The sequence below is a fragment of the Ranitomeya imitator genome, chromosome 1 (genome assembly GCF_032444005.1).
Source record: "Ranitomeya imitator isolate aRanImi1 chromosome 1, aRanImi1.pri, whole genome shotgun sequence".
NCBI lineage: Eukaryota > Metazoa > Chordata > Amphibia > Anura > Dendrobatidae > Ranitomeya > Ranitomeya imitator.
Genome location: NC_091282.1, coordinates 761,664,031 through 761,769,064, shown reverse-complemented (window position 1 = coordinate 761,769,064; position 105,034 = coordinate 761,664,031). Strand labels below are relative to the sequence as shown.

Below are 105,034 nucleotides of genomic sequence, written 5' to 3'. Positions count from 1 at the left end.
TACAAGACACAAATACCGCCACACCATAACCAGATGACATATTACCACCACAGTGATCGAATAATATCAAATACAAGGAACAAATACCACAACACCATGTCCAGACCACATATTACCACCACATAGTGACTGAATACTACAATACTGATCAATAATAAAAAAAAAAACAATACTATCACCATCAGTGCCATTATACACAGGAGATCTGTACTTAGTATGCAGTGTCTGTGTACAAGTAATACAGTGATCACCAGTGACATTATACACAGGAGCTCTGTATATAGTGTATAGGTAATCCAGTGATCACTGGTGACATTATACACAGGACCTCTGTATATAGTATACAGTGTATAGTATCAGTGTATAGGTAACACACTGACTCACCAGTGACGTCTCTAGGTGAAGTCCTTCATCTTTCATCCAGCACAGACCGCCATCACTTCAGCGAGCCAGGACTCGTCTCTGCAGGAAATAACACCGTTATGTTATGATGCGGTGGTTTAGGAGCAACATGGAACGAGCTCTGAAGGAAGTGGTAACTGTACTGACCGCAGTCCCTAAGCTCAACACCACACTAGAAGTAGCAGTGGGATGCTCCTAACTCTCCCTAGGCACCTCGTCACCGCCTAAGAGCTAACTACCCCTAAAGATAGAAGCAGGAAAACTATCTTGCCTCAGAGAAAATCCCCAAAGGATAGATTAGCCCCCCACAAATAATGACTGTGAGTGGAGAGGGAAAAGACATACACAGAATGAAACCAGGATGAGCACAGGAGGCCAGTCTAACTTGATAGATAGGACAGGATGGAATACTGTGCGGTCAGTATAAAACACTACAAAAATCCACGCAGAGTTTACTAAAAATCTCCACACCTGACTAAAGGTGTGGAGGGTAAATCTGCTTCTCAGAGCTTCCAGCAAGACAGAATCAATTCATACTGATAACGCTGGACAAACATAGAAGCACAGAACGGATAAGTCCACAATCTGTGAACAGAAAAGAGCAAGCAAAAACTTAGCTTTGCTGAACTGGTCAGGATAACAGGGAACTCCAAAGAGATGTGAATCCAACCAGGAACCATTTACAAGTGGCACTGGCAGAAGGACAGAGCAGGCATAAATAGCCGAGCAGAAAAGACGATCAGTGGAAGCAGCTGAAGACAGCTAACTCCAAGGAGCAGCCATACCACTTGAAACCACAAGAGGGAGCCCAAGAGCAGAACTCACAAAAGTGCCACTTACAACCACCGGAGGGAGCCCAAGAGCGGAATTCACAACACGTTATCTCGAGTTCCACTTGCAGAACACATTACTCAATTTTCCCAAATTCTACATTACACCACATGAAGAAGGCGACATAGTATCACTCTACACAGTAATAGGACCGCCCCTGTTGTGAGTTCTGTTGTCGGGCTCCCTCCTGTGGTCATGAATGGTACTTCGGCTGGTTCTGTCCATGGACTTTCTCTGGTGGCTGTGGGTGTTTCTGAGTTTCCTTCCTCAGGTGACGAGGTTAATTCGTTAGCTGGCTGCTCTATTTAACTCCACTTAGATCTTTGCTCCAGGCCACCTGTCAATGTTCCAGTATTGGTCTAGTTCACTCCTGGATCGTTCTTGTGACCTGTCTTCCCAGTAGAAGCTAAGTGACTGCTTGTTTTTCTCTGGTTTGCTATTTTTCTGTCCAGCTTGCTGTTTCTATTGTTCTTGCTTGCTGGAAGCTCTGGGACGCAGAGGGAGCGCCTCCGCACCGTGAGTCGGTGCGGAGGGTCTTTTTGCGCCCTCTGCGTGGTCTTTTTGTAGCTTTTTGTGCTGACCGCAACGTAACCTTTCCTATCCTCGGTCTGTTCAGTAAGTCGGGCCTCACTTTGCTAAATCTATTTCATCTCTGTGTTTGTATTTTCATCTTTACTCACAGTCATTATATGTGGGGGGCTGCCTTTTCCTTTGGGGAATTTCTCTGAGGCAAGGAAGGCTTTATTTTTCTATCTTCAGGGCTAGCTAGTTTCTTAGGCTGTGCCGAGTTGCATAGGGAGCGTTAGGCGCAATCCACGGCTATTTCTAGTGTGGTTGATAGGATTAGGGATTGCGGTCAGCAGAGTTCCCACGTCCCAGAGCTCGTCCTATATTATCAGTAACTATCAGGTCATTCCGTGTGCTCTTATCCACCAGGTCCATTATTGTCCTGACCACCAGGTTATAACAGTACAGGTGGCCCAAAGTACTAATGCATCTCAATAGAGGGATAAGAGAAGTTCTGAGACCATTTTTTTTCTTTGTAGTGTGTTTTGTCTCTCTTTTCCCCTTTACATCTGGGTGGTTCAGAACACAGGTGTAAACATGGACAGTCAAGGTCTGTCCTCTTTGATGGATAATCTCACTATAAGTGTACAAAACAGTCAAGATTTTGTGGTTCAGAATCCGATGTCAGAGCCTAGGATTCCAATTCCTGATTTGTTTTTTGGTGATAGATCTAAGTTCTTGAATTTCAAAAATAATTGTAAATTGTTTCTTGCCTTGAAACCTCGCTCCTCAGGTGACCCTGTTCAACAAGTAAAGATCATTATTTCTTTGTTACGCGGTGACCCTCAAGACTGGGCATTTTCCCTTGCGCCAGGAGATCCGGCATTGCGTGATGTTGATGCGTTTTTCCCGGCGCTTGGATTGCTTTATGACGAACCTAATTCAGTGGATCAGGCAGAGAAAATCTTGCTGGCTCTGTGTCAGGGTCAGGATGAAGCGGAGATATATTGTCAGAAGTTTAGAAAGTGGTCTGTGCTCACTCAGTGGAATGAATGTGCCCTGGCAGCAATCTTCAGAAAGGGTCTCTCTGAAGCCCTTAAGGATGTCATGGTGGGATTTCCCATGCCTGCTGGTCTGAATGAGTCTATGTCTTTGGCCATTCAGATCGATCGACGCTTGCGTGAGCGTAAAGCTGTGCACCATTTGGCGGTACTATAGAGCTGAACGGCAAGAACACAGACATCGGAATGGGCTATGTTTTTACTGTGGTGATGCCACTCATGCTATCTCCAATTGTCCTAAGCGCACTAAGCGGTTCGCTAGGTGTGACACCATTGGTACTGTACAGTCTAAATTTCTATTGTCCGTTACTCTGATTTGTTCTTTGTCATCCTATTCTGTTATGGCATTTGTGGATTCAGGCGCTGCCCTGAATTTGATGGACTTGGAGTATGCTAGGCGCTGTGGTTTTTTCTTGGAGCCCTTGCAGTATCCTATTCCATTGAGAGGAATTGATGCTACGCCTTTGGCCAAGAATAAGCCTCAGTACTGGACCCAATTGACCATGTGCATGGCTCCTGCACATCAGGAGGATATCCGCTTTCTGGTATTGCATAATCTGCATGATGTGGTCGTTTTGGGGTTGCCATGGCTACAGGTTCATAATCCAGTATTGGACTGGAAATCTATGTCTGTGTCCAGCTGGGGTTGCCAGGGGGTACATGGTGATGTTCCATTTTTGTCTATTTCGTCTTCCATTCCTTCTGAAGTTCCAGAGTTTTTGTCGGATTATCGGGATGTATTTGATTTGCCCAAAGCCAGTGCCCTACCTCCTCATAGGGATTGCGATTGTGCAATTAATTTGATTCCTGGTAGTAAGTTTCCTAAGGGCCGATTGTTCAATTTATCTGTGCCAGAACACGCCGCTATGCGGAGTTATATAAAGGAATCCTTGGAGAAGGGTCATATTCGCCCGTTGTCGTCACCATTGGGAGCAGGGTTCTTTTTTGTGGCCAAGAAGGATGGTTCTTTGAGACCTTGTATTGATTACCGCCTTCTCAATAAAATTACAGTCAAATTTCAGTATCCTTTGCCGTTGTTGTCTGATTTGTTTGCTCGTATTAAAGGGGCTAGTTGGTTCACCAAGATAGATCTTCGAGGGGCGTATAATCTTGTGCGTATTAAACAAGGCGATGAATGGAAAACAGCATTTAATACGCCCGAGGGCCATTTTGAGTACCTGGTTATGCCATTCGGGCTTTCCAATGCTCCATCAGTATTTCAGTCCTTTATGCATGACATCTTCCGAGAGTACCTGGATAAATTCCTGATTGTATATTTGGATGACATTTTGGTCTTTTTGGATGATTGGGAGTCTCATGTGAAGCAGGTCAGAATGGTGTTCCAGGTCCTTCGTGCGAATTCCTTGTTTGTGAAGGGGTCAAAGTGTCTCTTTGGAGTTCAGAAGGTTTCATTTTTGGGGTTCATTTTTTTCCCCTTCTACTATCGAGATGGACCCTGTTAAAGTCCAAGCCATTTACGATTGGACTCAGCCGACATCTGTGAAGAGCCTGCAAAAGTTCCTGGGCTTTGCTAATTTTTATCGGCGCTTCATTGCTAATTTTTCTAGTGTTGCTAAACCGTTGACTGATTTGACCAAGAAGGGCGCTGATGTGGTCAATTGGTCTTCTGCAGCTATGGAGGCTTTTCAGGAGTTGAAGCGTCGTTTTTCTTCTGCCCCTGTGCTGTGCCAGCCAGATGTTTTGCTCCCGTTTCAGGTTGAGGTTGATGCTTCTGAGATTGGAGCTGGGGCTGTTTTGTCGCAAAGAAGTTCTGATGGCTCGGTGATGAAGCCATGTGCTTTCTTTTCTAGAAAGTTTTTGCCTGCTGAGCGCAATTATGATGTTAGTAATCGAGAGTTGTTGGCCATGAAGTGGGCATTCGAAGAGTGGCGTCATTGGCTTGAAGGAGCCAAACATCACGTGGTGGTCTTGACAGATCACAAGAATTTGACTTATCTTGAGTCTGCCAAACGGTTGAATCCGAGACAGGCTCGATGGTCGTTATTTTTCTCCCGTTTTGATTTTGTGGTTTCGTACCTTCCGGGCTCTAAGAATGTGAAGGCTGATGCCCTGTCAAGGAGTTTTGTGCCTGACTCTCCGGGTGTTCCTGAGCCGGCGGGTATTCTCAAAGAGGGGGTAATTTTGTCTGCCATCTCCCCTGATTTGCGGCGGGTGCTGCAAAAATTTCAGGCTGATAGACCTGACCGTTGCCCAGCAGAGAAACTGTTTGTCCCTGATAGATGGACTAGTAGAGTTATCTCTGAGATTCATTGTTCAGTGTTGGCTGGGCATCCTGGAATCTTTGGTACCAGAGATTTGGTGGCTAGATCCTTTTTGGTGGCCGTCTTTGTCACGGGATGTGCGTTCTTTTGTGCAGTCCTGTGGGACTTGTGCTCGGGCTAAGCCCTGCTGTTCTCGTGCCAGTGGGTTGCTTTTGCCCTTGCCGGTCCCGAAGAGGCCCTGGACGCATATTTCTATGGATTTTATTTTGGATCTCCCCGTCTCTCAAAAGATGTCGGTCATTTGGGTGGTTTGTGATCGCTTTTCTAAGATGGTCCATTTGGTACCCTTGTCTAAATTGCCTTCCTCCTCTGATTTGGTGCTACTATTTTTCCAGCATGTTGTTCTTTTACATGGTATCCCGGAGAACATCGTTTCTGACAGAGGTTCCCAGTTTGTTTCGAGGTTTTGGCGATCTTTTTGTGCTAGGATGGGCATTGATTTTTCTTTTTCCTCGGCTTTCCATCCTCAGACAAATGGCCAAACCGAACGAACTAATCAGACTTTGGAAACATATCTGAGATGCTTTGTTTCTGCTGATCAGGATGATTGGGTGTCCTTTTTGCCGTTGGCTGAGTTCGCCCTTAATAATCGGGCCAGCTCGGCTACTTTGGTTTCGCCGTTTTTCTGCAATTCTGGTTTCCATCCTCATTTCTCTTCAGGGCAGGTTGAGTCTTCGGACTGTACTGGTGTAGATACTGTGGTGGATAGGTTGCAGCAGATTTGGACTCATGTGGTGGACAATTTGACATTGTCCCAGGAGAAGGCTCAACGTTTCGCTAACCGCCGGCGTTGTGTGGGTCCCCGACTTCGTGTTGGGGATTTGGTTTGGTTGTTATCTCGTTATGTTCCTATGAAGGTTTCCTCTCCGACGTTTAAGCCTCGTTTCATTGGTCCGTATAAGATTTCTGAGGTTATCAATCCTGTGTCATTTCGTTTGGCCCTTCCTGCTTCTTTTGCCATCCATAATGTGTTCCATAGGTCATTGTTGCGGAGATACGTGGCGCCTGTGGTTCCATCCGTTGATCCTCCTGCCCCGGTGTTGGTTGAGGGGGAGTTGGAGTATGTGGTGGAGAAGATTTTGGATTCTCGTATTTCGAGACGGAAACTCCAGTACCTGGTCAAGTGGATAATTCCTGGGTTTTTGCCTCTGATGTTCATGCTGCCGATCTGGTTTGTGCCTTTCATTTGGCTCGTCCTGGTCGGCCTGGGGGCTCTGGTGAGGGTTCGGTGACCCCTCCTCAAGGGGGGGTACTGTTGTGAGTTCTGTTGTCGGGCTCCCTCCTGTGGTCATGAATGGTACTTCGGCTGGTTCATAGTAACATAGTAACATAGTTAGTAAGGCCGAAAAAAGACATTTGTCCATCCAGTTCAGCCTATATTCCATCATAATAAATCCCCAGATCTACGTCCTTCTACAGAACCTAATTGTATGATACAATATTATTCTGCTCCAGGAAGACATCCAGGCCTCTCTTGAACCCCTCGACTGAGTTCGCCATCACCACCTCCTCAGGCAAGCAATTCCAGATTCTCACTGCCCTAACAGTAAAGAATCCTCTTCTATGTTGGTGGAAAAACCTTCTCTCCTCCAGACGCAAAGAATGCCCCCTTGTGCCCGTCACCTTCCTTGGTATAAACAGATCCTCAGCGAGATATTTGTATTGTCCCCTTATATACTTATACATGGTTATTAGATCGCCCCTCAGTCGTCTTTTTTCTAGACTAAATAATCCTAATTTCGCTAATCTATCTGGGTATTGTAGTTCTCCCATCCCCTTTATTAATTTTGTTGCCCTCCTTTGTACTCTCTCTAGTTCCATTATATCCTTCCTGAGCACCGGTGCCCAAAACTGGACACAGTACTCCATGTGCGGTCTAACTAGGGATTTGTACAGAGGCAGTATAATGCTCTCATCATGTGTATCCAGACCTCTTTTAATGCACCCCATGATCCTGTTTGCCTTGGCAGCTGCTGCCTGGCACTGGCTGCTCCAGGTAAGTTTATCATTAACTAGGATCCCCAAGTTCTGTCCATGGACTTTCTCTGGTGGCTGTGGGTGTTTCTGAGTTTCCTTCCTCAGGTGACGAGGTTAATTCGTTAGCTGGCTGCTCTATTTAACTCCACTTAGATCTTTGCTCCAGGCCACCTGTCAATGTTCCAGTATTGGTCTAGTTCACTCCTGGATCGTTCTTGTGACCTGTCTTCCCAGTAGAAGCTAAGTGACTGCTTGTTTTTCTCTGGTTTGCTATTTTTCTGTCCAGCTTGCTATTTCTATTGTTCTTGCTTGCTGGAAGCTCTGGGACGCAGAGGGAGCGCCTCCGCACCGTGAGTCGGTGCGGAGGGTCTTTTTGCGCCCTCTGCGTGGTCTTTTTGTAGCTTTTTGTGCTGACCGCAAAGTAACCTTTCCTATCCTCGGTCTGTTCAGTAAGTCGGGCCTCACTTTGCTAAATCTATTTCATCTTTGTGTTTGTATTTTCATCTTTACTCACAGTCATTATATGGGGGGGGGCTGCCTTTTCCTTTGGGGAATTTCTCTGAGGCAAGGTAGGCTTTATTTTTCTATCTTCAGGGCTAGCTAGTTTCTTAGGCTGTGCCGAGTTGCATAGGGAGCGTTAGGCGCAATCCACGGCTATTTCTAGTGTGGTTGATAGGATTAGGGATTGCGGTCAGCAGAGTTCCCACGTCCCAGAGCTCGTCCTATATTATCAGTAACTATCAGGTCATTCCGTGTGCTCTTATCCACCAGGTCCATTATTGTCCTGACCACCAGGTCATAACACGCCCCCCCATTTAGAACAGTATACTCAAAATATAAAATAAATACATCACTGCAGTAATAATATCCCTTAATTAGCCCCTATGGTAATAATATTCGCCATCCTAGCCCCCGTGTGTCTCATTCCTGGCGTCAGCCATATGTTCTCCCATCCTGCCCTAATGAGTATCCATCCTGCCCCATATGATCTCCCCATCCTGCCCCATCTGCCTCCATCGTATCCATCCTGCCCCATAATCCTGCCCCATCTGTCTCCAATCCTGCCTCCAGTGTCTCCAATCATGCCCGTATCACCATTCTGCCCCGTCTCCAATCATGCCCCCTGTGTCTCAATTCTGCCCCATCTGTCTCCAGTCATGCCCCAGTGTTTCCAGTCATGCCGACATGTCTGTCATCCTGCCCCCTGTGTCTCCAATCATGCCCCGTTTCTCCATTCTGCCCGTGTCCAGCAATCTGCCCCTGTGTTCAGCAATCTGCCCCTGTGTCCAGCAATCTGCCCGTGTCCAGCTTTCTGCCCCTGTGTGCAGCTTTCTGCCCCTGTGTGCAGCTTTCTGCCCGTGTCCAGCGTTCTGCCCGTGTGCAGCTTTCTGCCCCTGTGTGCAGCTTTCTGCCCGTGTCCAGCTTTCTGCCCCTGTGTCCAGCTTTCTGCCCCTGTGTCCAGCTTTCTGCCCGTGTCCAGCTTTCTGCCCCTGTGTCCAGCTTTCTGCCCCTGTGTCCAGCTTTCTGCCCCTGTGTCCAGCTTTCTGCCCGTGTCCAGCTTTCTGCCCCTGTGTCCAGCTTTCTGCCCCCCGTGTCCAGCTTTCTGCCCCCCCGTGTCCAGCTTTCTGCCCCCTCCGTGTCCAGCTTTCTGCCCCCCCGTGTCCAGCTTTCTGCCCCCCCGTGTCCAGCTTTCTGCCCCCCCGTGTCCAGCTTTCTGCCCCCCCCGTGTCCAGCTTTCTGCCCCCCACCTTGTCCAGCTTTCTACCCCCCCAGTGTCCAGCTTTCTGCCCCCCCGTGTCCAGCTTTCTGCCCCCCGTGTCCAGCTTTCTGCCCCCCTGTGTCCAGCTTTCTGCCCCCCGTGTCCAGCTTTCTGCCCCCCCTGTGTCCAGCTTTCTGCCCCCCCTGTGTCCAGCTTTCTGCCCCCCGTGTCCAGCTTTCTGCCCCCCGTGTCCAGCTTTCTGCCCCCCCTGTGTCCAGTTTTCTGCCCCCCGTGTCCAGCTTCCTGCCCCCTGCGTCCAGCTTTCTGCCCCCCCCGTGTCCAGCTTCCTGCCCCCCCGTGTCCAGCTTTCTGCCCCCCCCGTGTCCAGCTTTCTGCCCCCCCCGTGTCCAGCTTTCTGCCCCCCCCCCGTGTCCAGCTTTCTGCCCCCCTGTGTCCAGTTTTGTGCCCCCCGTGTCCAGCTTTCTGCCCCCCCGTGTCCAGTTTTCTGCCCCCCCCTGTGTCCAGTTTTCTGCCCCCCCTGTGTCCAGCTTTCTGCCCCCCCTGTGTCCAGCTTCCTGCCCTCCCTGTGTCCAGCCTTACTGTCCTCCCTGTGTCCATCTTTCTGCCCCCTCCCTGTGTCCAGCTTTACTGCCCTGGGCCCCCCCGGATCGCCGCTCTCAATAAAAAAAAAAAAAGTAAAAAAAAAAAGTTCTGCTTACCTGCCGCGCTCCTGCTCTCTCCACGCAGCTGAAGCGTGCACTCGCCGGCGACTGACAATGACGTCAGACGCCAGCGACCTGCACGCTGCAGCTGGCGGCTGTTAACTATTGACGTGCGGGCGCAGGCCCGCACGTCAATAGCGTTAAACAGCTGCAGCGCCGGCCGCCGCTAAGGGCCCGGTTCAGCCTGCGGCTGCCGGTAGGGGCCTGGTGAGCAGGTAAGAGGGGGCCCGATGCGGGCCCCCTCTGCTCACCGGGCCCCATACGCCAGTCACGGCTGTAATGCCCTGATGGCGGCCCTGTCAGTCACCTTCGGTTCAATGAGTTCTGACCTATGCTTGGAATGATCTTTTCGCCCACAAATTCTTATTTTCACAAGGGTAACAGGAGAAATTAGACCACAAAAGTTTTTGTGCGATTTCTACTGAATACGTTGATACCCCATATGTGAGGGTAAACCACTGTTTGGGCGCACCGCAGAGCTTGGAAGAGAAGGAGTGTCGTTTTACTTTTTCAATGTAGAATTGGCTGGAATTGAGATTGGACGCCATGTCGCGTTTGGAGAGCCCCTGATGTGCCTAAACTGTGGAAACCCCCCACAAGTGACACCATTTTGGAAACTAGACCCCTTAAGGAACTTATTTAGATGTGTGGTGAGCACTTTACACCCCCAGGTGCTTCACAGAAGTTTATAACGTAGAGCCGTGAAAATAAAAAAATCACATTTTTTCTACAAAAATGATTTTTTTGCCCCCAAATTTTTATTTTCACAAGGGTAACAGGAGAAACTAGACCACAAAAGTTGTTGTGCAATTTCTCCTGAGTACATCAATACCCCATATGTGGGGGTAAACCACTGTTTGGGCGCACCGCAGAGCTTCGAAGAGAAGGAGTACCGTTTTACTTTTTCAATGTAGAATTGGCTGGAATTGAGATCGGACGCCATGTCGTGTTTGGAGAGCCCCTGATGTGCCTAAACAGTAGAAACCCACCACAAGTGACCCCATTTTGGAAACTAGACCCCCCATGGAACTTATCTAGATGTGTGGTGAGAACTTTGAATGCCCAAGTGCTTCACATAAGTTTAGAATGCAGAGTTGTGAAAATAAAAAATATTTTTTTTTCCACAAAAAAGATTTTTTAGCCCCCAAGTTTTTTAATTTCACAAGGGTAACAAGAGAAATTGGACCCCAAAAGTTGTTGTCCAATTTGTCCTGAGTATGCTGGTACCCCATATGTGGGGGTAAACCACTGTTTGGGCACACGGCAGAGCTCAGAAGTAAGGAGCGCCGTTTTGGAATGCAAACTTTGATAGAATGGTCTGCGGGCGTTATGTTGCGTTTGCAGAGCCCCTGATGTACCTAAACAGTAGAAACCCTCCACAAGTGACCCCATTTTGGAAACTAGACCCCCCAAGGAACTTATCTAGATATGTGGTGAGAACTTTGAATGCCCAAGTGCTTCACAGAAGTTTAGAATGCAGAGTCGTGAAAATAAAAAATATTTTTTTCCCATCAAAAAGATATTGTAACCCCCAAGTTTTTATTTTCACAAGGGTAACAGGAGAAATTGGACTGCAATAGTTGTTGTCCAATTTATCCCGAGTACGCTGATGTGCCATATGTGGGGGTAAACCACTGTTTGGACGCACAGTAGAGCTCGGAAGGGAAGGAGCGCCGTTTTGGAATGCAGACTTTGATAGAATGGTCTGTGGGCGTTATGTTGTGATTGGAGAGCCCCTGATGTACCTAAACAGTAGTAACCCCCCACAAGTGACCCCATTTTGGAAACTAGACCCCCCAAGGAACTTATCTAGATGTGTGGTGAGAACTTTTAATGCCCAAGTGCTTCACAGAAGTTTATAATGCAGAGTCATGAAAATAAAAAATGTTTTTTTTCTCCACAAAAAGATTTTGTAGCCCCCAAGTTTTTATTTTCACAAGGGTAACAGGAGAAATTGGACCCCAAAAGTTGTTGTCAAATTTATCCCGAGTACGCTGATGCCCTATATGTGGGGGTAACCCACTGTTTGGGCGCACGGCAGAGCTCAGAAGGGAGGGAGCACCATTTGACTTTTTGAGCGCAAAATTGGCTGTCGTTTTTTGGAGACCCCCTGATGTACCTAAACAGTGGAAACCCCCCAATTCTAGCTCCAACCCTAAACCCAACACACCCCTAACCCTAATCCCAACCCGATCCATAATCCTAATCACTAACCCTAACGATAATCACAACCCTTACCCCAAAACAACGCTAATGTCAACCCTAACCATAACCCTAATCAAAACCCTAAATCCAACACACCCCTAATCCTAATCTCAACCCTAACCTCAAACCTAACCCTAATCCCAATACACCCCTAATCACAACCCTAACCTTAACCCTAATCCCAAACCTAACCCTAATCCCAAGCGTAACCCTAATGCCAACTCTAACCCTAATACCAACCCTAATCCAAACCCTAACCCTAATCCCAACTCTAACCCTAACTTTAGCCCCAACCCTAGCCCTAACTTTAGCCCCAACCCTAACCCTAGCCCTAAGGCTACTTTCACACTTGCGTCGTTTGGCATCCGTCGCAATCCGTCGTTTTGGACAAAAAACGGATCCTGCAAATGTGCCCGCAGGATGCCTTTTTTGCTCATAGACTTGTATTGCCGACGGGTCGTGACGGATGGCCACACGTCGCGTCCGTCGTGCACTGGATCAGTTGTGTTTTGGCGGACCATCGGCACAAAAAAACGCTCAATGTAACGTTTTTTTGTACGTCGCGTCCGCCATTTCTGACCACGCATGCGTGGCCGTAACGCCGCCTGTTGTGAATTCTGTTGTCGGGCTCCCTCCTGTGGTCATGAATGGTACTTCGGCTGGTTCTGTCCATGGACTTCCTCTGGTGGGTGTTTCTGAGTTTCCTTCCACAGGTGACGAGGTTAATTCGTTAGCTGGCTGCTCTATTTAACTCCGCTTAGATCTTTGCTCCATGCCACCTGTCAATGTTCCAGTATTGGTCTAGTTCACTCCTGGATCGTTCTTGTGACCTGTCTTCCCAGCAGAAGCTAAGTTCCAGCTTGTATTTCTTTGGTTTGCTATTTTTCTGTCCAGCTTGCTATTTTTATTGTTGTCTTGCTTGCTGGAAGCTCTGGGACGCAGAGGGAGCGCCTCCGCACCGTGAGTCGGTGCGGAGGGTCTTTTTTGCGCCCTCTGCGTGGTCTTTTTGTAGGTTTTTGTGCTGACCGCAAAGTAACCTTTCCTATCCTCGGTCTGTTCAGTAAGTCGGGCCTCACTTTGCTAAATCTATTTCATCTCTGTGTTTGTATTTTCATCTTTACTCACAGTCATTATATGTGGGGGGCTGCCTTTTCCTTTGGGGAATTTCTCTGAGGCAAGGTAGGCTTTATTTTTCTGTCTTCAGGGCTAGCTAGTTCCTTAGGCTGTGCCGAGTTGCATAGGGAGCGTTAGGCGCAATCCACGGCTATTTCTAGTGTGTTTGATTGGATTAGGGATTGCGGTCAGCAGAGTTCCCACATCCCAGAGCTCGTCCTTTATTATCAGTAACTATCAGGTCATTCCGTGTGCTCTTAACCACCAGGTCCATTATTGTCCTGACCACCAGGTCATAACAGCCGCCCCCTCCTCCCCAGGACATAGATTGGGCAGCGGATGCATTGAAAAACTACATCCGCTGCCCACGTTGTGCACAATTTTCACAACGTGCATCGGTTTGTCGGGCCGACGCATTGCGACGGCCCCGTACCGACGTAAGTGTGAAAGAAGCCTAACCCTAAATTTAGCCCCAACCCTAACCCTAAATTTAGCCCCAACCCTAACCCTAAATTTAGCCCCAGCCGTAACCCTAAATTTAGCCCCAACCCTAACCCTAGCCCTAACCCTAGCCCTAACCCTAGCCCTAACCCTAACCCTAGCCCTAGCCCTAACCCTAATTTTAGCCCCAACTGCTCTTCTCCTGCCAGCCAGCAGATGGCGACAGATGGCAGGCGCACTGCGCATGCGCCCGCCATTTTCTTTCCCCATGAAGACGTCGGTGGGCAGGAGAAGGACGCAGGAGGACCCAGGGACAGCGGTAAGTATAATAGGGTCCCTGAATCCCCCTATTTCTCTGTCCTCTGATGTGCGATCACATCAGAGGACAGAGAATTACACATTACTTTTTTTTTTGCGGTAAACAGTTAATTACCGGTGATCGCAAAACAGGGGTCGGTAAAACCGACCCCGATCATGTTCTTTGGGGTCTCGGCTACCCCCGGCAGCCGAGACCCCAAAGATTCTCCCGGTGCTAGCTGGCGGGCGCACTGCGCATGCGCCCGCCATTTTTTTGCCAGAAAAAGATGGTGGCGCCCATCGGGAGCAACGAGGAGCACCGGAGGAGACAGGTGAGTATCGGGGGGCTATCTGGGACCCCTTTTCTCTGTCCTCTGATGTGCGATCACATCGGAAGACATAGAAATTAAAAAGAAATCGCGTTTTGGTTTTTTTTGCGATCGCTGGTAAACGGTTAATTACCGGCGATCGCAAAAGCGGGGTCGGTAAAAAAAAACCCGAATCATGTTCTCTGGGGTCTCGGCTACCCCCGGCAGCCGAGACCCCAGAGAAAATCGGACTCTCGGGGGCGCTATTTACTTTTTCCACAGCGCCGTTAATTAACGACGCTGTGGTTTAAGTACCCTTAGCGGCCGCCGTTAAAAGGCATATCGGCGGTCATTAAGGGGTTAAATAACCAGGGACACGTTGTGCCAATGGTTGTAAAATGGTATCCAACCATTCACCAAGGTGTTCACTATATGAGCCTATGCCCAAAATGATGGGTCGCATGGGAGGAGGGAAAACTCATTTGCGGTTTTTCGGTAACGCATGTAAAATAGGAATTTTAGGATTGTCTATATGAAGATATTCTACTTTTTGTTTGGTGAAAAAACCCGAATCAAAGCCATTATCAATAAGCTGCTTCATGAGTGACATATATTCTGAAGTAGGGTCTGATTTCAATACACTATAAATGTCACTATCCGCAAGCATATCATGAATGGCTTTGAAGTAGTCCACTTTATCCAGGATGACTACTGAGCCTCCTTTGTCAGACATTTTAATCACTATGTCTGAATTGTTCTTAATTTTAACAAGGGAATCCCGATCACTTCTAGACAAATTCCATTTGTCTAAGAGAGACACTGTTTGATTAACAAGATGACGAATTCCTCTTTCAACTGATTCTTGAAAACGATCCATGGTTTCGGTTCTGGACTGAATTGGGTAGAAAGTAGGATTTTTAATACCGAAAAATGAAGTAGAGTTTACATCTTTCACTGATGAATTTTCAGAGTCCATATCCAAGAGCATGGTAAGTGTAGTTTGTTCCAAGAAATTTTTTTGGGAACCCCCCCCCTCGCCCGGGTGTTAGTTACTCTCCTCCGCCGACCATGCCGGTCATGTTTCAGCAGCATTTTAATACTTACCAATAAAGTCTCTACATTTTATTCCTGGAGCTGGAGCCATTTCTTCTTTTTCAATACGTTGTTCAGCATTGTGGCAGCAACACTTCGTCTCCGTGCTCGGACCAACACTTACCACCTCGGATGGAATGGCAAGGGTGAGCTGAAATATATATTTTTTTCTTTTGTGTACTGTTTCCTCATACATGCCCCCATTCCCCCGTACTGTTTCCTCATACATGCCCCCCATTGCCTAGTACTGTTTCCTCATACATGCCCCCCATTCTCCCACACTGTTTCCTCATACATGCCCCCCATTCCCCAGTACTGTTTCCCCATCTCCCCCTCTGCTCTTCATTTTGTGTACTCAAATATCCCCCCCACACATTAAATCCCCCATCCCCACTCCAATTCTCTCCACACATAATAAATCCCCCTATCCTCACTCAAATTGTCCCCACACACAATAAATCCCTCCATCCCCACTCCAATTGTCCCCACACATAATAAATCCCCTCATCCCCACTCAAACTCACCACACACATAATAAATCTCACATCCCCACTCAAATTGTTCCCCCCTCCCATCTTGTATGAATGACTCAGCTTCCCCCCTCCCATCTTGTATGAATGGCTCAGCTTCCCCCCTTGTATGAATGGCTCAGCTTTCCTCCCCCTTGTATGAATGGCTCAGCTTCCCCCCTTGTATGAATGGCTCAGCTTTCCTCCCCCTTGTATGAATGGCTCAGCTTCCCCCCTTGTATGAATGGCTCAGCTTTCCTCCCCCTTGTATGAATGGCTCAGCTTCCCCCCCTTGTATGAATGGCCCAGCTTTCCCCCCTTGTATGAATGGCTCAGCTTTCTTCCCCCTTGTATGAATGGCTCAGCTTTCCCCCCTTGTATGAATGGATCAGCTTTCCTCCCCCTTGTATGAATGGCTCAGCTTTCCTCCCCCTTGTATGAATGGTTCAGCTTCCCCGCTTGTATGAATGGCCCAGCTTCCCCCCTTGTATGAATAGCTCAGTTCCCCCCCTTGTATGAATGGCTCAGTTTCCTCCCCTTGTATGAATGGCTCAGTTTCCTCCCCCTTGTATGAATGGCTCAGCTCTCCCCCCCTTGTATGAATGGCTCAGTTTCCTCTCCCTTGTATGACTGGCTCAGTTTCCTCCCCCTTGTATGAATGTCCCAGCTTTCCCCCCTTGTATGAATGGCTCAGTTTCCCCCCTTGTATGAATGGCTCAGTTTCCTACCCCTTGTATGAATGGCCCAGCTTTTGTCCCCCCCCCCTTGTATGAATGGCCCAGCTTTCCCCCCTTGCATGAATGGCTCAGTCCCCCCCCTTGTATGAATTGCTCAGTTTCTTCCCCCTTGTATGAATGGCTCAGTTTCCTCCCCCTTGTATGAATGGCTCAGTTTCCCCCCTTTGTATGAATGGCTCAGCTTCCCCGCCTTGTATGAATGGCTCAGCTTTCCCCCCTTGTATGAATGGTTCAGTTTCCTCCCCCTTGTATGAATGGCCCAGCTTTCCCCCCTTGAATGAATGGCTCAGTTCCCCCCCTTGTATGAATGGCTCAGTTTCCTCCCCCTTGTATGAATGGCCCAGCTTTTCCCCCCTTGTATGAATGGCTCAGTTTCCTCCCCCTTGTATGGATGGCCCAGCTTTCGTCCCTCCTTGTATGAATGTCCCAGCATCCCTCTTGTATGAATGGCTCAGATTTTCCCCCCTTCCTTGTATGAATGGCTCAGTTTCTTCCCCCTTGTATGAATGGCTGTTTCCTCCCCCTTGTATGAATGCTCAGTTTCCCCCCCTTGTATGAATGGCTCAGTTTCCTCCTCCTTGTATGATTGGCTCAGTTTCCCCCCCTTGTATGAATGGCTCAGTTTCCTCCCCTTGTATGAATGGCTCAGTTTCCTCACCCTCGTATGAATGGCTCAGTTTCCTCCCCCTTGAATGAATGGCTCAGCTTTCCCCCCCTTGTATGAATGGCTCAGTTTCCTCCCCCTTGAATGAATGGCTCAGTTTCCTCCCCCTTGTATGAATGGCTCAGTTTCCTCCCCCTTGTCTGAGTGGCCCAGCTTTCGCTCCCCCCCCCCCCCGCTTGTATGACTGGCTGTCTCCTCCCCCTTGTATGAATGGCCCAGCTTTCGTCCCCCCCTTGTATGAATGGCTCAGTTTCCTCCCCCTTGTATGAATGGCTCAGCTCTCCCCACCCTTGTATGAATGTCTCAGCTTTCCCCGACTCCTGCTCCTATCTTGCACGCATGGCTCGCTCCCCCATCCTCCCTCCGCCCTCCTTCATCCTCCTCCCGTCCTCCCTGGCTGTCATACTCACCTTTCCACAACGTGCTGAACCCAGCTCTGTCCTGGCGTGGCAGCTTCCTCCTGCGTGAGTGGTCACGTGGTACCGCTCATTAAGGTGATGAATATGCATCCATATTCATCACCTTAATGAGCGGTACCACGTGACCGCTTACACAGGACGAGCAGCAGGCGCTGAGACAGAGCTTGGCTCGGCGCGTTGTGGAAAGGTGAGTATGACGTCCTCAAGCGAGGGGGGTTGTGAGGTTGGAGGCGGGCGGGCGCAAGCGAAGAGGAGACCCCGGACTTAAATAAAAAAAAAAACAGAACAGAACAAAAAACTTGCTCAGATGACGCCACCTCCCCCCCCCCCCCCCCGCGCATCGTCCCGCCCTAGGCACGTGCCCTCAAGTGCCTAGTGGCAAATACGGCCCTGCAAGGGGTTGACCCACTTAGCTGCTTTCTCAGGTAGACACAAGAACGTTTCTGGTAGAGAATCACCTGCTGGTTTATTGTGGATGACATAAACCTTGGCAGGGTTCAGCAAAATAAGCAGAGCCTTGCTGGCATAATGATAAAACAAACAAAACACAGTCCTTATGAGTCCATTCCCTGCGGGGTTCACCTGCAGTAATCCTGCACAGTCCTTTAGCTCCTACCGGAGCTATGTGGGAGTTCCTGCTCTCCCAATACATAAAGGCCCCTTCACATTTAGCGACGCTGCAGCGATACCGACAACGATCCGGATCGCTGCAGCGTCGCTGTTTGGTCGCTGGAGAGCTGTCACACAGACAGCTCTCCAGCGAGCAACGATCCCGAAGTCCCCGGGTAACCAGGGTAAACATCGGGTAACTAAGCGCAGGGCCGCGCTTAGTAACCCGATGTTTACCCTGGTTACCAGCGTAAAAGTAAAAAAAAACAAACACTACATACTTACCTACCGCTGTCTGTCCCCGGCGCTCTGCTTCTCTGCACTCCTCCTGTACTGGCTGTGAGCACAGAGGCCGGAAAGCAGAGCGGTGACGTCACCGCTCTGCTTTCCGGCTGACCGACGCTCACAGCCAGTACAGGAGGAGTGCAGAGCACAGCGCCGGGGACAGACAGCGGTAGGTAAGTATGTAGTGTTTTTTTTTTTTACTTTTACGCTGGTAACCAGGGTAAACATCGGGTTACTAAGCGCGGCCCTGCGCTTAGTTACCCGATGTTTACCCTGGTTACCAGTGAAGACATCGCTGGATCGGTGTCACACACGCCGATCCAGCGATGTCCACGGGAGATCCAGCGACAAAATAAAGTTCTGGACTTTGTTCAGCGACCAACGATCTCCCAGCAGGGGCCTGATCGTTGGTCGCTGACACACATAACGATTTCCTTAACGATATCGTTGCTATGTCACAAAAAGCAACGATATCGTTAACGATATCGTTATGTGTGAAGGTACCTTAACACACACTGAGACCCCTTTCACACATCAGTCTTTTGCCGTCAGTCTCAATCTGGCGAATTTTGAAAAGAAAAACCGGATTCTGCGAATGTTGCGACGGATGGCTTCACGTTTCATCCTTCGCTGGATCCGTCGAAAATTGTTGATCTGGCGGCCGGAGAAAACGGACATAGTAAAGTTTTTTGTGTCCATCGAAAAAACGGACAGATCCGTCGCCGACCGTCGTTTGCTGGAATGGAAGCCTATGGCGCTGGATCCGTCAAATGACGGAATCCGGTGACGGATTCTGTTTTTTTTTTTAACTCAGCATGCTCCAATTGTTTTAGGATTAAATTAGCTGGATAAGCTAAAAGGCGAAAAACGGATCCGTCGCATCAGTTTTTCACAATCTGCGATGGATCCGTTTTTTTCAACATTCGACTGATTGTGACTGATGGCAAAAAACTGATGTATGAAAGCAGCCTGACTCTTATGGCTAGGTATTTAACACCCATGTGATGGTCACATGACCTTGACCTCACACAGGTCCTGTCAGGAGATATGGTGGACCTCCTCCCACCCGCTCTATGAAGGTCCACTAAAACCAGCCCATAACATAGGTTACTATTAATCCTCTCAGCACTTAGCGTGCTGAAGGCAAAAACACTCTGGTTTTACATCACTGATCACAGTATGGGCAGTGACACATATCTCCCTTCACATACTATGCCAGCGACTGTCAGATATTCCCCCCCTCTGCCCAAAGCCGGGGTTTTGGCAACTTCAGATACTAAACTGGGAATTCGGGGGAGAGCAACCACATTGCCGTGTAACTTCCCTGGCCTATGCTCTACATGGAACGTGAAGTCTTGAAGGGCTAAGAACCACCTAGTCACCCTGGCGTTCTTACCGTTCTTCTCTCTCAACCATCTTAGAGGGGCATGGTCTGACACTAACTTAAACCTACGGCCTGGCAGGCAGTACTTCAGTGTGTCTACGGCCCACTGTATGGCTAAGAATTCTTTCTCCACTATTGCATAGTTCTTTTCGCAAGATGAGAGTTTACGGCTCAATATAGGATGGGATGCTCTTCTCCATTGATTTCCTGTGACAGCACAGCTCCCAACCCAACCTCTGAAGCATTGGTCTGGTCCACAAATTCCTTGCTAAAGTCTGGTGCGACCAGAACCAGATGCTTGCACAGAGCCCGCTTCAGCTCTTGAAACGCCATTTCAGTGTCAGGAGTCATTTCACCATCATTGACTTGGTGCCCACAGGAGATCTGTTAACGGTGCGGCAACTATGGAAAAGTTCAGGACAAAAGACCGGTAATAACCCACAATCCCAAGAAACGCCCTCACTTGCTTCTTGGAGAGAGGTTGCGGCCACTCCTGAATTGCCTCTATTTTATTAAACTGGGGCTTGATTTGGCCCCTCCCGACGATGTAGCCTAAGCACCTGGCCTCTTCCTTTCCTATGGCACACTTCTTGGGATTTATGGAGAATCCCGCTTTCCTCAATGCATTGAGGATCGCCTGTACCTTGGGCAGGTGCGAGCTCCAGTCAGGGCTAAAAATGACAATGTCATCCAAGTAAGCTGCAGCCTATTTCTTATGTGGAGCCAAGATTTGATCCATCGCCCTCTGGAAAGTAGCTGGGGCCCCTGCAGTCCAAAGGGCATCCTGGTGTACTGAAAACACCCATCCGGAGTCGAGGAGTACCACTTCGTCAGGTTGAGAGTTGTGATGTACCTTGCGGGTCCCAGTCGTTCAATGAGTTCATCCATGCGGGGCATCGGGTATGCGTCACAATCGGACACCTCATTGACCTTGCGGTAGTCATTACAAAATTGTCATTTGCCATTGGGCTTCGGTACGAGGACGATGGGACTTGACCAGCCACTTCTTGATTTCTCTATCACCCTGAGGTTCAGCATTCTTTTCACCTCCTTGGAGATTATCTTACGTCATGCTTCCAGGATTCTATAGGGTTTGAGGTTTACCCTTACATGCGGTTGCGTTAACAAATCATGTTCCATGACCTGTGTGAACCCTGGCAACTACGAGATTAGGTCACGGTTCCGCTGCAGCAGTTCTCGACATTGTTGCTTCTGGGCTGGCTTAGCGTCTCAATGATCATAACCTCTTCGATCTTGGCTTCGGGACGGGCCTCCAGCCAAGGAGCTCCTAGTGGTTCACAGTCCCACCAAGATTTGAGTAGGTTCACATGGTATACCTGGTGCGGCTTGTTGCGACCGGGCTGGTGTACCTTGTAATTCACATCCCCGAGTTTTTCCATTATCTCATACAGGCCTTGCCACTTGCCAAGAATTTGCTCTCCACCGTAGGGATAAGTACTACCACTCGGTCCTCCGGCTGGAATTGCCTTGGTCTTGCTGATCTATTGTACAGTATATGTGGCACCCTAGGAGTTCGGGTACCATAGTAGTGCTGCCTTCCTCTCAGGGAGGGTAGTGCTATGCCTGGAAACAAGAGGGATCTCTTTGGCAGGTAATTCACCCACACAATACCTTCTGAATCCAGGCCAGGAGAGGGAGCTCAAAACCAATTTTTAGAGCAGCTTTTCTGAATAAAGATCCTGGTCTGGAGGAGGAGCAGTTCACTTTAGTTTGGAGAGCAGAGAGGAAAAGGAGAGATTTGAGGGCTCAAGGAGGCTGTGAGTGGGCCTCCGAGGAGCCAGAGCGCAGAGACTGGGTATCTGGAGCCCGAGGCTGTGGGGAGCTGCAAGCCCCATAGCAGAACCGGAGGGCACAGAACTACACGTATTTTGCCCAAATTAAGCCTGTGGTACAGCAGCATTCTGGAGCCTGGAGTCACCGTGCAGAGACCCCAGAAGAAACAGCTAAAGCTGCCTACCATACAGGTACCTGTCCCAGGACAAGGGAAAGAACCAGGACCTTGTTAGGACATTTTAGGCAGCATGGGGCTTATAGTGAGCACAAAGTGGAAGGCTCCCAACCTGACATGCCAAGAGGATTTCACTTGTTTCCGGGCTGCCTGGACTCCTTATGTACCTGTTGCCGGTACCCTGGACTGAGACCTGTGACAACTTCAGTAAACCAGGTAAAGACTGCAACGCTGTGTCCTTTACTCATTGACTGGCAAACACCATCATCGCCATACACCTTGGGAGCCATGTGGACCCTGCTTTACCTGTGGGAAGCGTCACCATCATTGCTGCAACAACATCCCCCAGATGACGCCTTTAAAGCAGCATCGGTCCCCCTATTGACCAAACACCACAGGTGGCGTCATGACAGACTTTATCACAATTCCCTTTAAAGACCGTTCCCCTTTTACAGTGATTCCCAGGGCCACGGACCGGGTCACATCCGCTGTGACATCCCCTTTAACAGCGACTGGACCCGGTGCTGAGTACCCCGCTGCCCTGGTGGGCGACTCATATACCCTCGCTTGGGCCTCCTGTGCCTGAAGAAGATGTTCCCTTTTGATAGGCATTACATGTGGTATCCTTTCTTGCAGCCGGGCTGTAAGGAAAACACACCACATGAGAGAGGAGTCAGGGGGATACCGATATCACACCACCATCACCAATCTGTGACGGTGCTTACACAGTCTCAGCCCTTACCCTCAGGTCAGTCAGGGAACTGCACCTAGGATAAGTAGTCGCCGGAGAGGCTGCCCTGCCGCATACTGGCATTCTGCAGTGAGGTCGGTGTATACATTTCCAGTCCCAGGCCGGGAATATATATATATATAAACCTCCGGTCCATCACTGCCAGGATTCCCCAAGAACACCAGAACGGTATGCTGCCACCAGTTCCTCATTAGATATAAATTCGGGCCGTTAACAAGCTTATATTGGGTCAGAAACCAACCCAAGGTAGCATATAAGTACTAGCCGGACTCACAGACTTAGGACATCAGGTTTCGAGATAAAAGGGCAGCCCAAAATAATTGATATTTTAATTGCTAAAATGCGCACTAGAAACTACAAATATATACAGATATTACAGATATTACAATCAGAAGTACAGATAAAAAGTTAGCTGTAGGTGTCAAGTTACCATTTCTTATAGCATGTGGGCCCCAGGGAAGCGCTCGAGTCCACAGGTACTTTCTTAGCTCCTGGTCTGTCTCCACACATAGCGTGACACAGCTTACATAGCAGAACAAAGACAATAGCTAAAAGTGTAGAGCTAGCTTTTAACCCTTAGCGCAGTCCCTCCCATATTTGCCACCGCCACGCTGGGTTGGACTGAATGCTCCCCCCTTTACCTCCTCGCTGAAATCATTCCCAATATTTAGTATGGGTCATAACTTCCTAGCAGGAGGTCCAAACGAGATGACTGACATCTCAATGGGTTCGTTGGGGCTGGACCGAAACAGAGAGTCCAAACTTGGGTCGGCCAATCTCGATAGCTTGGTATCCGGGACTGCTAGAGCAATATGAGACGCAGTGGTGCGTGCAGGGGGCTCCCAAGATTCTGGTGATACATTGGACTTAACCCTGAGATTCACGGTACTTTCATAATCCATCTCTAGATGTCAGTGCCAAAGTGTCTAGAGTTTTCCCTTGAAGTAGGCAGACTTGCACAAAAGGCGGCAGGGGGTCTCAGCTCTGCTTCTCCTTGATTTCATTAACAAGTGGCCTCTAATTTACTGGCCATTTGGCAAAGGTTCCATTTTTTGAGGATTGTGTACTTCTTCCAAGGGTGGGGGCAACATTTCCTGTGTGGAGGGAGATCTTCAGATGATCTATGGGGCCTGAATTCATAAATCCAAAATGGAGTCTCCCTCGTCCCTCACACCTCCCTGCTTTAGAGGGCGCCAGGGGGTATCACATTCCTGTGTTCCACCGCGCACCCTTCCGCAACCTCCCCTTGCCGGAATAACCCATTATTATTATTATTATTATTATTATTATTTATTGTTATAGCGCCATTTATTCCATGGCGCTTTACATGTGAGGAGGGGTATACATAATAAAAACAAGTACAATAATCTTAAACAATACAAGTCATAACTGGTACAGGAGGAATGAGGACCCTGCCCGCGAAGGCTCACAATCTACAAGGGATGGGTGAGAATACAGTAGGTGAGGGTAGAGCTGGTCATGCAGCGGTTTGGTCGATCGGTGGTTACTGCAGGTTGTAGGCTTGTCTGAAGAGGTGGGTCTCAGCATTCCCGAGGTCCCGGGGTAGAAGAGAGGGCTGGGCTGCAAGGGCTGCTGAAGCGCCCGGTCCGGTACTGTTGAGATCGCACCTCCTGTTTCTCGGGGGAACCAGATTGCAGACGGATCGAGCCAGTAACCAGGGTGAAGGGGGCGTAGCTAGGGAAGTGAGGTAAAAGGGGTTGCGCGGGAACTGAGCAGGGCTTCCTGCCAGAGCGCTGAACGAGTGAAGACCGCAGCTTCAGTGAGGAGAGCGATAGGCCGTGGCGCACATAGACAGGGCGGCTGCATGAGAGACTCACCCTTACTGTTGGGTGCGCAGGGAGACTTGTACCAAGCAGAGCATCACAGCACAGATGTTCAGGCATCGGCTGGTACACAGAGGAGCGCACACAAGGCAGAGCATTGCAGAGCAGCCATTGAATTGATTGCGGCTGCTCAGAGAGACATGTGCCGAGTGGATACTTGGGAGAGCTCTACTCTTCTGCTCGCAGTTAAATGGACTAGGGGCTCAGCAGGCAAAACCAGTGACCGCCCACTACAGCCAGAATCAGGACTGTGTGTTGGGCGGGAATGTCTGAAGACCCTTCATCAACCTCCACTGGCATCCCATTACCCACCGGACCTCCAGAGAGTGACTTACAGTGGAGCCACGATAAGTGAATCTGATAACAAAAGACTGTATAGTGAAACAACCGTTATATTGTTTTATTTTACACCCCTTTCTCCCTGTTATCCCCTGCGAGGAGTGCATCCCTGTTGTGCAATTAAACAATAGTTAACCCCTGCTCTGCACGTCTGTGTCACTCACTGCTTTCCAGCAGTTACAGCAACACCGGAGTCCCCGCCTAGCAGCAAGAAAAAGGGTCGAAGAATCGCAGATGCGGGCAGAATTGTTGGGATTATCATCTCAACAAGTGCAGCAAGTGGAGCATGTGCTGGAACGCTATCAGGAGGTTTTTGCCCACCATAAAGATGAATTCGGTTGCACTCAGACCATCGCTAATGAAATTCCTACCGGGAGTGCCACGCCAATCCGCAGATGTAATAAGAGGTAAAGGAGATGCTGGCTCATATGCTGCAAAGTGGAGTATTACGAGAGAGTCAGAGTCCATGGGCGGCCCCATTGTGCTAGTCCCAAAGAAGGATGGGACCCTATGGTTCTGCACAGTGTGGGACTCTTATCCGTTGCCCCGAATTGAGGAATCCCTCTCTGCTTTGGGATGGGCTAAGTATTTTTCCACCCTTGATCTGGCCAGCGGGTACTGGGAGGTGAAAATGGCTGAACATGACCGGCCGAAAACAGCATTCATATTACCCATGTGACTGTTTGGCCTGACTAACACCCCAGGGACGTTCCAGCGCTTGATGGATAGATGTCTGGGAGACTTTTTTTGCGTTTTGAGGCTACCTTAATCAACCTGGATGACATTATCGTATACGTGCCCACCTTTGAGGAGCACCTTCAGCGACTCGAGCAAGTGTTGAACCAGCTACAGAGTTATGGCCTAAAGGTGATGCTACAAATGCCATCTCTTCCATAAGCAGATCGAATATTTGGGGCATATTGTGTCCAGTGAGAAGTAGTAAGACCTGCACGAAAGAAAGTGGCGGCGGTGCAAGAATGGCCCACTCCTACGACGGTGAAAGATGTACGGGCTTTCCTGGGGCTTACCGGCTACTACCGAAGATTTGTGAAAAACTTCATCCATATAGCGAACCCCTTGCTAGAACTGCTAACGGAAATGCCGGCTGGTTTGAAGAACCAAACTATCCAGTGGTGAAACTGTCAAGAGGAAGCCTTTCGAACCTTAAAAATGGCCCTGACCAAGGCCCCCATATTTGCCTGTGCCGATTTCTCACATCCATTCATCCTTCACACCGATGGAAGTCTACATGGCCTGGGAGCAGTCCTGTCACAGGTACAAGGAGAATAAGAACGGGTGATAGCCTACGTGAGCCAGTCTCTGCATGACTCAGAGTGAAACTAGACAACTATAGCTCTTTTAAGTTGGAGCTGCTGGCCCTGGTATGGGCCATGACTGAGAAGTTCGCAGAGTACTTATCCGGATCGTAGGTTCTGGTGAGGATGGATAATAACTCCTTAGCCCACCTCGATAATGCAAAACTAGGGGCCCCGGAGCAACGATGGGTGGCATACATGGCGAAGTATCAATACAAGATTGTGTATCCGGCCAAGATCGATAATACTCATGCCAATGCCCTCTCCAGAGTGACCCACAAACGTCCTGGCCGTGACCGAGGTGAAGATCTTGAAGCACAGAAGGTCCCTGGATTTCAAAACCTGTTCACCTCGTTGGAGGCGACTCAAGGACAGATTGAAGGAGTCCGAAGATCAGGCACTGGGGCTGTCCCGAGACGACTATATCCAACTCCAACAGATGGACAAGGAGACTGCTCAGCTGCGACAGTGGGTGGCATTGAAGCAACTTCCTAGTCGGAGGGAGAGGAATGCGCTGTCCTCAGGAGCCTTGCGGATTCTAGGACAATGGGAACGACTCTGCTTGAAAGATGAATTGTTATATCGGAAGGTGCAGCTGTTGCAAGAAGAGGGAGTCACTTGGCAAGTGGTGCTCCCGGAAAAGTCGATCAAGATGGTAGCCACCGAGGCCCATGAGTGACGGGCTCACGTCGGTGCAGAGAAAACACTCTGGTGGCTACAGAACTTGGTGTATCACCCACGGAGGTCTCAACAGTGAAGTGGCACCCGTATAAGTAGGGCTGCAGATGCTGCAGGGCCCATACAGTTGCCAGGCATTCCTTTTCCATCGTGGAGTAGGCCACCTTCCTCGGCAATAGCTTCCTGCTCAGGTACAAGATGGGATGTTCCTGGCCTTTCGCGTTAACCTGACTGAGCACAGCACCAAGGCCAAAGTCTCTGGCATCGGTCTGTACTATAAACGGCCGTTCAAAGTCAGCAGCTTGTAGCACTGGTGAGCTAGAGAGTGTGGTTTTGAGCGCCCGGAAAGCTGTCTTGCAGGGGACTGTCCAGTCAACTGCTACAGACAGCTTCTTCTTGGTGAGGTCCGTCAGGGGCTTCGTCAGGGTATTATAGTGTGGGACGAACCTCCTCTAGTACCTGGCGATCCCCAAGAAGGAATCACCTGCCTCTTGGTCCTGGGGGTGGGCCAGGATGCGATAGCATCCACTATCCCAAGATTTGGCTTCAGACCACCCCCCCCCCCCCCCCCCCGCCTACCCTGTGACCCAGGTAGAGGACCTCGCTTAGGCACAGCAGGCACTTTTCCGGCTTAATGGTCAAACCTGCCCGTTGGATCCGCCTAAGAACCTGCACCAGATGCTCTAGGTGATCCTCCCAGGTGGGACTGAAAATGGCAATATCATCCAGGTACGTGGCTGCGTACCCTTCCAGTCCCTTGGGCAGTTGTTGTGAATTCTGTTATCGAGCTCCCTCCTGTGGTCGTGAATGCTACTTCGGCAAGTTCTGTCCATGGACTCCCTCTGGTGGCTGTGAGTGGAGCTGCTGCTTCTGAGGTTCCTTCCACAGGTGACATAGTTTATTCTTTGGCTGGCTGTTCTATTTAACTCCACTCAGATCGTTACTCCATGCCAGCTGTCAATGTTCTTGTACTGGTTCAGTTCGCTCTTGGATCTTTCTGGTGACCTGTCTACTCCAGCAGAAGCTAAGTCCCTGCTAGTTATTTATTTGTTCATTGTTTCCTTGTCCAGCTGGCTATCATGATATTGCCCTGCTAGCTGGAAGCTCTGGGATGCAGAGTGGCACCTCCGCACCGTGAGTCGGTGCGGAGGTTTTTTTGCACACTCTGCGTGGTCTTTTTGTAGGGTTTTGTGGTGACCGCAAAGATACCTTTCCTATCCTCAGTCTGTTTAGTAAGTCTGGCCTCCCTTTGCTAAAACCTGTTTCATTTCTGTGTTTGTGATTTCATCTTAACTCACAGTCAATATATGTGGGGGGCTGCCTTTTCCTTTGGGGAATTTCTCTGAGGCAAGGTAGGCTTTATTTTCTATCTTTAGGGCTAGTTAGCTCTTAGGCTGTGAAGAGGCGTCTAGGTCGTGTTAGGTATGCTCCACGGCTATTTCTAGTTGTGTGATAGGATTAGGGGTTGAGGTCAGCTGAGCTCCCACTTCCCAGAGCTTGTCCTGTGTGAGTTTAACCATCAGGTCGTTCCGGGTGCTCCTAACCACCAGGTCCATAACAGGCAGTGCTTTGACCATCCACTGAAAAGTGGCAAGGGCATTCTTCATGCCGAACGGCATCACTGTGGACTCGTACAGTCCAAAAAGGGTAATAAAGACAGATCGTTCCAGTGCCTCACAGGTCAGGGGAATCTGTCAATACCCCCGTCTCAGATCCATGATGGTCAGGTACTTAGCCCCAGCCAACTGGTCGAGCAGATCATCTATGTGTGGTGTGGGACCGCATCGGTGACCGTCACAGTGTTGAGCCCTCTGTAGTCCACACAGAACCGGGTTGTTTGGTCCTTTTTGGGAATGAGGACTACGGGCAATTCCCACATGCTTTTGGATGCTTGGATCACCCTGAGCTTCAGCATTTCATCAATCTCTTGGCGCATGTGCTGATGCACCTCAAGAGAGACCCGATATGCTGAACGCCAGATTGGTCGGTGATTACCAATGTTCACGTCATCGACAGCTGTCTGTCCTTCTTGGCAGGCTGCTGAACAGCTCCCGGAAGGGGTGTAGAATGATACCCAGCTGGGACCATTGGACCTCCGAGAGCTGGTTGCCAACCTTCACATCCTCAATGGATCCACCCGCCTTGGCTTGGGTGAGCAGATACAGAAGTGTTTTTGCCTCTCCTTCCTCAGGGAGGTTGCACACGGGGAGAGCGCAGGCCTCCTGCTCATGATGAGCCTTCATCATGTTCACGTGGAAGGCCTTCCTCCTTCCACGGGCTTAATCCAGGGTGACCAGGCATGTGATGGCGTTGAGCTGCTGGTGCACAAGGTATGAGCCCTCCCAGACTGCCTGAAGCTTGGAGCCAGGCAGGGCCGTATTTGCCACTAGGCACTTGAGGGCACGTGCCTAGGGCAGGATGATGCGGAGCAGCAAGGTTTTTTTTTTTTTATTTAAGTCCTGGGTCACCTCCCTCCCGACCGCACCCAAGCCCCCCCCCCAGGCACCCGCCCACCCTCCTGCCTCATACCCTCCTTGAAGACGTCATACTTACCCTGCTCCAATGATGCCTGGTCTCAGCATCTGCAGCTCATCCTGAGTGAGCGGTCATGTGGTACCGCTCATTAAGGTCATGAATATGCGCATATTCATGACCTTAATGAGCGGTACCACATGACCGCTCACGCAGGAAGAAGGTGCTGCGCCGGGAGTTCTGGACAGAGCCAGAGGGATGATCGGTGCTGCCACACGGTGTGGGAAAGGTGAGTATGAGGGACGGGGGGGATGGGACGGGGGGATGAAGGAGGACAGTAAGCTGAGCCATGCAAGATGGGAGCAGGAGCGTTGAGAGATGAGCCATGCATACAGGAGGGGGGGAATATAAGCCATGCATACAGGAGGGGGGAATATGAGCCATGCATACAGGAGGGGGGGAATATGAGCCATGCATACAGGGGGGGATATGAGCCATGCATACAGGAGGGGGGAATATGAGCCATGCATACAGGAGGGGGGGGGAATATGAGCCATGCATATAGGAGGGGGGAATATGAGCCATGCATACAGCAGGGGGGAATATGAGCCATGCATACAGGAGGGGGAGGGGAATATGAGCCATGCATCGGGGGGGAATATGAGCCATGCATACAGGAGGGGGCGAATATAAGCCATGCATACAGGAGGGGGAGGGGAATATGAGCCATGCATACAGGAGGGGGAGGGGAATATTGCATACAGGAGGGGGGATATGAGCCATGCATACAGGAGGGGGAGGGGAATATGAGCCATGCATACAGGAGGGGGGATATGAGCCATGCATACAGGAGGGGGAAATATGAGCCATGCATACAGGAGGGGGGAAATATGAGCCATGCACACAGGAGGGGGGGAATATGAGCCATGCATACAGGAGGGGGGAATATGAGCCATGCATACAGGTAGGGGGGAATATGAGCCATGCATACAGAGGGGAATATGTGGGAAAGGTCAGAGAGACCCGGCGCCTGAGCACTGCAGTACTTTGCTCTACCCTCAACAGGGCAGAAAAAGTAAGCCTGCACAGGAGCCGTGACAGGAAGAAAAGATGAGGACGATCGTATGAAGATGGGAGGCGCTGGACCCGGACCACATAGAGTTACCCCCACAACCTCGGTCTTCTGGCTAACGGAATTCTGTGTTTCAGGGTGGAGGAAACTCAATCGCTTTTTCCCTCCAGCTCTGTACTCTCCTGCACTTCTCTTCCCCTCTCAGTCTCCTACAGACTGCTCTGTTCTTGTTCCTTCCAGGAGCTTCAGCACCTCACGTGGCCGCATGGCCCCAGCTTTCCTCCCAGACTCTCTCCGTTTGCTTCCTCTCTCTTCACTCCTCTCACAGACTGACTAACTCCTCCTCCAGCCAGAATACAGTGGGGCAAAAAAGTATTTAGTCAGTCAGCAATAGTGCAAGTTCCACCACTTAAAAATATGAGAGGCGTCTGTAATTTACATCATAGGTAGACCTCAACTATGGGAGACAAACTGAGAAAAAAAAATCCAGAAAATCACATTGTCTGTTTTTTTTAACATTTTATTTGCATATTATGGTGGAAAATAAGTATTTGGTCAGAAACAAAATTTCATCTCAATTCTTTGTAATATATCCTTTGTTGGCAATGACAGAGGTCAAACGTTTTCTGTAAGTCTTCACAAGGTTGCCACACACTGTTGTTGGTATGTTGGCCCATTCCTCCATGCAGATCTCCTCTAGAGCAGTGATATTTTTGGCTTTTCGCCTGGCAACACGGACTTTCAACTCCCTCCAAAGGTTTTCTATAGGGTTGAGATCTGGAGACTGGCTAGGCCACTCCAGGACCTTGAAATGCTTCTTACGAAGCCACTCCTTTATTGCCCTGGCGGTGTGCTTTGGATCATTGTCATGTTGAATGACCCAGCCACGTTTCATCTTCAATGCCCTTGCTGATGGAAGGAGGTTTGCACTCAAAATCTCACGATACATGGCCCCATTCATTCTTTCATGTACCCGGATCAGTCGTCCTGGCCTCTTTGCAGAGAAACAGCCCCAAAGCATGATGTTTCCACCACCATGCTTTACAGTAGGTATGGTGTTTGATAGATGCAACTCAGTATTCTTTTTCCTCCAAACACGACAAGTATTGTTTCTACCAAACAGTTCCAGTTTGGTTTCATCAGACCATAGGACATTCTCCCAAAACTCCTCTGGATCATCCAAATGCTCTCTAGCAAACTTCAGACGGGCCCGGACATGTACTGGCTTAAGCAGTGGGACACGTCTGGCACTGCAGGATCTGAGTCCATGGTGGCGTAGTGTGTTACTTATGGTAGGCCTTGTTACATTGGTCCCAGCTCTCTGCAGTTCATTCACTAGGTCGCCCCACGTGGTTCTGGGATTTTTGCTCACCGTTCTTGTGATCATTCTGACCCCACGGGGTGGGATTTTGCGTGGAGCCCCAGATCGAGAGAGATTATCAGTGGTCTTGTATGTCTTCCATTTTCTAATTATTGCTCCCACTGTTGATTTCTTCACTCCAAGCTGGTTGGCTATTGCAGATTCAGTCTTCCCAGCCTGGTGCAGGGCTACAATTTTGTTTCTGGTGTCCTTTGACAGCTCTTTGGTCTTCACCATAGTGGAGTTTGGAGTCAGACTGTTTGAGGGTGTGCACAGGTGTCTTTTTATACTGATAACAAGTTTAAACAGGTGCCATTACTACAGGTAATGAGTGGAGGAAAGAGGAGACTCTTAAAGAAGAAGTTACAGGTCTGTGAGAGCCAGAAATCTTGATTGTTTGTTTCTGACCAAATACTTATTTTCCACCATAATATGCAAAAAAAAAATGATAAAAAAACAGACAATGTGATTTTCTGGATTTTTTTTCTCAGTTTGTCTCCCATAGTTGAGGTCTACCTATGATGTAAATTACAGACGCCTCTCATCTTTTTAAGTGGTGGAACTTGCACTATTGCTGACTGACTAAATACTTTTTTGCCCCACTGTATGTCTAGGGAAGCCACCCACAAACTGGATCAGAGCTCCTCCTTCTGGTCTGGAGTCAGAACAGTGTTGCATGTGCTGATTACCTGTTAAAGGGATCCTTCCTCGCTTCCAAGCATGGCATCACTCTCCCCGTGAGGAAAGCAATGCCACTGTAATAACCGGTTACCTGGGGTGTTACACTGGGAGCGGGTGTCAGCTGTCAGAATCAGCTGACACCCGGCGGCTATCGCCCGCACACACCCTATGAGCACGGCTGATCGCTCAGACATAATATTCTGTCCATGGTCAAATATTCCCAGGTCACATGGATGGAATATTCCATCTGATGTCAGAAAGGGGTTAACATGTTTGTCTATAATTTTCTTTCTATATCCTGAGACAACTCTTTCCTTCGCTTCCTCTGATCCATGTTGAGTGTGATACACACCATGTCACCAAACAGCACAGTGAGTATCTGTAGCCCTATATACAGGCCCACTTGCTGATTCCAAGATTGTACTGTGATGCTAGTTAGAGGACACAGCGTGATTTAACATGTCCCTTTTGTCACATTTTCAGGGGTACCATCATTTCTGTCCAGGCCTATTTCATGAGTTTCATTTTTTTTTTCAGTTCTGTGGAAGCATGGTTGAAAAGCAAGGTCTGACTTTCATTTATTCATTTTCATAGATCTTTTATTTATTGTTACTTTTGTCAGATTCAAGTTGTTTCTGTGACCATTGTGGGGTTTTCTATTATTAAACGAGGGGTACCAATAATTTTGAGCATCTGTAATATAACGCTGGGGGCGTCACTCTGTCTGAAGCCTTTATAGACTGCGCAAGCGCGACATGCATGCGCAGTCTGGACCCCACAGAGTGACGCAGCCCAGGAGATCGCGGTATGCGTAAGTACTGAACGCATACCATGATCTCTCCTGCGCCTGCAGCTCTTCCTGTGTTCAGCGGTGACGTGGTACCGCTCATTAAAGTAACGAATATGGATGCATATTCATTACTTTAATGAGTGGTACCATGTGACTGCTCAGCACTGGAAGGCGCTGCCGGCCCAGGATGACTGAGAAGCAGGGACGTGCCAGGATGGGGTGAGTATAACAGGGGATGGTGAGCCATGCTATATTCATCTGTCCCCATTCCAATGTCGCGTTGTGTGTTCCGCGTCATCTGGCTGTGAAGTTCAGGTCAGAGGGCGTGATGACGTGGTTAGTGCATGCCCTCTTACTGAGGACACAGCGAGAGGACCTGGAAGACACAGCGGCGAGCGGCGGTGGAACCGGGACAGGTGAATATCGCAAGTGCCGGGGGTCTGAGCCAGCGGTGACACCGGCACCTGACCCCCATAGCGCATCGCTGTCCCCTCCTGCTTAGGCCCCAGGCACCTCTCCCCCAGCGATGAGAGGTGAGTATGTCTTTTTTTTTTAATCGCAGCAGCAGCATACGGGGCATATAATGCTATGGAGCATCTTATGGGGGCCATCAACCTTTATGGAGCAGCATACGGGGCATATTATGCTATGGAGCGTCTTATGGGGCCATCAACCTTTATGGAGTAGCATATGTGGCATATTATGCTATGGAGCATCTTATGGGGGCCATCAACCTTTATGGAGCAGCATATGGGGCATATTATTCTATGAAGCATTGTTGGGGGGCATCAACCTTTATGGAGCAGCATATGGGGCATATTATGCTATGGAGCATCTTATGGGGCCATCAACCTTTATGGAGCAGCATGTGGGGCATATTATGCTATGGAACATTTTATGGGGCCATCAACCTTTATGGAGCAGCATATGGGGCATGTTATGCTATGGAGCATCTTATGGGGCCATCAGTAACCTTTGTGCAGCGTTATATGGGGTATATTTTAATATGCCCCATCTTATGAGGCCATTATTAACCTTTGTGCAGCATTATATGGGGCATATTTTTGTATGGAGCATTGTATGGAGTCCATCATGAACTTTATGGAGCATTACATGGAGCGTATTTTGTATGGAGCATTTTATAGGGCCCATCATGAACTTTATGGAGCATCTTATGGGGCCCATCATGTACTTTATGGAGCATTATATGGGGAGTATTTTGTATGGGGCAACTTATGGGGCTCCTGATTCAATATGGATATTCAAAAACATTTAACCTACTGATGTCTCAGTGAATTTCACTTTTATTGGTATCTATTTTTATTTTTGAAATTTACCAGTAGCTGCTGCATTTCCCACCCTAGGCTTATACTCAAGTCAATAAGTTTTCCCAGTTTTTTGTGGCAAAATAAGGGGTCTCAGCTTATACTCAAGTATATACAGTACCTATCCGGTATTGCCGCGGGGTCTCTTCGGGCCAGAAGCCGGGACATGAATCCTCCATCGGAAATGGAGCATGCGTATAGCGCACTTCAGGTGCCTTTTTGTAAGTTACACATACGGGGATGAGGTTTGTGGCCCAGAAGGGTTGGGCAGTCTGCGCTTTTCGGCACCATTTTTACATACTGAATATATACTGTATATAAAATACGACAGCGGAACAATCCAGCCACTTTCTACTGAATATATATAGAAAATACGTCAGCCCAGCAAGCCAGTGACTTTTTATTGCACAAGACAGAATGGGGGCGCAGGATGGGAGCAGCACATGACAGAATGGGGGTGCAGGATGGGAGCAGCACATGACAGGATGGGGGTGCAGGATGGGAGCAGCATATGACAGGATGTGAGTGCAGCGCCGAAGAATCCTGGTCGTTGCAGTAATGTTGTTCTTCCACCAGGGGGGAGTAATGTTACGTCTGAAGGCAATGAAGGAGATCTTTTGGCCAGGTATCACAACCACAAAACAACTTCACATTCCAGTCCCCCAGGGGGAGCCATTTTTCTATCTATTAGGGCACTCCGCACACTTAGGTAAAACTGGTGGGTTGGTTAGGAAGTTAGACAGAAGCTGACTGGAGGGAGAAGGAGATAGTCAGTGAGTCCCGACCGAGTTTGGTAGAGGCTGGTTGGAGTGGGTTCCAGCCAGCTCCATACTCTGGCCTGCAGAAGGCGAGAGTACACGGAGCTGCGCCTGCATCCCAAGCGGCAGCATCCTAGGAAAGGACACGAAAGGAATTGTGTTGCAGTGAGTGAGCAACGAAGTCATAGCAAAAAGGAGAGGAACATCAGAGGGAGACAGCTAGAAGCAGGCTGCCTCCTTCTGAAGCGCACTACCGGTAGCCAGAACACCGAGGGAGTAAGGATCTCTATGCTATATTTCTTTAGAGACTGGCAGGACAGTTGATTCCACGTTGACTGCCCGACCATATACCCAGGAGGCAGGGTGACAACTTGTGGGGGCCCTATAAAAAGCCTCAGGCCACCAGTCATACGGGTTTGTCCTATCCGTCAGGGGGACAGAGAGAAGAGACTTAACATCTATAATAGTTGTGAGAACCTTACCGAGTTGCTCAGCAGGGATGTACTACATCGCCCAGGCGGTAGAGGAAGGCTATTGAATTCCACCTGGATAAGGGGACTCTGGATTTGCCTTCAGACCGGCCGGACTCTGCGTACCCGTGGTCCCTACCCTGGACTGTGGATGCTGAAGCCTTCAGTAGAGGTAAAGAGACTGCAGCCTTGTGTCCTCGTTATTCACCGCGCCTTACATTATCCAACATCTACACTCTGGGAAGCCCTGGAGACATACTTCACCTGTGGGAAGGTATACCATGTAGCTGCCATAACATCACCCCAGCGGACCCCTAAGCAGCGTCGGTCACCCTGACCGAATACCACAGGTGGCGCCATAAACATTATCCCTTTAAAGACCTTTCCCCCACATCATCAACGGACCTCCCGAGGGCCACGGACCGGGTCCACCACCGTGACATCCCCCCACTGAGAACCGAAGGGGCCCGGATTCGAGGACCCCACAGCCCTTGGGGGCGCGCTCCATGAGCACCACATAACAGGATGGGGACGCAGGATGAGAGCACCACATGACAGGATGGGGACGCAGAATGGGAGCACATGATAGGATGAGGGCACTGGAAGAGAGTAGCACATCACAAGATGGAGGTGCAAAAAAAAGGATAAGGCACCACTCCTCCTGTCCTGTATATATTCACTGCACAGTACCACTCCTCCTGTCCTGTATGTATACACTGCACAGTACCACTCCTCCTGTCCTGTATATATACACTGCACAGTACCACTCCTCCTGTCCTGTATATATACACTGCACAGTAACACTCCTCCTGTCCTGTATGTATACACTGCACAGTAACACTCCTCCTGTCCTGTATGTATACACTGCACAGTAACACTCCTCCTGTCCTGTATATATACACTGCACAGTACCACTCCTCCTGTCCTGTATGTATACACTGCACAGTAACACTCCTCCTGTCCTGTATATATACACTGCACAGTACCACTCCTCCTGTCCTGTATATATACACTGCACAGTAACACTCCTCCTGTCCTGTATGTATACACTCAGGGTCGGACTGGCCCACCGGAGAACCAGAGGATTCTCCGGTGGGCCCAGGCCCTGACACCTGCTGGCATACAGTGCCAGCAGTGCCTAGGGCCCCCGCTGCATGATGCCCTATGGGGAGGGTGAGCTGCCTGATACTCCATGGGGGGAATGAGCTGCATGATGCCCTATGGAGGGAGTGAGCTGCATGATGCCCTATGGGGGGAGTGAGCTGCATGATTCTCTATGGGGGGAGTGAGCTGCATGATTCCCTATGGGGGAGTGAGCTGCATGATGCCCTATGGGGGGAGTGAGCTGCATGATGCCCTATGGGGAGGGTGAGCTGCCTGATACCCTATGGGGAGGGTGAGCTGCATGATGCCCTATGGGGGGAGTGAGCTGCATGATGCCCTATGGAGGGAGTGAGCTGCATGATGCCCTATGGGGGGAGTGAGCTGCATGATTCCCTATGGGGGGAGTGAGCTGCATGATTCCCTACGGGGGAATGAGCTGCATGATGCCCTATGGGGGGAGTGAGCTGCATGATGCCCTATGGGGAGGGTGAGCTGCCTGATACCCTATGGGGAGGGTGAGCTGCATGATGCCCTATGGGGGAATTAGCTGCATGATGCCTTATGGGGGAGTAAGCTGCATGATGCCCTATGGGGGGAGTGAGCTGCATGATGCCCTTTGGGGAGGGTGAGCTGCATGATGAAAATCATCAGTATTAAAACAATAAAAGACCTGACAAATTTCAGTTGGTGGATAATGAATCTATAATATATGAAAGTTTAATTGTAATCATTACATTATGGTAAATAATGAAATTTAACACTATATGCTAATTTTTTGAGAAGGACCTGTATACGCTGCACAGTACCACTTCTCCTGTGTATATATATATACTGCACAGAACCACTCCTCCTATCCTGTATACAGTATATATGTATATATATATATATATATATATATATATATATATATATATATATATATATATAGTATATACCTATTAAATGGATTATCCCAAGTAATCCCCTATCCTGAGAACTTTGCAGTCGCTGGGGTCCGACCGCTGAGACCCCCATGATACCAAGAAATGGCGCTCTAAAGAGCACGGTGTAAATAGACCTGTGGTCGATCATGCGCACTGTAATGCCATTCACAAAGGCATTATTTGAAAAGCCACATAAGAGGAGGGCAGGACAAAGTATAGCAAAATCCAATGATAGGGGGTTGGGGGGAGTGTTATAGTATGTGGGCTGGTGGGGATTGTGTGGAAGAACTGCTTTTTTGTCCTAGTTATGCATTCTTGGGTCTAGCCACCCCTAATAGCTACAGCCTATGAAGAAACAGAAGCAGAGCTCTGTGCAGTGTTTCAGGACAGGGCCACACGGCAGCCATACAAGTCAATGAACTTTTGTTGTCACGTGCAGTAATCGGTATGGAGGAATGCCATTTCTCCTGCCAGAAATCCAAGGGTTAACATTGCTCCTTGCGTAGAGCACATATCAAGCCAGCAGTGACAGCCCACAATCCTGTGTGCATCCTGACAGCAAAAACCCTACACAACAGTCAGCCTGGGCGCACAGATCAGGTGCAGCAGCGGTGTCCTCTGGTCAGCGACTATGGAGCTCTGGGGCCTCATTTACTGGATTCTCCTGCAGTTCCTGGTGGTGGCTGTCATCAGCTTCCTTCTGTTCTGTGGTTATATCCATTATCAGCATTTAAAGTATGATCACATCCCCGGGCCGCCCAGAGACAGGTAAGGAAACATTCTACACAGCGTCTGTGAGCTGCCATACTTACATAGGTCGAAAAAAAGACACAGGTTCATCAAGTTCAACCTTTCTCCAACAGTTCTACATTCTCTATCACTAGATTATTATCTATAAACCACGTCACCTGTTGTGAGAAGAGCTCCAGCCATTCATACATGCTGTTATACTATCGGTCATTACTACCTCTTGTGGTTGAGCATGCAACAGTCTGACTACTCTAACTGTAAAGAACCCTTTCCTATTTAGCTGCCAAAATCATCTTTCTTCCACCTGTAATGAGTGCCCCCTGATCTTTTGTAAGGTCTATAGAAAGAATAAAGCTTTAGTCACACTAAACGACTTACCAACGATCACGACCAGTGATACGACCTGGCCGTGATCGTTGGTAAGTCGTTGTGTGGTCGTTGGGGAGCTGTCACACAGACAGCTCTCTCCAGCGACCAACGATCAGGGGAACGACTTCGGCATCGTTGAAACTGTCTTCAACGATGCCGAAGTCCCCCTGCAGCACCCGGGTAACCATTGGGTTACTAAGTGCAGGGCCGCGCTTAGTAACCCGATATTTACCCTGGTTACCATTGTAAAAGTAAAAAAAAAAACACTACATACTCACATTCTGATGTCTGTCACGTCCCCCGCCGGCGTCCACAGGGTTAAAACTGCTTTCGACAAGAGCGCTGCTAATGCACGCGCTGCTGCCGAGAGCTTCCCGGCACTGACTGTGTCAGCGCCGGCAGTAACAGCGGTGACGTCACCACTGTGCTCTGCTTTACGGCCGGCGCTGACACAGTCAATGCAGGGAAGCTCTCGGCCGGAGCGCGTGCATTAGCGGCGCTCCTGCCGAAAGCAGTTTTAACCCTGTGGATGCCGGGGGACGTGACAGACGTCAGAATGTGAGTATGTAATGTTTTTTTTTTTTAACTTTTACAATGGTAACCAGGGTAAATATCGGGTTACTAAGTGCGGCCCTGCGCTTAGTAACCCGATATTTACCCTGGTTACAAGTGAACATATCGCTGGATCCAGCGATGACAGCGGGTGATCAGCGACCAAAAAATGGTCCTGATCATTCCCCAACGACCAACGATCTCCCAGCAGGGGCCTGATCGTTGGTCACTGTCACACATAACGAGATCGTTAGCGGGATCGTTGCTACGTCACAAAAAGCGTGATGTTGCTACGATATCGTTAACGATATCGTTATGTGTGACTCCAGTTTAAGTTGAATGCCAGTCCTTTGTACTGACCACACGTATATTTATACATGTAAATGAGATCTCCTCTGAGGCATCTTTTCTCTAAGCTAAACAAGCCCAACCTTTCCAACCATTCATGTTAGGGTAGGCCTTCCATCCCTTGTAATATAGGAGATGATTTCATGCCAAATGATGTAGGGAGAGCATCCATCCCATGTAATAATCTAGCTGACATCTTTGAACTGATTCTAACTTCTGAATGTTCTTTTTAAAATGTGGAGCACAAAACTGGATCCCATATTCTAGCTGTGGACTCAAAATTGACTTATAAAGGGGTAATAATTTGTTGAGAACGCGGGATTTTTTCTCTCTTTTTATGCATCCTAAAATCTTATTTGCTTTTGCGCTGCTGCCTGACATTGAGTACTGCTGCTCAACTTACATGTAACCAGAATACTCCGTCCTTCTGTTCTGTAGTCCCGAGTATATTTTTTATTTAATGTGTATTCCGCAATAGGATTACTCCTTCCTAGGTGCAATTCTCTACATTGATCAATATTTTACCTCATCTGCCAAGTGTTTGCCCATTCAGACATCTTATCCAGATTGTTCTGCAATATTACACTATCAAGCTCAGATTTTATTATCCAACATAGTTTTTGTGTCATCAGCAAAGACTTTATCAGGACTGAACTTATGGAGATCCTCTACCATAGTATCAATGCTCTCATATACCTCTGTATATATGTCATATCCCAGAATATGAGTACACTATATTACTTGGTTTATTACCCTGCTCCCTATGCAGCGGCTTAGGGAATAGTATATATCCAGCCCAGAGTAGCTTGGAAAACATTCCTGCACTCCCTCAGTCAGGGGGTCTGTTGTTATGGGGACTCACTAAGGTGTCGAAGGAAAAAGAGCTGCAGGCGTGAGGCCCATTGGGGGGAAGCCCTAGAAGAGTGGATGAGTGGAGTTAGGAGGTCCTGTAGATTGGTCAAAATAAAACCCTGGAATGTAAGGGTTCTGTCTGGAGAGTGCATAGAAATCATGGTACCCCATAGCGGAAGTTATATTTGTCCACCCCCCCAAACAAAAAAAAACAACAACAAACTTCATATTCAGCAGGGTCACAGAAGAGCATAACTCACACATTGCAGACCTTATAAAGTAATGTTCCTCCTATTGAATCCCCTAGAGTGCCCCTTCATTTCCCCCATAACATATGATGCCAACTATAGTGTTCCCTGATACAAAGTATGATACCCCCACAGTATCGGCTCCCTGCTGTGAGTGAAAGGAGTCGGCTCTGTAGCGTGAGTGAGCAGCCGCAGCCTTTTTTTCCCCCTTTCTAGGCTGGTGCCTGCAGCTCAGACTGTGACTCCTGTGGGAGGAGCAGTGAGGAGAGAAGTAGCTGTGGACAGTGAGTACTGGAGAAATGGTGCAGACAAGCACAGGACAGGGTGGATGGGAAAAGAAAAACAAGGGCTTCCTATTGTTAACCCTTCAGTGCCCCCAGACTGCAAGCATTAGTGTTCCACCATCCTTCAGTGCTGGAGTCAGGATCTGAATTACCTTAGTCCCAAATAAAGATATAGTTTTCTGGCCTCATCCATGGCATATACTGTATATAATGTGTATAGGAGGAGGGCCTCAGCAGATTGTTTGGTATCATAGTATTAGTCAGGATTAGGGTTGAGCGAAACGGGTCGTTCATTTTCAAAAGTCGCCGACTTTTGGCAAAGTCGGGTTTCATGAAACCCGATCCGACCCCTGTGCGGGGTCGGCCATGCGGTACGCGACTTTCGCGCCAAAGTCGCGTTTCAATGACGCGAAAAGCGCCATTTCTCAGCCAATGAAGGTAAACGCAGAGTGTGGGCAGCGTGATGACATAGGTCCTGGTCCCCACCATCTTAGAGAAGGGCATTGCAGTGATTGGCTTGCTGTCTGCGGTGTCACAGGGGCTATAAAGAGGCGTTCCCGCCGACCGCCATGTTACTGCTGCTGATCTGAGCCTAGGGAGAGGTTGCTGCCGCTTCGTCAGAAGCAGGGATAGCGTTAGGCAGGGTCCATTAACCACCAAACCGCTTGTGCTGTAGCGATTTCCACTGCCCAACACCACCTTCGGTGTGCAGGGACAGTGGAAGCTACATTTTTTTTTTTCCTCAGCGCTGTAGCTCATTGGGCTGCCCTACAAGGCTCCCTGATAGCTGCATTGCTGTGTGTACGCCGCTGTGCAAACCAACTGCTTTTTTCAAAGCACAAATCCTCTTGTTCCTTCCTTTCTGCACAGCTATCTTGTTTGTTTGTCCACACTTTTTATTTAATTTGTGCATCAGTCCACTCCTTATTGCTGCCTGCCATACCTGGCTGAGATTACTGCAGGGAGATAGTAATTGAAGGACAGTTCCTTTTTTTTTTTTTTTTTTTTGTGGGAGATTAAGATTGGCATTTCTGCTAGAGTGCCATCCATGTCTGTGTCATCTCTCACTCAGTGGGCCATAGAAAGCCTATTTATTTTTTTGCTTGATTTGGGTTCTAAAATCTACCTGAAAAAATCACTACATCAATCAGTGGGAGAAAAATATTGGCCTCAGGGCTTGTGTGCCACTCCTTACTCCTGTGTGTGCCATCTCTCACTCAGTGGGCCATAGAAAGCCTATTTATTTTTTTGCTTGATTTGGGTTCCAAAATCTACCTGAAAAAATCACAACATCAATTAGTGGGAGAAAAATATTGGCCTCAGGGCTTGTGTGCCACTCCTGACTCCTGTGTGTGCCATCTCTCACTCAGTGGGCCATAGAAAGCCTATTAATTTTTTTGCTTGATTTGGGTTCTAAATTCTACCAGAAAAAATCAATAAATCAATCAGTGGGAGATTAATATTGGCCTTTGGGCTTGTGTGCCAGTCCTAAGCGTGCCATCTCTCTCTCTCAGATAGTGGGCCATAGAAAGCCTATTTATTATTTTTTTTATTGGGTTTATAAATTTTCCCTGGAAAAAAAAAAAAAAGTGGGAGATTAATATTGGCCTCTGGGCTTGTGTGCCAGTCCTGAGCGTGCCATCTCTCTCACAAATAGTGGGCCATAGAAAGCCTATTTATTTTTTTGGTTGATTTGGGTTCTAAATTCTACCTGAAAAAATCAATAAATCAATCAGTGGGAGATTAATATTGGCCTTTGGGCTTGTGTGCCAGTCCTAAGCGTGCCATCTCTCTCTCTCAGATAGTGGGCCATAGAAAGCCTATTTATTATTTTTTTTATTGGGTTTATAAATTTTCCCTGGAAAAAAAAAAAAAAAGTGGGAGATTAATATTGGCCTCTGGGCTTGTGTGCCAGTCCTGAGCGTGCCATCTCTCTCACAAATAGTGGGCCATAGAAAGCCTATTTATTTTTTTGGTTGATTTGGGTTCTAAATTCTACCTGAAAAAATCAATAAATCAATCAGTGGGAGATAAATATTGGCCTCTGGGCTTGTGTGCCACTCCTGACTCCTGTGTGCGTCCTCTCTCACTCAGTGGGCCCTACAAAGCCTTTTTTTTTTTAATTTGTTTTCTAAATTCTCCCTGAAACAATCATTTTATTTTGTTTCTAAATTCTTCCTGAAAAATTCATTTTTTTGTATTTTTTTTTTCTAAAGTCTCCCTGAAAAAAAAAAAAAAAATCAAATCAGTGGGAGATTAATATTGCCCTTTCTGCTTGTGTGCCAGTCTTGACTCCTGGGTGTGCCATCTCTCTCTCTCTCTCCAATTGTGGGCCATAGAAAGCCTATTAATTTTTTTGCTTGATTTGGGTTCCAAAATCTACCTGAAAAAATCACTAAATCAATCAGTGGGAGATAAATATTGGCCTCTGGGCTTGTGTGCCACTCCTGACTCCTGTGTGCGTCATCTCTCACTCAGTGGGCCCTAGAAAGCCTATTTTTTGTTTTATTTGTTTTCTAAATTCTCCCTGAAAAAATCATTTTATTTTATTTGGTTTCTAAATTATTCCTGAAAAAATCATTTTTTTTGTATTTTTTTTTTTCTAAAGTCTCCCTTTTAAAAAAAACAAAACACAAATCAGTGGGAGATTAATATTTACATTTGCGCTTCAGTGACAGTCCTGCGTGTGTGGCATCTCTCTCATTTGTTGCCACCAACAACAGAGTGTGTAACATTGTGCCTGATTTTCGTTGTGGTCTCACCCACCTGTAAAGGGGTAGCTAAATCATACTGAAGTTATAGCTCACCGTGTAAGTTGTGTGACAGCAACAAATACCGTTAGTTTGGTAACGTTTTTAAAACAATGAGGAAGTCTGGTGGAAGAGGTCGTGGCCGGGGGCGTTCATTGTCAGCTGGTAATGAGGGTAGTGGTAGTGGTGGAGCATCAGGTGGTCGTGGGAAAAAAAATATTGCACCTAAGTCTGGAGCTGTGGAGCCAGGTTCGTCGTCTGGCTACACAAGGCCTTGAACGCTCCCTTTTCTGGGAGTAGGAAAACCGCTTTTAAAGCCGGAGCAGCAAGAGCAAGTTTTGGCTTATCTTGCTGACTCAGCCTCTAGCTCTTTTGCTTCCTCTCGTGAAACTGGTAAAAGTAAAAGCAGCGCGTCGTTAGTGGATGTTCACGGTCAGGGACAAGTCGCTTCCTTGTCCTCTTCAGCAAAAACAACAACAGAGAAGAATGCAGCAGGCGACACAACGGGTTACTCCATGGAGCTCTTTACACATACCGTCCCTGGCTTAGAAAGTGAAGCAGTTAACAGTCCATGCCCATTACAAGTTGAATCTGACATGGAGTGCACTGATGCACAGCCACAGCCAGACTACTATGCTGGTCCTTTGACTCAGACCACAACATTGCCCTCGCAGGGTGCTGATCAAGAATCAGACCCTGATGAGACTATGTTGCCCCATCACGAACGCTATACCACCGACCGACACGGTGACACAGACGAAGTTGCACACGAGCTACAAGAAGAGGTAATAGATGACCCAGTTCTTGACCCCGATTGGCAGCCATTGGGGGAACAGGGTGCAGGCGGCAGCAGTTCTGAAGCGGAGGAGGAGGGGCCGCAGCAGGCATCAACATCGCAACAGGTTCCATCTGCCGGGCCCGTATCTTGCCCAAAACGCGTGGCAAAGTCAAAACCTGTTGGAGGACAGCGTGGCCATCCGGTTAAAGCTCAGTCTGCAATGCCTGAAAAGGTATCCGATGCTAGAAAGAATGCAGTCTGGCGTTTTTTTAAACAACATCCAATTGATCAGCGCAAAGTCATCTGTCAAAAATGTTCAACTACCTTAAGCAGAGGGCAGAATCTGAAAAGTCTCAATACAAGTTGCATGCATAGACATTTAACCACCATGCATTTGCAAGCTTGGACTAACTACCAAACGTCCCTTAAGGTTGTAGCACCCTCGGCCAATGAAGCTAGTCATCAACGCAACATCCCTTCCGGCAGTGTAGGGCCACCATTTTCTGCACCACCTGCAGTATCTGTGCAGGTTTCTTTGCCAGGCCAAAGCAGTCAGGGTCAGGGAATCACCAGTTTCGTAGTAGGAAACACTGCATCTAGGGCACCGGCGGCAACAATACCATCTCCCACCGTCTCTCAGTCTGCCATGTCCACCGGCACCCCCGCTAGTTCCACGATCTCCAGCTCTCCAGTCCAGCTCACCCTACATGAGACTATGGTTAGAAAAAGGAAGTACTTAGCCTCGCATCCGCGTACACAGGGTTTGAACGCCCACATAGCTAGACTAATCTCGTTAGAGATGATGCCCTACCGGTTAGTTGAAAGCGAAGCTTTCAAAGCCCTGATGGACTACGCTGTACCACGCTACGAGCTACCCAGTCGACACTTTTTTTCCAGAAAAGCCATCCCAGCCCTCCACCAGCATGTTAAAGAGCGCATCGTCCATGCACTCAGGCAATCTGTGAGCACAAAGGTGCACCTGACAACAGATGCATGGACCAGTAGGCATGGCCAGGGATGTTACGTGTCCATCACGGCACACTGGGTGAATGTGGTGGATGCAGGGTCCACAGGGGACAGCAAGTTTGGGACAGTTCTGCCTAGCCCACGGTCTAGGAAACAGTTGGCTGTAGCCGTTCGCACCCCCTCCTCCTCCTCCTCGTCCTCCTGCAGAAGCGAGACCTCGTCCACAGACCGCAGTCGCACAACCACTCCATCCGCAGCTGCCACTGTTGCACACCAGGTCTCCCATTACGGGGCAGCTACTGGCAAACGTCAGCAGGCTGTATTGGCTATGAAGTGTTTGGGCGACAACAGACACACCGCTGAAGTTCTGTCCGAGTTCTTGCAGAAAGAAACGCAGTCGTGGCTGGGCACTGTAGATCTTGAGGCAGGCAAGGTAGTGAGTGATAACTGAAGGAATTTCATGGCTGCCATCTCCCTTTCCCAACTGAAACACATTCCTTGCCTGGCTCACACCTTAAACCTGGTGGTGCAGTGCTTCCTGAAAAGTTATCCGGGGTTATCCAACCTGCTCCTCAAAGTGCGTGGACTTTGCTCACATATCCGCCGTTCGCCCGTACACTCCAGCCGTATGCAGACCTATCAGCGTTCTTTGAACCTTCCCCAGCATCGCCTAATCATAGACGTTGCAACAAGGTGGAACTCAACACTGCACATGCTTCAGAGACTGTGCGAACAGAGGCGGGCTGTTATGTTTTTGTGGGAGGATACACATACACGGGCAGGCAGTAGGATGGCAGACATGGAGTTGTCAGGTGTGCAGTGGTCGAAGATTCAAGACATGTGTCAAGTCCTTCAGTGTTTTGAGGAATGCACACGGCTGGTTAGTGCAGACAACGCCATAATAAGCATGAGCATCCCCCTAATGCGTCTGCTGATGCAAAGTTTGACGCACATAAAGGATCAGGCGTCTGCAGCTGAGGAAGAGGAAAGCCTTGATGACAGTCAGCCATTGTCTGGCCAGGGCAGTGTACAGGACGAGGTAGCGGGCGAACAGGAGGAGGAGGACGAGGAGGATGATGGGGATGATTATATTTTTAATGAAGAAGCTTTTCCGGGGCCAGTGGAAATTGTTGGCGCGGCAAGGCCGGGTTCTGGTTTTTGGAGGGACACAAGTGACGTGGATTTGCCTGAAACTGCCCCTCAACCAAGCACAACCACAGATTTGAGAACTGGAACTTTGGGCCACATGGCGGATTATGCCTTACATATCCTCAAAAGGGACACACGCATAACAAAAATGATGAACGATGACGATTACTGGTTGGCCTGCCTCCTTGATCCTCGCTATAAAGGCAAATTGCAAAATATAATGCCACATGAGAACTTGGAACTAATATTAGCAACCAAACAATCAACTCTTGTTGACCGTTTGCTTCTGGCATTCCCTGCACACAGCGCCCGTGATCGTTCTAACACGAGCTGCAGGGGCCAGCAGACCAGATGTGTTAGAGGGGCAGAAATCAGAAGTGGCGTTGGCCAGAGGGGTTTTCTGACCAGGTTGTGGAGTGATTTTGCTATGACCGCAGACAGGACAGGTACTGCAGCATCAATTCAAAGTGACAGGAGACAACATTTGTCCAGTATGGTTACTAACTATTTTTCATCCCTTATCGACGTTCTCCCTCAACCGTCATTCCCATTTGATTACTGGGCATCAAAATTAGACACCTGGCCAGAATTGGCAGAATATGCATTGCAGGAGCTTGCTTGTCCGGCAGCTAGTGTCCTATCAGAAAGAGTATTCAGTGCTGCAGGTTCAATACTAACAGAAAAAAGGACTCGTCTGGCTACCCAAAATGTAGATGATCTAACCTTCATTAAAATGAACCACAACTGGATTTCGAAATCTTTTGCCCCACCTTGCCCGGCTGACACCTAGCTTTCCTATGTAAAGGTCTTGCCTGTGGACTATTCTGAACGACTTTTCCAATCTCGTAATTTGCAGCACCTGATTGTCCAGCATCCGACATGTTAACACCTCCCTAAATGGCCAAAGTCCCCACACGGGGCCGTGGTATCGCCACTTGGCGCCAGCACCCGTGAGAGTACTGTTTGTCTGAGGAGGTGGGTGTGCCCGCTTTTGGTCGACGGCACTGCCACTAGGTCCCTCATAGTACAATAAAGTGTCTGGCGGTGGTGGTGCGCACCCAACATCAGACACACCGTTGTAATATGAGGGGCCCTGGGCCTGTACCGCCGGCCACAAGACAGTCCCCCCCCCCAGCTCAAACAGTGCTCTACCACTTGCAAAATTTTCTCTCACAGCTCCACCAATGTTTAGTCTATGCGCTGACATCCTTCAATGCCTGGCACTGTCAATACCATTGTATTGACATTTTTCTTATGTTAGGCCTTCGAAGCCTGTCTGCGGTCATTCCTTCCACTAGGCCTCCACTGACCTGTCTACTGCTGCCCGTGTTCCCCTGGAACCAATTTTAAATTGCCTACAGCCCAATTTTTGTTATGTTAGGCCTTCGAAGCCTGTCTGCGGCCCGTTCTTTCCACTACTACTACACTGACCAGGCCACAGCTGCCCGTGTTCCCCTGGAACCAATTTTAAATTGCCTACAGCCAGCCCAATTTATTATGTTAGGCCTTCGAAGCCTGTCTGCGGTCCCTCCTTCCACTAGGCCTCCACTGACCTGTCTACTGCTGCCCGTGTTCCCCTGGAACCAATTTTAAATTGCCTACAGCCAGCCCAATTTATTATGTTAGGGCTTCGAAGCCTGTCTGCGGTCCCTCCTTCCACTAGGCCTCCACTGACCTGTTTACTGCTGCCCGTGTTCCCCTGGAACCAATTTTAAATTGCCTACAGCCCAATTTTTGTTATGTTAGGCCTTCGAAGCCTGTCTGCGGCCCGTTCTTTCCACTACTACTACACTGACCTGGCTACTGCCGCCCGTGTTCCCCTGGAACCAATTTAAAATTGCCGACAGCAAGCCCAATTTATTATGTTAGGGCTTCGAAGCCTGTCTGCGGTCCCTCCCTCCACTAGGCCTCCACTGACCTGTCTACTGCTGCCCGTGTTCCCCTGGAACCAATTGTAAATTGCCTACATCCCAATTTTTGTTATGTTAGGCCTTCGAAGCCTGTCTGCGGCCCGTTCTTTCCACTACTACTACACAAACCAGGCCACTGCTGCCCGTGTTCCCCTGGAACCAATTTTAAATTGCCTACAGCCAGCCCAATTTATTATGTTAGGCCTTCGAAGCCTGTCTGCGGTCCCTCCTTCCACTAGGCCTCCACTGACCTGTCTACTGCTGCCCGTGTACCCCTTGAACCAACATCAGAAAATATAAAAATAAGTATTTTGCTTATAAAAAAGAAAATACTGGAGAGATATCAAATGCAGACATTTTAACATTAAAAACAAACACATACAACAAAAATCTGGTACAGTACTAAAAATGGCCACCAGCTACAATAACTTTCTCCTGCAAGTAGTTAACTGAAAGTTTTTTTCAATTTAAAACACAGATATGGCATCCACCGAGTGTTGTCCTGTCGCGTCTTCTTTATATTATTGCCAAGAAGATGCAAAACAATGAAAATAATAAAATCATTATTTACCAAAAAAATAGAGTAAGTCAAAACCACATTGCAAATAAACATTCATTACAAATAAAGAAGCAGGGCGCGTCCGAGGGTGAGTATATACCTAATAAGAATATAATCACCCTTGGACGCGCCCTGCTTCTTTCCGACAGTCTTCCTTCCTAAGAATCAGCCCTTCCGTGGTGTAGAGAGAGGGTGTGTTACACTCCAAGGTGTTCCCCAGGTTGCCTTTCCTGAGCTTCGATCTTCATGCTCTCGTTTAGTAGTTGTTGGAAAGTAGGCTGCATTAGGCCTACAAATTGGGTATGGGGTGGAGAGAGATGGTGTGTTACACTCCAAGGTGTTCCCCAGGTTTCCTTGCCATTGCTTCGGTCTTCAGACTCTCGTTTAGTAGTTGTAGAAAACTACACTGCATTAGGCCTACAAAATGGGTATCGGGTGGAGAGAGATGGTGTGTTACACTCCAAGGTGTTCCCCAGGTTTCCTTGCCATTGCTTCGGTCTTCCGACTCTCGTTTAGTAGTTGTACAAAACTACACTGCCTTAGGCCTACAAAATGGGTATCGGGTGGAGAGAGATGGTGTGTTACACTCCAAGGTGTTCCCCAGGTTTCCTTGCCATTGCTTCGGTCTTCCGACTCTCGTTTAGTAGTTGTAGAAAACTACACTGCATTAGGCCTACAAAATGGGTATCGGGTGGAGAGAGATGGTGTGTTACACTCCAAGGTGTTCCCCAGGTTTCCTTGCCATTGCTTCGGTCTTCCGACTCTCGTTTAGTAGTTGTAGAAAACTACACTGCATTAGGCCTACAAAATGGGTATCGGGTGGAGAGAGATGGTGTGTTACACTCCAAGGTGTTCCCCAGGTTTCCTTGCCATTGCTTCGGTCTTCCGACTCTCGTTTAGTAGTTGTAGAAAACTACACTGCATTAGGCCTACAAAATGGGTATCGGGTGGAGAGAGATGGTGTGTTACACTCCAAGGTGTTCCCCAGGTTTCCTTGCCATTGCTTCGGTCTTCCGACTCTCGTTTAGTAGTTGTAGAAAACTACACTGCATTAGGCCTACAAAATGGGTATCGGGTGGAGAAAGATGGTGTGTTACACTCCAAGGTGTTCCCCAGGTTTCCTTGCCATTGCTTCGGTCTTCCGACTCTCGTTCAGTAGTTGTAGAAAACTACACTGCATTAGGCCTACAAAATGGGTATCGGGTGGAGAGAGATGGTGTGTTACACTCCAAGGTGTTCTCCAGGTTGCCTTTCCAGAGCTTCGATCTTAATGCTCTCGCTTAGTAGTTGTTGGAAACTACACTGCATTAGGCCTCCAAATTGGCTATGGGGTGGAGAGAGATGGTGTGTTACACTCCAAGCTGTTCTCCAGGTTTCCTCGCCATTGCTTCGATCTTCCGACTCTCGTTTAGTAGTTGTAGAAAACTACACTGCATTAGGCCTACAAAATGGGTATCGGGTGGAGAGAGATGGTGTGTTACACTCCAAGGTGTTCCCCAGGTTTCCTTGCCATTGCTTCGGTCTTCCGACTCTCGTTTAGTAGTTGTAGAAAACTACACTGCATTAGGCCTACAAAATGGGTATGGGGTGGAGAGAGATGGTGTGTTACACTCCAAGGTGTTCCCCAGGTTTCCTTGCCATTGCTTCGGTCTTCCGACTCTCGTTTAGTAGTTGTAGAAAACTACACTGCATTAGGCCTACAAAATGGGTATCGGGTGGAGAGAGATGGTGTGTTACACTCCAAGGTGTTCCCCAGGTTTCCTTGCCATTGCTTCGGTCTTCCGACTCTCGTTTAGTAGTTGTAGAAAACTACACTGCATTAGGCCTACAAAATGGGTATCGAGTGGAGAGAGATGGTGTGTTACACTCCAAGGTGTTCCCCAGGTTTCCTTGCCATTGCTTCGGTCTTCCGACTCTCGTTTAGTAGTTGTAGAAAACTACACTGCATTAGGCCTACAAAATGGGTATCGGGTGGAGAGAGATGGTGTGTTACACTCCAAGGTGTTCCCCAGGTTTCCTTGCCATTGCTTCGGTCTTCCGACTCTCGTTTAGTAGTTGTAGAAAACTACACTGCATTAGGCCTACAAAATGGGTATGGGGTGGAGAGAGATGGTGTGTTCCACTCCAAGGTGTTCTCCAGGTTGCCTTTCCTGAGCTTCTATCTTCAGGCTCTCGTTAAATTGTGGTTAAATGGAACAACTGCATTTGGCGTACTAGTTGGTTTGGGGCCTACTAACAGTGTCTGCCGCTCCTTGCTGTTCTCCTGGTTTCCTGTCCTGAAATTCCGTTTTCAGGCGCTCGTTAAGTAGTTGTTAATGTTAGACTGCATTTGGCCTACTAGTTGGGTTGGGGCCTACTATCGGTGTCTGCCACTCCTTGCTGTTCTCCTCCACTGAACAAAGCTGTGCCGCCTGTTTACTACGGTTGCCAATTTTGAACTGCATTTCGACTACTTACTGATTTGGGCCTACTCTCTGTGTCAGCCTCTCATTCCAGTTGTCCTCCACTGCAATGCCCCCTGGTTATTCCTGTGTTACCAATTTTGAACTGCATTTAGCCAACTTTATTCTTTGGGCCTATATCTGTGTTTCCTCCTCATCCTGCCCATTGCCCAGCCAGTGATAGATGAGTCTGCTGGTACATTGACCCATAACGCAACATTCCCCGTGCACGCTACACAACAACATTGTGACCCTGCTGAAAGTCAGGTTGCTCTTCCCGCATACCATACCACCTTACACGGGGACAAAGAGGAAGGTGCAGATGAAAGTGCAGGTTCCTTCATCAGGTGGGGGGAGGAATACTAGTTGGCGACGTCACTGGCACAGGGCCTCTCATAGTACGCAAAAGTGTTGCTGCCGGTGGGAGGCGCCCCCGCCGTGCAAACACACCGCTGTACTTTGAGGGGCCCTGTGCCAGTGCCAATGCCAACGAGTGGGCCCCCCCTGCTTGCTCAGGTTCACAGCACTTGCAAAGTTGAAATACTTACCTCTCCCTGCTCCACTGCCGTGACGTGGTCCAGATTTCCTGGGCCCACTAATTACTTGAACCAGCCCTACCCACCACAACTTTAGCCAAATGACCCCCAATTTCAAATGCCTTCCAATTATTATAAGGTAAATTACGCTTGACAAGCTTCATTAAGAAGAATGGATGGTTTTGACATTAAAATGGGCACTCTAGGTGTTTTCCTGGCCCCCACTCACTGCCGACTATGCTGCCCCATTGACTTGCATTGGGTTTCGGGTTCCGGTCGATCCCGACTTTACGTCATAATCGGCCGATTTCACTCGACCCGACTTTTGAGATAGTCGGGTTTCGCGAAACCCGGCTCGACTCTAAAAAGGTCAAGGTCGCTCAACTCTAGTCAGGACTGAGGAGGATTCAGGACAGGAACATACAGGGAGGAGGATGGACGGCATCAGTTATTGCTGCTGAGGGTAGGGTAAGTCATATAAAGTGATTTTAGGTAAAACCTGTGGCGAGATCTACTGTAGGTACAGCTCCAATGAGTATATAGAGTTACGCTGGTTTCACACTTGCATATTTCACAATCTGTGTGACAGTGGCTGCACACAGATCCATTTTCATCTCCATTGACTTTCAGTGATGACAGATGGGACTTGCGTGTGCATCCAGTTGTCACCGTTTTCCCACGGATCCGTGTATCTGCATATTTTACCAGACGCACAAAAACGCAACTTGTTGCAGTTTTGTGTCGTCTGAAAAACACGCAGGGACATGGACACGCACGGACCCGTGGCTACACGTCTGGAATTCCCATGGAGCACGGATCCAGGACACGCACGGATCCATATGATTCTGTGTGCAGGGATCCGTTATGCGGAACTGAGCATGCTGGGAAGCAAGGGATGTGCTGTATGGGAAAGTGATGAAACTGTATGGGAGCAGGATGCAGACATAATGTAGACTCTGCCTGCTGTGCCCTATGTTAATAAAATGCATTGGGAGCCTGTATATAACATGGGGCTCCTGGTTAGTGGCCGCACAGGTGGGGCTACTTTCACACTAGTGCTTTGGTATGGTGCGTTGTGATGTGTAGCAATCCTGATGCATCCCTACACTTAACAAAGGGGCGCATGGACCTGCATTTGCATCAGGATCAGTATGCGATTTTTCATGTGCTCTCAAAACGCAGCTTGTTGCGAATTTTGGGTGTTACAAAAATCTGCAGACATCCTGGTATGTGGCAGCGCATCCAAAACAAATATGATTGTCAATGTAGACGTCCCCGAACCAGGATGCCTGCGTCCAATCTGCATGTGGACTTCATACTGCGCAGGCTCGGAGCCCCATTTTTTTTCTTTCACTTTCACCAGTCTCTCCTCTCTCCTCTTCCCCTCTGCCCCTGAAGTCAGAATTTGACATTTCCAACCAAATCCTGATCAGGATGCAGCTCCGTGCGTTTGCTTCCGTTTGCAGAAAAAAATACGGATGCAGATAAATCGTGTCCAAGAGGGAATGACTACAGCAATGTACAAAAAACGCCAAATATTAGAAAGTAATACGTTAACTACAACCGAGGAGCAGAGGGGCCCTGTTCACAAGAACGAACAATCTGGGGAAACAGCAATGCTAAAAACAGTCTGTACTGCTTCACCAGATACTTATCCAGGTCACTGTATAAACACCTGGAATAATGACAGTGGAAAACGCATTTCTAATAAAAAAGAGCCGGTTCTACCAGGTATTATTTTATTTTCCTTTCACAGCATCTCCCTCACGGTTTTGGGTTGCTTTCACTTATTTTGCACATGATTTTTGCAGTCAGCCCTCTTCAGCCATGTTTTCCTGACCCCGGGATTTATGATTACTATCTCCATTAGCGTATAACCGTTTGGGAGTGTGATTGGATATAGTATTGTATATTAGGCAGTATATTATTTTCAATTTGATTGATTCATGGTTCAGCATTATTTATTATTAGATATATTTTTGTGATTTATTTATATTTTAAACTCTGATATTCAATTTTTTATCATCACTCTATAATCCAATATATTTATTACTGTTTATCTCTACATATATACTATTTTAAGGTATTTCAGGATTCTCCTTGGGTGGTCCCTGACTTTTTAACAGTTTATGGTATTATTTCTAACAAGATTTTATATTATTTTTTTGCGGGCACTCTTGCACTTTGTATCAATTTGCCATTCACCTCAATAAAGGCATTTTTACAATAGTTATTTTCCATTTTCTGTCCCTTTTTGTCTCACTTATATTGCATGTCCTGTGGGCTCTTTTTGGTGTTTAACCCGAATGGTCTGCCATTCAAATTACTAGACGTAGTCACCCACATTATTTTATATTTATTTTAAATAAGTGTTTTGATTATAATTTTGTTTTTTTTATGAGCTGTTACATTTAGTTTCTGTTTGAATTGCTTAGGTACAGTATAATGACCCCCACATAGTCTTCCAAACAATATAATAACTGCCACATAGCCGCCCAAACAGTATAATGGCCCCGACATAGCCCTGGAAATAGTATAATGTCCTTCCCACATAGTCCTGCAAACAGTATAATGGCCCCCCGCATAGTCCTGCAAACAGAATAACAGCCCCCATATAGTATGGCAAATACTATAATGGCTCCCACATAGCCCTCCATACAGTACTATGGGCAGCACATAGCCCTCTGTACAGTATTATGGGCCCCATATAGCACTCCACACAGTATTATGGGCCCCATATAGCGCTCCACACAGTATTATGGGCCCCATATATCGCTCCACACAGTATTTATGGGCCCCATATAGTGCCCCATACAGTATTATGGGCCCTATATAGCACTCCATGCAGTATTATGGGCGCCATATAGCGCTCAACACAGTATTAATGGCCCCATAGCACTCCACACAGTATTAATGGCCCCATATAGCGCTCCATACAGTATTATGGGCCCCATATAGCGCTCCACACAGTATTATGGGCCCCATATATCGCTCCACACAGTATTTATGGGCCCCATATAGTGCCCCATACAGTATTATGGGCCCTATATAGCACTCCATGCAGTATTATGGGTGCCATATAGCGCTCAACACAGTATTAATGGCCCCATAGCACTCCACACAGTATTAATGGCCCCATATAGCGCTCCATACAGTATTATGGGCCCCATATAGCGCTCCATACAGTATTATGGTCCCCATATAGCGCTCTATACAGTATTATGGGCCCCATATAGGACTCCATACAGTATTATGGTCCCCATATAGCGCTCCATACATTTTTAAAAAACCCTCACCTCTCCCTGCTGTTCCGGTTTCTTCAGTATCTTCTGAGACTCTGCACTGCTCAGCACTGAGGGTGTGCTGTAGTGACGTCATGGCACCTTCCGCGCTGAGATGTCACAGAGCTCAGATGCAGAGGAGGAATGATGGCAGAGGGAGCCTCAGGTGACAGCTCCATCTGCCATCATTGTTTTCAATTGTATCAGCATCCAGGACCAGGATGCCAATACAGTTGATGTACGATGCTGGGCGAAGGGGCCTGGTGCCGCCCCATATTAGCCGCGGTATGCCACTGGGTTCAGCTTGAAGTAGGCAGACCATGCATCAGATGCCCTCTGAATGATCAGTAATAGTGCACCATTTTTCTCGGCTTCACACATCCTTTTTACACAAGACAAACTAAAAGATCATTTCTCCTATCGAACAAACACTACACAATTTTCAGGAGCGAACGTTATCAGGAATAAATGTTCCCAGGGGGCTCATTCCCAATCATCCTGCTCCTTGATCCAGGATGCCACATGCAGTTCTATCACGGTTCTGAACAAAACCGAGCTACAGATGTAGCAAACTTTAACCAGAAATGTAACAAGTGACAAGTAAAGAGGAATTCCAGACTCCACAAATAGGTGGCAATTGTTAGATCAAAGTGGGTGCCACTGGTAGAATATTGGACTTGTGTTATTCATTCTTAATCTATGGTAGCAAAGATAAGCGGATATCTGAGGGTTGCACTTGGCTACTACATTTAACTCTTCCTTGCCACCATCACATGGTCATTGAGGAAAGAGGGGCTTGAGAGGGCACTCAGTGGGGGTCCCACACAGATCTAACAGCTATCAGCTTAACAAAAGCTAGGTGCTAGTTTATGGAGGCTGGAACACCTCTTTAAAGTTGGCTACATGATAGCTATATTGATATAATACAGCCATCCATGTGCCTGATCACCAATATGATCACCAGTCTCAGGTTGTCAAGAGATAAGAAGTTCATTTAGAAGAGAGATTATAAAAAGGAGTGTTAAAGAAAGATAAAGTAAAAACCAGGTCATGGAGTCCTCCAGTGATGGAAGATGACATGAGAATCAACCCCCAACTGGGTTTTTAAAGGGATTTTATGGCTAATTCCAGTAAAGTATTATACACAAAATTGCCCAAGATTTATACAAACACTAGTTTGGACAGAGAACATAAACAAAAACAGATTCTTACATGTAAAGCGCCATGGAATAAATGGCGCTATAACAATAAATAATAATAATATTATTATTTCCAATAAACAACAAACCAAAGTATAATCCAAAATATTAAATTTTTATTAATGACAATCACATGAAAATAATTTGGACAATGCAATACAGAGGCTGCCCAGCTACACTAAAAGGAACGCGGCGGCAGAGTAAATAGATATATATAAGGTGCAAAGTTCAAATTTATGTAAACAATCATTGTGGAATTTATTGGAAATCTATTTTCAGTAGAGAAGCTTTGATTTGAAACCATTGGCCAATGAAGCAAAACACATACATACTTAAATAAATGCAAAGATTGTTTTATGCTGGATGGATGACCATACTCTGTTCTCTAACTAATAATCAGTCAGTATTGTCCTTGAGCAACCTCGTCTTACGAGAAAGAACAGAGACTGCATCCTAGGTCTTCTCCGTGTAAAATAGAGAAATGTACAATGCAGTAAACACACAGTATATGTGCTAGTGAGAATGTTATATAGTTATTAATTCACAGTTACATAGTACAGTTAATAATAATCTTTATTTTTATATAGCGCTAACATATATTACGCAGCGCTTTACAGTTTTGCACACATCATCATCACTGTCCCCGATGGGGCTCACAATCTAGAATCCCTATCAGTATGTCTTTTTGAATGTGGGAGGAAACCGCAGTGCCCGGAGGAAACCCACGCAAACACGGAGATAACATACAAACTCTTTGCAGATGTTGTCCTGGGTGGGATTAGAACCCAGGACCCCAGCGCTGCAAGGCTGCAGTGCTGACCACTGTGCCACTGTGCTGCCCTGTTGACAAAAAAGACATGTCCATCAAGTTCAACCGATGGATAGGGAAGGTGTATACATACATTCATAATGTACGGTCTGTCCTTATTGACTTGATCAACAATTCAGCAAAGAAAAAGGATCAATTAAAGACCTTTAATTTCACAAAAGCCCCCAATGCACATTAAATAGATCTCGGATGAACAATCGTTCAGCTCTCAGCTATCTGCGACGCTGAGTCCGAGGAGTCCAAGGTTAGTATTCAGGAGGGTACATCTTAAACAGAAGGAAGAGAGAAAGGTGTAGTCAGCTAATGTTCCAAGCTCAGAATACCAGGAGGATAGTGGATCACAGCAGAAGGGGTTAAACAGATAGATGATTAGAATGAGGTCCAAGGTCAGGCAGCGAAAGATCTACAAACAGCGCAAGGCACAGAGAGCACAAACCTCACAATAGCTGAATGTACTTCTGGCAGAGATCTGGGAGTAACAGCCTAGTTAAGTAGCCTGACAATCACCTGGGATAATGAACACCTGGAGACAGCCAGCACGTCCCAGTCAGAGATTGGATAGTCGAGCTGTCAATCAACACACTGACAGCTCAGTATGTATTCTGACTCTTCAAAACAGTATGAGTCTCTAAATCCTTAGTCATAAATGCCTTAGATAACTGTATGATTGCAGTACTCACATGCTGATGCATACTCAGATAGTTCCAACTCAGCCAAACTGACTTGTAATAAGAGTCCAGGAGAAACAGAGTTGATTTTCTCTGAAATTTTGTATTGAAGCACAATGCAGCAGGTGGAAAGAGTAATTCAAACAGAAGTACACATGTACATCCAAAAATGGCTACAACAAACTGATAATGAGAAAGAAGGGAGGAGCAAAGGCTAAACATCAACTACAGAAGAGAAGAAGGAACAAATTTCAAAGGGCAGGGTTTCTCCCTAGCAACAACAGAATGCAATGCATAACATAGAGAATACATAACAAGTTGTTCCATTCTTGGGACACAACACTCCCCATCTGAAATCTCCAGATTTCACAACGTCTCTATGACGTGACGAGTCGTTGCTGTCCGACGCCATCATTGAACCTGAAAAGAGGAAAGAGAAGAAAACAATATGCAATGATATTGCAACAATTCAAGTCCATACTTGAGCGATGATGCTTAGTCCTTGCATAAGAAACAAAAAAATGAATATGAGTTCAATAGAAAAACCCATCTTTGAGTTGGTGAAACCGCAACAAGCCAACTCTTCCACCAACCCAACAATCAATGGTAACATTTAATCCATGGGGAAGTGTTCATGTCTGGTTGCACTCAGAGCCTTTTATATCCTAACATGGCTGGGGGATGCTCCCCGCCATGGCGGAGTCCAGCAACAATGATCAGTTCATGTGATGTCTTCCTTCAGTAAAAGTAGCACAAGTTCAGTGACTGGGCGAAAGAAGATTTGAGTTGAACCCCCTTTAGTCACCTTGACTTCTACCTTCCGAGTCTTTCAGTGATCACTGGGCACAACCTTGTTGGTAAGACCCTTGCACATATGCCAGTTACGGCACCCTGATGACTTGTCGTTGGTAAAGCAATAAGTGATGTAAGTAAGACGAGCCATGGCTCGTACAGCGGATGACCAACTTGAGAAGCGTTCAAAACTATGAGGTTTCAACTTCAGCCTTTATGTCATTGAAGTATAGTGTGTGGAGATAGTTGGTCTAAATTCCTTGTCACATTCTGGATCCACCAGCTCATATGCGTTGCTGACGTAGTTATCATAGGTATCCTCGTATAAGATACTTGGAGGCGTCAGCCACATGTCACCAAGCTTGGATGCAGCTGTGAGTCTCGTTCCTCGGTCAGCTGGGTTTAGGTCAGAGGGGATGTGATGCCACTGCTCAGGAGGGGCAAAGCGTCTGATATGCTCCACTCTATTACTCACATAGATGTAGAATTGTTTCCTTTGGTTATATACATATATCCAAGTACCACCTTACTATCTGTGTAGAATGTAAAGGAGTCGATTGTGATGTCCATTTCATCTCTCACAACTTCAGCGATTTCTACCGCCAAAACTGCGGCACAAAGTTCAAGCCTTGGAACTGAGTATGCAGGTTTAGGGATTATATTGAGCATTGAATCAATATTCTCTCTCACCTTCCTGGGCTGCTTGCCTTAGTCCGTAGATCTCTACAACAGGTGAAGGGCTGTTGCCGAAGATGTGCACCTTCATCCGGTAGTCTACGACCTCGTCGTGGATGTTGTTGCCCTTGTTCCATAGGAACCTGAGATTGCTTCATTGTGAAGGAAGATAGTAGAGACTATGAAACATCTGCTGGATGTTGGCCATTATCGCCACAGGTTCCTGCTTGAAGTGAATCAACACTCATATGAGGCTGTTATTCATGTTGGGTCCAGTAAGAAGCAAGTTGTTGAGGGAGAGTCCTTCGTGCTGAGCACTGGAGTCAAATACCACCCAGATCTAGTTAGGATTCCAAGGGTATAACCCCTGGCAAAAATTAAGTAATCACTGGCCTTGGAGAATGTTCATTCAGTTGTTTAATTTTGTAGAAAAAAAGCAGATCACAGACATGACACAAAACTAAAGTCATTTCAAATGGCAACTTTCTGGCTTTAAGAAACACTAAAAGAAATCAAGAATAAAAAATGTGGTAGTCAGTAATGGTTACTTTTTTTAACCAAGCATAGGGAAAAATTTTGGAGTCACTCAAAGCGCATGCGGCTGTCCTGTGACAATGTAGACAGACTAACGTTTATCAAGATGAACAAATCCTGGATCCACAAGGACTTTTCTACCCCTGTGTCATCTTGGGGAGACTAAAAGCTTGATGATTTTTAAAAATCACCTCACCAACCGTTTTAAAAAATTCTGGCGAAATTGATGCCACATAAGTGGTGTCTGAGGCCAAATTTTTTGGAAAAAATGGAGACTCTTTTATTTAGTCCCCTTGCTGAGTTTTACATGACGTTGCCATTGTCAATTCCAGGTGGGTGGGATCGTCTGCAGAGTTGTTTCCTCATACTATGGCCTGAGATTCAGAGGTCTGCTCCAAAGCTACCCCACCCATGAAGCAAGCTACACCGCCTGTTTACTAAGTACTATTTTTTAACGGCATCTAGCCCAGGAAATCCTTTTGGGCCTAGTAGAATTTGGTGCTACTCAGCAACGTACTTCACCCATTCAGCAAGCTACACCGCCTGTTAACTAATTACTACTTTGTAACGACATCTAGCCCAGGAAATCCTTTTGGGCCTAATAGAATTTGGTGCTACTCAGCAGCGTACTTCACCCATGAAGCAAGCTACACCGCCTGTTTACCTAACTACTATTTTTTAACGGCATCTAGCCCAGGAAATCATTTTGGGCCTAGTAGCAATTTCTGCTACTAAGCAGAGTACCCCACCCATGAAGCAAGCTACACCGCCTTCTTTCTTTCTCAATCTAACCCCTCGGCTCTGGGGTGTCCACTCTCCCTCCAGCTCTCTCCTTCTCACAGGTGGACTACCGCGTGTTTTCACACTGTGGCAAATCTTTTGGGCCCAGGCATAAGAAGTCGTCGAGGTAATGGATAATATGTGCCGCCTTACAAACGTCCATGACGACACATTCGAGGAAGCAACTAAACACCTCAAATAGTGAGCAGGATATGGAGCACCCCATGGGCAAACAGCCATCTATGTAGTATGCTCCTTCACAGAAGCAGCCCAATGGGAGGACACCATTCGGAGGCGCAGGTAGTAACCGGAACGCCTCCTCAATGTCTGTTTTGGCCATTAGAGTGCCCCTTACCAACTTCTTGACCCACCTGATTGCCTCGTCAAAGGAGGTACAGTACATAGTACTGTACTTGGTTCCGCGTCGATGTTGTCGTTTACTGACCTGCCCCTTGGATATGACAAATGGTGGATTAGTCTGAATGTATTAGGTTCATTTTTTGGCACAACTCCCAACAGGGGCACACTACGTCTTCTAAGGAAAGTGTTCTGAATGGACACAGTAACATAGTAACATAGTTAGTAAGGCCGAAAAAAGACATTTGTCCATCCAGTTCAGCCTATATTCCATCATAATAAATACCCAGATCTACGTCCTTCTACAGAACCTAATAATTGTATGATACAATATTGTTCTGCTCCAGGAAGACATCCAGGCCTCTCTTGAACCCCTCGACTGAGTTCGCCATCACCACCTCCTCAGGCAAGCAATTCCAGATTCTCACTGCCCTAACAGTAAAGAATCCTCTTCTATGTTGGTGGAAGAACCTTCTCTCCTCCAGACGCAAAGAATGCCCCCTTGTGCCCGTCACCTTCCTTGGTATAAACAGATCCTCAGCGAGATATTTGTATTGTCCCCTTATATACTTATACATGGTTATTAGATCGCCCCTCAGTCGTCTTTTTTCTAGACTAAATAATCCTAATTTCGCTAATCTATCTGGGTATTGTAGTTCTCCCATCCCCTTTATTAATTTTGTTGCCCTCCTTTGTACTCTCTCTAGTTCCATTATATCCTTCCTGAGCACCGGTGCCCAAAACTGGACACAGTACTCCATGTGCGGTCTAACTAGGGATTTGTACAGAGGCAGTATAATGCTCTCATCATGTGTATCCAGACCTCTTTTAATGCACCCCATGATCCTGTTTGCCTTGGCAGCTGCTGCCTGGCACTGGCTGCTCCAGGTAAGTTTATTATTAACTAGGATCCCCAAGTCCTTCTCCCTGTCAGATTTACCCAGTGGTTTCCCGTTCAGTGTGTAATGGTGATATTGATTCCCTCTTCCCATGTGTATAACCTTACATTTATCATTGTTAAACCTCATCTGCCACCTTTCAGCCCAAGTTTCCAACTTATCCAGATCCATCTGTAGCAGAATACTATCTTCTCTTGTATTAACTGCTTTACATAGTTTTGTATCATCTGCAAATATCGATATTTTACTGTGTAAACCTTCTACCAGATCATTAATGAATATGTTGAAGAGAACAGGTCCCAATACTGACCCCTGCGGTACCCCACTGGTCACAGCGACCCAGTTAGAGACTATACCATTTATAACCACCCTCTGCTTTCTATCACTAAGCCAGTTACTAACCCATTTACACACATTTTCCCCCAGACCAAGCATTCTCATTTTGTGTACCAACCTCTTGTGCGGCACGGTATCAAACGCTTTGGAAAAATCGAGATATACCACGTCCAATGACTCACCGTGGTCCAGTCTATAGCTTACCTCTTCATAAAAACTGATTAGATTGGTTTGACAGGAGCGATTTCTCATAAACCCATGCTGATATGGAGTTAAACAGTTATTCTCATTGAGATAATCCAGAATAACATCCCTCAGAAACCCTTCAAATATTTTACCAACAATAGAGGTTAGACTTACTGGCCTATAATTTCCAGGTTCACTTTTAGAGCCCTTTTTGAATATTGGCACCACATTTGCTATGCGCCAGTCCTGCGGAACAGACCCTGTCGCTATAGAGTCACTAAAAATAAGAAATAATGGTTTATCTATTACATTACTTAGTTCTCTTAGTACTCGTGGGTGTATGCCATCCGGACCCGGAGATTTATCTATTTTAATCTTATTTAGCCGGTTTCGCACCTCTTCTTGGGTTAGATTGGTGACCCTTAATATAGGGTTTTCATTGTTTCTTGGGATTTCACCTAGCATTTCATTTTCCACCGTGAATACCGTGGAGAAGAAGGTGTTTAATATGTTAGCTTTTTCCTCGTCATCTACAACCATTCTTTCCTCACTATTTTTTAAGGGGCCTACATTTTCAGTTTTTATTCTTTTACTATTGATATAGTTGAAGAACAGTTTGGGATTAGTTTTACTCTCCTTAGCAATGTGCTTCTCTGTTTCCTTTTTGGCAGCTTTAATTAGTTTTTTAGATAAAGTATTTTTCTCCCTATAGTTTTTTAGAGCTTCAATGGTGCCATCCTGCTTTAGTAGTGCAAATGCTTTCTTTTTACTGTTAATTGCCTGTCTTACTTCTTTGTTTAGCCACATTGGGTTTTTCCTATTTCTAGTCCTTTTATTCCCACAAGGTATAAACCGCTTACACTGCCTATTTAGGATGTTCTTAAACATTTCCCATTTATTATCTGTATTCTCATTTCTGAGGATATTGTCCCAGTCTACCAGATTAAGGGCATCTCTAAGCTGTTCAAACTTTGCCTTCCTAAAGTTCAATGTTTTTGTGACTCCCTGACAAGTCCCCCTAGTGAAAGACAGGTGAAACTGCACAATATTGTGGTCGCTATTTCCTAAATGCCCAACCACCTGCAGATTTGTTATTCTGTCAGGTCTATTAGATAGTATTAGGTCTAAAAGTGCTGCTCCTCTGGTTGGATTCTGCACCAATTGTGAAAGATAATTTTTCTTGGTTATTAGCAGAAACCTGTTGCCTTTATGGGTTTCACAGGTTTCTGTTTCCCAGTTAATATCCGGGTAGTTAAAGTCCCCCATAACCAGGACCTCATTATGGGTTGCAGCTTCATCTATCTGCTTTAGAAGTAGACTTTCCATGCTTTCTGTTATATTTGGGGGTTTGTAACAGACCCCAATGAGAATTTTGTTACCATTTTTCCCTCCATGAATTTCAACCCATATGGACTCGACATCCTCATTCCCTTTGCTAATATCCTCCCTTAAAGTGGACTTTAGACAAGACTTTACATAGAGACAAACCCCTCCTCCTCTCCGATTTTTACGATCCTTTCTAAACAGACTGTAACCCTGTAAGTTAACTGCCCAGTCATAGCTTTCATCTAACCATGTCTCGGTTATTCCCACTATGTCAAAGTTACCTGTAGATATTTCTGCTTCTAGTTCTTCCATCTTGTTTGTCAGGCTTCTGGCGTTTGCGAGCATGCAGTTTAGAGGATTTTGTTTTGTTCCAATCTCCTCACTGTGGATTGTTTTAGAAATGTTCTTACCTCCCTTCTGAGTATGTTTTCCTGGGTCGTCTTTGTTCGAGTCTAATGTTTTTCTTCCCGTCCCCTCTTCTTCTAGTTTAACGCCCTCCTGATGAGTGTAGCGAGTCTTCTGGCGAATGTGTGTTTCCCAGGTTTGTTGAGGTGTAGTCCGTCTCTGGCGAGGAGTCCATCATACCAGTAATTCACACCGTGGTCCTGGAATCCAAATCCTTGTTGTCTGCACCATCGTCTTAGCCAGTTGTTTGCATCAAGGATCCTGTTCCATCTCCTGGTGCCATGCCCGTCTACTGGAAGGATAGAAGAAAAAACTACCTGTGCATCCAGTTCCTTTACTTTCTTCCCCAACTCTTCAAAGTCCTTGCAGATTGTCGGTAGGTCCTTCCTTGCCGTGTCATTGGTGCCAACATGTATCAGAAGAAATGGGTGGACGTCCTTGGAGCTGAAGAGCTTTGGTATCCTATCGGTCACATCCTTGATCATCGCACCTGGAAGGCAGCATACTTCTCTTGCAGTTATGTCCGGTCTGCAGATGGCTGCTTCGGTGCCTCTCAGTAGTGAGTCTCCCACCACCACCACTCTTCGTTGCTTCTTGGCTGTACTTTTTGCTGTCACTTGTTGCTGTGTGCCCTTTTCTTTTTTGCTTGCTGGTATTGCTTCATTCTTAGGTGTGCCATCTTCATCCTCTACAAAGATTTGATATCGGTTCTTCAGTTGTGTGGTTGGTGATTTCTCCATGGTCTTCTTGCTTCTTTTGGTCACATGCTTCCACTCATCTGCTTTTGGAGGTTCTCTGACACTTTTTGCACCTTCTGTGACCAGTAGAGATGCTTCTGTTCTGTCTAGAAAGTCTTCATTCTCTTTGATGAGTTTCAAAGTTGCTATTCTTTCTTCCAGACCCCGCACCTTTTCTTCTAAAAGGGCCACTAGTCTACACTTCTGACAGGTGAAATTGGATTCTTCTTCTGGTCGATCTGTGAACATGTAGCACATGCTGCAGCTCACCATGTAGGTTGTCACATCTGCCATGTTGCTCCTAGATCCTGCTGACTTGCTGTGTGTTTTCCTTCTTGTGTAATCTACTCAGCCAAGCTCTCTTGCAATAATGTCCTACAGGCAAAAATTTGGTGATGCTTTCGAAGCAGCTGGTCCCGGCTGTACCCAACGATCTTCTAGCTTAGGGAGACTTCGCTTCTCCCAGAAGGCACCTGGAATATGCAAATTAGCCTCCTGAAGCTTGAATCCCTGGTTTGGTGATGCTTTCGACCCGCCGCCATTCTACCTAAAGATATTTATTTTTATTTTTTTTTTTTTGTCAAGACGTCTGGGTGTTGGTAGAGTGAGTTTAGATTTTTACTCCAGCCTTTCTTGATTTTAGAAGGGCATGACATGCCTATATCTGTGTCTCCTCCTCCTTTTACTCCTCCACCTCTTTTTTTTTTTCGCATGACTATATGTAATTGTGACTTTTCCATCTGTTTGTTGTGTCTTCTGAGGAGTTTGTCAGCTTTTGGACACCATTTAAGGTGTTTTCTATGTGTTCTCCATGTGTTTGTATGTGTTTGTGTTTGCCTGCCGTTGGTTTCAATGGGGTTCGACGGTGTTCGTCGAACGTTCGACGAACATTTCGTCGAACACGTCCCTGTTCGACAAACCGAACCCGAACACTAGGGAGGTGGCTCAACACTAGAAGTGACATGACACCCAGCAGAGGGAGACAGGGAGACAGAAGGGACAAACTTCATGGAAAGGGAGGATTTCAGCTATGCAAAACCCTGGAACACATAGCAACAATAAACAATATGAGAACTGCAATACAGCATGTAAAATGTACAGGACAGTCTGTAAAACGTCTCATTCATGGGACATAACAAGGGGGCTGTTCTGCTCCTACCTGCAGAGGAACTCGCATACAATGTTGCCATTTATAAGCAGCACAGGCAATGTCCACAGACTCTATGAAGCTGCTGTGTCTTCACAATTAGCTTGCTAGATATTTCTTTCTCTGGAGTGTAAGCTGTATACTCTTCTTGGTTGCAGGCCACTCTTTCCACTATTCTGACTCTTCAAGGCAGTATGAGTCTAAATCCTTAGCCATCAATCTCTTAGGGTGGTTTCACACTTGCGTTTTTGTCTGCAGCGTTTTTTGCACACAAAAACGCATGCGTTTTTTTTCCCTATATTTAACCTTGAAAACGCATGCGTTTTTTGTTGTACGCGTTTGGTCGCGTTTTGAAACGCATGCGTTTTTTTGCTGCATGCGTTCTTTTTCAGAAATGCAACTTGTAGTATTTTTGAGAGGCTTTTTTTGACACATAAAAACGCATGCGTTTTCATGCGGTTTTTTTGTGTCAAAAAATACATTGGAGTCAATGGAAACGCATCTTGCCTTGCACAGGTGTGTCCTATGGAGGACAGAGAATGAACTTCAATCCAATATTGCAGCCAGCATGCAGCCAGCGGGTAAGGAAAGGGTGAATCAAAAACCTAAAAACCCCGCCTCCATGGCTGAAGATTGTTCCCTCCAAATTCAGGTGACAGTGTCCCTTTAATTGACTTCTGTGGCCAAACAAAAAAAGTAGAATGGATCAGCACAACCTAAAATATCAAATGCATAAAGGAGACGAATGATGGCTGCAGTTCAACATAAATACACCACAATGTAAAAGCAAACACTGAATACAGCAATAATTTCACTATTGCTACACATCAACTGTTTCTTTACAATATTAATAGGATATAAGAGTCTGATAGTGGAGATTGCTCAAAACAAGGGTCTTTCAGGGCTGGGAAGTAATCACAAAGGAAAAGAACCAACCAACCAAAAATTCCAGAATAAAAATATAAGTACTTTATTGAATAACAATATTAATAACAATAATTGGAACCAAAAGGACAATGTATATAAAAAAAAAAATTTTAAATATATTTTTTATATATAAGTTCATGGATTGATCAATGCAGCTATGCATTGATGCACTGCAGATCCGGCTGTCAGTCCAAGTGTGGGGGCGTGGTTACAGCTGCCACTCACAGTGCTACACTGGCCGCCTCTATGACTGACAGCACCTATCGCCAGTAACTTGCAGGGTTATAGGGTTAATAACCTAACCCTATATCTGACATGACAATTAATTATGGAAAAACCCAGCTATATACAGAATATTCATCATTTATGTATGACACAATTACTTTATAATTGCAGCTTTTTCTTTGGACATTCAAACAAAATATTGAACGTAATGAAGAAGAACCAACTGACACATGACTTGTTTTTGGATTGGTGAGTGGAGATTTCTTTTACTATACTGGTGATAGTGAAGACAATCGGGTGAACAGTGAAGGACGCTTTATGTGGCGCTTTAGGTGGTGTGGCCTCTTTGCGTAGGTGTGGGAACTAATTTTGCGACCATATAAATATTGTGGCTACGATTCACCAAGACTGGCATTCTTAACCCCTTACCGGCATCGGACGTACTATACCGTCCGATGCCGGCTCCCCTGCTTTGATGCAGGGCTCCGCGGTGAGCCCGCACCAAAGCCGGGACATGTCAGCTGTTTTGAACAGCTGACATGTGCCCGTAATAGGTGCGGGCAGAATCGCGATCTGCCCGCACCTATTAACTAGTTAAATGCCGCTGTCAAACGCAGACAGCGGCATTTAACTACCGCTTCCGGCCGGGCGGCCGGAAATGACGTCATCGCCGACCCCCGTCACATGATCGGGGGTCGGCGATGCGTCTGGATGGTAACCATAGAGGTCCTAGAGACCTCTATGGTTACTGATCGCCCGTCGCTGTGAGCGCCACCCTGTGGTCGGCGCTCACAGCACACGTGCAATTCTGCTACATAGCAGCGATCAGCAGATCGCTGCTATGTAGCAGAGGCGATCGTGCTGTTCCTGCTTCTAGCCTCCCATGGAGGCTATTGAAGCATGGCAAAAGTTAAAAAAAAAAGTTTAAAAAAATGTGAAAAAAATAAAAAAAAAAGGAAAAGTTTAAATCACCCCCTTTTCGCCCCAATCAAAATAAATCAATAAAAAAAATATCAAATCTACGCATATTTGGTATCGCCGCGCTCAGAATCGCCCGATCTATCAATTAAAAAAAAGTATTAACCTGATCGCTAAACAGCGTAGCGGGAAAAAAATTCGAAACGCCAGAATTACATTTTTTTGGTCGCCGCGACATTGCATTAAAATGCAATAACGGGCGATCAAAAGAACGTATCTGCACCGAAATGCTATCATTAAAAACGTCATCTCGGCACGCAAAAAATAAGCCCTCAACCGACCCCAGATCATGAAAAATGGAGACGCTACGAGTATCGGAAAATGGCGCAATTTTTTTTTTTTTTTTTTAGCAAAGTTTGGAATTTTTTTTCACCACTTAGATAAAAAATAACCTAGTCATGTTTGGTGTCTATGAACTCGTACTGACCTGGAGAATCATAATGGCAGGTCATTTTTAGCATTTAGTGAACCTAGCAAAAAAGCCAAACAAAAAACAAGTGTGTGATTGCACTTTTTTTGCAATTTCACCGCACTTGGAATTTTTTTCCCGTTTTCTAGTACACGACATGCTAAAACCAATGATGTCGTTCAAAAGTACAACTCGTCCCGCAAAAAATAAGCCCTCACATGGCCAAATTGACAGAAAAATAAAAAAGTTATGGCTCTGGGAAGGAGGGGAGCGAAAAATGAACACGGAAAAACGAAAAATCCCCCGGTCATGAAGGGGTTAATGAAAGATACGCTGGAGTAAGATGCGCCAAATTCATATGCGTTTGCCAAGTAATGCACCCATTAATAACTTTAGCGCATCTTTCAGCAACAAAAACAGCTCTGCAATAAGGGACTGGAGGACACAGGGCCCTCACCTACCATATGCATTTAGAGAGCCCCTTAGACCGTGACCATGAAGTATCAGACCTGGACCTGATGACAGATCCTAATTAAAACACTGATTTTTGTTCACTTCCAGGGTTGAGACTTACGGCCCGGTAATACGAATCAATAATTTATACACAGTAACAATTTTGACAGTGAGTCCAGAATCAGTAAAGGTAAGAAACTCACAAGCTAAATAGAATTTTGCTTTATAAATCAATCTGACTGTTGTAGTGCAGTGGGGTTATGCAGTACAACAGATAGGCAGGGACCTATCTTCTTGAACCAACCAAACAAAACTCATAGCTGGTGGCTGCAACCCTCAGATGTCAGCTTCTGCAAGGTTGGTTATCAAGAATAGAGGGGTCCCCACAATGTTTTTTTAATTATTTAAATAAATAATAAAAAAACGGCGTGGGGTCCCACAATTTTTGACAACCAGCCTTGCTAAAGCTCACAGCTGGGAGCTGCTATTCTCAGGCTGATAAGGGCCATGGATATTGGCCATGCCAGCCTAAAAACAGCAGCCCGCAGCAGCCAAGAAAAGGCGCATCTATGAGTTGCACCAATTCTGGTGCTTTGCCTGGCCCTTCTCACTTGCCCTGTAGCGATGGCAAGTGGAGTTCATATTTGTGGGGTTGATGTCAACTGACAGGTGACGTCAAGCTCACGGCTTAGTAATGGAGAGGTGTCTAGAAGACACATATCCATTACTAATCCTATAGTTATATGTTAAATAAAGACACAGCCAGAATAAAATCCTTTATTTGAAAAAATTACACAGATGCCTTTAATATTCTAAATTAAACCATACTTACTGCAACACCTCATTTCCTGACGCCCTTGATCTCCTGTAATGAAAATAAAATAAAAAAGCAACAATATACCATACCTGTCCGTCGCTGTGTCCCATACTGTAATCCATGTCTGGGGGCTAAATAGTTTTCAACTTGGACGGTGCCAAGATGCGACCATCTCGGCTGAAAACCACTGGTGAATGAGCTGATGAGAGCGCAGCATCATTCACCAGCGGTGACATCATCGAGGCCGGGCTGAACAGCGGTGACTTCAGGACCATGGGAAAATGCCGGTGATGATGTCACCGCTGGTGAATGATGCTGGGCTGTGCTGGTTTTTAGCTGGGATGGTTGCATCTTAGCACCGTCCAGGTTGAAAATTATTTTGCCCCCAGACATGGATTACAGCGTGGGACACAAAGACGGACAGGTATGGTATATAGTTGCTTTTGTATTTTTTTTTATTACAAGAGATCGAGGGCATCGGGGAATTAGGTGTTGCAGTAAGTATGGTTTAATTTGGAATATTAAAGGAGTCTGTACATTTCTTAAATAAAGGATTTTATTCTGGCTGTGTCTTTATTTAACATATAACTGTAGGATTAGTAATGGATATCTGTCTTATAGACACCTCTCCATTAATAAGCCGTGGGCTTCATGTCACCTGTCATTATAGAGGTGACATCAACCCATAAATATCAAGCCCACTTGCCACTAATACAGGGCAAGTGAGAAGAGCCAGGCAAAGCGCCAGAATAGGTGCATCTAATAGATGTGCCTTTTCTGGGAAGCTGTGGGCTGCTGTTTTTAGGCTGGGGGGGGGGGGGGGTGGCAATATCCATGGCTCCTTACCAGCCTGAGAATAGCAGCCCCCAGCTGTGAGCTTTAGCAAGCCTGGTTGTCAAAAATGGTGTGACCGCACGCCGTTTTTTAAATTATTTATTTAAATAATTTAAAAAACTATGTTGGGACCCCCCTATTCTTGATAACCAGCCTTACAGAAGCTGATAGCTGAGGGTTGCAGCCGCCCGCTGGGAGTTTTGTCTGATTGGTTCAAGAAAATAGGGGGGAAACCCGCATCGGGTTTTTCATTCATTTATTTAATTTGATCGCAGGCGGCGGCTGTGGAATTCCCCGATCATCAGCTCCTGCTGTCACTGTTATTAGTGTCAGCAGGTGTCGCATGATGGGGGTAAGAGTCCCAAAAGCCCCCACCTGCTGTCATATTTCAGACATCATTCTCCTCTGCTTACGCCGATCGCCGGCAGAGCAGGGGAGAATGATGAGAGCTGGCTTCAGCACCAGCCGCCAAGGAATAGCGCTTACTGTAGCGCTTCTTTCCCGGCAGCCATTTGTGTGGTACTGATGCAACAGATGGGTGGCACATGGTTGCCACACGTGTGCCGCACATAGTACACAGACGGACACGGATATCTCCGGTACCGTACAGATGGTTGAGGAGGATAATGCTATGGGGGCATCCTCAGTTCCTTAATTCCTTTGAAAGGCAATCTTAATACTTCAGCACAAGATGTTGTGGACAATTGTAGCTTACATCTTTCTGGGAACAGTTTGAGGAAGACTATTATCTGTTCTCCATGACTGTGCCCAGTGCGCAATCTCCATACAGACATGGAGGGGGAGTGTGGTGGAAGAATAGGGTGGATGTTGCTCAAGATTCATTCTGAGAAAGGAGATTCTGTATTCTGTACTTCTGTACTGATACTGTACATTTATATATTGTAGGAAGTTTTAATGTCTCCAAAATATCTGAGGGATTGGTATTACGATCGTCTATTTAGTCTGTTTGGAGAGCGGTAAGTACAAGATGCAGTATATGCAGAAAAGCATTGAGTCACACATCTTAGTTATTAAATTCAGTTTTTTCCTTCAGCCTCATTGCCCCAGGGTAAAAAATCTGTCCCCTCGAACCCACTATATAAAATCCGGCCACCCGCACCCCCGTGTATAACATCCGGCCCCTCGCCCCCAGTGTATAACATGTGGCCCCTCTCCCCCAGTTTTTTACATCCGGCCCCTCGCCCCCAGTGTATAACATGTGGCTCCTCGCCCCCAGTTTATAAAATCCAGCCCCTCATTCCCATTGCATAATGTCAGGCCACCCGCGCCCCCAGTGTATAACATTCAGCCCCTCGCTCCCCAGTGTCTAATATCTGGTCCCTTACCCTCAGTATACAACATCTGGCCACCCGTGCCCCCAGTGTATAACATTCTGGTCTTCACTACCCCAGTGTATAATATCTAGCCCCAATCCCCAGTGTATAAAATCCAGCCCCACGCCTGCAGTGTATAGCATCTGTCCCCTCACCTCCAGCATATAACATCTGTCCTCTCGCCCACAGTATGTAACATCCGTCCTCTTGCCCCAGTGTATCAGTGTATAACATCGGGCCTCATTGCCCCCAGTGTGTAACATCCATGCCCTCGCTTCCAGTATATAGCATTGGGTCCCTTCCCCCTAGTGTATAACATCTGACCCCTTGCCCCCAGTGTATAACCTCCGGTCCCATTGGCCCAGCATATGACCTCCATCCCCTTGTCCCAAGTGTATTGCCCCCAATGCATAACCTCTGGGTCCATTGCCCCCAGTGTATAACCTCCGGTCCCATTGCCCCCAGTGTATAACTTCCGGTCCCATTGACCCCAGTGTATAACCTCCAGCCTCATTGCCCCCAGTATATAACATCCAGCCCCCCTGTCATGCCGTCTGCCTTTACTATCAAGTGACAGACTGGCCGGAGGTCCAGAGCTCACTGATACCAGCGCGGTCCTGTAATAGGAGCCACCGGGGTAACAAGTCCATTCATGACATTTCTTTCCTCCAAAATCTTCCTCCATCCCCTGTGAGTGAAAATTATTATTGAGAAGTGGAAGGATCTGCAGCAACTCAGTCATGAAGTGGAGACCCCTTTAGCAGAGCTGTTTTTATGTTTGTTTGTTTGTTTGTTTTTTAAATCGTTTTGTTGAAGATTTTTTAAAAAAAAACATCATTCCACAGATCTAAATGTGCATAATACAGTAAATCACAGAATCACTTACAGATAACTCTATAGCAGTGAACTCAAGAATAAAGAATGTGCATAGCAGACATAATAAAAGAACAGATACCTAAAACATGCCATAACATCAGAGTAACATAGTAACATAGTAACATAGTTAGTAAGGCCGAAAAAAGACATTTGTCCATCCAGTTCAGCCTATATTCCATCATAATAAATCCCCAGATCTACGTCCTTCTACAGAACCTAATAATTGTATGATACAATATTGTTCTGCTCCAGGAAGACATCCAGGCCTCTCTTGAACCCCTCGACTGAGTTCGCCATCACCACCTCCTCAGGCAAGCAATTCCAGATTCTCACTGCCCTAACAGTAAAGAATCCTCTTCTATGTTGGTGGAAAAACCTTCTCTCCTCCAGACGCAAAGAATGCCCCCTTGTGCCCGTCACCTTCCTTGGTATAAACAGATCCTCAGCGAGATATTTGTATTGTCCCCTTATATACTTATACATGGTTATTAGATCGCCCCTCAGTCGTCTTTTTTCTAGACTAAATAATCCTAATTTCGCTAATCTATCTGGGTATTGTAGTTCTCCCATCCCCTTTATTAATTTTGTTGCCCTCCTTTGTACTCTCTCTAGTTCCATTATATCCTTCCTGAGCACTGGTGCCCAAAACTGGACACAGTACTCCATGTGCGGTCTAACTAGGGATTTGTACAGAGGCAGTATAATGCTCTCATCATGTGTATCCAGACCTCTCTTAATGCACCCCATGATCCTGTTTGCCTTGGCAGCTGCTGCCTGGCACTGGCTGCTCCAGGTAAGTTTATCATTAACTAGGATCCCCAAGTCCTTCTCCCTGTCAGATTTACCCAGTGGTTTCCCATTCAGTGTGTAATGGTGATATTGATTCCTTCTTCCCATGTGTATAACCTTACATTTATCATTGTTAAACCTCATCTGCCACCTCTCAGCCCAAGTTTCCAACTTATCCAGATCCATCTGTAGCAGAATACTATCTTCTCTTGTATTAACTGCTGTACATAGTTTTGTATCATCTGCAAATATCGATATTTTACTGTGTAAACCTTCTACCAGATCATTAATGAATATGTTGAAGAGAACAGGTCCCAATACTGACCCCTGCGGTACCCCACTGGTCACAGCGACCCAGTTAGAGACTATACCATTTATAACCACCCTCTGCTTTCTATCACTAAGCCAGTTACTAACCCATTTACACACATTTTCCCCCAGACCAAGCATTCTCATTTTGTGTACCAACCTCTTGTGCGGCACGGTATCAAACGCTTTGGAAAAATCGAGATATACCACGTCCAATGACTCACCGTGGTCCAGCCAATAGCTTACCTCTTCATATTCTCATTGAGATAATCCAGAATAACATCCCTCAGAAACCCTTCAAATATTTTACCAACAATAGAGGTTAGACTTACTGGCCTATAATTTCCAGGTTCACTTTTAGAGCCCTTTTTGAATATTGGCACCACATTTGCTATGCGCCAGTCCTGCGGAACAGGCCCTGTCGCTATAGAGTCCCTAAAAATAAGAAATAATGGTTTATCTATTACATTACTTAGTTCTCTTAGTACTCGTGGGTGTATGCCATCCGGACCCAGAGATTTATCTATTTTAATCTTATTTAGCCGGTTTCGCACCTCTTCTTGGGTTAGATTGGTGACCCTTAACATAGGGTTTTCATTGTTTCTTGGGATTTCACCTAGCATTTCATTTTCCACCGTGAATACCGTGGAGAAGAAGGTGTTTAATATGTTAGCTTTTTCCTCGTCATCTACAACCATTCTTTCCTCACTATTTTTTAAGGGGCCTACATTTTCAGTTTTTATTCTTTTACTATTGATATAGTTGAAGAACAGTTTGGGATTAGTTTTACTCTCCTTAGCAATGTGCTTCTCTGTTTCCTTTTTGGCTGCTTTAATTAGTTTTTTAGATAAAGTATTTTTCTCCCTATAGTTTTTTAGAGCTTCAATGGTGCCATCCTGCTTTAGTAGTGCAAATGCTTTCTTTTTACTGTTAATTGCCTGTCTTACTTCTTTGTTTAGCCACATTGGGTTTTTCCTATTTCTAGTCCTTTTATTCCCACAAGGGATAAACCGCTTACACTGCCTATTTAGGATGTTCTTAAACATTTCCCATTTATTATCTGTATTCTTATTTCTGAGGATATTGTCCCAGTCTACCAGATTAAGGGCATCTCTAAGCTGGTCAAACTTTGCCTTCCTAAAGTTCAGTGTTTTTGTGACTCCCTGACAAGTCCCCCTAGTGAAAGACAGGTGAAACTGTACAATATTGTGGTCGCTATTTCCTAGATGCCCAACCACCTGCAGATTTGTTATTCTGTCAGGTCTATTAGATAGTATTAGGTCTAAAAGTGCTGCTCCTCTGGTTGGATTCTGCACCAATTGTGAAAGATAATTTTTCTTGGTTATTAGCAGAAACCTGTTGCCTTTATGGGTTTCACAGGTTTCTGTTTCCCAGTTAATATCCGGGTAGTTAAAGTCCCCCATAACCAGGACCTCATTATGGGTTGCAGCTTCATCTATCTGCTTTAGAAGTAGACTTTCCATGGTTTCTGTTATATTTGGGGGTTTGTAACAGACCCCAATGAGAATTTTGTTACCATTTTTCCCTCCATGAATTTCGACCCATATGGACTCGACATCCTCATTTCCTTCGCTAATATCCTCCCTTAAAGTGGACTTTAGACAAGACTTTACATAGAGACAAACCCCTCCTCCTCTCCGATTTTTACGATCCTTTCTAAACAGACTGTAACCCTGTAAGTTAACTGCCCAGTCATAGCTTTCCTCTAACCATGTCTCGGTTATTCCCACTATGTCAAAGTTACCTGTAGATATTTCTGCTTCTAGTTCTTCCATCTTGTTTGTCAGGCTTCTGGCGTTTGCGAGCATGCAGTTTAGAGGATTTTTTTTTGTTCCAATCTCCTCGCTGTGGATTGTTTTAGAAATGTTCTTACCTCCCTTCTGAGTATGTTTTCCTGGGTCTTCTTTGTTCAAGTCTAATGTTTTTTTTCCCGTCCCCTCTTCTTCTAGTTTAACGCCCTCCTGATGAGAGTACACATGAGCCAGGTAAATAACACATAAACAGGACCCGTCACTTGCTCAAACAAATGAGTTAAATAGTTTATAAAAATCTCTGATTCTGCAATTTTTTTCCATTTTGCGCTGTATCGCTTTTTGCAGCGAAACTCACTTTTGGAATATGTGAAATCTCTTGTAGACCAACTGGGCGTTTCTTCAAAGTCTTCTCTGGGGGTACGCACTATCACCCCTCACTCTTTTTGCTGACACGTAGGGCATGCGTACCATGGAGACAGGTTGTGAGGTTGGTGTAGGGTCTTTGAAGACAATGGGATAAACTCCTAGACCTGCAAAGATTGCTGTGGGATACTTACCAACAAAACAAAATTTAGGCCTTGTCTCCAACACAAGAATGCCTCCAAAATGGCAGAAACCTTGTTTCTAATTAGTGGAGATGATTGTGTGGGAAGCAATTAAAAGACTGGAGCAGGTTGGCGTCACTGCAGTTTTTAGCAGTTGCCTTGAAGCACCACCGCCGCTATGTGTGAACACGGCCAAAAGGGGTAATTCCGGTACATCAGTGCATACTCTTCTATGTTTTAGATTTATGGGAAAAGGCCTATTAAGTAATCGGAATCATGAACAATGGCACAAACAAAGGAGGATTATGGACCCAGCATTCAGTAGAACGTAAGTAGTAATAATAATAATAATAATAAGGTAGTAATAATAATAGTAGGTAGATAAAAAGGATAGATACTGTACATAGATGGAAAGGTAGATGATAGACAGATGCAGTCTCAGAATTACTCATCCCCAAGAACAGTTTCCTCATAAGAGCACACATACATCTCAAGCGAATACCTGATGCAACTAATTATAGAGCGTTTCATTACATCAGGTATACTTCAGATAAAACAAATTAAATACCTGGACTGGCTGCGGGGTTGGTGATATTTAATTGCATTTATAAATACCGTAGGTCTCAAGCTAAGAGAGTGTTCCAAATATTTAGAAGAGATCATTACCTTGTACAAAGAAGGAAAAGGTACCAAAAATATACGAAGACAATGGCTGTTCCTAGGGATACAGTTGGAAGCAGAGATCATATAGGAACACTAGCTGCACTACCTAGACATGGCAGAAATAGGAAGCAATCACTGGCTAGCACCAGATTCCTGAGGAGGCAGATAGCTAAAGAACCTCACATGATTACAACATTCCTGCAGGAAGATTTGGTGACAGAAGCACTGAGATTTTAGTTTGCACAGTAAAGCTCACACTAAATATTGAAGGTCTCCATTGTGTACACCATGATGTCCACCTCTACTATCCCAAAAGTACAAGAGAGTTGGCTCCAGTATGCTGAAACTCATAGAAATAGCCACAGGACTTTAGCGATTCTTTTCTGTGCAGCAATAAAATGGAATTTTTTGAGACATTGGACCAGTGGCATGTTTGGGGGAGTAAGAATGAAGCATTCGCTGAAAAGAACACCCTGCGTACAGTGAAGCATGGCAGTGTCTTGGTGATGCCTACGTTGAAACATTGTGATGGCTCAATGATGCCTACAGTGAATCATGGTGGAGGATCTGTTATGTCTACAGTGAAGCATGGCAGTGTCTCAGTGATACTTACAGTGAAGCATGGCTGTTGCTCGGTAAAACCTAAGGGAAAGCATGATGGGGGATGTGTGATGCATATGGTAATGCATGGTGATGGCTAGATGATGCCTACAGTGAAGCATGGTGGGGGCTCAGTGATGACTATCGTGAAGCATGGCAGGGGCTATGTGATGCGTACTGAGAAGCATGGCGGTGGCTTGTGATGCCTGCAGTGATGCATGGAATAGGCTTGGTGATGCTTACAGTGAAGCATGGCAAGGGCTTGGTGATGACTTGGGGCTGCTTTTCTTCCTCGGGCACCTGCAACTGTGGAGGACAAAATGAATTCAATTAAGACAGGAAATCCTTGGAGAAAACATCATGCTTTCTGTGAGGAAGCTAAAGCATGAGCGTCATTGGATCTTCTCACAGGACATTGATCTCAGTTATACCAGATAATTCACCAAGCTTTGGTTTCAAAAGAAGTCCTGGAAGATTCTGCAGTAGTCATCACAGTCACCTGACTTGAACCAAATAGAAAATCTTTGGTGTGATGTGAATAAGTATCAGCAAACCCAAGAACATTAGTGACCCGGTGGTCCTTGTCCATGAGGAATGGGCTAAGGTTCCACAGGAAAGCTGCCAGAAACTGGTTTCTGGCATTGTATCATGTTTGCAGCAGGTCATAACAGCTAGAGAGGCTCTATTAAAGACTAAAGATGATGTCATCAAGGGAGTGAATAATTGCTGAGACTGCAGTAATCAGTAAAGCTGGCACTTTGCACTGAAATTGAACAAATCATTAGTTGTGTTGAAAGATTTGCATTGTTGTTGTTTCATTGTTTGTCAATTTTGCTAATAAATCAAATTTGACTACGGTAAATACATCACAGGTAAAAATACATCAAGGTAAAATTCTAAATGGTGTATAATAATTGTTTTACATTGAATAATAAATGATAGTTTACATTTTTTTGGCTTTTCAAGATACTTGATTGGATTAATGGGAACTTTTAATGAGAAAGCAGAGGAGATGATGGGCAAACTGCAAGAAAAAGCGGATGGAAAATGCCATGTTGCAATGCACACTTTGCTGAGTAGAACTACCTTGGATGTGATTTCAAAGGTAATCCAAGTAACTAATGACTTCACTTCTGCAACCTCAGGGTTCAGATTACAGACCCCATGACTACTCTCACTATGGTGATGCCCTTAATGAAAAACAATGCTATTGGAACACAATCCCAGAAGGTTCAGATGCAAACCCATTACCTAAGCATGTTTTGGGTTCACGAAAAAAGGCATCTTCCACATCCCCAACCATAACCAAACTATGAGTTATACTCTGGTGTTAGAGCCTAAAGGGGATGTTACCCCTATGGGTGCAAATTGGAATGAAACATAACATGTCTTTCTCTTGACTAGGTTGCGTTTGGGATGGAGATGAACTCCTTGGAGAATGATGAAACACCATTTCCGCGTGCCATATCGTTGGTACTGAGGGCTCTCGTGGAGATGTTTGATCCCTTCATCAGGGTATATATGTTTTTAGGTTATTATTTTTTATTGACTTATTCCTGTTAGAAATGAAAACAAATTTTCCACCCTATTAAGTTTTATATATTGTAGCCAATAGGGGGCAGTATTCTAAAATTTAATGCGCTTTAATGTAGAGAAAATATACAGAAAGGAAGATGTCAAGCCAATCTGATGTAGATAATACCAAAAAACAAAATTCCTTGTCATGCTTCATCCCTCAGGCCCTGTACTAGATGGCACAATTTATCGGATTTTTTTTTATTGCTCCTTCATAGGGGTTGTATTAACTCGTACTGATACCTGAGGGTCTGAAAGCTGTAACATTTTTGTGACTCACTATGGGAACTAGCTAACACTTCCCTCGTATGCTGCACAAAGAGAAGATGAGATCATGCTCTTCGATCATTTTGTAGCAAACCCAAAAAAGCATTCATAAGTTTTGTACAGTGTAACTGTAAATGCAACTTTGGCATGAGATGAAACACTTATTACAAGCAACATCTTTGTGGTTATTCTACTGATTTCTGCAAAGTTTGTTGATTTATTGTGACTCATCAATGATGAAGGACTGAAGTAATTTTATCCAGTCTTATATGGGACCTTAGAACAGGGAACATACAGCTTCAATTTCTCTCTGGAGAGACATGACACAGACAGCAACATTATTGTGTGTGTAATGTAATGCTTTGTTTCTCCTTTGGAGGTGCTGCAGGGAAATTAAACACTTGTTGCTGGGTTCAACTACAAATTGCTCTGATTGCTGATGTAGGAGAACAGAGCACGGGGGGGGGGGGGGGGGGTAAAATGCTGCAATGCTGTGCAGCTTCCAGGCTCAATCAAAACCCTGCAGAACTGTTCCAGAGGAGAGAAGTTGCAGAAAGGACGGAATTAGGCAGTGCTCTGAGTCAGGTAACAGTGACGAAGACAGCCTTGGAAGCAAAAGGCCAGCATGCTAAAACAGAAGAGGATTGAGTGCCAAGGGAAATTAAAGTTGGTTCTGCTGCAGCTCCAGCATCCGCGATAGTTTACTGCAGCTGTGTGTACCGGCAAAGCCCAGACTCAGACGACGACGGTCAAGCACTGAAGACCAGAGCTACACCAGTCAAGGTCCAGACTTCATCCATTGATGGTCAAGCACTGAAGACTCAATTGATGCCGGTCAAGGCTCCTGACCTGAATGACGCCGATCAACAGCCGAGGACCAGCCCCCATCGACACGTACCAAGGAGACACTTGTCAGTGATCAAGTACCAAAGAAGCCCTGAGGATACCTAACCAGAGACCGGAGCCTAGGCCAGTGATCGGAGGACACGTGTTGGACGGGCCGTTACATGCAGCAGTGACTTATGGTACCGGGAGTGGGCAGAGGGAGGGCTGCGGAACAGGTGGGGTTCGGCTGAGACTAGAACGGCCCAGAGAGAACTGATAGACTTTGTTAGGAAAACGTGCGGGGTAGTGAGACGGAGCAGCGGCAGTGGCCCTTGTCATGCTCAGTAAGCCACAGAAGTTCTTAGAGACTGTTCCTGGCAAGTACAGAGTTTACCCCCTCCCAACTAGAATTATATTGAACCTCAAAGAGTATATACCATGCCTAGATCCATGGCACTTCCAAACATTACATAAATTAAAAAAATAGACGGGAAACTATGTGCCATAAAATTACATGAAACTTTTTATTGATACAATTTTTCAATATCCGTATATACAGTATATTCCATTGTCAATCCATATAATAGTAACTGCCTCCAGCCACAAAAGAAGTGTGAAAAAGTTTTCGATTAGTGCCTAGTTATGATCTATGCAGCAAAAAAATCCATAAGGGGGCATGATAGTAAGGAACAGGGATAGGAAACCTTAAGGATGGAAGTAAAGATAATAAGTACTGTACCTTTAAATGACTGTGGCACCCCTGACGCGCCTTTTTCGTTTAAGCTTTTTCCAAGCACACTCCCTTGGATATTATATGGATTGACAATGGAATATATATAAGGATATTGAAAACACTGTTATGGGGCTTGTTATATTTTGACTACTTTACTATGTATGATATGTAAAAAAAATTTTTGGAAGCTTCATTGCTCCACAAATTTATAAATACTGTATTTTCTGGCGTATAAGACTACTTTTTAACCCCTGAAAATCTTCTCAAAAGTCGGGTGTCGTCTTATAGGGCAGGTGTCGTCTTATAGGGCAGATGCGGGGTAATCTGCGGTTGCCGCATATTGTGGGGGAGCGGTCCCAATGACGATGTGAGGGGGCGCCTCACCGGGAAGGTGTAAGTGAAGCAGAGGCAGAGAAGGAGATAATAGGATACAAGAGCGAGCCAGATGAGTGAAAGAGGAGAGTTTTTCTAGGCACAGCATCGCTCTCTTTTTTGCATACCCCTGGCATCCCAGACGCTGACAGTTTGCTTCACTTACACCTTCCTGTTGAGGCGCTCCCTCACCTCGTCATTAGGACCACTTCCCCCCACTATATACGTCGACCGCAGATTGCTTCGCACCCACTCTATAAGACGACACCCGGCATATAAGACAACCCCCGACTTTTGAGAAGATTTTATATTTTAACTGGAAAAGTTGGGGGTCGTCTTATACGCCCAGTCTTATACGCCGGAAAATACGGCTTAATCTTCACTTTAATTCTAATAACAGCTCCATTCTTAGGCTGGGTTCACATTGCGTTGGGTGCGTCCATTACGGTACGTTCACATTTGCGTTGTTGGGCGCAGCGTCGTCGACGCAGCCCACAACACATATGCACAAAGCAGCGTTTTCAGATGCATGCGTTGTCATAAAATATAAAAGTTCCGGAATTTGGGCGCAGAGAAAACGCTACAAGTAGCATTGTCTGCGCCCTGTCATGTGCGTCAAGATGACGCATGCGTCGTAAAACACATTACAACGCATACCGGCGCATGTCCATGCGCCCCGCATGTTAAAGATAGGGTCGCATGACGCATGCGTCATTATCCGGCGACGACACTGCGCCCAACAACGCAAATGTGAACATAGCATTAGACAAATTATGTTACACCGCGGGATTAACGTAGTCCGTTAAGGCTGCCATTAATTCCTATGCCGGACGCATCGCTAGCACACGCCCACAAGAACACGGAGAGAACATACAAACTCTTTGCAGATGTTTTCCTTGGTGGGGTTTGAACCCAGGACTCCAGCGCTGCAAGGCTGCAGTGCTAACCACTGCGCCACCGTGCCGCCCCACGTGAATGAGGAGGGGGACTGTCATGATCCCAATGGCAGGGGATCACAAAAGGACAAGCACAAAAAACAAAACAAGCTCTAGGGTGATGGAAACTGAGCTGACCACGATCCTGAACCTCAACACACAACTAGCTGTAGCCGGGGAACGTGCCTACGATGATTCTAGACGTCTCGCGCCAGCCGAAGAACTAACTTTCCCTATTAGAAGAAACACAGACCTCTCTTGCCTCCAGAGAAACACCCCACAGAAACAGCAGCCCCCCACATGTAATGATGGTGAAATGAGAGGAAAGCACATACGTAGTTATGAAAACAGATTCAGCAAAATGAGGCCCGCTAAAGCTAGATAGCAGAGGATACAAAAGTGAACTGCGCGGTCAGCGAAAAACCCTACAAAAAACCATCCTGAAATTACTTGAACTCATGTTCCAACTCATGGAACATGAGGAGTAATATCAGCCCACTAGAGCAACCAGCAAAAAGGAATCACATATCTGCAAGCTGGACTAAGACAAAAATTAAGCAAAACGTGGAACAGGAAAATCAAAAACTTAGCTTGTCCTGAAGAATACAGAAGCGGGAAGCAGAGGTAACAAGACACACTGATTACATTGATAGCCGGCGAGGAAATGACAAGAAAGCCAGGTTAAATAGGAAACTCCCATATCCTGATAGAACAGGTGGACACCAGAGACCGCAGAGAACACAAGTCACCCAGTACCATCTGTAACCACCAGAGGGAGCCCAAAACCAGAATCCACAACAGTACCTCCCCCTTGAGGAGGGGTCACCGAACCCTCACGAGAACCACCAGGGCGACCAGGATGAGCCCTATGAAATGCACGGACCAAATCAGCAGCATGAACATCAGAGGCAACCACCCAAGAATTATCCTCCTGACCATAACCCTTCCACTTGACCAAATTTTGGAGTTTCCGTCTGGAAACACGAGAATCCAAGATCTTCTCCACAACATACTCCAATTCTCCCTCCACCAGCACCGGAGCAGGAGGCTCAAGCGAAGGAACAACAGGTACCTCATACTTCCGCCACAACGACCGATGGAACACATTATGAATAGCAAACGATGCCGGGAGATCCAAACGAAACGACACAGGGTTAAGAATTTCCAAGATCCTATAGGGACCGATGAACCGAGGCTTGAACTTAGGAGAAGAGACCTTCATAGGAACAAAACGAGAAGACAACCACACCAAGTCCCCAACACGAAGTCGAGGACCCACGCGGCGACGGCGATTAGCAAACTGCTGAGCCCTCTCCTGGGACAACTTCAAATTGTCCACCACATGACTCCAAATCTGATGCAACCTATCCACCACCATGTCCACTCCAGGACAATCAGAAAGCTCCACCTGACCAGAGGAAAAACGAGGATGAAACCCCGAATTACAAAAGAAAGGAGAAACCAAGGTAGCAGAACTAGCCCGATTATTAAGGGCAAATTCGGCAAGCGGCAAAAAGGTAACCCAGTCATCTTGATCAGCAGAAACAAAACACCTTAAATAAGTTTCCAAGGTCTGATTAGTTCGTTCCGTCTGGCCATTCGTCTGAGGATGGAATGCAGACGAAAAGGACAAATCAATGCCCATCTTAGCACAGAACGTCCGCCAAAATCTAGACACAAACTGGGATCCCCTGTCAGAAACGATGTTCTCCGGAATCCCATGCAAACGAACCACGTTCTGAAAAAACAGAGGGACCAACTCAGAGGAGGAAGGCAACTTAGGCAAGGGTACCAGATGAACCATCTTAGAAAAGCGGTCACACACAACCCAGATGACGGACATTTTTTGAGAGACAGGGAGATCCGAAATAAAGTCCATGGAAATGTGCGTCCAAGGCCTCTTCGGAATAGGCAAAGGTGACAACAATCCACTGGCCCAAGAACAGCAAGGCTTAGCCCGAGCGCAAACTTCACAAGACTGCACAAAAGAACGCACATCCCTCGACAAGGAAGGCCACCAAAAAGACCTGGCCACCAAGTCTCTAGTACCAAATATTCCAGGATGACCTGCCAACGCAGAAGAATGGACCTCGGAGATGACTCTACTGGTCCAATTATCCGGAACAAACAGTCTTTCAGGCGGACAACGATCAGGTTTATCCGCCTGAAACTCCTGCAAAGCACGTCGCAAGTCTGGGGAGACAGCCGACAAAATCACCCCATCCCTAAGGATACCAGTGCGCTCAGAATTTCCAGGGGAGTCAGGCACAAAACTCCTAGAAAGAGCATCCGCCTTCACATTCTTTGAACCTGGCAGGTATGAAACCACAAAATCGAAACGGGAGAAAAACAGTGACCAGCGAGCCTGTCTAGGATTCAGACGCTTGGCAGACTCAAGGTAAATCAGATTTTTGTGATCAGTCAAGACCACCACACGATGTCTAGCACCCTCAAGCCAATGAAGCCACTCCTCAAATGCCCACTTCATGGCCAAAAGCTCCCGATTACCAACATCATAATTCCGCTCAGTGGGCGAAAACTTTCTAGAAAAGAACGCACATGGCTTCATCACTGAGCAATCGGAGCTTCTCTGTGACAAAACCGCCCCCGCTCCAATCTCGGAAGCATCAACCTCAACCTGAAAAGGAAGCAAAACATCTGGCTGACGCAACACAGGAGCAGAAGAAAACCGGCGCTTAAGTTCCTGAAAGGTCTCCACAGCCGCAGGAGACCAATCAGCAACATCAGCACCCTTCTTAGTCAAATCCGTCAAAGGCTTAACAACACTAGAAAAATTAGTTATGAAACGACGATAAAAATTAGCAAAGCCCAAGAACTTCTGTAGACTCTTAAGAGATGTAGGCTGCGTCCAGTCACAAATAGCCTGAACCTTGACGGGATCCATCTCAATAGTAGAAGGGGGAAAAATATACCCCAAAAAAGAAATCTTCTGGACTCCAAAGAGACACTTTGAACCTTTTACAAACAAAGAATTGGCCCGCAGGACCTGAAACACCTTCCTGACCTGCTGAACATGGGACTCCCAGTCATCCGAAAAAACCAAAACATCATCCAAATACACAATCATAAATTTATCCAGATATTCACGGAAAATATCGTGCATAAAGGACTGGAAGACAGAAGGAGCATTAGAAAGTCCAAAAGGCTTCACCAAATACTCAAAATGGCCCTCAGGCGTATTAAATGCGGTTTTCCACTCATCACCCTGCTTTATCCGCACAAGATTATACGCACCCCGAAGATCAATCTTAGTGAACCATTTAGCCCCCTTAATGTGAGCGAAGAAATCAGTCAACAATGGCAAAGGATACTGATATTTAACTGTAATCTTATTCAAAAGACGGTAATCTATACAAGGCCTCAAGGAACCATCTTTTTTGGCCACAAAAAAAAAACCTGCTCCCAAAGGGGACGAAGATGGACGGATATGTCCCTTTTCCAAGGACTCCTTAACATAATCCCGCATAGCAGTATGCTCTGGCACTGACAGATTGAACAAACGACCTTTAGGAAATTTACTGCCAGGAATCAAATCTATAGCACAATCGCAATCCCTGTGAGGAGGAAGCGAATTGAGCTTAGGCTCCTCAAAAACATCCCGATAATCAGACAAAATTACCGGAACCTCAGAAGGAGTAGATGAAGCGATAGAAATCGGAGGTGCATCATCATGAACCCCCTGACATCCCCAGCTTAACACAGACATCGTTTTCCAGTCCAAGACTGGGTTATGAGTTTGTAATCATGGCAGACCAAGCACTAAGACATCATGTAAATTATACAGTACCAGGAAGCGAATCACCTCCTGATGAACGGGAGTCATACGCATGGTCACTTGTGTCCAGTACTGAGGTTTATTCATAGCCAAAGGTGTAGAGTCAATTCCTTTCAAAGGAATAGGGACTTCCAGAGGCTCCAGACTAAACCCACAGCGGTTGGCAAATGACCAATCCATAAGACTCAGGGCAGCGCCTGAATCCACATAGGCATCGACGGAAATGGCTGATAGTGAACAAATCAGAGTCACAGACAGAATGAACTTAGACTGTAAAGTACTAATGGCAACAGACTTATCAACCTTTTTTGTGCGTTTAGAGCATGCTGATATAACATGAGCTGAATCACCACAATAAAAACACAACCCATTTTTCCGCCTATAGTTTTGCCGTTCACTTCTGGACTGAATTCTATCACATTGCATTGTCTCAGGTGCCTGTTCAGAAGACACCGCCAAATGGTGCACAGGTTTGCGCTCCCGTAAACGCCGATCAATCTGAATAGCCATAGTCATAGACTCATTCAGACCTGTAGGCGCAGGGAACCCCACCATGACATCTTTAATGGCCTCAGAAAGGCCATCTCTGAATCTTGCAGCCAGGGCGCACTCATTCCACTGAGTAAGCACCGACCATTTCCGAAATTTCTGACAATATATTTCTGCTTCATCTTGCCCCTGAAAGAGAGCCAATAAAGCTTTTTCAGCCTGAATCTCTAAGTTAGGTTCCTCATAGAGCAAACCCAATGCCAGAAAAAACGCATCCACATTGAGCAACGCAGGATCCCCTGGTGCCAATGCAAATGCCCAATTCTGAGGGTCACCCCGCAGGAAAGATATAACAATCTTGACTTGCTGAGCAGGGTCTCCAGAAGAGCGAGATATCAAAGAAAGAAACAACTTGCAATTGTTCCTAAAATTCAGAAAACTAGATCTATCTCCAGAAAAAAACTCTGGGATAGGAATTCTAGGTTCAGACATAGGAGCATGTACAACAAAATCTTGTATATTTTGAACCTTAGCAGCAAGATTATTCAGGCTGGAAGCCAAACTCTGGACGTCCATGATAAACAGCTGAGGTCAGAGCCATTCAGGGATTAAGAGGAGGTAAGACGCAGCCAGGCTGCAATTAAGGCTATGCAGCAAACTCTGAGGGGAAAAAAAAAAAAAAAAAAACTTCCTCAGACTACTTTTCCTCCTACTTCAGCCAATACGATTACCACTTTTTGGCCGGCTATACTGTCATGATCCCAATGGCAGGGGATCACAAAAGGACAAGCACAAAAAACAAAACAAGCTCTAGGGTGATGGAAACTGAGCTGACCGCGATCCTGAACCTCAACACACAACTAGCTGTAGCCGGGGAACGTGCCTACGATGATTCTAGACGTCTCGCGCCAGCCGAAGAACTAACTTTCCCTATTAGAAGAAACACAGATCTCTCTTGCCTCCAGAGAAACACCCCACAGAAACAGCAGCCCCCCACATGTAATGACGGTGAAATGAGAGGAAAGCACATACGTAGTTATGAAAACAGATTCAGCAAAATGAGGCCCGCTAAAGCTAGATAGCAGAGGATACAAAAGTGAACTGCGCGGTCAGCGAAAAACCCTACAAAAAACCATCCTGAAATTACTTGAACTCATGTTCCAACTCATGGAACATGAGGAGTAATATCAGCCCACTAGAGCAACCAGCAAAAAGGAATCACATATCTGCAAGCTGGACTAAGACAAAAATTAAGCAAAACGTGGAACAGGAAAATCAAAAACTTAGCTTGTCCTGAAGAATACAGAAGCGGGAAGCAGAGGTAACAAGACACACTGATTACATTGATAGCCGGCGAGGAAATGACAAGAAAGCCAGGTTAAATAGGAAACTCCCATATCCTGATAGAACAGGTGGACACCAGAGACCGCAGAGAACACAAGTCACCCAGTACCATCTGTAACCACCAGAGGGAGCCCAAAACCAGAATCCACAACAGAGGACATTTAAAATATCAGGGAGGTGAAACACAGATCAGTCCTGTGTGGAATTATGATGTGATGACAGCATCTCAGAGAGAAAGAGTACATGGACTGTTATCTTCTGCCTGCTGGATTGTTGGACTCTCATCTCCCAGGACTTTTATCCTGTTACTGAACTGCATTCGTGTTCTGGACTATCTTATCCTTTGTGTGGTGGATCGTATATGGACCTTTCATATTTTTGCCTAAATAAAGGTCTTGGAATTGTTCACTATTCTCTTGCTCTGTTGATTGTGTGATACCGGAGAAGGACCCCGTGACATTCCCCATTGTACATTAACCAACTTATTCCTGTTTATATAATTGTTTTGCCATTGATTCTGTGAATACTGTCTCTGTATGATTAGCCTTTAATAACAATCTTTTATTCATATTATTCTTTTAAGCAAATAGAAGTAGATTGTTGTTCCGCCTGGTGTCTCCGCTGTTGCATATAGTTCACCTGCTTACACTGGGGCTCTCAGTGATCAGATTATTTTCTGGGAAGCTCCAGAAAATAGTTCTCCTTGATAACACTGTGCAACAAATTTCAGGGAAGTTCTTGTCTCCTGAGAAAATTTTATTGTATCTTATAGATTTTGATATGCTGAACACAAACATGTGCTCCAAAAGTCTGAATCACTTAAGGATTTTAAGAAACAACAATTTATAGTCTACATTATGACGTCTGAGACACTACATACATGTGCATCAACAGGGCCGCCATCAGGGCATTACCACACTTCTGTATGGGGCCTCTGAGCAGAGGCATGGAGGGAGGGTCCGGACTGACTGAGACAAGACAAGCAGGCAGCAGGTCTGACACACTTCAGGCCCCACCTCTTTTCCTCCTGATAACCGGGCCCCAGGGACAGGGGTGGCACTGTCCTGCTGGTCTGGAGGCATTAGAGCTGACTGCATTGCTCCTGTCTGATGTGGCTGCACTCAGTGCAGCAGACGCAATGCACAAGGTGCTGGGCACTAGCTCTGTGCAGAGCTCAGTACTGGCTCTGCCTCTATCTTCTCAACAGGGCCGGACTGGCCATCTGTCAATTCTGGCAAATGCCAGAAGGGCCTGTCTGGTCAGGGGCCGCCTTGTCTGCTACGTTGTTAACAGAATCGGTGTTCTCAAGACACCCATACTGTTAAAGAGTTGTGACGGAGCACAAGTCACTGACTCCGTCACTTACCCCAGCAGGTCAATGGTATCATTATAAATATTGGTCTTGTAGTAAATCTTCCTCTCCTCCATCCAGGGTAATATATCTCATCTGGTTCATGGGGACGGGGACAGCATGGGCCTGTGTGATTTCAAATGCCAGGGCTGAATTTGAACCCCAGTCCGTACCTGCTTCTCCCCCTCCACCAACTCCTGAGGATGACAGCACCAGTGACCAGAGCTAAGAGATTGGAGCCAGAAAAGGTCAGCAATTCTGTGACCCTGCCTCCTACTGGCTCCAGAACTAGGGCTTCTCACTGGGCTGCAGGAAGGACCCCTGGGCCCCACTATTCTTGTGGGAACGAGTTGTTAGCACTACACTGCCCCTCTAGTACTGGTTTGGAAATTGCTGTGTAGGAGGTCTCCCTGTACTCACATCACCTGCTGCAGTCGGGACCGGGGGAGGGGGTGACCAAGAGTCTGCACTGGAAGAGGAAGCAGCCATCATAGTCTTCTGCCATGCTGGGGGATCATCCTATTAACTTCGGCCCTGGCTGTCTGCTGTCCTGGGATGATGGGGCAGGTGGTGAAGGCCCTGCGGCAGCATTGGTAAGTATACGATGTCAGGAGCAAAAGCAATTGTTCAAAAGTGTTTTGCAGACGACTTTCATTTCGTTTTGTAATTGTGCTACAAAGGTTTTGTCCCTCAGACAATTTTGAGTGTTACTGATAGATTTTTTCATGCTGATTTCAGAAATGATTTTTCCTATCACGTAAGGTTTTTGAGAAATGATACGAAACATTATAATATTCTGTTATAATTCTAAAAACATGGATTATAAACGAAAGTCGTCTGCAAAACACTTTTGAACAATTGGTTTTGCTACTGACATCGATGCACATGTATGTAGTGTCTCAGACATCATAATGTAAACTATAAACTGTTGTTTCTTAACCCCTTACTGCCAGCTGATGGAATAGTACGTCAGGTGGCAGTATCCCCCGCTTTGAGGTGGGCTCTGGCGGTGAGCCCACCTCAAAGCCGCGACTTGTCAGCTGTTTTCAACAGCTGACGTGTGCCCGCAATAGGCGCGAGCGGAATCGCGATCAGCCCACGCCTATTAAGTAGTTAAATGCCGCTGTCAAACTCTGAGAGCGGACATTTAAATGCAATTCCGGACGCCGGTCCAGAAATATGCGCCATATTGATGGAAAAATAAAAAAGTTATGGCTCTGGAAAGAAGGGGAAAGAAAAATCGAAAAAAGCTCCGGTTATGAAGGGGTTAAAAACCTTACGTGATACAGACTTTTGGAGCACATGTTCGTGCTCAGCATATCAAAATCTATAAGATACAATAAAATTTTCTCAGGGGACAAGAACTTCCCTGAAATTTGCTGCGCAGTGTAATTATTAAGCCTAAAGCTCCTACTTCACAGCATTGATATACGGTATTTACTACTAGTTCTCATGGAAAAAGCGAAACTTCGTAAAAGAGGTCCAGGAAAGCGTCAGGTTGCTGCGGAAGACGGGGAAAGAATGCATTGAGAAGAGGAAAAAGGCGATTCAGGATGGAGAAGAGATTCCCATGGACATACTTACACAGATACTCAAAGGAGCAGGTATTCTTCCTACAATCTGGAAAGGAGTATATACATTCTAATTCATCAGTCATTTAGTCCAGGATTATAAAACATTTTGGATTTTTTTCCCCAATACTGCCACTCGTATCCAAAGGTTTTTCTTAGTATTGCAGCTTATTTAAATTTTAGTAAATAAGGCTAAACTAAATTTTGGAAAATAAACAAAAAGCATACCTTCCAGACTGGCACTGCTCCTCCATACTCAGTGATGTGGTATCGACATCGTCTGAGGCCGACCCTTCAGCGCAGCAGCACTCACATTTCGCCAAGCAGGAGAAATAGTACCACACCAAAATAATCAGCGACCACACAAATGTTGATGCCAGTAAACCTGTGGATACATATTGCTGAGCACAGAAAAGCATGGAGCACGGAAGAGCAGCGTCGGTCCAGGAGGTATCAATTTAAAAAAAAAAATGTTTCGCATCTCTGAGTCCATTAATGAGGAGTTGTCCACTAGCTGACAACTCCTTTACAGACATTGTCAGGTTCAGCAACCTATTGTCAAACATTTTGTTTGGGAATTCAGAGTAAGTAAAGTAGAGACACTCCATTCAAGACCTTAAGAAATGAGACATGGAGAACTGTAACAACCATCCCTTATTCTGGGAGGACCTGTGCTGGCCATAAATTATTTGAACAGTTTCATAGAAACTATGCAATTCTTCATATCTCCTGCGGGGGCACTGCAGAGAATGGAGTTAATTGCTGCAAAGGATCATCCACAGATCTCAGTGATTACTAACGCAATGTTTTCTTTTCACAGCTGTGGAAGGTTATTGTGATACAGAAGATTTAATGGATAATTTTGTTACATTCTTTATAGCAGGTTGGTAAAGCTTTTACTATACGATGCCAATGAATCACAATGTGATCCTGTGGTCATGTGTCACTCATTTTCATCTGCCCATTCCCCTGAGTAACCCATAGACATAAATATAAATGTTTGTAGTCTTCAATCACATAAAACATATCTCTGCATAGGAGCTATAGACACAAAACGGTTACGTTTTATGGAGCGCCCGCAGATGCAGGGCCGCGGGATACTCGGTACCGGTCCTCTCTGGCTCAGTTCTGGGGATGTCACGGTGGCAGGACCCGGTCCATGACCCTGCTAAGGGGCATCCAATAAAAGAGATGATAAAAGTCAGCTAAGGCTTCCTGACGCCACCTGTGGTATTCGGTCAGGGTGACCGACGCTGCTCGGGGTCCACTGGGGTGATGTGATGGCAGCTAGATGGTATACCTTCCCACAGGTGAAGTATGTCCCCAGGGCTTCCCAGTAATGTAGATGGTGATGGTGTGAGGTGCAGTCAATAACGAGGACACAGGGTTGCAGTCTCTTTACCTCTTTACTGGTGGCTTCAGGATCCTCAATCCAGAGCACAGTTAACAGGGCTGTCTGAGACCAGCCGGTCCGAAGGCACATCCAGAGTTCCCTTTGCAGGTGGAAATCAGTGCCTACCACTAGCGCCTGTGTGTTGTAGTTCTTCCTTGCTGAGCATTCGGGATAGTCCTCACAACTTCTGTTCTCGTTCTTTCTAGTTCTTTCTCGTTCTTTCTATTCTCCGTCCCCCAAGTTTGTTATGGCTAGGACGCACCCATTTGACGGGAAGGCTCGGAGCTATTCTGGGACCCTAGAGACGCCCCTCTCCACGGTTGCCCCCTATGTCTGCTTAGGTGATGTAAGGTAGACAGCCAACCTATAATTAACTGTCCTGCGGTATTTGAAGTAAGGCATAAAGTCAGTTACTTCCTCGGTGTTCCGGTCACCGGCTACGCGCCTCAGTAGGATGTTGCCGTTCTCGGGGCACGACTCCTACTGGCTCTCCTTTGTGCTTGATCTCGTTTCTCACTGTCCACAATATCCTTCGCTTCGTGTCCTTTCTTTAGATGCCGCCGCAAGGTAGTGCGGGCGCGGCTCTGTAACGATCTGTCCTTGTCGCTAAGTCTCTGCCAGGTTCCCCTCTGTAGTCTTCCCTGCAACACCCCCTGCCACAGGATGTTGCCTGGGCAAAATCCAGCCAGCTTCTGTCTAACTTCCTATCCAACCCCTAGTTTTACCAGTGTGAGGAGTGGCCTAATAAATAAAACCTTTTGCTCCCCCTAGTGGCTGGAGAGTGAAGTGTAATGTGTGCTTGTGATACCTGGTCAGGTGAACTCCTTTAGTGCCATCAGACGTACCATCACTCCCCTTAGTGGCAGAGCGACATTACTGCAACGACAAGGTCTCTGGGGCGCTGCATTCTACATTAAAAAAAATTGCAATGTAAAGTCATGTGCAGGAGACGTTTGTGTAATGGAAAATCTAATGTAGGTTTTTGGTGGGTTTATCTTAGGACACGAAACAACAGCCAATCAGTTATCATTTACCGTGATGGAACTGGCACGGAGCCCAGAAATACTAGAAAAGTGAGTGATGTTTTTACCGGAAGATTTACTACAGGTGCACAAAATGTAGAGTGTGGAATTAAAGTATATGCATATTTATTCAATTTTATGTAATATTTATTTGTTTAAAAACGTGAGCAGCCATTTCCACAAATAACCAAAAATAGCGGTAGCGCTATAGCATGCAAACATGAAATATATGAAATTTGAATTGCATTACTGCTTTAGAAAATTGGAAAAATTGAGAATACTTAGGGCATAAATTGGCCAATTCATGTATACCCAGCAGCCATGATAAGGCGATTCTTGTTGCTAGGAACCTGCCTGTGTGAATCCTCTCTTAGGCTGAAGCCTGCATTTATATGGGAAGGTAGGATCCTACTATAATTAAAAATGCCTGAGGCTGAGGGGTGGAGTAAGCTCCTGTACACAGCTGTTTTCTGCTTGGATGTGCTGTCAGTCTTTTGATATTTGTATACATAGGTTCTCTACCGAGCAAGCTATCCCTCAGCCTCAGTCAAAAGTGCTGCCCATTAGGGATGTTGCATGTCTTGGGTGTTATGATGCGGTGGTTTAGGAGCAACATGGAACGAGCTCTAAAGGAAGTGGTATCTGTACTGACCGCAGTCCCTAAGCTCAACACAACACTAGAAGTAGCCGTGGGATGCTCCTAACTCTCCCTAGGCACCTCGTCACAGCCTAAGAGGTAACTACCCCTAAAGATAGAAGCAGGAAAACTATCTTGCCTCAGAGAAAATCCCAAAAGGATAGATTAGCCCCCCACAAATAATGACTGTGAGTGGAGAGGGAAAAGACATACACAGAATGAAACCAGGATGAGCACAGGAGGCCAGTCTAGCTAGATAAATAGGACAGGATGGAATACTGTGCGGTCAGTATAAAACACTACAAAAATCGACGCAGAGATTACAAAAATCTCCACACCTGACTAAAGGTGTGGAGGGTAAATCTGCTTCCCAGAGCTTCCAGCAAGACAGAATTAATTCATACTGATAAGCTGGACAAACATAGAAAGCACAGAACGGATAAGTCCACAATCTGTGGACAGAAAATAGCAAGCAAGAACTTAGCTTTGCTGAACTGGTCAGGATAACAGGGAAATCCAAAGAGATGAGAATCCAACCAGGAACCATTTACAAGAGGCACTGGCTGAAGGAAAAGCCAGGCATAAATAGCCGAGCAGAAAAGACGATCAGTGAAAGCAGCTGAAGACAGCTAGATCCAAGGAGCAGCCATACCACTTGAAACCACCAGAGGGAGCCCAAGAGCAGAACTCACAAAAGTGCCACTTACAACCACCGGAGGGAGCCCAAGAGCGGAATTCACAACAGTGGGTGCATGTATGTAATATTTTAATGGTCCAAGAGATGTGTATGATGAGCTTGGTCAGCAGGTAATGTGGAGGTTTTGAGCGTGGCGGAGAATATATGGATAAATGTTTTTTTCTATGGTTTCTAATTTCAAAAATATATGTTACCTCTTTAGGGCCCAGGCGGAAGTAGATGAAGTCATTGGTGCCAGACGAGATATTGAGTATGACGACATTGGGAAGCTGCAATATTTGAATCAGGTGGTTTATGATGATTTCAGATATTTTGTAGGAACATTGATCCTCATAACATGATTTTAGGCTCTCCTGTCATGGCTTTGGGTTATGTGTGATGGTGACCATTGTACGACATTTACTTCTGATAGGGCTTGTTGGGATCTGTCAAATTGAAGAGGTTTTTATAATATGATCTCACTATCTGGAATTGTAGCGATGTCTGCCCTGTTTCTCGACCATCAATCCTATTCCCAGAAATGACCTGTCATTACATCTTCTAGGTTCTGAAAGAGACTTTGCGATTATATCCTACAGCACCGGGTACTTCAAGAGCATTAGAGGAAGACTATGTCATTGAAGGTTTGAAGATCCCACCAAAAGCAACTTTGTCGGTATGGTCCATTGTTCAGTATAAGAGTGCAGTACCAGGCACTGCCACAACATTATGGATAGCACCGTATCTGAGTAAACAAATAAGGGGACGCGGAATAATATTCATTGTGAATCAACAAGATTCCTGGGAATCACACCCCACTGATGAAATATTAATGCCTAAGGAAAGGCCATCAATATTAGTGTCCAAGAAATCCCTTTACTTACTGGTGTTTTTCTGCTGATCAAATTTCTTGACTAGTCATAGGATCCTCACTAGCACTCCCACCAATCGGAAAATTTGAAGGCCTTATCCCCTGTTCTTCGTCATTGGAATTGTGATTCAGAGAGAGCCCCTCGTCATTGCGTAGAACAGCAGCCGTCATGTATGATTATAGTGCAATATAAGGACTAGCATGAGATTTCATGAGACTAGCATGAGTACTTCTGTTCAAGTGTTTATAGGGGTCTAATGTAGTTGAGCCCCATTGATAAGACATTCATCATCTTGTGGATAATTGATTAATGTCTTTCTTGGAGAACCCCTGCACAAAATCCTTTTGTTTTTACAGCTTTTGCGCAAAACTATGTATCTCCATGATGACAGATTACAAACAAATCTTGAATAGTCTTCATAGTATCATCCGAACCTGCATGACGTTCTACAGTTCATTTCACAGGTTGGTCAAAAGTAGTGTTCAAATAAAAGCAGGATCTGACTACACAGTGCGTGACTGTAGTCTGTTACCATGGAGACACGTAGGAGCTGACAAAAATGTATTTTTCCAATTCACAAGGTTACTTCATTTTAGATGGATTGGAACAATTAAAATAAGTTGCAAATGTGCAGACAATATCCTATATATCCTGTTTCCATGTCAGCTTCCAGTAACTATGGTTTAGACCAGGGGTCCCCAACTCCAGGCCTCGAGGGCCGCCAACAGTGCAGGTTTTCAGGATTTCTTTAGTATTGCATCGGTGGTAATGTGATCATCTGCAGAGGTGATGATTCCAACCCCTGTGCAATACTAAGGAAATCCTGAAAACCTGCACTGTTGGCGGCCCTCGAGGCCTGGAGTTGGGGACCACTGGTTTAGACGCTTCAAAATACTGAAAGCCGAGGAGACGTCGACTCGTTACAGTTCTTGACGTCTCCCTGAGGGTCCTTTCCTTCAGTAGTGCCCTGGAATAGTTGATAAAGTTATCAATATGAGTATATATATATATATATATATATATATATATATACTTAGTGCTGTATCTTTTTTATGATTATTTAAATTATCTTTTTATTTTCATTTTTTTCTCTCTTCAGTTTAACTCATACATCATGGGAAGAATGGAGCGTTTTTTTCCAGATCCTCTTGTCTTCAATCCAGATAGATTCCACCCAGATGCTCCCAAGTAAATACCTTTATTTCATTTAGATATCCTCTTTAATGTTTTTTTAAGGGAAAATCTGGAGTAGCCGCTAGGGCCGTGAGGTACTCAGGCCGGGTCCGACGGTTCTTAAGGGGGTGGTCACGGCAGCAGTGACCTGGTCCGTGGCCCTGGGCGTCCAATAAAAATGGGAATGAAGGGGAAATAAAGTGTTTAGGGGATTTGTTCGTGACGCCACCCGTGGTGCTCGGCAATAGGGAAATGGCCGACGTTGCGGTTCAGGTCCTCTGGGGCAGATGATGATGCAACAGAGATGTTTCAGCTCTCCACGGGTAGAGCTAGGCCCGAGGGCAGTAAAAGTGCTAAAGTCAATGGTGATCTGTTGTAGTGCAGGGCAGGTGACGCAGTAGTAATTCAGAGGACACAGCAGGGTGCAGTTTTCACACTTTACTCACAGTTCTTATATGCAGTCCCCAGCCAGGTGCTGTGTCCTCCGAGTCTGTGGTCCAGCCAGCTCTCAGGTAATTTGGGGTCCACATTGCCAGAACCCCCTTCTTATGTCCCAAGCCAGCAGCCTCGGATCCTGTCGGGCGACGTCCTCCTGGTCCCCTTGATGCTATGTGGTTGCCTTTTCAGTGTGTGTGTGGTTGTGGCTGTGGCACATACAATTACCACAGCCTCCGGTTTGCTAACTGAGCCTTGTAGTTCTCCACTAGTCTGGGGCCAGTCCCCTACTGCGACCAGGTCCCTCCACCCAACTACAGTCGGCGTGGATACGGGCCGCATGGGTGGATTCCTCACTACCCATGCCTCTAGGACCCATTCTCACTCTTCTTTCTGTCAGGAGCTTCTCTCTATCTTTCTTGTTCTCTCTCTGTCCTCTGGTGCTGGGACGAGCTCCTCACTGCTCAAGTCCCCAGCTCCAACTCTCTCTGATTCTCACTGTCCACTCCTCTTGTCACTCTACTTCCTGCACCAACACCCTCTACCTAGTTCCCTCCAGGCTTACAGAGGTCTGGTGTTGGGTGCCAGTGTGTGAGTACTGGGTAGTGTCCCCTCCTTATCCAAGAGCGGAGTACCACACCTCTGGCTGAGGTGCAGTACCTCTGTGGCAACTGGGGGTGCCACAAATCCATTATCAAATATTCAGGGGATAGAAGGGAGTTCCTTCAGTCTTAAAGCTTTTCTCACCTTGCAGATTTCTTCTTGCTCTTCTAGTGCTGCCTGGCTCCATGCTGGACAGGCATGTGACCACTGCAGCCAATCACTGGCCAAATTAGGATATACAGAGATAGGCTTCGTATGTACGGTACTGTTTTGGCCAAATGTATATGTGACCACTTCAGGCAATCACTGTTGGTAACTAACATGGCCAGTGATTGACTGCAGTAGTCATATGCCTGTTATGTGGAAAGAGGAAAATCAAAGAATGAAGGAGAGATCTGTGTAGATCTGGAAGATGAGTGGCAGGCGATCTTTATGGCGATCATACTAAATTTTCTTTTATTTTTGAGCATTTTGAGCCATTTAAAAATGCAGTGGTGAACTACTCCTTTATTCTTCAAGGCCTACAAAAGAATGTCTCTTTTTTTGTCTCAATCAATGCACAAAATGCCCAGAGATTTCAGTGGACACTGTGACGTGCTTCATTTTGCAGATAGCAAAATGTTTGATTACCAAGGTCCAAGTGGCACCAACGTTTCTCCAGACTGATGGGTGACTACATTGGTCACAAAAGGAGTCAAGAACTATATACTTAACATTGCCTTGCTTTTAACTCATTTTCTTTACACACACAGGCCATATTTTTCATACTTCCCATTCTCTTTGGGACCACGTTCTTGCATTGGTCAAGTCTTCGCACAGGTAAGTTCTGGATGCCTCTAGTGGAGATGAAGGCACCAACAGGGACAAATATGAGAATGATCCAGGGGGAGGGGAATAAATCAGATATAAGTAATTATGTATGTTCTCCTTGTGTACAGATGGAAGCCAAGGTAGTCATGGCCAAGCTGCTGCAGAGATTTCAGTTTGAACTTGTGGAAGGTCAGAACCTCCGGATTATGGACAGCGGTACCCTGCGACCCATGGAGGGTGTGCTCTGCAGGCTGCGACCGAGAACGAACTCAGGAAAAACAAAGAAAGTAGACTAGACTTGTATATTAGGCTGAGGCTACAAGAAAAAAAGTTGCACTGATGTACAATTCTTGCCATGAATTGACTGTCACTTTTTCAACTTCCCTCCCAAATAAAGTCACATCTCAATTGCGATTCGTCCTCAACTACAACTAAAAGTCGTTATGCAGTCCCAGCTGTATAACGGCAATGTCTGCTATTGCAACCAATTTTTTTATACAATTTTGCTCACCCTTTTAGATAACCTACCATTTGGTGTATGCAGCTTATTTTCAGACATATAGGTATCCATGGTTACAGACTACAATGAAACCTTGTGTAGTCAGATTTTGCCGTTATATTTCCTTCTATCTGTTCACTACTTCTTAAGAACCTACAAAATATCTGGAGGGAAATCGGTGTAAGTGTCATTGCAGAATGAAATGCCACAGGATTTATGTTGCGGCTCAGCACGGCTACATAGGCTAGGCTACTGAAGGGAAATACGAAACGATATGATACAATACACTTTATTGATCTCGGGGGAAATTACAGTATTACAGCAGCAATAAAAACAGCAGTACATAAAATATTAGCACACAAATCTTGCACAAGTGTACCAACAGTACATAAGAAATAAATGTGGGTAGTTCAGGTATATAAGTCACTGTTCATTGACATTAGTACACCTGCAATCAGTCATTGTTGTCTACTACCCTTAAGAAATTATTAGGGTATGTGCACACGTTGCAGATTTGTCGGCGGATTTTTCTGCACTATATCCGCACCTCTTGGCAGAAAACGCATGTGCATTTTTTATGTGTTTTTGGTGCGATTTTTGATGCGGCTTTTTATGCGGATTTGTATGCGTTTTTGAAAGCTTAAAGGGAAGGTGCCGCATTTTATTTTTTGTATTAAAAATGATTGTTTAAGTAAACAATTATTTTTAATACAAATTTACATTTTTTAACTTTAACTTTTTTTATTTTTTCAGCCATTGGGTGCCGCCATTTTGCTTTGCATGAGTGTAAGTGTAGCTACACGACACTTAAACTCTGCAAATACGGCAGCCCTGGGCATAAACATCTGCGGTCGGCATCCGACCCTATACTTTACATTGAGCTGCTCCCTGCTGTGATCTGGCCACACCCCCTGGGCCATCCACACCACAGCAGAGGCAGGAGATCGGCGCCATCTTTCTGGAGCTCAGTGCATCTGTGAGCTCCAGTTTTCCAGTATAATTGCAGGAGCCCTGCAGGGTTATAGGAGGAGGAGGTGGAGGAGACCAAGGATGGGAGGGAGAAAGGACTCAGCAGCGGAGCCGTGAAGTAAGTATCAGTGGGGGAGAGGGAGAGGTAATCTAATCCTATCCTTTGTGATGCTGACTGAGCAGTGTATCTCCTCTCATGTGTGTTACTGTGCTGACTGTATCTAATCCTCTCCTGTGTGATGCTTCTGCTGAGCCATGCATCTAATCCTATCCTGTGTGATACTGACTGAGCTGTGTACTTAATCCTCTCCTGTATGATACTGTCTGCTGAGCCATGTATCTAATCCTACCCTGTGTGATACTGTGCTGAGATGTGTATCTAATCCTGTCCTGTGTGATACTGTGCTGAGACGTGTATCTAATCCTCTCCTGTGTGATGCTGTGTGCTGAGCCATGTATCTAATCCTCTCCTGTGTGATGCTGTCTGCTGAGCCATGTATCTAATCCTGTCCTGTGTGATACTGACTGAGCCGTGTATCTAATCCTCTCCTGTGTGATACTGTCTGCTGAGCCATGTATCTAATCCTACCCTGTGTGATACTGTGCTGAGACATGTATCTAATCCTACCCTATGTGATACTATGCTGAGACGTGTATCTAATCCTCTCCTGTGTGATGCTGTCTGCTGAGCCGTATATCTAATCCTACCTTGTGTGATACTGTGCTGAGATGTGTATCTAATCCTCTCCTGTGGGATACTGTGTACTGAGCTGTGTATCTAATCCTATTCTGTGTGTTACTGTATGCTGAGCCGTGTATCTAATCCTACCCTGTGTGATACTGTGCTGAGACGTGTATCCAATCCTCCCCTGTGTGACTGACTGCTGAGCTGTGTATCTAATGCTCTCCTTTGTGATATCGACTGCTGAGCCGTGTATCTAATCCTATATTGTATGATACTGACTGAGCTGTGTATCTAATACTATCCTGTGTGATACTGACTGCTGAGCTGTGTATCTAATCTTCTCCTATGCACTCCCCTCCTCCCCTGTTATGTGTGATCTATATGGCGGTATTATGTGAGAACACTAGCGGTATTATGTGAGATCTATATGGCGTCGTTATGTTTGAAGTATATGGTGGTATTATGTGTGAAGTATATTGCGGTATTATGTGTGAATATATAGCGAATGTGTGAAGTATATGGCGGTATTATGTGTGAAGTATATTGCGGTATTATGTATGCTCTATATGGCGGTATTATGTGTGCTCTACATGGCGGTATTATGTGAGATCTATATGTCGGTATTATGTGAGAACACTATGGCGTCGTTATTTGCGTCTATATGATGGTATTATGTGAGAACTATAGGACAGTATTATGTGTGATCTATATGGCGGTATTATGTGAGAAGTATATGGTGGTATGTGAGAACACTATGGCGGCATTATGTGTGATCTATATGGAGGTATAATGTAAAACACTATGGCAGTATTATCTTCAGAAAGGGGACCCATTCTAGGGTGCTTCTGACTGAGCACCTGCATACGGGTCTGGGGTAATAGAGGGGGCAGCATGACCTCCAGTTAGGTGCCGTCAGGGGAGGGCTGGTGAGGCAGCTGAAGAGAGGCATCTCATTTTTATTGTTAGGCCGGGGTCACACTGGCGTATTGCATCCGATGCAATATGCTAATGACACTCGGCTCCTGCTCGCAGCAGAGCAGGAGCCGAGTGTCATGCGTCTGTGCTCAGATTCTCTCGCACAGGGAGGAACGGAGCACAGCTGCGGAGGAGGCGGAGAAATGAATTTCTCCATCTCCTCCATTGCTGGGGTCGGCTTATAAGGCACAGCACTCGGATGATATCCGAGTGGTGTGCGCTGTCTCACTCGCACCCATAGGCTTATATGGGTGCGAGTGAGCCGAGAGTTTTCCTCGGTCCGTGACAATCGCAGCATGCTGCGAGTGTCTCGGACCGAGGAAAATGGCCGACAAAAAGTCGGCTGCTGGGAGCGGCCCATATGCTAACATTGGTCCGAGTGCAATGCGATTTTTTATCGCATTGCACTCGGCCGTATTACGGTCTAGTGTGACCCCGGCCTTACTATATGGCTACATTTCCCCCCAGCGTCACCCCGACTGTACCTGTCACCTCACTTTCACACATCGCCAGGACAGGATCTGAGGAGGGGAATGGGGTATGCATGCAAAGTCTGGATCAGAACAGGCCATCAATCCACAGAAATGTTTCCTGCATTTGTGTGGAGCAGACGGTCAATCCATGTGTATAAAAGACAGCGCTCTATGTACAATCCCTGGCTGCTCCGCGCACCGAACATGGTGCCTCGATACACCAGCACACTGCTCTCCTGAAATACTCTGTGCTGCTGTCACCCTGCTCCCTTCACCATATATCTCCCAGAAGCCTTGCTGCCTGCCATCCTCGGTGACTGTCTACTTGTCAGTATAACTCTGCAGTCACCAACAAAATGGCTGCTCACTGGGTTCCTGAATATCATCCTCTCTTATTCCTTAGCAAACACCCAGAAGGGGAGGAGAGGAGACATCACACACGTCAGCAGACTCCGCCCATAATTACTGCAGTGCAGTAATGTGAGATAGTTGTACACTAGGTTTTTGTCAAATTTCATTAGCTGCTCCCCCTAGTGTTTAAAAGTGGGAATGCCAAACCTTTTAAAATTATTTTTCATATTTTAGTAAATTATAAACAAATTAGAATATTTTTTAAGAAAATGTAAATATTAATTATTTACGATTTTTCCAATCGCTGTAAAAAAAATTTTTTTGATGCCACCTTCCCTTTAACCCCTTACCGGCATCGGACGTACTATACCGTCCGATGCCGGCTCCCCTGCTTTGATGCAGGGCTCCGCGGTGAGCCCGCACCAAAGCCGGGACATGTCAGCTGTTTTGAACAGCTGACATGTGCCCGTAATAGGCGCGGGCAGAATCGCGATCTGCCCGCACCTATTAACTAGTTAAATGCCGCTGTCAAACGCAGACAGCGGCATTTAACTACCGCTTCCGGCCGGGCGGCCGGAAATGACGTCATCGCCGGCCCCCGTCACATGATCGGGGGTCGGCGATGCTTGTATATTGTAACCATAGAGGTCCTTGAGACCTCTATGGTTACTGATTGCCCGTCGCTGTGAGCGCCACCCTGTGGTCGGCGCTCACAGCACACGTGCAATTCTGCTACATAGCAGCGATCAGCAGATCGCTGCTATGTAGCAGAGCCGATCGGGTTGTGCCTGCTTCTAGCCTCTCATGGAGGCTATTGAAGCATGGCAAAAGTTAAAAAAAAAAGTTAAAAAAAATGTGAAAAAAATAAAAAAAACATAAAAGTTTAAATCACCCCCCTTTCGCCCCAATCAAAATAAATCAATAAAAAAAATATCAAATCTACGCATATTTGGTATCGCCGCGCTCAGAATTGCCCGATCTATCAAATAAAAAAAAGTATTAACCTGATCGCTAAACAGCGTAGCGGGAAAAAAACTCGAAACGCCAGAATTACATTTTTTTGGTCGCCGCGACATTGCATTAAAATGCAATAACGGGCGATCAAAAGAACGTATCTGCACCGAAATGCTATCATTAAAAACGTCATCTCGGCACGCAAAAAATAAGCCCTCAACCAACCCCAGAGCACGAAAAATGGAGACGCTACGAGTATCGGAAAATGGCGCAATTTTTTTTTTTTTTAGCAAAGTTTGGAATTTTTTTTCACCACTTAGATAAAAAATAACCTAGTCACGTTTGGTGTCTATGAACTCGTACTGACCTGGAGAATCATAATGGCAGGTCAGTTTTAGCATTTAGTGAACCTAGCAAAAAAGCCAAACAAAAAACCAATGTGGGATTGCACTTTTTTTGCAATTTCACCGCACTTGGAATTTTTTTCCCGTTTTCTAGTACACGACATGCTAAAACCAATGATGTCGTTCAAAAGTACAACTCGTCCCGCAAAAAATAAGCCCTCACATGGCCAAATTGACGGAAAAATAAAAAAGTTATGGCTCTGGGAAGGAGGGGAGTGAAAAACGAACACGGAAAAATGAAAAATCCCCCGGTCATGAAGGGGTTAATAAAGATCTCTTATTGAACAAAAAAAAAGATTTGTGATGTCATTTCCTGTCCAACCTCCTCTTTTACATTTGTTTAACCCACACTCCATTACACACAGTTAGGCCAGTCTCACACGTCCAGATAATTCCGGTACCGGAAAAATCGGTACCGGAATTATCCGTGTCCGTGTGCCGATGCGTTTCTGTGGCACATCAGTGTGGCACACGTGCGGCACACGTGTGCCGCCCGTGTGCCCACTGGGTATCACACGCACTGTGCCGGAGACAGCGCTAAAGTTTAGCGCTGTCCCCGGCATCATGCTGAAGCCCCATTCATATCTTCCCTGCAGCAGCGTTTGCTGTAGAGAAGATATGAATATTAGTGTGTAAAATGCAGCGTCCTGTCCTGGCCGCACTATGTACTGTATGAGCGGTCACGTGGGGCCGCTCATTTACAGTAATGAATATGCTGCTCCACCCCTTTGGGAGGTGGAGCCGCATATTCATGATTGTAATTGGCGGCCCCACCCCTTTGGGAGGTGGAGCCGCATATTCATGATTGTAATTGGCGGCCCCACGTGACCGCTCATACAGTACATGGTGCGGCCAGGACAGGACGCTGCGGCGAGGGATCCGGAAGCTAGGTGAGTATTTTAATCACAGCGCGGGGGGGGGGGGGGGGGGAGGACGTGGATCGGCATTTTACACACTAATATTCATATCTTCTCTACAGCAAATGCTGCTAGAGAGAAGATATGAATGGCGGCTTCAGCACTAGTGGGGGGACAGCGCTTACTGTAGCGCTGTCTCCTGCACGGCACACGGACTGCACACGGACAACGTCCGTGTGCGGTACGTGTTTTACACGGACCCATTGACTTTAATGGGTCCGTGTAATCTGTGCGCTCCCACGAACACTGACATGTCTCCGTGTTTGGCACATGGAGACACGGTCCGCAAAAAATCAATGACATCTGAAAAGATGCATTGATTTTAATGTGTCTACGTGTGCCAGTGGCTCCGGTA

At 46.3% G+C, this 105,034-nt stretch overlaps 1 protein-coding gene across 2 annotated transcripts; it reads left to right on the top strand.

Annotated features, from left to right (window-relative positions):
* Positions 1-37,801: 37,801 nt before the first annotated feature.
* Positions 37,802-98,866, top strand: LOC138645893 (cholesterol 24-hydroxylase-like). 2 transcript variants are annotated; one of them, XM_069735388.1, is made up of 15 exons: positions 37,802-38,164; positions 67,363-67,440; positions 69,140-69,221; positions 71,589-71,659; positions 76,552-76,638; positions 78,540-78,678; positions 78,978-79,088; positions 90,708-90,864; positions 91,652-91,714; positions 93,225-93,297; positions 94,783-94,867; positions 95,125-95,235; positions 96,531-96,619; positions 98,395-98,461; positions 98,581-98,866. In XM_069735388.1, the coding sequence occupies exons 1-15, from the start codon at positions 38,028-38,030 to the stop codon at positions 98,746-98,748; spliced, it is 1,518 nt and encodes a 505-aa protein (XP_069591489.1). In that variant the 5' UTR covers positions 37,802-38,027; the 3' UTR covers positions 98,749-98,866. The 2 variants fall into 2 exon arrangements, with proteins under 2 accessions (XP_069591489.1, XP_069591491.1); XM_069735390.1 differs by lacking the exons at positions 67,363-67,440; positions 69,140-69,221; positions 71,589-71,659 and having other exon boundaries at positions 37,911-38,164.
* The last annotated feature ends 6,168 nt before the right edge of the window (positions 98,867-105,034 follow it).

Excerpts from the sequence above, each read along its gene's own strand:
- LOC138645893 (XM_069735388.1), top strand. The coding sequence starts at position 38,028 with ATGGAGCTCTGGGGCCTCATTTACTGGATTCTCCTGCAGTTCCTGGTG. Across the intron at positions 78,679-78,977 it reads CCTTGGATGTGATTTCAAAG|GTTGCGTTTGGGATGGAGAT; the intron begins GTAATCCAAGTA and ends TCTCTTGACTAG. Across the intron at positions 79,089-90,707 it reads TGTTTGATCCCTTCATCAGG|TTCTCATGGAAAAAGCGAAA; the intron begins GTATATATGTTT and ends ATTTACTACTAG.